Raw genomic sequence first — 116,132 nt, forward strand, 5'->3', positions numbered from 1 at the left:
GACGTTTAGACTTCATTCCGAGCTGGGATGCTGCTGCTGCAAACGTTGAGCAGAGGATTCTTTAAGACTTTTTGTTGGCAAAAAGATCACTGTGGTTGTGTATTGAGAGACAAAAGAAGGAAATGGCAAATCATTAGTCAGGAGACAATCATAATAGTCTCTAAAGCATGAGCAAAACTTAGGCACTAAGTAGTATAGCTGGAAGAGCTGGCCAAAGATAGGACACAAACAGCAGAAGGAGAATGCCCTGGAAGTTAACCACGGTGACAGGAGACTTCTGAACAGCCCTCCTTCTACAGGCACAGCGAATGTACAGCAACTCACGGGGCAAGTACCTCTATAGGAATCTAGATACAGCTGAGCAACCCTCGTGTGCTGAGTCGTGTCTGACTCTGCAATCCCATGGACTATAGCCCACCAGGCTCCTCTGTCCATGGAATTTTCTAAGCAAGAATACTAGAGTGGGTTACCATTTCCTCCTTCAGGGGATCTCCCTGACCCAGGGGTCGAACCTACATCTCCTGCGTCCCCTGCATTAGCAGGCGGACTCTTTACCACTGAGATACCATAGAAGCCCTCTGACCAACTTTAGACATCAGGTAAGTGAGGAAATGCCCACATCAAAACAGAGAGGTGAGGCTGAGACACAGTTTCGCCAGCTTCACCCTGGCCAGCACAGTACCATACAGTCGAAATTTTCTCTGAGGAGCGAAGGGTTTGCATCCCACATTTAGCACCTCAACTTCTAAGATTGCTGTGCAAGAGATGGCTTCACTGGTGAATTCTACCAAACATTTAAAGAATGAATACCAACACTTCTCAAACTTCCAAAAAATAAAAGAGTAGAAAATACTTCCAAACTCATTTTCTTTGAGGCTATCATTATCCTGACACTAAAACTAGATAATGGTTAATATCCAAAATATATAAAGCATCCATGCAATGAACATCAAAAAAAAAAAAAAAAAAAAAGAGGCAATTTAAAAATGGGCAGAAGACCTGAATAGTTGTTTTTTCAAAGAAGAAATATGGCTGACAGGTACATGAAAATGTGCTCAGCATCACTAATCATCAGGGAAACAAAACTCACGCGACTGAACTGAACTGATGGGACCAGATGCCATGATCTTAGTTTTCTGAATGTTTCTGAGGCAGCTTCAGCAATACTTTAGTTCGGGGTGGCAACACTGTTTTGAAAACCCCAAGCCCCACAAATCTAAGTTTACTTAGATGCCCTCAGATAAAGCAGAATACTTTCTGCAGTAATTTGTGTGCATGTGTGTTCAGTTGCTTCAGTCATGTCTGACTCTTTGTGATCCCGTGGACTGTGGCCTGCCAGTCTCCTCTGTCCTTGGGATTCCCCAGGCGAGAACACGAGTGGGTTGCCATGCCAGGATTCTTCCTGATCTGTCTCCTCCTGACTTCCAGGGAATCTTCCTAACCCAGAGATCAAGCCTGCGTCTCCTGTACTGGCAGGTGGATTTTTCTACTACTGAGTCACCAGGGAAGCCTTAAAGTAGTTTGAGCCCTTTTTAAAATTTGTGACATTTATACTATTTATAACAATAAATTTATAAAATTTATAAGAAAAGATAACTTGAAGCCTTATTTAGTGTCCTGGAGACTACACTTTACTTTTGAAAACATTGACCTCAGTGAGGTGGATATTCATGTCAGTCTGTTTTTGGATTAGGTTTGGCTGTATGTAATAAAAAGTTCACACTGACAGTGATTCAAATAGGACTTTAATTGGAGTGACCATATTCTCAAACAGCTAAATGTATTATTATAGAAGCATGGGGATAATAGATTTGAAGGAAAACCAGCAGCAGCTATCATAGTCACACATTAGCTATTAAAAGAACTCCCAATTTCTTGAACCTTTTCTGCTCAATGACTATAAAACCCTGCCATGTCACGTGTTGTAACTTGAGATCTGAGATATCTTCAAGAGAATTTAGCTTCTAGCTTTAGAATTTAAATATTTCAAAGGAGTTAAATGCAAAAAAAAAAAAAAAAGTTAAAAGCTTATAAAAGGAAAAATAAGCAAATCCAAACTGCTTGTGCTCAGCCAGTGTTACAAGGCATGTTGAAATGTGTACCTTCTCACCAGATTTTAGGCCCAGCTCTATCCCACGTTGACATTGTTATATAAATAGCACAAAAGCCACAGAGGACACTTTTTAAGTGGCTAGGAGAAAATGACCCATGCAAAATGACATGGAACAGTCAAAGAATATCAGAGATCTGAAGTTAATTGCACACTTGAAACCAGAAGCTCAAGTGAGGCCAGGGCCCGCCATGCCTCTGATTTGGTATCTGAGGGCTTGAAGGTAAAAGTGCCTTGCTGGCCTCTTAGTCATGCCGAGGGGAATCCAACAGAGTTCATTTCCATTCCTCTTAGGAAGGGAATGTTGCAAGGCCCAGCATATTTTTATAGCTGAGACTATACAAAAATATGGCCCTAACCCAAGAAGGCAAGAGGTCAGTGAGCTGAGTACAGGATTTGAGGAAGGAAATGCTGACAAAAGCTTTTACTAAGAATCTTTGAGGATATCTGAATCTGCAGTCCTTTGAAACTCATTTGCTGGCTGGAAATCTGAGAACATTTCCATATGAAGAATTTTTGAAGAGTATCTTGACAGGTTTTCACCCTTACGCAGCTTTTAAGGACAGGATGAACTAAAACGTAATCAACCTAAAGAGTCACGGTCCAAAAAGCAGCTTTTCTGGGAATTTGAGCCTCACAAAGTCACAGGAGTAGGAAATGGAAATACTTAATTGAGTTAAAGTCACTAATGTTTAGAAAGCCTCCACTGCTCGAGGGCACAGTTCCTTGCGTCTAGTGCAAAAGCCAGTTTTATTCCAAGAAAAATACAGAGAGCTGTTGTTGTTGAGATCTGGTAAAGCAAGCATGGATCAAGCAGGCCTTTAACAAACAGCCCTTTATTGCCACAAATATCCCCTGATCTCCCTGACCCTGAATTGCTCCAGTGTCCAACTCTCGGACTCAGAAACCAAAATGTTACCACTGACCCACAATGTGGAATGCCCTCCCTCCCCCGTACTCAGAAGAATTTTGGAACTGGGTTTACTATTTGTCCCTACAAGCCTGATTAAATCAGCAGATCCAGGGTATGACTTCTTGGAAACCTCATATCAGGGAGTCTCTAAGTCCCTCTCTCCAGACACTCTGAAACCAGTTCCCTGCTAAAACTGAGTTCCTCTGCTGAATTTCTAGTTACCAGCTCTGTCCAAAACTATTGTGTATTCCCTTTCTCATTCTGTACTTGTTCTCCCTCAAGACAGAGGAGTTTCAAAGAAAAGGGGAGACTGTAATTGAGCAGGATCCTATGAGGCCTTCCCATGACAGATCCTTCCTATGTCTTCCACCTACATCTTGTTTGTAGAAAAACTAGCCTCCTAGGCCCTTCCAGAGTCCCAAAGAGCACGGGGAAGTGAGAAAGCGCAAAGGGAAACAGTCAAGCAAGACAAAATAATAACTGGTCAGGTGTTAAACAAAGTCAAGGAACTATAGATAATATTCTGAGCCACATTTTTGAGCTGTTTGGCAGGTACTGACAGTCCTCCCAGATGGAAGAAGTTAACTGCATGTTGACCATAAGCATGTAGAACCCAGACAGGCTGGAACCAGAAGGTTGATAATGTTGATTCCCAATCACCATCCCAACAACCCATCAGAAGAATGTCCACAAGCTGGTCACAAACCCTGCAACCCTGTCCATCACCCTCTTTCAAAACCGTTCCTGAAATCTATCAGGGAATTTGAGTCTCTTGAGCATTAGCTGCCCATCTTCCTTGTTTGGCCCTGCAACTAACACTGTATTTTACTTCATCACAGCCCAGTGTTAGCAGATTGGCTTTACTGCACCCAGGTGAGCGGACCCAAATTTGGTTTAGTAACAAAACGCTTAAGCGTTCAGGGCCCAGCTGTCATCAGAGCTTTGTCGGTGCATTACAGCATGTGACGGATCAGGCACAGGCACTCTCTATGCGCCTTGGGTGGATATACTGCAACTGGCAGGCATCTTGAGCCTTCCTCCCAGAGACTGCTATTAAATGTCAGTTATCATTTCAACTGCCATGCATTGCATTTTTACTGTGTGCAGGTTACAGACACTCTCCATAATCCTTGAATCAATCCTGCAATACAGGAATTAGGTTCCATGTAATACGATGAGGAAACCAGGCTTGAAAGAAGTGAAGGTGACTACCCAAGGTTCAAGGCAGCCAGCCTGGTTCCAGAGTGTTTCCCCATACTCCATTGTCTCTTCACACCTTCTTAATTTCTTCAAACTTATCTCATTCCTGGGCCACAAGAAGTAGCTTCTCAGCCTGTTGCTAAACCTGCCACCACCCAGTCCCTACTTCCCCAATCTTGAAAGGCAACTTAGAAAACTCACATGCTTGTTTACTCTGAAACCTACAAAAAATTCTCCAAAACTCATCTTGTTTCTTTTCCAAACCTACTGCTGTAGGTGTTAAAAATTGAATATTTTGAGTTAAGCACCCAACCACCTACAATATCCTGTTCTGCCATCTTCCACTTTCCTTTCTTCATTCTCTGCGGTTAGAGTTTAAGAGTGAGAGCAGGTTGTACCAACCCAGAGAGGCTCCTTTGCCTGTCAAGACACTTTTACTGGATGATGAATAACTTGAGGAAAGGGACAATTTTATTTTGCCTCCCTAATGTCCTATGCAGAAATTTCCTTGGTGGCTCAGTGGTAAAGTATCTGCCTGCAATGAGGGAGACACGGGTGTGATCCCTGAGTTGGGAAGATCCCTTGGCGAAGGGAATGGCAACCCACTCCAGTATTCCTGCCTGGAGAATTCCAAGGACAGAGGAGCCTGGCGGGCTACAGTCCATGGGGTCTCAAAGATCAGACATGACTGAGCAACTAACATTTCACTTTCTTTCACTAATGTCCTATACACACAGTGCCTGGATGCAGGGCTCATTTGATAAATGTCTTGTTGAATAGTTAAGAGTGATAGGAATTCACAACTTTATTGAGATTTGCTTTGTAATGTAGTCATCTAAGAAAGCTACCACGCTAAGCTGTTAAGAATCTGGGTTGTTAGGAAGATCCAGATGTGTTTTAGAGATACCACTATCTGCAAAGTCTAAACAGATACACAAAAATGATATTAACAATAAAAGAACATTCTTCCCTTTCTTTTTCCAAAGAATGTCTTTTCCACTCTGGCATCTTGGCAGCAAACAGGCGTTTTAGTCATTTGATATTTTCTTCTGATCCAAATTCACATTGTGAAGGAGAAGCTGCCACAACTAAGAAATTAATGCTGGAATCCTACCATGTTATGCCTGGCTTGTTTTAATAATCTCATGGTCTGAACTTTCCAAGTGTGAGAGAAAAACAATGTCAGTTTCTGCTGACCTACTGAAACCAGTGAGCTGTCACACAGGCTATATTTGTTAGTTACTGGAAGCTCTTTGGTTTGTCCCAGGGGAAAGTCAGTCAGTTCTTTTTTCCTCCTCGAGAAATGTAAAGATAAATCTTATCTATAAAAAGTTTACCTTTTTTTCGCAAAAAGAAAATTGGCAAGTTCACTCCATATTGTTATTAACTTTTTCAAGGACATTTCTGTTTCTCTTGACCTTTGAAAGATTGTCCTAACAAAGAATTCTGTCTTCCTGTCAGGAAACTCTTGCTGCCCTTCACTCTGTCAGTTCATGAAATAGATTGGAATATGGTTATTTAGGGGGATCTCTCTCTTTTTTTTTAATCTTTTTGAATTATACAACATATCAGTGTAGCACACAAATCTTAAGTGTCTTGCATGATGAATGTTTGCAAAGTGAACACATCCATGTTAACTGCCGTTCATTAAAATGAGCAGAAAACTCCTTTATCTACCTTTTCATCATTCTTCACCACAGAAGTAACCTCTCTTCTGTCATCAAAGTTAGCATGCTTGTCCTGTTTTTGAACGTTGTGTAAATAAAATCATACTGGATATGCTCTTTGCTATCTGCCTTCTTTCACTTCGATGTTATGTCTATAAGATTGGTCTCTATATTAATAGCTACATATGGAAGTTTATTCTTTCACTGCTATTTACTCAACTGAGTGAATATAGCACAATTTACTTACATCTCCTACTGCTGATAGTCATTTGAGTTGTTTCAAGTTTTTGGCAATTATCAGTAAAGCTGTTAGGAACGTTCTTATTCATGTCTCCTGGTAAGCATAAGCACTTGTTCCTGTTCCATGTTACGGTAAGAGTGAAATTGCTGGATTGTAATGTGTATGTATGTTTGGATGTGTGTGTATATATACACACACATGTGTGTTCTTCCAAGGTGTTTGTGCCAGCTTATGCTCCTATCACAAACTGGGCGGTTGCAGTGCTCAGTCGTGTCTGACTCTCCGCCACCCTGTGGGCTGTGGCCCGCCAGGCTCCTCTGTCCGTGGGATTCTCCGGGCAACAATACTGGAGTGGGCCGCCATGCGCTCCTCCAGGGGTCTTCCCAACCCCGGGACCAAACCACGCCTTGTGCCTCTGCTGCACTGGCAGGTGGATTCTTTACCACTGAGCCACCTGGGAAGCATCGATAACTATGAGGAGTTCAAATCTGTGCCCTTCTCAATATTTACTCATTTCAACTTTAGTAAAATTTAGTAAAATTTTAGCCATTCCAGTGGGTGTGTAATATTGTGGTTTTAATTTGCTTTTCCCTCATGACTAATAGTGTTAATCTCCTTTTGGTTTTAATTTGCTTTTCCCTCATTACTAATTGTGTGAATCTCCTTTTTAGTTATTTAGATATACTCTTCTGTGAAGTGTCTGTTCAAGTCTTTTTTTCTATTGATTTGTACAAGTTCTTTATATATTTTGGATATGATTTTTTTGTTAGATATGTGTATAGGAAATATATTCTCCCAGTATGTGGCTTGCCATTTGACTCTTAACAGTGCCATTTAATGAAAAAGATATTTTGTAATATTTATTTTTAATTGAAATATAATTGCTTTACAGAATTTTGTTGTTTCCTGTCAAACATCAACATGAATCGGCCATAGGTAAAAATTGTATAATAAAATGCAATTTATCAATCTTTTTATGATGAGTTATTTCCTATTATGACTTCTATTTTTCCCAGGAAGGTGGTTGATTTAGGGAGCAGTAGGCTTGGTGGGACCCTGTGGAACATTGCTAAATCCACACTATACCCGTGTACCAATGTCATTTAAAATTTCAAGTATAGGTTTTGTGGATCCATTGGATGTGCTCAGGGGGACATGAAGATATTCTTTTATTTTCTACTAAAAGCTTTATTGTTTTACCTTCCATATTTAGGTCTCTGGTCCACTTTGAGCTGATTTTTACTTATGGCAGGAGGTAAGAGTTAAGGTTTATTTTTTGCCATACAGTTGCCTCAGCATCATTTATTATTAATATTAAAAAGACCACACCCTCTAACTGAATTATAGTGGTATCTTTGCAGAAATCAAGTGACTGTAAATGTGTGGACTTGTTTCTAGTTCCACTGGACTTATTCTTCATCCTTGGACCCCTGGGGTGCTTTCTTAACTAATGAAATGTTATATGAGGTCTTGCAATTTGGTACTGATAAGTGCTGCAGTTTGTTGCTTTTCTTCAAGATCATCTTGGCTAATGTAGGTCTTTTGCCATGTTATAAATTTCCATAATAATGTCAGAAACAACTTGTTAACTTCTATAAAAAATGCTTTAATTTTGATCTGGATTCACTGAATCTACAGATCAAGTTGGAAAGAACAGGCTTCTTAACTATTTTGAATCTTCCACTTCATGATAATCACATATATATTTATTCCATTTAAGTCTTTTATCTCAACAACATTTGTCTTCAGTATAGAAATTTGGCTTACATTTCATTACAAGAATTCCTTGATATTTGATGTTTTGATGCTATTGTATTTTACTGTTGCCAATTGTTTGTTGCTAGTATAAAGAAATACATTAGATCTCTACTGACCTTGTACTCTGTGACCTTGCTAAACTCACTTGTAAATTCTAATAGTTTGTAAAATACTTTGCATTATCTACATATAAAACTTGATATCTATAAGTAAGATAATTTGCTTCTTTATTTCTAATCTCTATGTTTTTAATTTCTTTTTCTTGCCTTTTATTGGATGGGTTAGAACACTTCAGTGTTCTAGTCAACACTGTTGAATACAAGCATGATGATGGATATATATGTCTTATTCCTGACCTCAGTAGGAAAATGTTTAATATTTCACTATTAAGTACAATATTAGCTATAGGTGTTTATTTAAAAAGATACTCCTTGTTTGCTAAGAGCTTTATCATATTGCTATAAATTTTTATCACAGTATTGAATTTTAGCAAATGCTGTACCTACTAAGATGATCATATGAGCTGCCACCTATGTTCTGTTCATTATAACCTTAATTTTTTTGTTTTGAGACAACTGTAGATTCACATGCAATTGTAGAAAATAATACAAACAGATCACACAGGCTTTTTCTCCATTTTCCCTCAAAATAAGCATTTTTTTTTTCAAAATTTAGTACAATGTCACAACCAAGGGACTGACATTGATCTTGTTCATGTTTCCACTCTGATTTTTGAATATTAAGTCAACCTTGCTTTCTTTATTCATGAAATATTATTTATTGTTATATATTGCTAGATTCAATAAGCTAATATTTTGTGAATGATTTTGCATCTATATTCATGAGAGATATTGGCCTTTAATTTTCTTTTCCTGAAGTGATATCGCCAGCTTTTGATATTAGGATTATAGTGACCCCATAGAGTACTTTGGAACTGTTTCTTTTTTCTCTGTTCTCTGAAAGATTTTATGTATGTTTGATATTATGTCTTTCTGAAATGTTTGGGAAAATTCACCAGTAAAGCAAGCCAGCTGGCTTTGAAAAAATTTAAAATATAGATTTGATTTGTTAAAACAGATCAAGGCCTACTCAGAATTTTTATTTCATCCTGTTTTTCAAGAAATGTTTCCATTTAATGTAAATTGTCAAATTTATTGGGAAAGTTTTTTTTTCCCCTTAATTTCTTCTTGACTTTTTAATAATGTCTATAATCCTGTAGTGATGTCTCTTTTTTTTTCATTTATTTTCTCTCTTTTTTGGCTAGTCTTACTGGTGGTTATCACTTTTAATTAACCCTTTTGGCTTTATTGACTTTCTCTTTTATACATCTACTTTTATATAATTAATTTCTGCCCTTTATTTCCTTTCTTCTACTTTCTTTAGGCTTATTTTTGCTGCTTTCTTTTTTAAGATTTTTGAAAAGGAACAGATGATTGAACTTTCAACCTTTCTTATTTTTAATATATAAACTTAAGCTCCAGGAGTTGGTGATAGATAGGGAAGCCTGGCGAGCTGGAGTCCATGGGGTCACAAAGAGTCAGACATGACCGAGCGACTGAACTGAACTGAAGTTATAAATTTCCCTTTAAACAACATTTACCTGGAGTTGCAAGTTTTGATGTCATATTTTTCATTATAATGAAAAGTATTTTTCCTTGTGATTTCTTCTTTCACCCATAGCTTTTTCAGAAGTATCTTGCTTACTTGAAAATTATAGTTTTTTGTTATTGTTGTTGTGTTAGTTATTTTCTGCTGTGGTCAGAGAACTGTTCTTGCATTTCAGCTTTTTGAATATCTGTTGCCACTTTTTATGGCCCAGGATACAGTCTATTTTTGTAAATATTTTGTGTACATTTGAAAAATATGTGTATTCTACAGTTGTTCACCTTTTTAAATCCTTCATGATTTGGGTGTTTTTTTATTTTGTTTTGTTTTTGTCTATTAGTTACTGAGAGAGGTGTGGTAAGATCTTCAAGCTTGACTTGGAATTTGTTTCTGCCTTTTTTGGTTTTTTATTTTGGTAAAATATACATAGCATAAGGTTTACCATATTGCTTTTTAGTTTGGTAAATTTGGCTTTATATATTTTGAGATTATTATTTGGAATTGTTATGTCATCCTGATGAATTAATCTGCTTATTATCATGACATATTTTGCTTCATTTTCTCTTTCTTAACACTTCTTACCTTAAAGTCTACTTTAATAGTTTGGTCATACCACCTTCCTTTTGGTTAATGTTTGGTCAATCTATCTGTGGCCTTATAGTTAAAATGTGTTTCTTGTAAAAAGCTTTACAAGCAGAAGTAGCTTTAAAATGAAATGCCAGTGTCAAATTCAGGTACAGTCAGAGCGTCCTTGCCTTGTGGTACCAATAACAGGGAAGTAACGATGGCCTTGGAAGGAGCCTCGGAAGTCTAGATCTGATACCGCTGACGGGAGATGGACCTCCGTATTTTTCAGTCCTTTTTCCCTTTATGTTTATTTTTGGCTGCATTGGTCTTGGTTTCTGGCTTTTCTTGGCTGGGGGCTGCTCTCTCGTTGCGGTGTGCTGGGCTTCTCGCTGCAGTGTCTTCTCGTTGCCACGCACTGGCTCAGGCACACGGGCTTCAGTAGTTCGGGTCCAGGGCTCGAGAGCGCAGGCTCAGTAGTTGTGGCACACAGGCCCAGTAGCTCCGCAGCCCATGGGATCCTCCCCGCCAAGCACTGAACTTGTGTCCCCTGCATTGCGAGGCGGATTCTTAACCACTGGACTACCAGGGAAGCCCTGGACCTCCCTACTGATCCACTATTTCTACAAAACAAACTACCACCCTCAAATGGGTTTATAAAATGTGTCATGTTAATTATAAATCGTGTCAGGGTAAAGAAGAGTGGACTTGAATTGTGGACTGGCTATCATCCAGCACCCTCTGGGTGGGAAAGATGTATAGTCAGTGCTATGTAAACCTCTGAATTTTCCTCAGAAAATTTCTAAATGAACTATTTCACATGGGTATCCTAGATCAATTGGTAAATGTCTAAGTGGTAAGCACCCTAGGGGACTATCTTGGTCCACTGTTATGCTCCGGAACACTTGAAATATGAAGTGTACTTTCATTTTTGTCTCTCAGGCCATGCAAGTAAATGAATAGCTGAATACTCAGAATTTTGATTTTAATTGTAATTATGACCTTTAGAAATATTCACTGCTTTAAAAATGGACCAAAGTGTAAATAAAATGGGCAACTGATACACCTCAGTTCCCAAAAGAAAAGTACAGGAAGTTGTTTTCACTTTTCAGTTTTAGAGAAAAGACTTCATCATTTTATACGTGATGTGGCTTTCTGGGCTCCTGACATCTTCATAGAATTTGACTGGAGTTTCCTTCTCTTGGAAGTGGATGGGCATTTTCTTGCTCTCCACAGTCATGAGCTTCACTTCCAGGGGGCCCAGGTTTACATAATCCTGTGGTGAACAGACAGAGACAGGAGAGGTTATTTAGCAAGTTACCAGCCTTTGGAGGTCAGGTTTTATCTATTATAGTTGGCCTTTATCTGGCAGATTACATTGTGTCCTAATTGTCTGAATGCTGTATAACATGTGAAAAATAAGAGCTACTGTAAAAAAAAAAAAAACCTCAGTAAACGTATACACTACACCCACTGGATCATGGTAGGCAAGATCCCCCAAAGAGCAGGCAGCAAGGCTAGAAGGCTTGTGTCTTGGGGACTTGGGCAGTGGGTTGGGGTGACGGGGGGGGGGGGGGTTGGGAGGCATCAATAGAGTAGGGAGATATATCCTCTGCAAGCTCTTTAATCGGTAAAATAAAGTATTTGCTGCATTTAAATAGCCCTGTGCTGGCCAGGATGTAACCACAGCAGAGTTTTCTGTATTAGTCACGATCAAAGGGAAAGATCTGTTAACAGCTTTGACAATGAATATCTTAATACTGAGCAAATCCACACGAGTTCTACACATTTCACAGGATCTACTGTAGGTATAAAGCTTACCACATTCTGCCAAACTAAATATAGTTTAACATATCAACAAACAGAATGGGAAGTCTAATTGATATGAAATCCCACAGCTAACCCCAAACTGGGTTGAAACAGCTCCAGCCCTGTTCAATGTGTGCCTTCCTTTTGAAAGCTTCTCCAAGTCATACCTCCTCCTTTTGAACTCCTTCAACACTTCAGCAAACCTTTCCCGAGTGCCCACTATGTGCCAGGATGTGTACCCAGTGTTGGGGCACAAGACTGATCACAGAGACAAACAGAGGAATACATTCCTCCTGAGCAGCAGTCGGCGATTGTCTGACCTGCTTCCTACTAGCAACGTGTGGTTTAGAGTAGGGCCTGCCACACCGGCATCTTGAGACTATACTTCTTCCTGTTCTCCCCTTTAAATTCTCAACCATCTATCAAGTACCTGGCATGTCGTGAGGTTATTAACAGGCATTTATAAGAATTTAGGAGAATCAAAGAATGGAACAGGAAAGCAATGTTTTATTTCTCAAAAATGCATATAACTGTATTTAACTTTTAAAATACACAATTCTAGAGCTGCAATAAATGCATGAGAGAAGTAAAGCAAATTAGTGGAAATGTACCATATATTTCAGAACCGTCTAGAGCAGGATTCTGAAGTGAAACCCTGTATTAGTCTGCTTGAGCTGCCACAGCAAAATACCATAGGCTGACCGACTGAAACAGCAGGACTTTATTTCTCATAGTCCTGGAGGCTGGTCCAAGGTCAGTGGGGCAGCATGATTGGGTTCCGGTGAGAGCCCCTTTGCAGACGGCTGCCTTCGCAGTGTCTCACAAAGCAAAACCTCTTCTTATAAGGTCACAGTCTTATCAAATTAGGACCTTTATGACCTCATATAACCTTAATTACCTCCTAAAGCCCCCATCTCCAGATACAGTCACAATAGGAGTTAGGGCTTTCAACATATGAATTGGAGTGGGGGGCAGGAACACAGGTAAATCCATAGCAATACAATACCATTTCCACCACATCAAGAACTTCCATGGAAAGTAAGAAGGTCTTAGAAGAGAACATAAGCAAAACATTCCCTGACATAAACTGTACCAGTGTTTTCTTAGGTCAGTCTCCCAAGGCCATAGAAATAAAGATGAAAATAAACAAACGGGACTTCAACTTACAAGCTTCTGCACAGCAAAGGAAGCTGTAAACAAAACAAAGAGCCTGCAGAATGGGAGAAAATATTTGCAAATGATGTGACTGACAGGGGCTTAACTTCCAAAATATACAAACAGCTCATACAACACGACAACAAAAAAACAAAACAACCCAATCGAAAAGTAGGCAGAAGACCGAAAGAGACATTTCTCCAAAGAAGAAATACAGATGGTTGATAGACACACGAAAAGATACTCAACAATGCGAATTATTAGAGAAATGCAAGTCAAAACTATAACAAGGTACCACCTCATACCAGTCAGAATGGCCATCGTTAAAAAGTCTACAGATAGCAAATGCTGGAGAAGGTGTGGAGAAAAGGGAACCCTCCTACACTGTTGGTAGGAATGCAAGTTGGTACAGCCAATGTGGAATACAGTAGGGAGGTTCCCCAGAAAACTAAAAATAGAATTATCATGTGATTCAGCAAATCCCACTCCTGGGCATATATCCAGACAAAGCTATAATTCAGAAAGATACATGCACCCCTATGTTCATAGCAGCAATATTCACAATAGTGGAAGACATGGAATCAGCCTAAATGTCCATCAACAGAGAAATAGATGTAGGAGATATGGTACATGTATACAATGGAATACTACTCAGCCATGAAAAAGAACAAAATAATACCATTTGCAGCAACATGGATGCAACTAGAGATTATCATATTAACACTAAGTGAAGTCAGAAAGAGAAAGACCAGTACCATATGATGTCACTTATACATGGAATCTAAAATATGACCCAAATGAACCTACCTATGAAACAGAAACAAAACAAAATCAGGGACGAAGAGAATAAACCAGTGGCTGCCACGGGGGTGAGGGGTGGCAGAGAGGGTAGGAAGGGGAGTTTGGGGTTGGCACATGCAAACTGGTATGTATATATAGAATGAATAAAGAACAAGGTCCTACTGTATAGCAAAGGGAACTATATTAATATCCTGTGATAAGCCATAATGGAAAAGAATATGGAAAAGAACATATCTATATCAGTCACATTATTGTACAGCAGCAGTGAACGCAATGTTGTAATTCAACTTTGCTTAAGTAAAACATGAATTTAGAAAAATAAATAAATTCAATGGATAAAGGCAAAAATAAAAGTAAAAAGGTCTTTCACTCAACCAAATGGTGTGGAATTTTGGAATTTTGTAGGCAGTTGTTCCCTAGAGTGAGGTCACTGTAACATGCTATGTGTCCTGATACCAAGATACCCATGTGGGTGTTTGAGTGCTATAAAGTCTGGAACCTTAGTCTTTAAATTGTCATTTGATGGTAGCAGGACTGAGTTGTACTTAGTTAAAATGGTTTTTATTGACTTATTCAGTTTCTGCTGCTTTCTTAATCACTCTTTCTCCTATCAGACTTTGTTTTAGGAGAACTTTTAAGGTTATTGGTAGTACCAAGAAGGAAAACAGCAAGAGGTGGATATGAAAGTGACTGGAAGGCACCAAGAAGGTTTTAAAATTAAAAGGCTTGATAATCCAGGTTTTGCCTAATGGTGTTATGTGGCCATTTGTACTTTCCAAAGATGGTCACACTGATACACACGTCCTATCCCATGCTTTTCTTAAAATATGATGCTGACCTTCTTCTTTCAAGATGCAGGAGCTCTGTTATTTCCCTTTGGGTGGAAATTTGTAGCTACACCAACAGATAGAAAATGATGGACTTGCTGGAGTATGATTTCCATGTCATAGGAAACATTTGGTCTCTGGGACTGATGACTTGGGGGAAACCAGATACTGGAAGAAAGGGACGATAAAGGAGACACGCGTCTGTGAGGAGACCCATGTGGAGAGGAACTGAGGCCCAAGCTCTGCCAGCGTCACCTGGCCAGCCAGGTTGGTGAGCCTCCTCAGAAGTGGATCTCCCTGCCCAAACCCAGCCTTCAGCCAGCATGCGGGTGCGCCTGCTATGGAACTCAAGTGAAGACGGTCCACGGAAGACCTGGCCAAATTCCTAACCAACAGAAGCCTTGAAAAAGAATAAATGGTTATTGTTGTAAGCCACTAAGTCTTGAGGTAATTTATCACGTAGCCCTAGATGTACTGCCTTATACCATATACTAGTAATGGAGTTCTATCAATACATAGATGTAGCGAGCTGGGCAAAGGTAAGAGTGAAAATAGTATCTAGCAACAGGCGTGAATGGCAGGCTGCTTTTACTAATAACTTGCAAATAGAACTTTTCAGTATCCGTATTTTTGGTTAATTTTCTCCACTAATTAATAAAACAACATTTTCTCTAGCAGTGAAGATGTCTTCTCATGAATCTTACCTTGAAATCTTGCTCATCCTCATACAGTAAGTATTTCACATCAGAGGCCCCAAACTCTATGCTTGAACTCTCCTCTTCATCTATCTTCAGAAGCTGGCCGAGTCTGCTGTCCTTGTGACTAAGACGAAAACCACTGCTCCCAAATGAGATGCTTGACACGTCTCTGCTTTTTATGTCTATAGGTTGCGAGTCTGACTTTTCTGGGATGACTGTGAAGAAATTAATTATGTACAGCTTTTGGACAGATAAAAATATAGCACATATTCTTTGTGACATTTTGAATTTGAAAGTCCTTTGAGAATCTCCAGGAGGAGATGAATTTGAGAATTAGAAATGTAGAATCGAGGTATCAGAGTGAGAGGGAGTCCCATTGTTAGCAACCATGTCTAAGGTGCGTGTCCCTGCATCAGCTAATAAGTTAGCATAATCGTACGGAGGTCTGTGAGTATGCTGGCCTTTTGGTTGGTTGGCTGAACTGAAGTGCAAACCACACTGGTACAGACATCATCCTATCCCTCTTCACCAGCTTCTAGTTCATTCACTGTGACACATGGTGACTTTGATTTGAAAACAGGGCTAGGGAAAGGAGATGGATTGGGTCATCTCTGCAAGGACAAGAGGAAGGTGGAGGAGCTGGCAGGTATCTACCCCCTGAATCACTCTCGGCTATGAGGTGCCTGTCCATAATAAGAAGCTCAATAAGTGTTGGCCAAATTTTTAAAAAAATTTCCATTACAATAAAATAATACCTTTATGTGTTTCTGACAACTCCAAAGGCACTTCAGGTGGTACTTCCTGCCCAACAGCCTGGGTAAGATACAGTCGCCTACAAACAAATAAGAAAAGTAGTCTGTCAGCCAACAAATGCTGTAGCCCCTGCTCAGGAGTGTCTGTCTCTCTGCTGGGAGCTGGAGATGCACAGATGAAAAAGGGGCGTCGGGCCCAGTGGGGTGGCAGACGATGGCAGCGTTTCGTGATGGTGGTTTGTGCCAGGATGGGTGATTAGCACAGTGTAAGGAGTGCTGTGGTCTTCCCACGTGGTACAGAAGTGAAGACTCTGCCTCCCGATGCAGGGGATGCCAGAGATGTGGGCTCGATCCCTGGGTCAGGAAGATCCCTGGAGGAAGAAGTGGCTGCTGACTCCAGTGCTCTTGCCTGGGAATTCCCATGGACAGAGGAACCCGGTGGGCTACAGTCCATGGGGTCGAAAAGACAAGACTGAGTGACTGAGCACCCGGGCGTGTGCGTACGCTTGTGCACACACACACACACACACACGAAGTGAGAGAAGAAGCACCAGATTTAGTCTTAGGAGGTAAGGAAAGGTTTCCAGGAGGAGATGACACCTGGGTCGAGTCCTGAAACACCAAGAGATATTTGTCAAGGAAGAGCTTGGGGTAGGGGGTGTGTCCCATGATAAGGGAATAACAGACACAGTCCGAGAAATGAGAATGGTCACAGCACCAGTTACATCACTGGTGCAGGAATCCAGATGAGGAATGATGGTGGCCAGCATGGGATGGATTTGAAAAAGAAAAAGAGAGAGAAAAAGACAAGACAACGAGCAGTAGGAAACCAAGATGACGTCACGGTTCTGGCTTTCACTGAGTGGCGTGTTCCAGCTACAAGTCCGGTGAGCTGTGTGTGTGCAGTTGCAGCTCTCTGTGCTGCAGAGGCCCATGGAGTTTTCCATCAGAAGACACGATACCTTGAAAGCTGTGTGTGGCATTTCCATGAAGTTTACAAGTGACCCTTGCAGATATGCTAACAACCCTTCCTGCTCAGCCAGCCAGAATCCAGAGTGAATCCCCTGGATTACAGGCTGTTAGTTTCTTAAAGCACACGAACAAATTATCATCCGAGATACTTACAGCTCCAAGAAATGATGTCACTGCATACGATAGTTATCTCTTAAAACCTTGTTAAGACTTGGTGAAGGTGTGTCTCAGTGAAGCTCTGGTCTGCGGGTGGTCAAGTCTGAGGCCACAGAGTTCTCTGCCTCTTGAATGACTAAGATCTTACTAAACACTGTGACTTTCACGAGTCTGGCTTCTCTCTTAACCATGGGTTTCTTGTCACTTTTGGACCACCACAGGGCAACAGCGCTTGGTGTTTGATGGTGCAGAAAACATTTCAAAGAACTCCATCATATGAAACTAGTGTTAGATAGATTTGAGGTACTGGTTCCCCTAGACTCAGCTCTGTGGCACTGAAGTCCCTGGGCAGTAACCTCTAGCTTACTCATCTCATCTAATGATTTCAAACAAATCCTGCAATGCCTTATTGGAGTCATGAAGGAAAGCGTTGAGGGAGGTCTGATGGGAAATAGAGGATTAATAACTCTATTAGCTAGAATACTCAATTCTTCATCCAAATAGGAAAGAAGAGAACTTTTTACACGTTCACTGGGTACAGTTCACCTCTATTTCTCAACTAGAATAGACAGGACTAAATTCTCAACAAAGAGGTGGAATGGACAGTTGTCATAAATTACATACTATTTATTATTTTGACTTGAAAACGGGTACAGTAAAAGTTCCTAAGGACCCTTGACATTTTCCTCGTGGATCAGCAGCGTAACAGATAACTAAGGGTTTGCACATATCTCTGTTTCTTTATGTGGTCTTTCTAAAATGTCCTAAACACTTGTCTTGAAGGAATTTACAGTCTAGGAGGGAAGCAGGTGTTAAGTAAGTAATCGCTAGTGTGATAAATGCTAGTTACAAAGGAAAAGTTCAGGGTGTCCTGGAGGCATACACCAGGCACCTTCTAGAAACACAGTCTGTGTTGTTTCTGTCCCCTCAGATGGATTTTGATTTTATCTCTCTCAACTCTGAAGCAAGACTAAGTATTCATGTCTCCCACTAAAGAAAGCCAGGCCACAAAGCGCAGACGAACAATGTGGGTTTTACCAAGGATTTCCGTGAGGGAAGCTAGAGGACAGGGCGAAATGACATCACAACAAATCACACAACTTCATGAAAGCCCTCTTTAAAACGTGCTCATCTCCCTTCCTGTCCTTGCCAAACTCTCTGTATCCTGGGAAGGAAGTCCGCTTTATTATAATGAGCATTTCACCTGCACATCAGCACTGAATCCGGAACAACAGACCGAGCTGACCAAAGCAGGAAGTGAGGTCGGCAGTTTACAGGGTATCCCTTTCTGGAGGTTTGGGTGGTTTGGAAGAGAGAAAAAGAGCACAGCAGGCAACAGGTGGAGCAGTGGTTAGAAGGCCTGGCTGGCAGAGATGCGTGATTACAAAGAGATGTGGGCAGCAGGTGCTACACAGCAGAGGCTGTCTGGGTGTGGAGCTGGAGAGGTGTCATAGGGAAGGAGGCTGGCAAAAGACAGCATTGCCCCTGGGGGGACAGTGAGGCCCCTGCCCCCTAGGGACCCTTAAGGGCATCAGCTCAAGAGATGGAAGCGCAGGAATCCTGTAGGAAGCCGATTCATCCAGCCCGGTCGCCCACTTCGCCTCCTGGTACCTGCCGCCCCGGGGCAGTGCAGAGATTGTGGAAGGGAGCAGGTGACCCTTCCTCTGTCCTGCCCACCCAGTGTTCAGACTATAAAGTCATCCTGCGGTCTCCCAACTTCTCCAGTCTTGTATCTTGACAGCCATCATTTAGCTCAGCAAAAAACAAAACAAAAACAAAAACAACCCGCAACTTACCCATATCCACCCTTCCTGGAACACATTAGGAAGTCTGCCATCAATAAATACTTTACTGGGTCTCAAACAGTACTTCTTCCATGCCACACAAACATCAGAACTACTTGGGTATAAATGTTTTCCTGGGCCTTCCATCATGTTGAACTTCTCTGCCCAGACGCAGATATTCTTCTCCCATCTTGCACATGTACACCCTACATTTGAGTGGTTTGAGTCCTCTATCTTTCTAAGCATGTTTTTGTTCAAATTATGAATGCCACTTTGTTTTAATTCCACATTGTATGTGCTCAGTCACTCAGTTGTGTCTGACTCCTGGTGGCCCCATGGGCTGTAGACTGCCAGGGTCCTCTGCCCATGGAATTTTTCAGGCAAGAATACTGGAGTGCGTTGCCATTTCCTCCTCCAGGGGATCTTCCCAATTCAGGGACTGAACCCACATCTCTTGCGTCTCCTGCATTGGCAGGTGTAGTCTTGACCACAAACGCCACCTGGGAAGCCCAATGCCATATTCCAGGGCACTGATTTTCCATCAAGATTGGTATATTAAGACTTATTTTGTCAGATAAGAAAAAGCGGTAATCTAAAATGCAAAGCCATATACACCTTTGATTTCACTTATGCAGAAATAAATGTGACTTGGAATGCCAGGCTATTTTCTATGCCTAGAAAGTAGTTTGGCTCTTTCATTAACTGTCAGAGGAAACCGTTCTATAGTCTACAAGGTAACCAGGAGTCCCAAACACCTCCGGAAAGCACCCACAAGGTTGATCACTCCCTCCTCCTGTGCTCTGGCTTTGCACCCATACTTCTGCTGTATTATTATGCATTTATTTTTATGCCCAATTCCCCTGCTGGCCCAGAGGTTTCTGAAGGACAGCAGTTGTGATATTCATAGTAAATGTTTGCTATTATGAACACAGTGCAATGTTAGAAAAAGCAAGTCAAAGTTTGCCTTGTAGCAACGGTCAATGGGGATAAACTTACAGTTTCCCCATGGCCATTTTGTGAGTGTCTTTCTTTTCGACTATTAAAGAATTGTCATCTTAAAAAAAATAACTTTCTACAGATCCAGATGTTTAAAAAAATATTCCTAACTATGTAATGACTCTCACCTGGGTATCTTGAGATCCACAAGTCTGCAGTTGAAAAGCTGATCAATAAGCACCAAATTTTCTTCTTCCAGCTCATGAATAGCATTTTCCAGTTCTTCCACTTCCTTCCTGTGATTTGCAATCTATTCTCAGGAAAAGGAGAATAGGTGTTAGTTTTCCACAAGAAATTTAACTTTAAAAAATGCATTTGATGGAGAGGGAGATCTATCCTGTATTGTTATTACTGTGTTTGCTCTAAGAAAGAAGGGATGGGACGGACTTCATTCCAAGTCATTTTAGGCAGAACTTGGTTTCCTGATTAGGCAGTTATTACTGAATGGCAAGAATTTCCTTTCCTACTCTGCAGGAACATCACTGGATTTATGTGCCCTGGAGGCAGAGATAAATAAAAAAATAAGACTATTTATCAGTCTAGTATTAATACTTAAATGAGGATCTATCAAAGGTTAATGATAAACAACACAATGAAAATTAATAGCACTGGAAAAAAATCTGTACTATGGCATTTAGAAAAGAGAAGTACAAGCCTAGGAGTCCTTTCTATCAATTTCTGTATGACAACTATATTCTGAGTGTGCTGGAGTCATTCTGAGAAATATCAGATAGCTGAGATGTTATTCATTCATTCATGAAATTGTACTGTATACCTACAATGCACCAAAAACTATAGTGCACTTTGGGAATAAAGGACCAACAAGACACAATAACCTTCAGGGGTCTCTTAGCTTAATGGGAAGGAGAGTGATGGCAACAGAAGACAGTATGATGAAATATAATGATGGAAGCCATCCAGGTGCGGTGGAAGGAGGGCAAGTTTCACTGCACGTCTGCCAGGTGTGGGCGGGGGAAGGAGAATTAATGGAAGAGATGGCCGCCATTCTGGATCTTGAAGGCAAAGAAGGGATTCTCTAGCCAGACGAGAGAGGATATATTCTAGGCAGAAGGAACCACACGTATTGGGCATCACTATTTTGCTGTAGAGAAACAAAATGGGCGTGGGGACAAGTAGGAGAAGAACTGGACAAATGCGGGAGCCAAATAATGCAAAGTAGCCTGATTTTTATCTTGCAGGTTAGACAGTAGGTCCATTCATAGACATAGCAGGGTTAATTAACTCTAACTGCAGAAACGTGGCCAACTCAAACATGAACACAACTTGCAGGTTCTGTTGATAGAGTTCCCATCAATCTTTAAGAAATGTATTTTGATAATTTTTGGTCTAAAGAAGGCTTGATCATGGGGAGACTGTATAGAAGAATGTTACTAGATAGAACCCCTAACTTACCTCTCTGCCCCCCAAAACAGCATGAGCTATGCAGGTGCTGGATTGAGTGGTGCTAATGGGTAGAAGTCAGGGTAATAGCAGAATTAAGAGTGTAAAATAGAAAGTGATCAGCTGGTGAGAATGATAGAAAGATAGCTGGGAAAGGTACTGTCTCTCTTGAGGGAACATGATGAAAGAAGAAAGGCACAGGGGAGGGGTATGCATTATCTCTTATGAGGAGTTGCCAAGAGTGTAACGGAGATGAATACTTGGAAAGAGATGACTAACACAGTTTTGATTTGCAGTTGAAGTTACTGTATTTTGGAAGCATTCAGTATATTACCACATGCATGTCTCTTTCACATAAGTCATTTATTAAATGCCTGAATTCTGACTAAGGGTAAATTCTTGCTTGAGGTAGATGGATACAAAATTCAACAAAGCATGGTTCCTTCCCTCAAGCTAGGAAAGAAATCTACAAGTCCAGTGAACAAATACATAAACAATTATAAAACAATACCAGTGTCATAGAAAAGGCTTAAAGATGAAAAGAACAGCATCCTAACCAATTTCGTGAGACAATTTAAGTCCATAACTCTACATTACCAAGTTAACGGTTGGTGTTTTAGGATCTCATATTTTACGAGATTATCAGCTTGATTACAAGCCTGAATGCCTTAAGGAGAAATTTATAATTTTCAAATGTCAAAGGATGAGAAAGAAATTATAGTTAGAAGTTATAAAAGAAGGAATGAATAGAATGTTTGGAAAAGTTTGACCTCAGGGCTTGGCATAACTGGGAGCCAGCAGGCACAGTTTTTGGTCTTCTGGCAAGCAGGGAATGAGGGCCCTTTGGGGGAGTTTAGTCCCATCTTTCAAGCTACAGATAGCCTGTGACATCCCTTATGTCTTTAGAGTACTAAGTAAGGTTCTCAATTGTTGTCTCCCTCTCAATCTTCTGAAATGTTAGGGAAATGAAAACAAATTCCCTTTTTACAGCCATATCAATAACTTTAGATTCTGCAGGAAGGGTCTTAGCTGGTGGCTCAGATGGTAAAGAATCCACCTGCAAAGCAGGAGACCCAGGTTTCATCCCCGGGTTGGAAAGATTCTCTGGAGAAGGCAATGGCACCCCACTCCAGTACTCTTGCCTGGAGAATCCCACGGATGGAGGAGCCTGGTGGGCTACAGTCCATGGGGTGGCAAAGAGTAGGACATGACTGAATGACTAACACCATCACACTTTTTCTAGGGTAAGAAAGTATAAAGAAGGAAGTGGAAGACCTCTTTTCCCTCCCAGCCCCTGCTTCTCCCCAGATACCCAAGAAATGTACTTAAGAAATTGGAAAGGAATAATTCAGGCACCTAGGATCCTGATTAAAATGTATGCTCTTAAAATTTTCCCCTGCAAGAACCAAGTTAGCTTTATGCCTCCTCATATTTGAAACTTCGATTGCTAACCTCTTTGAATCTCTGTCTAGTTTTTCCAGCTTTCCATTTGTTAATTCAAGTTATTTGGAAATTTGAATTTTCTTTATTTTTCTAATAAGCATGCTAAATAAACTCAGATAAAGTCATTTAATGAGACCTAATATTCCTCCCAGAGATCTAAGCTTTTTGGTTATTATTGAAGAATAGTTAAATGGAGAAATATTTGGGGGAGTTCCAATGTTAAATATCCCTTTTTATTCATTCTTAACCTTCTTCAAAGAAATTAATTAGCATACATTGTTCTATTTCCAGGCAATTTTCAATTCCTGTGATAGTACTTATAACCAGAAATGGTTTTAATTAATTTTGTGAGTAAATTTAATAACAGTATAATGAATATTTATTGAAATAAAGAGAAATTAAATATATTGAATTTCTTTAAGATGATTTTGTTCTTTATTAATGAGCTCTTTTTGCTCATGATTAAATTAAACTTGACATCTTTTTGTCTTTTATTTCCACTGAATTATGAAAATTAAAAAATAAAACAAAACCAAATGTAATTTGTGGCTTTAGTAGGAAGGACCAAGGCACCAAACAGTCTTTCTTATCAGTCAGATATAAGTTTTTGTAGTCATTTTCTCTGAACCTAATGTCTATGATATCTTAACAGAATTTAAGATCTGAATTGTTAAATTATTACTGGGATCATACTGTTAGATTTAATAAAGGTATAAGGACTAAGTTCCTCTATAATATTTTTTAACTGTTGAGCTCACCTTGGGTTTGTTTAAATTAATATTTATTTTTTAAAATTGAGGATTCATCTTGATTAGTTTTGGAAATAGTATGAATTCCTACTCACCATGACTTTATAAAGGCAACTTTAAGATAATTGTCAATATCACAGAAAGCATATTTATTTAAACATTTTTTGTTTGTTAGACTCACCAACTCTATTCAGTCAAATGAGAGCAAGGAAAATAGAAATGAAGCTGATGGTGACAATTTTACCTTGGGTGTCTGAGCAGATGGTGAAAAAGGAAATTCAGGAAAAGACGATCTAAGAAGAAATGTAATAAATTTCAGGTATGTTGAGTTTGAAGTACCTATGTGACATCCATGTGGAAATATTCAGTTATTGAATTGTATGAACTATTTGTATATTTTGGAAATTAAGTCCTTGTTGTTTGTATCCTTTGCAAATATTTTTCTCCCAGTCCATAGGTTGTTCTTTCATTTTGTTTGTGGTTTTCTTTACTGTGTGAAAGCTTTTAGGTTTGATTAGATTTCATTTGTTCAGTTTAGCTTTAATTTTTATTGTCTTGGGAGACTGACCTAAGAAAATATTGCTATGATTTATGTCAGAGAATGTTTCACCTGTATTCTCTCCTAGGAGTTTTAGGGCATCATATTTAGTCTTATATTTAGCTATTTTGAGTTTAATTTTGTGTATGGTGTGAGGGAGTGTTCTAACTTCATTGATTCACATGCAGCTGTCCAGCTTTTACAACACCGCTTGAAGAGACTATCTTTTCCCCAATGTTTATCTTGCTTTGTTGAAGGTTAATTGATCATAGGTATGCAGGTTTATTTCTGGGCTCTCTACTCTGTTGCATCAATTCATATGTCTGATTTTGCCCTAGCCATGCTGTTTGGATTACTGTGGCTTTGTAGAACTCTCTGAAGTCTGGGAGGGTTATGCCTCCTGCTTTGCTCTTTTTCCTCAGGATTGCTTTGGCAAGTCTGGGTCTTTTCTATAAATTTTAGGATTATTTGTTCCAGTTTTGTGAAAAATGTCATGGGTAAGTTGATAGGGATGGCGTTAAGTTTGTAGATTGCTTTGGGTACTATGGCCATTTTAACAATATTAATTTTTCTAATCCAAGAGCATATAGGACATCTTTCCATTTCTTTGAATCATCTTCAGTTTCCTTTATCAATGCTTTGTAGTTCTCAGCATATCTTTCGCCTCCTTCGTGAAGTTTATTCCTATGTGCTGTTTTTAAAGTGTGATTCTAAAAGAGATTGACTGTTTGCATTCCCTTTCTGAAATTTCACTGTTAGTGTAAAGAAATACAACTAATTTCTGAATGCTAATTCTTGTATCCTGCTACCTTGCTGAACTAGTTTATCAGTTCTAGTAGTTTCTGTGTGTAGTCTTTAGGGTTTTCTATATACAGTGTCATGTCATCTGCATATAATGACAGTTTTAGCTCTTCCATACCAATTTGAATACCTGAAGAGACAATTTAAAACCGGAGAGAATGAGGTTAGAATGGTCCTTCAGCCTTGCTTCCATCAGTCAGGAGCAAATAGGGTTCAGAGGAAGGCCAGGTCAGTTTTAGAACATCAAGAAGTTTTAGACACTTGAATGTACCGTATGAAAATTGTGACACCAAAAATGACTTCTGGTTATTATTGAAATAATTTATGGTGTTCATTGAGTAACAGCTTGTAATAAGATTAGGACTCCACTTGAATTTCATTTTACCTAGGTCAGTCACATATCCATGCTTCCCCCATGACTTCAGCTCATAAATAAAAGTCATTTCTGGTTCAGAAAAATGAGAAAGAAGAAATTGTTTTCATTTTTTTAAATTCCACTTACCTCTTTTTTGAGCCAGTCATTCTCCCAGATCTCTCGATAGTTGCCCTTGTCAATGAACCTTAGAGCATTCTGGAAAAAAAAAAAAAACATTTCTTTTTTTCTGTATTAAAGAAGTGCTGCCACAAAGCATTTCACATTTTTTTTTTTTTAGCAATGATGATATGCAATCAACTTATCTGAACATTTTAAATTATGGTTTCCAGTAACTTTGGAAATACGCCTAAAAACATTGTGTCCCGTTGTTCTTTCTTTATTATCCTATTGTGCTATTTTTCCTGATTTAGATTGCCTAACGTAGATGGTTGAAAGAACTGGACAGTGGTTGTCCAATCAATTTGGCCGCTGGTGTGACTGAATCTGACTGCCGTGGTGAAATCAGTCATGAAGGCACCTGCGTCGCTACACTGTCTGAATTACTTTTATGCACTCATTTTGGCTGTGCTGGGTCTCCGGCGCTGCTGGGGCTCTCCTCTGGTCGCGGCGTGCAGGCTTCTTTCTCACTGTGGCGGCTTCTCGGGTAGTGGAGACGGGCTCCAGAACGTGGCGACTTCAGTAGCAGCAGCCCCGGGCTGTTGAGCCCAGGCTCAGCAGCTGCGGCACCCGGGCATAGTTGCCCCACCGCACGTGGGATCTTCTCAGATCAGGGATCGAACCCACGTCTCCTGCATTGGCGGGTGGACTCTTCACCAACAGGGAAGCCCTGTTCCACCACTAAGATGGCTAAACTGCAGTGATCAAACTTTCTTCAAGTTTATGGTTACAGGCATAGTTCAACACGTAGCAAGAGCAAAGACAGACGATATAACTACCTTTTAAATCTGAAACATTTCTGCATGTCAGTAACAACAATGTACCTATTTATAAACCTAATAGCAAATAGTTGCAGGTGAGCAGGCTATAGCTATGTCCTCTCCTGGAGAAAAGCATTTTAAATGAAGCAAACAGGGAAAGCCTTACTTTATCAGTATGATCATAAAACGTAATTTCATCCTCAGTTACTAGAATATTTACAGTTTCACCCAAAGGAATTTTATAGTGGACAACAGGTCACGTTTATATGTGAGGTACTTTTTTATGGATGAAAGTGAAAGTTTTAGTTGCTCAGTCATGTCCAACTCTTTGCGACTCTGTGGACTGTAGCCCGCCAGGCTCCTCTGTCCATGGGATTCTCCAGGCAAGAATACTGGAGTGGGTTGCCATGCCCTTCTCCAGGGGATCTTCCTGACCCAGGGATCGAACCCCAGTCTCTCCCACACTGCGTGCAGCTTCTTGACTGACTGAGCCACCACGACACCACACAACAAAGTAACTGAAGGACACAAGCAAAAGAAGAGATATTGAGAAAAATATTCTGGCTCATAAACATGGATTGAAAGAATTTAAAACTATGTTAAAGGTAAATTTTAGTAAGTGTTTTGAGTAGGAAGATTTGCAATAAATTCTTTTTTTTAATCACGTTAATTAAACAAGAGTGAATCTCCATTTCCCAAGAACCGTATAAAAGTTCAGCTCCAAATGGTAAGACTAAAGTTTATGTAGACATAGAATTTTCTTTGAACAAAAGTAGGAAGTAGCTCATAAATGAATTTAGTTAGCTAATGACTTATTTCACTAACAATGGAGTAGTGTTTCCAGCTTTGACTACATATTAGAATCTCCTGGATATTTTGAAAAATTCAAAAGCCCAGGCAAAATCTCAGGCCAATTACAAGAGCATCTTTGCGGGTGGGACCCAGGACCCACATGGGTTAAACAAATTTTCCAGGTGAGTCTAATAAGCAACTGTGTGTTAGTTGCTCAGTCGTGTCCGACTCTTTGTGACTGTAGCTTGCCAGGATTCCCTATCCATGGAATTCTCCAGGCAAGAGCAATGGAGTGGGTTGCCATTTCCTTCTCCAAATAAGCAGCTAAGGTTGCACAAAAGTAGATTTTAGAAGTTAACTACATGAGGAAATATGGGCTTCCTTGGTGGCTCAATGGTAAAGAATCCACCCACAATGCAGGAGATGGAGGTTCAATCCCTGAGTTTGGGCGGTGCCCTGGAGAAGGAAATGGCAATCCACTCTGGTATTCTTGCCGGTGAAATCCCCATGGACAGGGGGCCCTGGTGGGCTATAGTCCTTGGGGATGGATGCAAAGAGCTGGACACGACTTAGTGACTACACCACCACCACCGTCCACATGATAAGATGGCCAGAAAAAAATGAGAAAAATTCATTCACTTATGCGGGTGTTTGGCATTATGTGGAGAAAAGGAAACGTACAGTGTAATGATTAAGAGTAATGATCTGAAAAAGACTTCTTAAAGGTCAATCCCGCCACATGCTCTGGGAAAGTCACAAAGTTTCTCTGGTCTCTGTCTTCTTACTAGCAAGTCTTTCCCTTACAGGATTGTTGAGAGATTTTAATGTAAAATACTAGGAGCAGTATTGGGGGCAATCTTCATTATATACGGAATGTACCTACTGAAAGGGTATTTGATTGACATATGCATTTTTAACCCTCTTAACTATGATCAGATCACTTATTGATTTCATCATTTAATCATATTCAGTCACAAAGGGGCTGGATTGCATGGGCAAGCAAAACCATTGATCAGTTCCCCTCCACATCCTGTTTTTGTATAATTCAGTAAAAATTGTGCAATGGCATAGGAATACTGAAAGAACAATTGAACCAAAAGGGAAGCAAGAAACAATAGCAACTGAAATTCAGTGAAGAGCTCTAGAAAAGGCCAGATGCTTATCAGTCTGAAGAAAGGATGTTCCAGATAGAGAGACAATCCCAGCTGGCATCTCACAGATTTAAGGCACAGTCTGGACCAAGATGATAATGAAAGTGAAAGGCACTCAGTCGTGTCCGACTCTTTGTAACCCCATGCACTATATAGTCCATGGAATTCTCCAGGCCAGAATACTGGAGTGGGTAGCCTTTCCCTTCTCCAGGGGATCTTCCCAATCCAGGGATTGAACCCAGGTCTCCTGCATTGCAGGCAGATTCTTTATCAGCTGAGCCACAAGGGAAGCCCAAGAGCAAGATGAGGGACAGTGGAAAGGAAAAAAGAAGCAGATATTTTGGACAAAACAAAGATCAGAAAAGATGAATTAGAAATTATATCTCAAACATTTTTTTATATCCTCAATTTTTAAAGCTCCACCAACCTCAGAGAGCTCCAGGAGCTCTCTTAGAGCTCCAGCTCCTAAGAGAGTAAAGTGTACTCTCTTAGGTTTGCATATGTAAGAAAGTACTTTTTAGACAAATTATGTTTCACCCTATAGATCATCCAAAATTTCACAATTTGTATAGTCATTATTATTATACTGAAAAATAACTGAATATTAATTTCCAGAGCTCTTGCTCTTATGAGGCACCATGCTACTTAAATCATCTCAGTCCTCATACTATTCATTAAAGGTAAATATTAGTATTATTATTGTCCCCTTTTTATAGACTGGGAAACCAAAGCCCAGAAAAGTCAAGTATAAATTCAATTTATACACTGGGCTTCCCTGATAGTTCAATTGGTAAAGAATCCACCTGCAATGTGGGAGACCTAGGTTTGATCCCCTGGAGAAGGGAAAGGCTATCCACTCCAGTATTCTGGCCTGGAGAATTCCATGGACTGTGTAGTCCATGGGGTCGCAGAGAGTCAGATGAGACTTTCACTTTCTCTTTCAAACTTTCAAGTGTTGCAACTGTGATTTAAACTAAACTAACTTCAGAGTCTTCCCAGGTGGCCCTAGCAGTAAAGAACCCAGCTGTCAATGCAGAAGACTGAGGCCTGGGTTTGATCCCTGGGTTGAAAAGATCCTCTGGAGAAGGGCATCACAGCCCACTCCAGTATTCTTGCCTGGAGAATCCCATGGACAGAGGAGTCTGGAGGGCTACAGACCGTAGGGTCGCAAAGAGTCGGACACGACTGAAGAGACTTAGCATGCACGCCTAACTTCAAAACCCACGCTCTTGATCATTATAATACACCACAAAGAAAGAAATGGGTATGAATGAGGAGGGGGAGAGTTTTGTTTTTTAAGGAAATTGAAATACAGAGAGAATGGGTCTTGGAGTGGGTGAAATAAGTAAAGTGAAGTTGCTCAGTTGTGTCCAACTCTTTGCGACCCCACGAACTGTAGCCTACCAGGCTTCTCTGTCCATGGGATTTTCCAGGCAAGAGTACTGGAGTGGGTTGCCATTTCCTTCTCCAGGGGATCTTCCCAACCCAGGGATCAAACCCAGGTCTCCTGCATTGCAAGCAGACACTTTACCCTCTGAGCCACCAGGGTGAAATAAGTGAAGGGTATTAAGATGTCCAAGCCTCCAATTATAAGATAAGCCATAAGAATTTAATGTACAGCATAAGGAATGTGATCAATAATAACTTTGTATGGGGATAGATGGTTACTAGATATGTCATGGTGATCATTTCAGAATTTATGCAGATGTCAAGTCTCTATGTAGTACACCTGAAACTAACACAATTCAGTTCAGTCAGTTCAGTTGCTTAGTTGTGTCTGACTCTGCAACCCCACAGACTGTAGTATGCCAGGCTTCCCTGTCCATCACCAATTCCCAGAGCTTACTCAAACTCCTGTCCATTTAGTCAGTGATATCATCCAACCATCTCATCTTCTGTCATCCCCTTCTTCTCCTGCCCTCAATATTTCCCAGGATCAGGGTCTTTTCCAATGAGTCAGTTCTTCACATCAGGTGGCTGGCATATTGGAGTTTCAGCTTCAGCATCAGTCCTTCCAGTGAATATTCAGGACCGATTTCCTTTAGGATGGACTCGTTGGATCTCCTTGCAGTCCAAGGGACTCTCAAGAGTCTTCTCCAACACCACAGTTCAAAAGCATCAATTCTTCAGCACTCAGCTTTCTCTATAGTTCAATTCTCACATCCATACATGACTACTGGAAAAACCATAGCTTTGACTAGACGGATCTTTGTTGGCAAAGTAATGTCTCTGCTTTTTAATATGCTGTCTGGGTTGGTCATAACTTTTCTTCCAAGGAGCAAGCGTCTTTTAATATAATTTAAATCAATAACATAATAGTATACATCAACTATATTTCACTTAAAATTTTGAAGTTCTGTGTGAGAAGTATAAAAATCTACTATAAAAAAGAAAAGAAAAGAAAATTGACATATACCTCTGTGGCCCATTCCTTCTTTTGGTCCAGTTGCAACAAAGTTTCTCTGATTATTCTCTTTCTAGCATCTTCCAGGGTGATTTTATACTGTTCTTTAAACAGAAAATTAGAAAGCTTGAGATCCAAGGTACAACTATCAATTTGTAAACTTTATCTTCCATGATCCCCACCTCTCCTTTCTTCATGTTTTTTTCCCCTGAATTTTCAAAGTACCATCTTACTGAAAACTCTAATACTTCTAATTAGCCAAAATGCTCCAATAATTTACTAATGCCTTAATGGGAATTTGTTGGAGATGGTATCTCTCATGAATGTCTGTATTTTTAAAGGATTTCCAATGCTTTAGTACCTCTGAAGCCGTCTACCCTTCATATCAGACAACTTCTGATTCCACAACATAAATATGAAGAGATTTGTATACACTGAAGTAGCATCCTGTACATCTAACGCCATCTAACTAAATTTCCAATATTCTTGGCATACGTTTCCTGGGACAGGAAAGACAGAATGAGGAGAGGAGAGGGAGGCGGAGAGGGGCTGGGAAAGTCAGCAGACTGGGTCTGAGTTGGGCTCAGAGCAAGAGGGGAGAAGAGAGATGCAAAGGGCAGGATGCGCTGTCCTCTGCAGATTTTCTTACTTTATAAATGCCGGAACTGAGAGAGCAAGTTCAGTTCAGTTCAGTGAGGATCACAAAATTTTGGGCCTTGAATGATGCTGAGAGATCATATAATCAACACTTCTGTTTAAGGAAAGCAAGATAAAGTGGCATGAGGGCTGCTTTAGGGAGTGGAAAGAAATGAATCTGGATAAATGAGTCCCATTTGTTCATTCTTTCTTTTATTCAAGAAATCATCATCGAGTTCTTTTGCTGTGCATGACACTATTTAAGGCACTGGGAATATTACCAAATGAGAAACAAAACTCCTGCCCTTATGACACATACATCCTGGTGGGGAAGCCAGTGAATAATATTTTAGGTGGTGAGGCATGTGATGAAGAAAAACAAAATTTCTCAGGCTGCCCCGGTGATGCAATAGGTAAGAATCTGCCTGCCACTGCAGGGGACACAGGTTTGATCCCTGGTCCAGGAAGATTCCACATGCCATGGAGCAGCTAAGCGTGTGTGCCACAACCACTGAGCCTGTGCTCTAGACTATGGGGACCACAGGTACCAAGCCCACATGCTGCAACTACCGACGCCCAAGTGCCTGGAGTGTGTGCTCCACAACGAGAGCAGCCGCCGCAATGAGAAGCCTGACTGCTGCGACAAGAGCAGCCCCCGCTTGCTCCAACGAGAGAATGCCATGCAAAGCAATGCAATGAGAGAATGCCACGCAAAGCAATGCAACGAGAGAATGCCACGCAAAGCAATGCAATGAGAGAATGCCACGCAAAGCGACGAAGACCCAGCACAGCCAAAGTGAAAAGGGGAAAACAATCGAAAAACTGAAAATTTATATTTTAGATAGAATGAGCAGAGAAAGCTTTTTTGAGGAGGTAATATCTGAGTGAAGACTGAATACAGTGATGTAGTTAGCCGTGTGCAACAGGAGGGCAGTGTATCCTCCAAATCAGATTCGTCAGAGCTGTGCTCTATGATGACATCAGTGTTATATGTCCCCATTAGATGTGTTTTATTTATAACAGTTGGAAGATAATTATTTGGAAGTCAGAGAGTATTGTCTCCTACAAATGATGTTGACAGTTATGGCTGTAGCCTTTCCCTCCTCCAGGGGATCTTCCCAACCCAGGGATCAAAGCCAGGTCTCCTGAATTGCAGGCGGATTCTTTACCAGCTGAGCCACAAGGAAAGCCCTAGATTTCTAGACTGGTCCACAGCAATTCATTTAACTTATTCTGTAATGAAACAATACTATTGTATTGAGACTATTGTGGGACGTAACAGCCATTTAGGACATTATTTCAAAGGGAGAAATTTCCCCACAGACCAAGTCAGCCAAAGCTAACTCTAAGATCTCTTGGGGGTCTTAGGCTACAGGGAAGATGTGCAGGTCTGGTCTTTCAATAGTTTGGAGGCAACCTAGGCTCCGGAAATGGGCACAGGGAGCTAGGCTAGAGCCATTCAGCCCTCATTGTGTTTCATACTGGCATAACTGCTTCCCCTATTCAAGGAAAACTCTGAGAGCAGAGTAAAGATTTCTTTTCCATATCCTTCTATTATTGCAATCCCGGGAGACTGTTGCCATGAAATTAAAAGACGCTTGCTCCTTGGAAGAAAAGTTATGACCAACCTAGACAGCATATCAAAAAGCAGAGACATTACTTTGCTGACAAAGGCCCATATAGTCAAAGCTATGGTTTTTCCAGTAGTCATGTATGGATATGAGAGTTGGACCATAAAGAAAGCTAAATGCCGAAGAATTGATGCTTTTGAACTATGGTGTTAGAGAAGACTCTTGAGAATTCCTTGGACTGCAAGGAGATCCAACCAGTCCATTCTAAAGGAAATCAGTCCTGAATATTCATTGGAAGGACTGATGCTGAAGCTGAAACTCCAAAACTTTGGCCACATGATCTGAAGAGCTGACTCATTGGAAAAAGATCCCGAAGCTGGGAAAGATTGAAGGCAGGAGGAGAAAGAGACAACAGAGGATGAGATGTTTAGATGGCATCACTGACTCAAAGGACATGAGTTTGAGCAAGCTCAGGGAGTTGGTGATGGACAGGGAAGCCTGGCGTGCTGCAGTCCATGGGGTTGCGAAGTGTCGAACACGACTGAGCTACTGAACTGATTAACCCTACAACTGTGAATACTCCCAGAGAAACTGGGAGTATGTAAAAGTCTCCTCCCCAGAAAAGTCTGCTGCTAAGTCGCTTCAGTTGTGTCTGACTCTGTGCGACCCCATGGACTGCAGCCTACCAGGCTCCTCCGTCCATGGAATTTTCCAGGCAAGAGTACTGGAGTGGGTTGCCATTGCCTTCTCCTCTGGGACCCTGCAAATGGGAGATTACAACTTTGTGCTTTTAGACTCCTGGCTGCTCAGATGCCTGGTCCAATGTGGTCGCTTCTCAGAAGCTGAAGTTTGCCTTCCATTGCTCGCCTTTCCTTGTGTCTGGCTCTGCTTCGGCTCCACCCCACAAGCTCTGGGGAGTCGGTTGTTTGCTCTTGACCGACTTCTGGTGTCACGCTCTTCACTGGGCTCATCCTCTTCCATGCCGCTGGCTTCCTGTGACCCCTCTCTGGACAGGACTGAGTAGGGGCAGATGGTAACACTGGCCACACAGCAGTTCCTTCAGGCAGAGTGGGTGTTAGGTGAGTCACGGAGTGGGGAGGACTACTGGAAGCTTATAGGCTTGGGTCTGACACGCCTGGGTTCACCTCCCATTTCCACTACTTCATAAGTCTGAGAGTCTAAAGCTGTGAACTCTTCCGGGCCTCTGTTCCCTCATCTTTAAACTGGGCACAGTGGTGTCTAACTCAAAGGGACTGGTGAGATGAGACAAGGTATAGGAAAGCAGGTCCTGGAGCCGTGAGTTCTCGTGGAGGTCCCTGAGGTGATCAGATGAAGAAACTGGCATTCAAAGAGGTGGGCTTGAACTCACACCTTTTAACTCACTTGTGCCCAGAGAGACTTTTAAGGATCCCTGTCCCACACACCCAGTCAAGGATGAAAGGAAAAACTCTGTGATTCTAATATCTGCTGTTTTGTAATAACTCCATACTTTCTCTATTCCTGGGACTCATCTAAGGGTTTAATAAAACCCCACAATTTTTAAAATAAAACATTAAAAAAATTTTTTTTTTAAATTTAAAATTTTAAATTAAAACAATTTAAAAAGAAGTTTAAAAAAAATCTACAATTTCCTTTTACTGAGAGCAAAAGCCCTGTCCTGGATATGTCAGTGAGTGTATGCTCTGCACCCAGTGTCCTGACATCTCCTTCAATCTGAAGTCCGGGGAGGCCGGCCCAGGTGCCCCCTCCCCAGGCCCCCAGCGCTCAGGGCAGCCACTGAGTCAGGGAGGCTGGACAGCCGACCGGAGCATAGCTGGGGCCAGCTGACGGCCCGCGAGGAGTACCGGGCAGAGGTGTTTGGTCGTCCTTGACTAGGTAGGTGATCACAATGACACTCTTCAGAATTGGAGCAAGGACAGAGTGGGGACAGGCACAGAGAGCAGAGCAGAGGTGCTCTGAGGGGACAGGCACAGACAGCGGGCAACAAGCACAGGGAGGAAGCCCGTCCCTGGAGCCAGCACCGATCTGACGGCCGTCTGTCTCCATCTCCCATCCTCCTGTCCTTCACAGCAAGTCCTGTGTCCAGCCAACGTGACTACGGGGCACCGACAGACCTTGTTTTTCTCCTCCCCCTCATGTTTCTGTGCGTTTGTTTCTGCTTTGGCCGTACTGGGTCTTCGTTGCAGCGTGCGGGCTTTCTGTAGGTGTGGCGCATGGTACAGCCTGTGGGATCTTGGTTCCCCGACTAGGGACCGAACCCGTGTCCTCCACACTGGAAGGCGGATCCTTAACTGTGGGACCACCCAGGGACGTCCCTTCTCTCTTCCCTTTAAAATTCATACGGCGGGGCTATTAGCCCTCTCTCAACAACATGCATGGCAATCCTATGATTTTTTCTGGTTCCTTTGTGATAACTGAAGACCCTCCAATCTGAAATTAAGATATCTAGTCTTTGTAATAATCAAAATTTTAAGCTTCATTCAAAGTTATGGCTGTTCCCTTCCTAGCTTGAACCTACTACTGTTTCCTCTGGCTTGAGCTGGCATGCCTCCTTCCCCCTCAGGGCTGAAGGGGAGCCTGGGAAGGACAAAAAAGCACTCACCTGACTGACCTCAAGCTATGGCCTTGACTATCTCACTTGACTATCTCACTTGACTATCTCAAGCTAAGGCCTCACTTTCTGGGTCCAGCTGGCATTCAAGATTGAGGCTCCTCTCTCGGGGGTGTTTTTGTAGGTTCTCTGGAGGACCACCTTCCGCATCGCTAGTTACATTTCACCAGCACGCCCTTGATGCAGGGGATGTGCCATCATTGGAGGTTGGCTGATGACTGTCCCTTTGGCCTCTGGTTCTGTCTCCTCCTCCCTCCCACATGTACAGGCGCCCATTTCTCTTTGGAGTGGGTTGACCCCTCTCATCAACCCACAGGTAAAATTTAACAGGACTGTGTACCAGCACTCTCAGACAACAGGTCCACAGGAAACACTCCACTCTTTGCCACAACCTACTCCAGGAGTGCACGCTGCTACAGACTGAATGTCTGTGACCCCACCCCCTTGCCCAAATTGCTAGGTTGCAGCCTGAACCCCAACGTGCTGGTATTTGGCAGGTCATTAGGTCAGGAGGCTAGAGCCCTCGTAGTGGGATTAGACCCCTTATAACAGAGATCTCTCTTGCCATTTTCACTCTGTCAGTTTACAGCAAAGAGACAGTGTCTCTGAACCAAGAAGCAAGCTCTCCCTAGGCACCCGATCTGTCAGTCCCTTGACCTTGAACTTTGCAGCCTCCAGAGCTGTGAAAAACCAATTTGTGGTATTTCGCTATAGGGGCCCAAATAGACTGAGACACAGGCCCAGCCCAGGGCGGCAGCTACATGCCTCTTACACGCTCTGCTGTTAGGACAGTTACCTAGTCAGTCACTTATCCTATAGATTTTACAGGGTGAGTCATAAACTAGATCCCAATGTCCCCCAAACTGGGGGGGATACATGTTGAACAGTCTGAAGAATTTCCTTAAAGACCTTCCATCTAGATTTGAGATGAAGGAAGAATTACACTTTACCTGGCCTTTGGGGGATAGTGTACAACTTGCTGCACCCACAAGCTCTTTCCAAAAAATGTCCCCTAATTTTTAACAGTTTTTTCATGGTCTCTTCAATGTCTTTTATAAACTGGAATTCAGTGCTTGAAGGTATGAAACCTGTTTTCTGCCTCATCATACTGGCAGTCTGTATAGCAGATTCTCATTTTATTTTGGAATGAGGTATCCATTATATGGGGGGCTTCCCAGCTGGCTCAGGGATTAAAAAAATCCACCTGCCAAGCAGGAGACATGGGTTCGATTCCTGGGTCAGGAAGATCCCTTGGAGAAGGAAATGGCAACTCACTCCAGTATTCTTGCCTAGAGAATTCCACGGACAGAGGAGCCTGGCAAGAGTCCATTGGGTCACAAAAGAACTGGACACTACTTAGTGACTAAACAACCACCACCACCCATTGTACAGACACTCAGATTTAAACAGATTTTAAAAGTTTCATCTTAATATCCCATTTCACTTACAATAAAAACTCTTTCTTCTAAAGTACGTATTCCTTGCAATTAAAGCTGTCTAGCTAACACAAACTCCATGGTCATGGGTGTGGGAGGAGAATTTCAGAGAAGTCATGGAAGAAGGGGGAAGGTGGGGAAAAAGGGGGATGGTAGGAGTAAGACTTCAGACAAATTGATCTAGGCGTTCTGTTCATATTCATTGTGTCCAACAAGTGGCCCCTAAAGTGGTTTAATTGTCCCCAGGCAGAATTGCTTGCTGCATGCTTGAAAGTGAAAGTGAAGTTGCTCAGTCATGCCTGACTCTTTGTGACCCCATGGACTGTAGCCTACCACGCTCCTCCGTCCATGGGATTTTCCAGGCAAGAGTACTGGAGAAGTGCCCAAAACTAATGGCAAATAAGATAAGCCTATAACAGCCATTTTCTTGTGTTACCTAAAGTTGGCCATACACCAGGGTTCAACCAGCAGCATAAAAATTTTATTACCACCACTCCCAAGTTAGCTACAACAGCATGAAAACTTTCAGCTCAAAGAAATCATCCAAATTGCTAATCAGGATAATGGATTAAGTTAATATGAGGAATGCTAGAAAATTATTAAATGAATGCTGGAAAACTATTAAAATTTTTTAAAATACACTTGAACAGTAACATTTTGTTTTGGCCTTGCTGCATGCCTTATGGAATCTTAGTTCCCCAACTGGGGATTGAACCTGGGCCCACAGCAGTGAAAGCACCAAGTCTTAACCACTGGACTGGCAGGGACTTCCCTCTATGGCATTGTTGCACAAATACATAGATCCATGAAACAGAACAGAAAATATAGGAAGAGAGTCAAACACATATGGGAAATGAAAGTGTGATAAAGTCATCATTGTGAATCATAGGGTAAAAATGGCTCGTTGAATAGATGATGTTGAGACAACTGGAAAGCCATCTGGCAAAAAAGAAAGTTGGTTTCCTACTTCACACAAAAAAATCAGAGATTTAAATATAAAGATGAAGATATAATAAATTCTAGAAGAAAATATTAGAGAATATATTTGTAATTTCAATAAAATCAAAGACTGATAAATTGGGCACTATAAAACTATAAATTGTCCTCATACAAACACCACACAAACAGAAGACTAATAATGAAAGGGGAAATATTTGTACCTTAAATCACATTTAAAGAGCTAATTTCCTTGGAAAGTAAAGAGTTCACAACACAGTAGAAAAATGAACAAAGGATGAGAACAGAAAGGAAATCCATATGGTTCTTGAGTTTATGGAAAGATATTCACTGTTGCTTATAGGAAGAGAAATGGAAATTAAAGCTACAGAGTTACCATTTTCTACCTATAAGACTGTCAAACAACAGAAAGGTAGATCACATCCTTTGTTGTTGAAGCGGGAAAACAGACATCCTCACCACACCAGCAGGAGTATGCTTGGTACAGCATCTACAGAGGGCTGTGCCTATCAAAATGAAAATGAATGGGCTGTTTGGGCCAGCCGTTTCCCTTTAGAGATACACATAAATGAAATTACATATATACAAGGATATTGTCGCAGTAAAATGAGATTGTGTAAGGATAGGCATTGCAGAATTCTTTGTAATAGTAAGACAGGAAATAACCTAAATGCTTATGAGTAGGGGAGTAGTTAAAAAAATTATAGTACAACAAAACAAAGGAGACATTGGGAGGATGAGGCAGTCCTAACATGTACCGATCTGTAAGGATGTCCATGTTGTTACTTGAATGAATAAGTGAAAAATTGCATCTGCACAGCATGCTGGTTTGTAACATACATGTATATTCTGAGACATGAACAGGATCTTTCTGAAAGGTTACATAAGGAACTAGCAATGGTGTTTCTATCTAGAAAGGGGATCTCAGTGGCTGGGGGAACAGACAAGGGTAGGAGGGTGTCACTCTTACTCTCTTCTCTTGGGAGAGAAGAACATTTTAAAATATTTTAACTCCAGTTGCAGACTGATTTAGGGCCAAATTTATACCACCGATGTGGTGCAGAGGCCCTGAATCGAGAGACACACATGAAAATTGGTCCAGAAGCGGGGTGACTGGGCAGAGCCTCAGAGGGCATACTGGGATACCCACATAAACCCTCCTCCCACAGAACAAGCCTCCAGGACCAGCTGGGCTCAGAACTGCCATCCACCCACGCAGCTCTTTGAGGCCAGATTTCTCCCATTTGTCCTAACCTATGACTTCTGTGCCTCTGGGTCTCTGGTGTTCTTTGAAGGCACTCTGCTTGGCCTCAGGGACAGACAGGTGCCCTCGGTAAGATCTGTCACCCCCGATGCCTTCCTGTCCCACCTTTGTTCTCCGGTTTTCTTCCGACTACAACTTAGCATTTACTTGGCCATTTTTCTATAACGATTCTGATCGTCCAGCCTAGGTAGGTTGCCCTAGCTGGGCCTCAGGTGAATTTCTCTTCTAATACGACCCCTTTCCAGGACCCTCCTTCCGCAGTGGAACTGACCCAGAGCCAGGCATGAGAGCATGCAGACCCCACCCACTGGATGCAGCTTCTTCCTCAAAGTCAGTGGCAGGTTTCTGCTCACACTCCTATGCCTTCACCCCCGCTCCACAGGTTCCCAGGTAGTCCTGGGATGGTTTCTTTCCGGATCCTTACTCGCAGTGCTCACGCTGATGGCAGAGCGTGATGGTTGATTCCAGAGCACCTCTTTCTTCCTTTCACCAAATGTCTGCCCCCTAAAGATTCTTTTTTTAATTGAATCCGAACCAGTTTTCTTGCAACTGACCTGACATTTTTTCAGCATTCTCCGTAACTCTGTTGATATCGTTCTGTAAGGAGCTAATGAGTTTAGCATGTTGTTCACTCCCTACATTCTTGTATTCCTCCCAATATTCTTTCTCACTGAGTTTCTCAAGAAATAGCTTTTCAGCATTACTTATTTGGATGCGCATATCTGTTGAAAGAACATCAAGATTTTGGGTCATTTCTAGTGTCCTTGCAACCATCATTATGTGGTACTCTGATTTTGTGAAGTTAAAGTCTGATATGAAAATATAAACTCATAAATACAATTTTATATCTACAATTTAGAGAAATCGAAACTATTCAAACTATTGTTTATCCCTCATGATTCAAAATCTCAGTAAAAATAAACTTCCAGTTTTAAAGTAGATGGTGTGGTTTGGGGCTGTGACCGAGAATGACAGCGTGCAATCAACCTATACGCCTAGGGAGCCACAAGTTTAAATTATGCCTGTGATCGCTTGAGAAGCATCCTGTTTTGTACAATGTATTATTTCACAGATACTTTTTATTGTAAATTGTCATTTTTCTGGTCATGATGTCTCTGGGCAAAGTAATTTCAACTTACATCCTTCCGCTGTCCTTGGTGACCTTTTTTTGTTAAGTATGTTGTTTGACTCCATCATTTACAGATCAACTCTTTGAGCTTTCCTTGTGTGAAATGACAGCATATGATAGCCATAATCACCTCGCTTCCCAGTTCCTCAGTTAAATGTGTACACATTTGGAGCTGTCTCATCATATAAACCTTCAGTTTACCCTGGTGTACTTACTATACACCACATTCTACTCAGTCTTTAGGCTGAGTATCAGGCTGCTGAATATTCTGGAAAAGGAAGCATCACCAAAACCAGGTAAGATGAACTTAATGGCTATTTGGCTCACTGTCCTGCCCCATCTTGAGAGCTCCTGAGGGCAAGACCACATTTTATTCATCTCTGTCAACCCAGCACTTGGCAGAGAATCTGGCCATTAGTTGAGGCTCAATAAATATTTACAAAATGAGTGAAGCATTCTTTCAGGCCAGAGAGATGCTCCTCAGCCCAAACATCCAGGACTCCAAACATGTCTTTGTTGAAGACGTGATAATAATACATTTTTAATACATACTTAACATATTAATATTCAAAATATAAGACTATACATTTTTAAATTCCCTTAACAAGTGATTCTTGTTATTAAACAATTAAGAACACTACACCCCAGTGATCAGCTGTCCTCTGTGAGCAGACTGCCCCGGATTCAGCCTTCCACCACATTCAGTCTTTGCAGGGAGGGTTGGTTGATGTCACTGAAGCTTTTGAAAGACAGGTTGGGGTAGCAGCTGCTGTTCTGCTTTCTTAGCACCCCCTCTCCCTTCTCGTCTAGTAACACACGGCTCCTATCCCTCGTCGTGTAAATACACTGACTACAGACAGACGCCCCTTTTCCTGGCCGGAGGGATTGGTTTAGGGCTGAGCGTGCACCCCAAGCTAGGCCTTGGTTCTGAGTCCTTCCCTAGAAAGGCTCTCACTGAAGCTGGTAGGAAACATATCTCTTTTTGTCTCCACTCCACTTTGAGGTTATAAGGATGTACATTCAGAGGTGTCTGTGGTCAGAGTTCTAGACTCACAGGGAGAATGTTCTCAGCAAAAGGAGCCAGCTTTCCAGGGGAAGACAGAGAGAGAAGAGGGATGAGAGGCGGTGCGGAGGGAGAGGGTGGGCTAGAAAGAGGGGGTGATGGTGAGGGGAGGAGCAAGAGAAGGAGACGAATAAAAGGAAGTTGAGCTCTGACAGCATGTGAGGCTCTGGGTTCAGCTCAGCAGCACCCTCCCTGCCTTTTCTGTCTGGTTACTTGAAGAGATTAACATCTTCTTTATGCCTGGACTAGTCTGGGTTGGATTTTTATCCTTCCAACTGAGAGCATCCCAGGTAAACGTTGGAAGAGGGGAGTTTCGTCAGCACTTCTCAAACTTGACTGTGCACAGAAACCCCCTGTGACCTTGTCCAAATGCAGACTGTTTGACTCAGCAGGTCCAGACGGCTCAGAGGCTCTGCTCCATCCCAGGCTGCTGGTGGAGCTGCGGCCGCTGCTCCATGAACTGAACTGAGTTGCAGGTAACTGCCTGGTGCCGACCGTGACAGCCTCAGAGACCCCTTGTAAACACGTCTGTTCCCTCCCTCTCCCTCTCTTCATCAGCATCCGTGGGCTTCTTTCTCCCTTGGACCACCACACACGCCCAGCCCTCCCGTTCTTAGTCACCCAGCACGTCCCCGGTCTTGGGTGACACACATCCCAGCCCCAGCCCAGACCTCAGACAGGCACACCTCCACTAACCAGACAAGTCCCTGCAAAGGCAGCTTAGTGAGCACGTCTGAGCATCAGCTGAGGTCTCACATCCGTCTCAAGAGAGTTCGTAAAGCATCCCTTGCACACAGAAGCAGGATTCTCCCGGAGACGGCCCAGCCAGGAAACGGATCCCCCACCTCGTGCCCTCACGTCACTGCCGTCGCTGCAGGGGCTCAGCCAGAGCAGGCTTATGGAACGGTGGTGGAGAGCTGCTAGAAATGAAGCTTGCTGACTGAACTGTGGCCTTGGTAACTATTTCACCCAAAACGACAACTATCTACGAATGGAGTGCCTGCTCCGGGCCAAGTGCTTGAGTAAGTAGGCTCTCTAGAGTGCTTGGGGAAATCCAAGAAAATCTAGCCCCTCGCTTTTGCCTCTCAGGTTCTCGTAGTGCTTTCTGGTAGCACTCCAGTCTCTCCCCTGTTTTCCAGATTCCTGGCAGGGACGGTACTTATAGAGGTTCTGGAAAAAAAAAAAATCTAGAAATCTGAGCAGCAGCAAGCTCAAGATGAAGGAACAGGATTGTTTTTTCAATGCGTGTGTCAACCCTGAGGGTCTAGCTGTCAGGACCCTGGTACTTCCTGAGCCCGGGGCAAGACCATGTCCTGCGTCTTTCACCTTCTGTACCAGCATCTTTTCTATCCACGTCCTGTAAACAGCCCCTTTTCCAAATCTGATCCCTCTTTTCCCATCTAAATAGGGGGCTTAGCTTCCTTAGAGATACTGGGTCTGGGGAGGAAGCGTTATACTCTCCTTACCATTCCCAAGTCTGAACTGAGGCTGAAGCCATGGAAGACACCAAACGAGACAATTTCCCCGCAAAAGAGCAGATCACCACTGCCTGGGGTTCGGGGTGGCAGCTCACAGGATGCGGGCTGGTGTTAAAGGCCAGAGGGCTCTGGTCTGTGTTTCTGACCACTGCTCTCCTCCTCCTCACTGGGCTTCATTATCTCCACCCACTTTGCTATTTCCTCCTGTTGCCCACTTACCTACATGGGTTTGTGGTTGTGGTAGTAATAATGTCCTTCGAAGTATGTCCATGGCATTTTGAACATATTAGGAGACAAAAGCATTGATACATTCAAGAAATAACTTGATATGGCTTTATGATAATTTTCTAAGTTCCTAAATCACCTTTCAAGTTTTGTTCCTGGTCTCTTTCAAACTTCCATTTTTCCTTCATTGCGTTTTCAACCTCCTCTCTTGTTACAACTACGGATCCCTCTGACTTCTCTTCACTGAGTTCCTTTAGTAGGTTCCGTATGTGCCAGATTTGTTCATCCTTTAAGCGTTTATTCTGTCGTGAATATCAGAGAGTTGTTAATTACCTTTGCTGAAGTATCTCCATTGTTTTCCCTCAAAACAGAATCACATGCTGAGGCTTGCAAAATAAGAAATAGTCAATGAAATAATTTATTCAATAGTATCTCCAAAGAGCATGTGGAAGATGGAAGACTCAAAATTAAATTCATCAAATCAGTAATCACTGAAGAGACAGTTTCATTTTAAAACCTGTGTTAATAATCTGCCAGTCTATCACCCTATCATAGGATCAATGAACATTAAAATTAGACTTCAGAGGTCAATTTCTTCAACTACCACAAATTATCTTTCTTTTCTAGGAAACGTCACTCATTTATTCAATATTTATGGAATTGTCTACCATATGCCAGGAGTCATCTAGACACTAGGCATATATTCATGAGCAAAATAGACAAAAGTACTGCTCTTGTGGGATTTACATTATTTTTTGCTTTTCTCACAAGTGACCCTAATTCTCTTCTTCTGGGGTGATGATCACTCACCATTCTAACAGTCCACACTTGAAACATGAACTGTGTTCTTCTTGTGAAGATCCCACCCATGTTTCCATGTTTCTTATCTAATCAACTTAGAGTTTATTTTTGCCCTTGCTAGTTATTATGTATATGTAGAGATATTTTATTGTGTGTGAACTTAATACATATTTCTGGTACTTTTCTTAGCCTTCCTTTTTTTTTTTTCTCCCTTTAAGTTTTAATACTCACTTCCCTGGGGTCTTTCCTTCAATTTCTTAAACCTAAGAAAATGTATATACTTAAAATATTCTAATACTTCTTTTAAAAATTACTTATTTTCCTATAATTTAACATTCTCTTTACTATAGTTTTTCAACATTATTTTATTTCTGATATTCATGTTTTTATTCTCTTAACCTTCACAGGCAATGGCACCCCACTCCAGTACTCTTGCCTGGAAAATCCCATGGATAGAGGAGCCTGGTGGGCTGCAGTCCATGGGGTCGCTAAGAGTCGGACACGACTGAGCGACTTTGCTTTCACTTTTCACTTTCATGCATTGGAGAAGGAAATGGCAACCCACTCCAGTGTTCTTGCCTGGAGAATCCCAGGGACGGGGGAGCCTGGTGGGCTGCTGTCTATGGGGTCGCACAGAGTCAGACACAACTGAAGTGACTTAGCATCAGTAGCAGCAACCTTAATAGATACTCTACTGTAAGAATATTTTCTTTCTCAAAATTGATTCTCTAAGCCAGTACTTCTGAAACTTCAACATGTATACCCAGCACTTGGGGACCTTGTTAAAAATGCAGATTCTGATTAAGTTTGGTACGATGCCTGTAATTCTGCATTTCTCACACGTTCCAGGTAATGCCAAACCTGCTGGCCCACAACCCACGCTTTGGGTAGCCAAATTCTTTCTGATAATCTAAACATCTGTGATTTATTGATAGTGCTGCAGCCTACTAAAACTCAGGTCTTTAATATTGAATCCAACAAACTTTAAAGTTGATGGCTGAAAAATTTGATTTCTTAAAATTGTTTAGCAAAATAGACACTAGTTTAATAAACTCCTCAGAGAGGATTTTAATGTAACCTTAATGCTCTTTAAGTCATTCCACAGGCTGTATGACATGATTGTCATATCAGTGCTTTAGAATTTTAATGTATAACTTTGATAAACTGAACAAAAGCAGCAAACAATTAACTTTATGATGCTCGGTACTAATACAGCCAAAAAACCAAAAAGACAGACTGGACAAGCTTTGAGTGACTTAAAAAAATAGAAATAAAGATGAAAAAGATATGATATTCAAAATCCTGCAGTTTAACTTCTCTGATCTTTTGTTTGCAATATTCTAAAGTATCTGAATTCTGTCTCTGAAGAGTTTTTAGTACCAAGAATTCATGATATGATATATATCTGAAAACTGAATTTCTTTGCTTCTAATTTCGTAAAATCTTGTAGAGAGTGACATAAACAGAAGTGGTGGAGTAAGACTTCTGAAAATCCGCTTCTTCATAAAGGCAATGAGAAAAAATTGGCAAAAATTGGCAAAATCAACTTTTCAGAACTCTGGAAATTAAAGGCTTTGCAGTAACTTCTAGGGAGTGTTTATTCAAGAAAAATGGTTAAATCTTAGTAAGAACAGTGAGTTTCGTGGCATTTCAAACTTACCCTAAAAACCAATAGCCCCACAATTATGGCAAAACCCAGCAATCTAGCAGCCTGTGGCTGAGGGTTGGGGAGAGAAGAGAGGCAGAACTCTTGCAAAGCCCAGTTCCTAAATAAGGGCCATTATTTGACTTATCTGGTAATTCCCTGGAAAATCCCACTGGCAAGCCTTGTCTTTATTTGACCTGACTCAGAGCCTACCCAGTGTCTTAACAGCCTTTTCCTAGATTGGTTTGTCAAAAACAGTCAACAGTTGTTGAACATTACAGCTCCGTGTGTGTGTGTGTGTGTGTGTGTGCACGCACTCGGTTGTGTCCGGCTCTTTGAAGCCCTATGGACTGTAGCCTGCCAGGCTCCTCTGTCCATGTACTTTTCTAGACACAAATACTGGAGAAGCTTGCCATTTTCTCATGCAGAGGATCTTCCTGACCCAGGGATTGAACCCACATCTCTTGCGTCTCCTGCATTGGCAGGCGGCTTCTTTCCCACGCTGCCACCTGGGAAGCCCACAGCTCCCTGAGGTGTTAATAAAAGTTGAGGTAAACAACAAGCTGACCCCCCCCACACAAAATCTTCAGAAGAAAACTGGAGATGAGTTGTCCATTGGGAGTTTTGACAGCTCTTAGGTATTCCTAAGAATCTAAAAGGCCACATGCATTTAATAACATCTATATTAAACTTCCCAAATCCTGTATGAATTTCAAATAGAAAAGAAGTGTGTCTGACAGTGTTACAGAATTCACTATATCTGAAAAATTATCTTGAGTGATATACTGAAATAAAATTTAAATATATCTACCAATATGCTTTAAAAAAGACATTTATCTTATGAAGTAAATTTATTATTTGAGGTAAGGCTAATTATCATATTATAAATAGAAGAAAGGAGATTTAGTATCTAAGCTACAAAGGAAGGATTATTTTTGTTTTGTTATTAGGCCATCTCATGGCCTTTTAAAAACTTTTTTAGACTCACAAGAACAAGAATAGAAGTTGCCAAAATAAAACACACAATTCCCATCTACTGTCCACCCAGCTTTCCCAAATGATAACATCTTATCTAATGATAGCACAGCATCAAAACGAGGAAATTGACATTGGTACAAGGTTATTAATTGAACTAGAGATTTTATTTCTATTTCACCAGTTTTTACATTTTTTTCTTTTTAGTGTATGGTTGTGATACTGTCTTTTATAAGAAATGTATGTATGCATATCTTTGGCCACTCAGGTGACTGAAATGTATTTCTTTGTTGTTCAGTCACTAAGTTGTGTCCAACTCTTTGAGACTCCAAGGACTGCAGCGCGCCAGGCTCCTCTGTCTTTCACTATCTCCTGATAGTGAAGCTCGTGTCCATTGAGTCGGTGATGCCATCCGACCATCTCATCCTCTGTTGTCCACTTTCTCCTCCTGCCCTCAATCTTTCCCAGCATCAGTGTCTTTCCCAGTGAGTCAGCTCTTCGCATCAGGTGGTCAAAGTATTGGAGCTTCAGCATCAGTCTTTCCAGTGAACATTTGGGGTTGATTTCCTTTATGATTGACTGGTTTTATCTCCTTGCAGTCCAAGGGACTCCCAAGAGTCTTCTCCAGCACCACAATTTGAAAGCATCAATTTCTTGGCACTCAGCCAGCTCTTTATGGTCCAGCTCTCACATCCGTACACGACTACTGGAAAAACCATAGCTTTGACTAGATGGATCTTTGTTGCAAAATGATCTCTGCTTTTTAATGCACTGTCTAGGTTTGTCATAGCTTCCCTTCCAAAGAGCATAAATAGATATGATAAATTCATGAATAAATATATACAGATAGATATATAAATATATATCTGTATTTCTTAGATATATTCTTATAGGTTTTTTTTTTTTTTAATGATTTTCAACAATAGTTCCTGGCCCACAGTGCCCCAAACCCATGCAATTTTCTGCCACCACAATTGGGTTTATGTTAATGAAATTGACTTTTGGATCTGGGAGAGAGAAAGGGAGGGGGCCTGATTGCCAGGAGAACTGATCAAGTTATTAGAGGATTATAGTCCCTCACATTGATTTCCAGGGACAGGAGAGGGACTTGAGGTGGAACCAACTGCCACTAGCCAAGGATTTAGTCAATCACGATTATGTAATGAAGCCTCCATTAAAACCTGGAAAAGGAGCTTCTTTTGGTCCTTTCCCAGAGAGCTTCCAAGTGCTGCTGTGCCAGGCCCCAAGCTCCACACAGGCAGAAGATCCTTTGTTTGGTACTTTGCTCTCTAGGGCCTTCCCTCCTGGCTCAGCCAGTAAAGAATCTGCCTGCAATGTTGGAGACCTGGGTTTGATCCTTGGGTTGGGAAGATCCCCTGGAGAAAGGAATAGCTACCCACTACAGTATTCTGGCCTGGAGAACTCCTTGGAGTTGCAAAGAGTCGGACACGACTGGGCAACTTTCACTTTCACTCTGCTCTCTGTATCTCTTCATCTGACTGTTGATTCATAGCCTTTAATACCTTTTTAATGATCTAGTGAGTAAATGGGTTTTCCTGGTTCTGTGAGCCATTCTAGCAAGCTAATTGAACTTGAGGAGGATGGGGTTGTGCAAGGCTCTGATTTATAGCCAGTCACCCAGATGTACAAGTAACACCCTGGACTGGTAACTGGCCTCTGAAGTGCAGGGTGGTCTTGTGGGACTGAGCCTTTTACCTGTGGAATCTGACTCTATCTCCAGGTAGGTAAGTGTCAGAACTGAGGTGAACTCTCAGACACCCGGCTACAGTCTGAGAATCGCTTGCTGGTTAGGGGAAGCCTCCACACACACAAATTAGAATTGGGTCAGGAACCCTTTCAGTAAGATTACAAATTCTGTCACATATGCATATGAGACATATCACCACAAAGATGGCATCTGAAGCCGTGATGTTAAATAAGATGATCCAGAGAGAGTTTAGAGTGAAAGAATATGTTTAAGATCAGAACGCTCATAAATACTCTAATTAAAGGGTGGGAATAAATACTCTAATTTAAGGGTAGTTTCTTTTCCTATTCAAGGGGAAAAAAAAGAAAAATAAGAAATGATCAGAGAAGTAGAAGGAAATTCAAGAAAGAGTGATGTCCTGGAGCCCAAAGGAAAAAGAGTTTCAGGACACCAGGAGTGACTGCCAGAGGAGTGAGGTGTCAGTTTAGGCCTCAAAGAGTACCTTGATGTAATGTTAGTCACTTCAGTCATGTCCAGCTCTGCGATCCCACAGACTGTAGCCTGCCAGGCTCCTCTGTCTATGGGATTCTCCAGGCAAGAATACTGGAGTCAGTTGCCAGGCCCATCTCCAAAAGAGTACATTGGGCCTGGCTAATTGGTCAGCACAGCTTTCGCTGGAGCGGTTGTAGGTGAACAGTAGGAGGGGAAGTATGTACTGGGAAGTAAGGACGTGGGCACAGAGGGCTGTCAGATGTCTAGTGCTGTAGAGGAGCAATGAACGCAGGCAGAGAAGGGAAGAAAGAAAGAGGTGATCATCTAAACAAAGCTAAACGCATAGGAAGAAAAGACGAAAGAAGAGGGCATAACTTTTTATGATTTGGACATTTCCGATTTGGACGTAACTGGAGAGAAAAATGTATCTTGCTAATGAGTCATGTTAAACTTAGCTATTTAAATATCTGTGACCTCAAAATTATTTCCTCCCACTGGTATTTGTGGATCAACCCAACAAATATTTACCAAACACCTACTCATGCTGGGCCCTTTGGAGAAACAAAGATAAGATTTGATTGCTGCTACCTAAGGCGCTTTCAATTAAATAACGGAGAAATATTTTTATGCAACATCCCAGTTAAGATGGGGGGAAATGAAGAGGAGCTATACAAGAGAAGAGCAATCTGGGAAGAGGAAACAGCCTCTTTGTTGTAAAGGTACCATAGTGAGAAAAAGATTGGGCTTCACAATATTTAAAAGAAGCTGCTGCTGCTAAGTTGCTTCAGTCGTGTCCGACTCTGTGCAACCCCATAGACGGCAGCCCACCAGGCTCCCCCATCCCTGGGATTCTCCAGGCAAGAACACAGGAGTGGGTTGCCATTTCGTTCTCCAATGCATGAAAGTGAAAAGTGAAGTGAAGTCGCTCAGTCATGTCCAGCTCTCAGCGACCCCATGGACTGCAGCCTTCCAGGCTCCTCCATCCGTGGGATTTTCCAGGCAAGAGTACTGGAGTGGGGTGCCATTGCCTTCTCCTTAAAAGAAGCAGGGGTAAGCAAAGGATGGGATAGCTGCAGATGAGTTGGAGAGGTGAGTAGAGGTCAAATTTTGAAGGACCTTGAAGACTTCAGGAAGATCTATGGATTTTATTTTCTGTGCAGCAGGAAGCCACTGTGGGATTTTAAGCACTGAAAGGTTTGCCATATTCCAAGGGTCATTCTGGTTGCCTCGTGGAAAATGTACTGGTTAGAGGAAAGATGGGTAAGAGATGACGCTGGCTTAAACTGTGGCAACAGTGCACATGGAAAGAAATAGATAAATACAGTTGAGCTAGTCTGTCTTCCTATGCTCCTCACTGCTGGGTCCACTAGTGACTCCAAGAGTCAACTTAGACCTACCACGGTCTTGAGCTAATCCTCCTGGAAACAAGAACGTTGTCTCTGGCTCCAGTTGATGGGTTATGGGAAAATGGTTCCTCAGTCCTGATCCATTGTCCTTTCCACAACCGAACAGAAGTCCCAAAGCTAGCTGGGGGTTCCAGTGCTGACCACTCCAGGATATGCATTGGCCTCCTGGTGGCAGCTCACTCTCCTGTGCCCTGGTACCTCTCTAAGTGGGACCTGCCTCCAGGTGCCGCAGCCAGACTTCCCCTTCTACTCTCACTCATCGACCTCAGTTTCTTAGTTTCTGCTGCAAGTGCCTGGTCCTTCAGAATCATGACAACATCAGGGTTGTCTTGCCCAGCACGTATTTGATGAACAAACGGACAAATTTGCCCCATGATGAAGACAGGAATCCTCGTTTCCCAAGGGGGAAACTGAGGCTTACACCAGTTTTGGCCAAAATGATACTAGCAGTGGGTTGTACGGCCAGGATGCAAAAATTCATGTCTCCGACTCAAATTCAATTAAAATTTGTAGACGCAGTCTTCTGTAGACAAAAGTCAGATAAAATAGGTGTGGAAGTTTCAGGATCCATATAAAGTAAATGTTTTAATAGGGGACACTCTCAGTATTTCCTCATTCTTGAGCCCCTTAAGGGCTAAGTTGGATGCACTATCATTTCCTGCTTCCCACCTTTATTTCTGTTGGTCCTGATAGTCACACACAGCACCCCTTTGACCTTCATTTTATTCTGATTTTATAAAGACAGACATCATCTTAAACACTAAGTTAGTCATTTTAACAACTGAAATTGTACTTTTCCAATAATATTTACATATGCTCACACTGAAAATCTAAAAGAAAACAGATAAATTTAAAATACAGAGCCCATTTTTTATCAGTTCAGTTCAGTTCAGTTCACTCTTTGCATGAGGTGGCCAAAGTACTAGAGTTTCAGCTTCAGCCTCATTCCTTCCAAAGAACACCCAGGACTGATCTCCTTTAGAATGGACTGGTTGGATCTCCTTGCAGTCCAAGGGACTCTCAAGAGTCTTCTCCAACACCACAGTTCAAAAGCATCAGTTCTTCGGTGCTCATCTTTCTTCGTAGTCCATCTCTCACATCCATACATGACCACTGGAAAAAACATAGCCTTGACTAGACAGACCTTTGTTGGCAAAGTAATGTCTTTGCTGGTTGGTCATAACTTTCCTTCCAAAGAGCAAGCATCTTTTAATTTCATGACTGCAGTCACCATCTGCAGTGATTTTGGAGCCCCCAAAAATAAAGTCTGACCCTGTTTCCACTGTTTCCCCACCTATTTCCCATGAAGTGATGGGACCAGATGCCATGATCTTCGTTTTCTGAATGTTGAGCTTTAAGCCAACTTTTTCACTCTCCCCTTTCACTTTCTTCAAGAGGCTTTTTAGTTCCTCTTCACTTTCTGCCATAAGGGTGGTGTCATCTGCATATCTGAGGTTATTGATATTTCTCCTGGCAATCTTGATTCCAGCTTGTGCTTCTTCCAGTCCAGCGTTTCTCATGATGTACTCTGCATATATGTTAAATAAGCAGGGTGACAATATACAGGCTTAACGTACTCCTTTTCCTATTTGGAACCAGTCTGTTGTTCCATGTCCAGTTCTAACTGTTGCTTCCTGACCTGCATACAGGTTTCTCAAGAGGCAGGTCAGGTGGTCTGATATTCCCATCTCTTTCAGAATTTTCCACAGTTTATTGTGATCCACACAGTCAAAGGCTTTGGCATAGTCAATAAAGCAGAAGTAGATGTTTTTTAGGAACTCTCTTCCTTTTTCCATGATCCAGCGGATGTTGGCAATTTGATCTCTGGTTCCTCTGCCTTTCCTAAAACCAGCTTGAACATCTGAAAGTTCACGTATTGCTGAAGCCTGGCTTGGAGAATTTTGAGCATTACTTTACTAGTGTGTGAGATGAGTGCAATTGTGCAGTAGTTTGAGCATTCTTTGGCATTGCCTTTCTTTGGGATTGGAATGAAAACTGACCTTTTCTAGTCCTGTGGCCACTGCTGAGTCTTCCAAATTTGCTGGCATATTGAGTGCAGCACTTTCACAGCATCATCTTTCAGGATTATAGTTTGGTTAAATAAGAAAGTAAAAGATAAATGGGGTTGGAGAGCTTTACATTCTTAAACATAAGATTCAGTGTCCTCATGATCTAAATAATACAATTCAAGGTGACTTCCTTTGACATTATAAATAATAAATAGAAACAGCAGTACCCTCTTGCCTCCCATGTACAAAAATACATTTAAATATATTATAAATTAATCAGCTCTAAGCACTAAAGAAGATAATTTCCTAGAGTTCATTTCATTATAACTCAAAAAATTTTAAGCATTTGCATAAATGTTTAATGATTAGATATCAGCTTTATATTTTATACTCACTCTTTCATGATACTTTTGATTCTTTTCTCTAAGTTTCTTTATTTGAGCCATAAATCGTTCTAGTGAGTTTTCCTTTATTTGACAGCTAATAACAGAAATAATGTGTTACAATTATTTCCTTTAGGAAAAACTAATGAAAGAAAAATTTAAAATTATACTATTTGAATATTAAATATACTATAATACCTTGTTTAGGGATAAGAATCTTTACTGATGTTGTATTTCTGAGTATATTTTACTGACTAAAATATGTATTAGATAACTTCAAGTTTTAAAAAATATCAATCCCCATTTTTATTTCATAGTCATAACTTTTATACTTTCTCATTATCTATAAATAATTCAGCATAAAAAGAACCGAGGAAAGGGCATTCAGAAAACATGCTTCCTGGAAATCCAAAAACATTCAGACAAAAATGACAAGACAAAGAATTTACAAGGGCAAGCACAGCTTCTTGAAACAGTAGGATAAACCAGGCTGACCTATTGGTCAAGTTCATTAGTATACCATCTCGTCTATAAACTGTAAAAGGTTCTTTCTTGACACAAGTACATTTTTAAAATACCAAACAAATATTTGTTGAATGTCTGTTAGGTATAAAATATAGGAAGCATGGAAAGACTCTGATATAGGCAATTTGATATCTATTTGAAGAGTTAAGGGCATCTCTATTACCTCATAAATCTTACCACTTTAAATCTGAGACCAAAATAAAGGAACAGAACTAGCTCCATGTAAATCCTTTGCCTCTATTAAATATATATATATATATATATATATATATATATATATATAGCTCCTCTGTGGTGTAGTGAACAGAGGAGTATTTACAGAATGAGAAACTCTGCTTTTCAATCTTGTCTCTTCCACTTCTTACCTACATGACCTCAACAAGTCAATTCTCTGAACTTCAGTTTCCAAGCTGTCAAGAGAGAGATAACAACACCCACCCAGCTCTATGTATTTTATAAACATGAAAATAAGAAATCATATGTGCATGTTTCTAGCATAAAGTAAGTGCTCAGTAAATTTCAGGTGAATTTTAATCTTACGTCCTCAGTCCTTCTCCTGGAATATCATTTATATCTGTGATATTGTAAACTTAGTAGAGAGAAAAACAAAGCTCTTTCTTTCCAAATGAAGAGAAAAACAAAACATTTAAAAAATGAGCAAATCCTTTAGGCTTTGCCTTGAGTTGCTTCTGCAGGGGGCAGTTTGGAGAGGTCTGAGTGGCATCAGCAAGCCTGCGGGTGGGGTGGATCCTAAGATGCCCTAAAGGTTTGGCTGCTTCGCCGGCCCCCTTGTGGAGCGTTCACCTAGCCTCTCCTGGGAATTCACTGCAGCCTCCTCAGGCCTCAGATGATGAATTTATCAGGAAGCAAGGCTTCCCTGGTGGCTCAGATGGTAAAGAATCCGCCTGCAATGCAGGAGACCTGGGTTTGATCCCTGGGTCGGGAAGATCCCCTGGAAAAGGGAAAGGCTACCCGCTCCAATATTCTGGCCTGGAGAATTCCACGGACAGAGGAGCCTGGTGTGGGCTACCGTCCATGGGGTCACAGAGTAGGACATGACTGAATGACTAACACTTTCACTTTCAGAGGAAGCTAAGCCTCAGGGCTCCCCACCATTAGCCACTGTGGGAATTCAAGCCTCCCTGGTCTCTGAACACTTCTTCCTTTTCACATCTCCCTTATCTACTCAGTGCCCTAGTAACCCGCATGTCACACTTAATGCTGAAGCGAGTGGGAAAATAAACCAATGAGGTTTATACTGAGCACTTAGTATACACTGAAGTGCTTTGAAAAGGGTATTGCTCTGTTTTGAAGCACAGTGATATGGAGTTAACACTAACGCAATGCGTCTATCACCGTGTCCCTTCCTTCCTTATCAAAATGTTAGCTGATGGAGGGAATTTTCACGTATTGAGGCACGGGGAAGTCATCCTGGCTTACTCCTGATTTGGCTTGGACTTTATGCTGACTAGAACGACCTGTGGCCTGTCAAGCATCTGTTGCTCATCTGCTTTAACCGTGACAGGAAAGAATGCATTTGAACATGAAAACGGAGTGCCTGTGGTTCAGGCATTCAAAATGGAGCTGGGCGGCCACACTGGACGCGGTTTCAGACACATTTCCGTATCACTGAGACCTCTGTTTCGAACTGTATCAAACTCAAAGATGCCACCAGCCATTTTCATAATATTTTTGCCAGGGGCTGCCAGCTGCAATTTTATGGCCTTAAAGTCTCCCTGGCAACTGTGTGACCAGTTTGGATCCCAACCGATCCTTGCTTAACATGCACCCTTACTTCTCACCAATTCCAACCCTAATTCTTGACAAATATGTAACTGTGGTTTGGGCCTGTATGTTGCTGTTGTTGTTAAGTCACTAATTTGTGTCCAACTCTTGGGCCCATGGACTGTAGCTCACCAGTGTCCTCTGTTCCTGGGATTTTCCAGGCAAGAATCCTGGACTGGGTTGCCATTTCCTTCTCCAGAGGGTCTTCCCAACCCAGGGATCGAATCTGCATCTCCTGCATTGGAAGGTGGATTCTTCACCACTGAGGCACCAAGGAAGCCCTTTTGCCTACATAAGCCTCCCCATTTTGCAGTCAGTGGAACACAATTCAACTGCTTCTTACATCTGTGTCTCCTGGGCTACAGTCCTCAGTTTCGCTTGAATAAAACTCTTCCCTATTTTTATTATAGGTTGTTTATTGAGTATTAATGTAGTAATGTGAAAACTTCCTTCCTCCATGCAATTTTGTTAAAAATTCTGAGAAGGAACACAAATTTGGGTTCCAAAAAAGAATCTATACTCTTACTTATTATACTTTTAAAACCCATAATTATATCTGTACCTATTGCTATACCTACGTCCATACTCATTGTTGAAAACTGGGTTGGGGGCGATAAATATAAAGGAAAAAATAGAAACCACCATCCCCTAGAGATTTAGCATTATGCAGTAAGATATTTTGCTAAAGGGAAAGGAGAGGAAGACCACATTCACATAACTTTAATATAGTATATTGTTAGAACTGTTCTATTTTATTATTATTTATTGTTAATCCAGTACTGTGCCTAATTTAGAAATTAAACTCTATCATAGGTATATACATGAAGAAAATACATAGTATATAAAGGGTTCGTACTATCCATGATTTCAGGCATCCCTTAGGAGGCTTGGAACAAATTCCCTGAGGAAAAAGGGTGACTAAGACACGATCACTCTGCAGGTTCAACACTGGCAGTCTCGGTTCTTTGCCAACAACCACAGAGGTCTACGGCCTTATTTTCTTGAGAGAGATTAAGAAAAGTTCAGTTGTTCAGAAGTCATGGACCACCTGCTCTGGGCCCTTGAGCTCTTTGTTAGGGGCTGAGGTTGTATAAGAGAAATATAAGATGCTGCCGGGGACCCTTGGATGATTCTTCCTCAGGTGGCGAGAAGGGCGTCTTGACTGTTCATCGTGTGGCAAAAGTCCCGTCACCTGGGACCTCAGGGAACAGCTGAAGTGTCGCCAGAAGGGCGCAGGAAGGCCCAGGCTGTTCCAGTCCACGAGGCTGTTTATTTAGTTTCAACAAAGGAAGAGGATGGAAAGCACGGGAACGCTCAACTTACTCTTGTGCTAGATCATGAGAACGTTTAAATGTGCGCCTCTTTGGAAACCTCTGTTGAAGAGGAGAAAGACTGGCATCTGGCTGACCCAGAGGAGCAAGAAGGAGCCGTAGTTGGATGCCATCCCTGTGGGCCGTGGGGAAAAGGTGAGAGACCAGACTGCAGTCACGGAGCTGGACTCTCTGCCCACCTCTCAGAAGCCACTGCGCGCCACCTCTTCAGTGACGCTGCGAAGCGAGCTCAGGGAGAATCTGGCCGTCGCTTAACGTTACCTCCAGTGTTAAATAAAAGGGCGCTTGGTGAAAAGTCCCTTCCCGTGGGTGCTGTCAGTGTTCTGAGCCTCTCACTCACCGTCTCCTACTAAGAACATACAGACTCGGAGTCTCACAAGAAGGACATTGGATTTTCCCTGAATGTCGTTGAGAACGATTCTCTTGAACAGAGACCTGGTCTCCAGCATTGCTCCCCAGTTTCAACCTTGTCCCCCGCCAGTAGACGGCCGCCTATTCCCAAGACCCACGTGTCCACCGGGGTCTGCTAATCTGACCCTGCCCTTGCCCTCTCTCGCTCCCTCTGCCTTCTGTCCGTTCCTGGACTGCGACACACGCTTCCTCACCCGCCCTCTCTATCACTCTGGCTCTGTAACACCTGTTCCTCCTCTTTCCGAGGTCAGCTTCCACATCGCCCCCTCAAGACGAGCTCTTCCTGATCCCTGCGACTGAAATGACCGAGCCACGCAGGCACCGAGTCTGTCCAGTCCTTCAGTTATGCGGTCGCGGAGCCCCCTACACTGTTCTTCCGCAGCATCTTCTTTAAGGTATGCAACTTTTCAGGAAAGACCGGACTGTGTGTTTAACGTCCATCTCCCGTGCTTCCTTAGGAATGGACCGTGTGGGCCAGTTCACTCTTGCCCTCCAGTGATCAGCACTTGCCTGTTATGTATTTGGTTAACATTCAAATACTTGCTCAATAGGCATGAAGTGCCTTCTTATTTGAAAAAAAAACAACAAAAAACTGACATGTATTCATTCACTTCCTAAGTGTTACACATTAAAACACCAACCCGGGACCCAAAGTTGAAGTTCAAAAGCTATCAAAGGGCTTACTCTCCATCAGTTGGATAAAACAGCAACATATGACAAGTATCACCTCTAGTCTCGTCTCCAGCTCCTGGGATGGAAATATTGAGATATTCTTATTAAAGTGAAAGTGAAAGTCGCTCAGTTGTGTCCGACTCTTTGAGACCCCATGGACCGTCCAGTCCATGGAATTCTCCAGGCAAGGACACTGGAGTGGGTAGCCTTTCTGTTCTCCAGGGGATCTTCCCAACCCAGGAATCGAACCCAGGTCTCCCATATTGCAGGCAAATTCTTTACCAGCTGAGCCACCAGGGAAGCCCATTCTTATTGAAAATAACTATAAATCATTTGGGTTTGATTTGTAGGCATTTGAGGACAATGCAAATTGGAATGTCTAGAAATAAAAAGTTAAATGAAGAAGAGAAGTGTGCGTACATTTGCTCTTTTGTAAATGGACACTAACTGAGGTGTGCTCTATTTGAAGAGGTAAGCCAGCAAGTTGCTGTGCATTTGAGGGAGAGTGACCAGTAATTCAATGGAGGGGGCGAGGGAGCCAAAACCCATTCACAAATGCTGTTTCATAGCTTGGCTTGTGTTACTGCTAACGTGCCAAAACCTTAAAAAAAATATGCATGTAGCACGAGAGTGAAATTACGCCTCTAATCCAGCTTCCTTGACAGCTTTGGAACACTTCATTTTCCGCTGGAGTTATGTGAGTGTTAGCAATGCTTGCCTTTTATGCACGAGAACTTTAGGATTTCATAATCTAAGCTTACTGATAGTCCAGAAGTGCTTCACTGATAGGCAGCTTGACTTCTTTTGGTGGCCCATCTTGAATACCCCTTTTATTTGTTTTCGCCGTGGTTTCCATTGTGTTGCTTAGCTAGTAAGAAGAATACCTGTTTGAAAAAAGAGACACAGGAAAAATAAATAAATCCTTTGTTCCTTTACTTGTATTTATTAGATAAAGCACTACTGGGACTTAACTTAAAACTGGCTCTTCCATCCAGACTGCTCCCGTGTCCCCAGAGCTGACATCATCCATAATGCTGGGTCATCAGGAATCAACTGGATTCTTGAGTCTGAGTTCCATGCTTAGAGCAGGTCCAGACCAGGACCCCAGACTTTCTGAGACTCACCCTCTTACACTATCCATCAACAACCTTTGCCCCCATCGAGCTTCTCTGAGAGCAAGTACTTAACTTTTTCAATCATTTCATGTCTCCACAGTGTTTGGTAGAGTGCCCTGCCTGTAACAGCAGCTCAATAAATGTCTTTTAGTTATTAAAAATTAAGATGAAACGAAAGCACAACCTTCTATGAGGACCAGGAAACTTGGCTCCAAAAGAGTCAGAACAGGGATCCAAAGAAACTAGGTTTGGCCAGGGTTGCTATAAAGAGCAAATATAAGGACTTTAATAAAAATGTTTTTTAAATGGTTAAGAAGTTTCATAATAAGGATGATAAAAATAATGTATTGTCATTACCGGTGACTGTTTATCAGCTATTAATTGCTTTTGTATCTTATAATAAGAAACATCAAAAATATTGTTTTTTAAAAGGGAAAATCAGACCCACTGTTTTTAGTTTTTATGGTAAGGAGGAACACTGAGAATTTGGTATGAGTACTAATGCACATCTTTTAAGATCATAGTTTTTCTTGACAGATTTTTATCTTTGGATTTTTATTAATGTATATTGTCACTCTGCTTATTAACTTATATGCGGAGTATATCATGTGAAATATTGGGCTGGATGACTCACAAGCTGGAATCAAAATTCTGGGAGAAATAACAGCAACCTCAGATATGAAAATGATACCCTTTAATGGCAGGAAGTGAAGAGGAACTCAAGAGCCTCTTGATGAAGGTGAAAGAGGAGAGTGAAAAAGCTGGCTTAAAACTCAACATTGAAAAAACTAAGATCAAGGCATCTGGTCGCAGCACTTCATGGCAAATAGATGGGGAAGCTATTGAAACAGTGACAGACTTTATTTTCTTGGGCTCCAAAATCACTGCAGATGGGGACTGCAGCCATGAAATTAAAAGACGCTTGCTCCTTGGAAGAAAAGCTATGACAGACCTAGACAGTGTATTAAAAAACAGAGACATCACTTTACCGACAAAGGTCCATCTAGTCAAAGCTCTGGTTTTTCCAGTAGTCATGTATGGATGTGAGAGTTGGACTATAAAGAAGGCTGAGTGAAGAATTGATGCTTTTGAACTGTGGTGCTGAACTCTTGAGAGTCCCTTGGACTGCAAGGAGATCAAACCAGTCCATCCTAAAGGAGATCAGTCCTGGGTGTTCATTGGAAGGACTGATGCTGAAGCTGAAACTCCAATACTTTGGCCACCTGATGTGAAGTTCTGACTCATTGAAAAAGACCCTGATGCTGGGCAAGATTGAGGGCAAGAGGAGAAGGGGATGACAGAGGATGAGATGGCTGGATGGCATCACCGACTCAGTGGACATGAATTTAAGCAAATGTAAGGAGATGATGAAGGACAGGGAAGCCTGGCGTGCTGCAATTCATGGGGTTGCAGAGTCGGACATGACTTGGCAGCTGAACAACAACAACAGACCTCAAGAAGGTAAGTACCTAACCTGTATTCAATGTATTACTAGGTGGGTGTGGTAGGAAAAACATAACCTTTGTAGTTATTTGTTAAAATGGCTGGAAACTCCATGAGAGTGGGGATGATGTAATTCTTGTACATTACTGTATTTCCCCTCCTAGCACAGTAGATGCGGTCCTTGTCAAATGAACAATTAGATGGATGAGTCAGGTAGACATATTTTAATCCTACATCTACCACCTACTATCTAGGTGACCTTGAGCAGGCTACTTAATCTTTTTGAGCTTCAGTTCCATCATCTGTAAAGTGAGAACAAAATTCTTATTTTAAACACTAGTAAGGATGAAATGGTGCTTCCCTGGTGGCTCAGAGGGTAAAGCATCTGCCTGCAATGCAGGAGAAGGATGAAATGGGTTAATATTTAAAGCATCTGGCATAGTGTCGGCCATATAGAAAGAACTTAGTAAGTATTTTTGCCCCTTTAGTTATGGCTCCAGAAGCATGATCTGGTAAATTTTAGGTAGCTAAAGCAGACAAATGCTGCCTGCTGCCAAGTAAGAGGTGAGGTGTAAAAACAAATCCATGTGGTTTTCGACCATCAGCCTTCATCACTGATTTGGATCACCGAATAGGCAATCTACACAAATCATTCAGATCCACAATGGAAACACTCTCTGAAACAAAAACACACTTTTCCCCTGCAGACTTGCTGTTTGCATAACCAGACCTCTAGCGAGGTTCAGTCTTGGTACCTAAGACTTTTCTAGCCAAGTGTGTTCATCTCTGTATCCTAATAGATTCTAGGATTTGTGAATGCAAATATACTACAATATATTTGCTGAACCCACAAAGGTGACATATCAAAAAGATTCAATTCATTAAGACAGGTTAATATATTGTGTTATCGTCTCAGATGTGGAAGTATTGAGAATGATTCCATAGGCCGCATACTGGCACAGTTCACAGAAACTTATCACTAGGAAAACAAAATTGCTATCTTTTGTTTCAGGAAAATGGAATTTTTATAGTACTTTCTATTTTAAAATTAGCATTTTTAACTTAACAGCTACACAAAACCATAGCATGCTGTCAAGGGTTTCATTTTACAAGAACTTAGTGTTTAACAAAAACTTTTACTATAAAACATTCTATTTAAAAGCGGAAACAAATAACATTAACCTCTAATTTTCTTTCTGAGTCATATGGAAGAGATCAAGTGTTATGGTTCCCACCTGTGGTACCCATCTGGTGCTGCAGGAAAAATGACCTCATTTTGCTCAATTACTTCAGTTACCTGGTTCTTACATTTCTGACTCTGATCAACATACAGTTAGCTACCTAACTGCAGCTCAAGGCAAAAGATTTTAATAAAATATGAGTGAAAATGTGGATCCATTAAGCATAAGTGGTTTGTGCATAAACTATATTAAGATTCACTGTTTCACACACTTTATAGAAAATTAGTAAGCCATTTGGGTCACCTGCTTAACAGTTGCCTTTTGCAGTGAGCTAATGACATTCTGTCAAAATGTACTTTTGCATTAGATAATGTCCTACAAACAGCGGGGATTTTAATAAACATTGACAAGGATTTACAGTTCCTGACCACCTAGAGGATTCCTATCTCAGGGAAAGGTGAGAATTCTAGAAAAAACAGCTACAAAATAACTATCCTCCGAGAAGATTTCCCTTAAAATAATTCCTGACAAACAAAAACTTGCCCGGATTTGTCAGTAACTTCAAACATCTATTAAGTGCCTGTTCGTCTGTGGCAATTTTTCTGGCCTGTAGTTATAAAATATAAAAAAGGTGAGACCTCTACTTAGACTTATAGGAAGAAAGAAGCATACTCCAATAGCACTTAAAAAAAAAGAGAGAGCAACTCTAAAAGGCTTTAGAAAACCATACAAGTCATAAATGCTAGATATTCCCCAGGGCATGATCTTTTGTGCTTGTTTGTCCTCCCCCAACTCTGTTGGGGCATCAGTAACATACATTATGGGTGGTACTAGTGGAAAGAATGCACCTGCCAGTTCAGGAGATGTAAGAGACACCAGTTCGATCAGTGGATCAGGAGGAGGAAATGGGAACCCATTGCAGTATTCTTGCCTGGAAATTCCCTTGGAAACAGGAGCCGTGTGGGCTATAGTCTATGGGGTCACAAAGAGTTGGACACTACGGAGTGCATGCCCACACACACATACACACACGCAGTGAGCGCAGGTGAGGAGGCTGGGTTTGAAGGCCTTGGGTATCCAGCATTTTCAGAGACTATTCCATAGTCATTTTCTATCATGAAATATTTCAAAAATATTCCCCAAGTGCTTCTCAGTGAAAAGTAAGAAGTCTATTTAGTAAAAAGCAATATATAATAAGCCATCTTCTTCAAATATCCTCTCATCCCATAATGCTTTGACTCTGTAAAGTGTGTTAGTCCCTCAGTTGTGTCTGACTCTTTGTGACCCCATGGACTGTAGCCCACCAAGCTCCTCTGTCCATGGGATTTCCCAGGCAGGAATACTGGAGTTGGCAGCCATTCTCTTCTCCAGGGGATCTTCCTGACCCAGGGATCAAACCCAGGTCTCCTGCACTGCAGGTGGATTCTTTACCTTCTGCATTATCCCCCAAACAAGGAGTCTGTCCTTTCCTGCACCATCTCAGGGTCCTGGCTCAATACCTAGAAAGTTCCTCATGACTTTGTGGAGTCATGAATATCCAGAAGCTTCCTAATGACTCCTTTCACAGTTCTATGGAGGCTGGGAGCGGCAGTTCTGCCCTAATGCCTTTCTAGACATTTGAAGTGGACCCTGATGTTTGCTAGCTAATGTTTCATATATAGATTGAAATGGTGGATATTTACTTAATAGCGTTAGTCATGATAAAAGTTCTGAATAAGATTCCATCAGGGGTTGAGAGCATGATTTAGTTAAAAAAAGATCTCTCTATGAGTATTGGAAGTCTTGAAGTCTAGACATGGCTTTGCCATTAACAAGATATAAAATTATGTCAGTCTAACAACAGCTGTAATAATGCAGTGCTTCCAAAAGCCTTTGTTAACGAACAATCTGACATCTAACCATTAAGGCACTCATCTTCAACAAAGTATAACTCATTAAGCACTGAATGGTAACTATTTAGCAACTCATTTTGGGAATTCAAAAACAGACATTAGCATATAGGTCACCATCTCCCGTGGGCACAAACTGGGTGTTCAGATCTGATTCAAATGCTTGGCAAATAATGCACAGTCACTTTCTTTCCTGATGGTCCTATTTATTTGCTCATAATATTGTATATATCCTGAATTTGGAAAGTAAAATGACTTTTAAATTCAAATTCTCAGGCTAGGATACATTTTTAATACAATCTAAAATGTTGTAGAAATGCTCTCCAGCATATATATATATAAAAAGAAAACCTGAATTCATTTAAAGGCTCTTAGTAGTGATAATATCACCTAAATTTAGTCTCACAAAATCTCAGACCCACCTCTTTTGTATAGATTATGTACATATAGCCCCAAACAACTTTAAAATGTAAGAGACAGCCAATTTGGAAAAGAAACATAACCTTGAAGAGAATATTGTGAGAATAATGGACATATATACATGCAGGACTTTCCACACTCTGATGGCAAAGGAGAATGAAAAGACCTCTCTCCTTCAACAGTGAATAAAGTGTACCAACTGGGGGTGTCTTGGGGGTGGTGGAAAGAAAACAATGGGCAATTATGACACATGTTGATAAATACCTAGTCTTATTCCTTTCCTTCTCTGCCTTCACAGGAAGCTTTCTCTTTCTCTCTTTTTTTCATCGGATGTGACATGTTCTCTCACCTCCCAACTGCTTTCTCAACTCTCTCCACCCAGCAGAGAATTATGGGGTAAGAAGGGGAATGAGGAGACAAACAAGCTGCTATACAAATCTAACAGATTAATGAAAGAAGCCAAACGTCCTATTTAGAAGGATGCTGCCAGCAGCCAGGGCAAGAAGCTGAGGGTCAAGGGCCATCAACGCCACACCCAGAGCTTATAAAGCTCCTGCAGCGGGAGGGCTCCATGCTGGTACTAAGGACGCAAGGATTTGCGGGGTCTGTCATCTAAAGCCTTTTACCAGACTGCGGATTCAGCGAGAAGAGCACTCAGGAGATTGGAGTCTAGACCTAGCTCCTCCATGAAGGAGTTTTATAACCTCGGACAGGTCGCTAGACCTCTCTGGCCCTCGCTTTCTCTTCCATCTTTCCTACTTGTCAGGATTATTAATGAGGCTCAAATGCTTTGGGAAAACTGCCAAGCGATAAAGCCCCATACGAACAGAAGGCATGATTAGTCTACTGAGCATCCGTTGTCTGCTAGAGGCTGAGGGCATCATGAAGGTTACAAACCTGAGTGAAAGTCAGATCCTGCTCTCCGGAGGAAAGCTGAGATCTCAGAAAGGCAAATGAGCAACGTATCCAGGGGTTCTACTGAGAGGCGGAAAGAGAGATGCGTTAGTATTCTGATCGGATCCAAAAAGTTCTTCCTCCCTCTGTGTCTCCTGGGTGAAAAGGTTAGGAGGTTAGCGGCTCCTAACCGCCAAGCACTTCACCCAATGTTGGACCCCCAGAAAGTCAGAACCCCAGGCCCGTTTTGTGGCGGAGCCGGCCGCAGAGCCAATGACCGGGCGGAGATGCTCATAAAAAGTCTTAAGAGTCAGACTAGAAGGAGCCGGGGCAGAGCAAGGAGGCTAGGTAGTGTCCTGACCTCCCCTGGACGGCTTCCGGGTGTGGATACACAGCAGTGGACCCGAAGGCAGCGCGCACGGCGGGCTGGCGGACTCGGCCCCTTCACTCCAGGGCAGCCGCCGAGCCCTCCGTTTCCAAGGCGACCGGCGCGCGTGGGCCTCCCCCTTCCACCACCACCAGCCTCAAGCGGCGGGCCGGGCGCGCCCCCTGGTGGCCGCAGCGGGGAACATCAGGTCGAGAGTCCGCGCTCCCACTGTCTCCCCACCCGGTTCTCACCATCTCAACTCGCGCAGCTGCACCGAGACTCCCTCAGTTCAGTTCAGTTCAATTCAGTCGCTCACTTGGGTCCGACTCTTTGCAACCCCATGGGCTGCAGCACGCCAGGCCTCCCTATCCATCACCAACTCCTGGAGTTTACTCAAACCCATGTCCATTGAGTCGGTGATGCCATCCAACCATCTCATCCTCTGTCATCCCCTTCTCCTCCCGCCTTCAATCTTTCCCAGCACCAGAGTCTTTTCCAATGAGTCAGCTCTTCGCATCAAGTGGCCAAAGTATTGGAGTTTCAGCTTCAGCATCAGTCCTTCCAATGAACACCCAGGACTGATCTGTCCTTTAGGATAGACTGGTTGGATCTCCTTGCAGTTCAGGGGACTCTCCACAGTCTTCTCCCAAGACCATAATTCAAAAGCATCAATTCTTTGGCGCTCGTCCAACTCTTATATCCATACATGACTACTGGAAAAACCATAGCTTTGACTAGACAGACCTTTGTTGGCAAAGTAATGTCTCTGCTTTTTAATATGCTGTCTAGCATATTAGGTTGATCATAACTAACCTAGGCTGGTCTAGGTCTAGGTCGGTCATAACTTTTCTTCCAAGACTCACTCACCCACTTTTAACTCCCTCCCGCGGCGAACTAGGAAGCCTCGAGTGGTATAGGGGCTTGAGATCTAGGCTCTGTGTGTGACTGTAAGCTACTCACTGTTTCTTCCATTGTAAAGTTAGACATCAGGAGTGGACAGTGGTTTTCCGACAGCTTGTAGGATGGGAAAGGGATGTGAGTTCTGCCCACCTCTCCGCCCCCACCCCGCCCCTTCCACCACTGAGGCCTCTCTCCTGCCTGCTTTCATTTTGTGTAAGCGTTCTCTCGGGTTTAACTCCAAGGAGAACTGCAGACCCCTGGACTAAATGCTTTTAAGGTAACTTGCAGCTCTAAAAGCCCTTGATCCTGCTAATGTTCCTTCTCGTTTTACCTTTTTTTTTTTTTTTCGCTCCAAAAGCTCAAGAAAACCCGTATAGATTTCGTCTTTCCCTCTCTTTCCACTTTTGGCAGCTCTGGTTTTGGAGAAGACTCTTGAGAGTCCCTTGGACAGCAAGGAGAACCAACCAGTCCATCCTAAAGGAGATCAGTCCTGAATATTCATTGGAAGGACTATGCTGAAGCTGAAACTCCAATACTTTGGCCACCTGATGTGAAGAACTGACTCATTGGAAAAGAACCTGATGCTGATGACTGAGTGACTGAACTGAACTCCTAATTTCGAGGGGGAAAATATACACCTACAACCTCTGAATTTCCCCTTTTCCTCACCTGGGTTCATTCTCATTTCCTGCCTCAAGACAATTTCTTATATTCTGAGAGCACTTAGTTACATTCGAGTCAATTAGGCATCCTTTTTGTCTTGTAAGTCTGACATTTGGCATCCTTGAATTTGATTTTTTAAAAAGACATTTTCATATATTTCATGATTAATGCTGTTACATGAATACATATTAAGAGTTTATGGATGAGAACTGCAGCAGTGAATAAAAATATTAATTACCTTTGGTTAAGGTAATTTTTCTAAGTAAAAAGTCACCTGAAACCTAGCTAGTTTGAGGTCATTTATGTCTTCTATCTTGTTCAAACTGCCCTTTGTTCTATCAGTGTTTTATATTTGTTCAGTGTCAATTATTTGCTGTGTTCTACACATCTGATAAAGTGTTTTTAGTTCCTTGGTCTTCTCTAGAAGAGCAGCAACAGGTTGGGGAGTAAACTAATTGAATAGAGTACAGATGTAAGAGGAAAAAAGCTACCACCATCCCAGTTTTTCAAGCATGGGGATTTTTTGTTGTTGTTAAACGGAAAAACAATTTTCTGATTCTTCAGGACTTTGAATTCATTCCCAAATCACATTCTATAAATCCTAGGCCAGCTTCTTTTGCTAGAGTCTGGGCCCATGGTCAAAAATGTACTTTTACCCTATCATTTATCTCCTGTGCAGTTTTTCTTATGGTGTTTGCCAGTTGGTGGTCAAACAGTGAAGCCAGATAAAAACCATTTGCTGAGTTTCTTCATTTGGCCTTGATTTTCTGTTAGCCTTTCCGTGTTGAATGATGCAGAAATAGAGGTAGGAGAGTGTCTGTGGTAGAAAAAGCCAACTGTGTTATCTGATTTTGACAGAAACACAAAGAATTTGTTTGGTATTTCTGTGGCTAAACATTTTATACTTTTAAACTTATTTTCATTACCTCTGCAAATAAACCATAAGGCAGTCAACCAAATGTATTAAGTTTCACAATAATTTTTAGAAATATGAGCTAGTGATTAACCCACTGATTTTGTAAAACAGTTCAGACTTCTGGTAAATCAGAGCTTTAACTGACAACAAAGTTACTTTTAAGCACTGGAAAAGCCCTGCTGTAACTTCTTATCCAAAAACTTGGTTCCTGAATAATTGGAAGCAGTTAAATTGGTGTTTTGCGAAAAAGTCATCAAGTAAAATGCTCTCTTGAGAGGGAAAGTTTACATCACATTTAAGCAGGCATGGTGACAAACTCATTGAAGGAAAAATGTTTTGACCTGTCATCCACTGGTATGATTATAAAACGGGGTTGTTTCCACTTTACTTATGCGTGCTTAGTCGCTCAGTCATGTCTGATTCTTTGCTACCCTTTGGACTGTAGTCCGCCAGGCACCTCTGTCCATGGGATTTTTCAGACACGAATACTGGCGGGGGTTGCCCTTTCCTCCTCCAAGGGATAAAGGTTGCATTTCTTTTTTTCCCCTTCAGCCTGGATGTATGGCTCTTCAGCCTACATCTCGTCATCTCTTCAAACCAAGTTTAAGTTGAATGAAGAGTACTCTGGCAAAAAAGACATCGCTTCTCTTCTCTCCCACTGATCTCCTCTGAGTAAGTTTGGAAATTAATTGTGTGATCTCTGTTCTCTTGGGGGAAGAGGAGCCCAGGATGCTAAGTCGGAGACAGAGGGTCATGTCCCAGGAGCTTGAGTCAGACGCTGTGCATGGTGCCTGGAGGCTTCAGTGTGTGGTGTCACAAGAGCAGTTCAGCTTTCAGGCCATTTTCAAACATGACCACATAGGATAAACATTCAAGTAAATGTGTTTGTGCGTGCTAAGTCACTTCAGTCATGTCTGACTCTTTGCAACCCTGTAAACCATAGCTGGTCAGGCTCTTTTGTCCATGGGATATTCTCCAGGCAAGAATACTGGAGTGGGTTGCCATGCCTTCCTCCAGGGGATCTTCCCCACCCAGGGATCAAACCCTCATTTCTTGTGTCTCCTGCATTAGCAAGTGGGTTCTTTAACATTAGTGCTACCTGGGAAACCCCATTCAAGTAAATAGAACATGAGCAAAAAATCTGGAAATATGTATAGCCAGTTGCTTCAGACAAAAATGCCAAGGTAATTAACAAAAGGATACTATTTTCAACAAATGCTACTGTAGCAATTGCATATCTGGGGAGAAAAAAATGAGACTTACTTTGACCATACACAAGGAAATTAAAATGAATCATAGATCTGAACATAAAAGCTGAAGCTATAGAACTTTTAGAGTAAAACAGAAGAAAATCTTTGGGACCTTAGGTAGGCAAAGAGCTTGAATCTAAAGAGAGAGAGAGAGAGAATAATAATTTGGACTTAGTCAAAATTAAGTATTTCTGCTCTTTAGTTAGTTTCCTTAAAAAGAAAATGGAATTTTAATCACTCACTTGGTATGTTTTTAAGGTCAACAGGCAGGAATTCTTAAGAAACAGTTACATGGGTTTCAAAACAAAGAGTCATCATTCACAGTATTTTGTCTTCTGGTTCCTTGAAGTCAAGTCAAATTCAAGAATGTTCTAGGCAATCGTGGAACATTTCATTGGAACTGTAAGAAAATCCCCTGTACTGTGTCCACAAGTTATCTTGGGGCCCCCATGCACTGAAAAGGAATAAATTTTATGGCAGAAGAGGAATATAAATTTGAGAGAAGGGGACTAGAGAAGAAAAGAACTTTGAGCGCAGTCCTCAGGGATGAAGGGGAAGTGAGAGCGGAGGGGTTTTCAGTGCTCAGTGCATTATCCTGGAAAGTCTCTCAAAGGTTCAGATGAGCTTCCTCTTTCACCCAGGTTGCTGCAGCCCAGTGTCAATCACACAAGCTCAGTTTTGGGTATCAGGCTCCTTCCTGTTCGAGGTTTCATTTGGAGGTGGATCTGTATGCCTGAAGACGGCCCAGACTGAGAAAGACTTTAGGAACCTTAGTTTAGGGACCACACACTTAACTTATTTACTCGATTTTGCAAAATTGTTCTGTTTCCAAATATGAGCAACTTTATGTTTAGCAGTAAAATTCCCAGGTGTTTAGTCTTTAATTAGTTTTAAGAAGATGAAAAGGCAAACCACAATCTGGAAAAATATTTTCAAATTATATACTTGACTAAAGGCTGGTATCCATAATTTATAAATAATTTCTAAAGCTTAGTAATGAGAAAATAGAATAGTCGGATATAAATGCCAAACGGTTTGAACAGACACTCTGCAAAAGAAAATATATCATTGGCCAACTGGTGTATGAAAACATGCTCAACATCATTAGTCATAAGGGAAATACAAAATAAACCCCAATGAGATATCACTATTTACCCACTAGAATGGCTAAACTTAAAAAGACTGATAATACTATGTGCTGACAAGGGTGTGGAAGAGCTAGAACTTTCCTGTATTACTGGTGGAAGAGGAAGATGACACAACCATTTTGGAAAACAAGTTGGTAATCTCTTATAAAGTTAAACATATCTACTATATGACCCAGCTACCACACCCTTATTTTCCCTTGTAGCGCAGTCAGTAAAGAATCCACCTGCAGTGCAGGAATGTGGCTGCAATGCAGGAAACCCAGGCTTGATTTCTGGGTCCAGAAGATCTGCTGGAGAAGGAAATGGCAACCCACTACAGTACTGCATGGAAAATCCCATGGACAGAGGAGCCTGGTGGGCTATAGTCCATGAAGTCGCAAGAGCTGGACACAACTTAGCAACTAAACCACCACCATACCCTTAGATATTTATCCCCCCCCCCAAAAAAAAAGAAAATGAATGTCCGAGCAGCTTTATTATGATAATCTAAATCTGGAAACAACTCAGATGTCCATCAGCAAGTAATTGCATAAGCAAAAACTTTACATTCATACAATAGAAGCTACTTATTAATAAAAAAGAAATTAATCATCAATACATCCAACAGCATGATGGTCACAAAAGCATTTAGCTAAGTGAAAAAGTCAGGCGTGAAAAGTTATATGCCATATCACAGAAATTCTGAAAGCAGATCACTAATTACCGTATGCTGATGGGGGTGGGGGTGGGGGGAAGAAGGGATTGACTATAACAGGACAGGAGGGAACTTTTCAGGAGGAAGGAAATGTTCTAGAGCTCGACTGTGGTGGTGGTTACAAGGGTGTATGTATTTGTTAAAACTCATCAAATTATCTTTAAATGGGTGCATTCTATCATATATACGTGTTTAAAGTTAATTTAAAAATGGCTACACGTCATTTGACAACTCCTGTCATCAAGAAATGGGATCTGTTTCCTCTCCTTGAATCTGGGTGGTCTTATGCCTGCTTCAACCAACAGAATATGGCAGAAACGACTCTATGTTGCTTCCAAAGCTGGATCATAAACACGCAGGCAGCGTCTTCCAGGTTCTTTTGGGATACTTGCTGTGGGGGAGGTCAGCTGCCTGTAGAAAGTCCACTCTGAGATGACCATACTAGATAGACCAAGTGTATGCTCCGTGGTCAACCAGCTGAGTTCTGCCTTCCAGCCCCAAAAGTGCCAGGTTTGTGAGTGAAACCAACTTGGCTCTTCCCAACCAGCCCATCCATCAGCTAAGTATTGCTGAGTTGATTTCAGTTGAAGCCACAAGGGGATCATCAGATACTAACCCGTGGAGTCTGGGATATGGTTGTTTAAAACCATCGAGTTTTGATAGTGCATTAATGGTCCATTACTACATAACAGATTACCCCACATTTAATGATTCAGACAATAATCACTTACTATCTCACAGTTTTTTATGGCTCAGGAATTTAGGAGCAAGTTGACTGGGCAGTTTTAACATGAGGTCAGATGTTGGACAGATTCTGACTCTTGCCTGGAGGAGGTTTCAGTCTAGGGGGAGGAAGGGGCAATAGAAGGAGAGTTGGGTAACCCCTGGAACAGGGGTGAAAGCAGAGTGTTACAGGAAAACCCAGCCCAGTCTTGAGACTCAGGGAAAAAATTCCCAGAGGAAGTGAGGTCTAAACCCAGCTTGACAGTGAGCAGGAATGAGTCGTTTTGGAGGCTGGGGCTTGAGAGGGGCTGGGACAGAGACAAGGGCGTGTCCCAGGGCCTAGAGGTGGAAATGAGCATGATGAGTCAGCTCCTTATGGAGCTGGGAGAAATGGTTAGGGTCTCAGAGAGAGAAATGGAGCGAGAGGGGAGGCTGGGTGAGCCAGCAGGGACATACCTGTACGATCAGAAGCGTTCCCGCTGGCTCCAGTGTGGAGGAGGATGGGGGAAGTCAGATGTAGACAGTTTCCAGGATGAATTCCACTGACCATGTCTTTTTCTGCCTCAGCGCCTCTCACCTAAGGTCTAGTTTCTCAGGCTCTGCCTTTTGCCAGAGGGCAGTGACTGGCAGAAAGAATGAGCTCATCTCCTGGGCTTAAGTTATCAGCTTGCCCAATCTCTGGAGCCTTCTCTGAGCCTCAGGTGGGATGCCCACCCCCGCACCAGAAAGTCGTCTATGAAACTCTGCCTCTAACAAACATATTAAAGGAATCAGAACATGTGGAGCGACCCTGCCTCCATATGGAGAATGGGGCCATATGGATGATAGCTTCCATCTTTTAGAAGCTGTATTTGTATAATTGTTTTTCACTTGGTTTTCTTATTATTGTGATAAGAACACATGCGATATGCCCTCTTAAAGTCTCAGTATATAATAACAATATTGTTAACTATAGGCACTCTGTTTAACAGCAGATCTCTAATATTTATGCAGCTGCATAACCGAAACTTCATTTCTGTTGAACAGCAGCTCCCTATTTCCCCTTCCTATGAGTCTGAGTATTTTAGGTATTTCCAATAAGTGGAATCATAGAGTATTTGTCCTTCTGTGACTGGCTTATTTCACTTAGCATAATGTCCTCCTGGTTCATTCATGTTGTTGCAAGCGGTAGTATTTCCTCCTTCTATTAAAGCTACATAATAGTCCATTGAATGAATATACCATGTTTTGTTTATCCATTCATCTATCAATGGACATTGACATTGTTTCCATATTTTGGTTATTGTGAGTAATACTCCAGTGAACTTACGAGTGCGGATGTCTCTTTGAGATCCTAATTTCAGTTCTTTTGGATAAATAGTAAGAAATGGGATTGCTGCATCATATGGTAGTTCTACTCTGAATTTTCTGAAGAACCTCTGTACTGTTTTCCACAATTTTAATTCACAATTCCATAGCTTTCCTATCAGAAACAATGATTTAGAACAGACTATGGGAAAATATGCCATATAAAAATATCACAAAAAGAACAGAGTTTATAATTGATAATATATATTCAAAACCTAAATATATGTATATTTTAAAGCTCTTAAAACTTTTGAATTAGCATATTTCATCGGAAAGGAAATACTATGTACCTAAAGAGAAAATATATAACATTGAAGAATATCAGTGTCAGTCCTTTCCAAGTAAATGTTTAATGCAGATTTACAAAGAAGTAGTTATTTGCAGAAGAGAAAACAGTTGGGACATTTTTAGGACTATATATTAATATTAGCAAATCCAAGGCAGTGTGTTCTATTTTTAAATAGAAAGAAACAATGAGACTCTGGATTATTCCCTCCATTTCATAGGGTGTTGAAGGAATACTAAATATTTTACCTTTTATACAGCACACTAAGAAAACCTTGCAAAAAACCACATGATGTGATTTCTTTTAGATGCTATGTCCAGAAAAAGCAAATCTACAGACAGAAATTGAGACCTCCGTTTGAATTGTACACAACAGGGTCACCAGCAGGGGGACCACTTGGAGAGAGGACTGTCCCGATGACTGCTGAGTCGCTCAACAGGGCACTGCAGAGAGTCTTTGGGCCCTGAAATGGAAAGATCCTTCTCGTGAATGCACCTGACTTTGGAAATTGCTCATTGTGGGGTGCAGTGAGGCTGAGAGGCGTAGGATACAGAACCACTCTTTGCTGATGCTTATTTTCTTTAAGGCCATGAAATCTGAAGTAAGATAGTCCAGAATTTTTCCAAAGCTGCTTACCAGCTGTGTGAACTTGAGTAAGTTACTTCACTTTTCTGCACCTCAATCCGTCATCTATAAGTGGAGATCATGTTTCATACTGTTCTGATGATTAAATAGACACCTGGTACAATTCCTGGCACATAGTGGCTTCTCCATCATGCTGATGGTTTAGGCACTAAGTCGTGTCCGACTCATTGAGACCCTGTAGACTGTAGCCCGCCAGGCTCCTCTGTCCATGGGATTTCCCAGGCAAGAATACTGGAGTGGGTTGCCATTTCCTTCTCCAGAGGATCTTCCCAACCCAGGAATACTCCTTCACACTCCATCATAGTCCTTCTAAAATATTACTTTAGAGAGAACTCCAGAAAGTAGGGGAAGTGGAGATCTTCTGGGTCATATTTCCTACGTGGCTGATCTGGTGGGACCCAAATAGGCATCTCTGATGTTATCGCTGAGTCATGTCCAACTCTTTTCGACCCCCTGGTGTGCAGCATGCCAGGCTTCTCTGTCTTTCACTATCTCCTGGAGTTTGCTCAGATTCACATCCATTGAGTCCATGATGCCATCCAACCATCTCATCCTCTGCCACCTCCTTCTCATTTTGCCTTTAGTCTTTCCCAGCATCAGGGTCTTTTCCAATGAGTCATCTCCTTTCATTGGGTGGCATTAAGTATTGGAATGTCAGCTTCGGCAACAGTCCTTCAGTGAATATTCAGGTTGATTTCCTACCCAGCTCCAAACCTGTATAGTCAACTGCCTACTCAACATTAGTTAGATGTCTCACACATATATCATGCATCAAACTCATCTCCTACCCCCTGTATCCGCCTCTGCTCCTTGAGGCTATATCCATATTCAGCAAATAGAACCAGAATCCACTTAGCTGTTTAATTCTGCAGACGGGGAACATTTTCAATTCCTTCCTTTCCCCCCAGCCCCAGATCTAGTCAGTCTTTGAGTTCTGTCCGTCTACCCTGAGATTGGGTAGATTGAGCCCATTCATTAATTTTCATCCAAAAATATTTGTTGAGTGGCTCACTATGGACCAGGCACCAAGTCAGTCTCTGTCTTCAGTGCCTCCTTTCTAATATGGCTCACAATTTAGTCCTAATTTGACTGAAGAAATAGATTCCCAACTAGTTGCCTGAATCGACTTTTTACCTCCTCTAATCCTTTCTTTACATCCTTCCAGAGATTCAGTCCTTTGCTTAAGACCTTAGTGGCTTCCTACAGAGCCCTTAGGAAAGAATTCCTGACACCGTTGGTAAGGCTTTCTAAAATCCCATCAGGTCTATGGCAGGGCACCGTTATGCGCTCCGGTCATTGGTTAGGTTCCCCTAGAAGGATACCTTCGGAGAAGGCGATGGCACCCCACTCCAGTACTCTTGCCTGGAAAATCCCATAGACGGAGGAGACTGGTAGGCTGCAGGCCATGGGGTCTCGAAGAGTCGGACACGACTGAGCGACTTCACTTTCACTTTTCACTTTCCTGCATTGGAGAAGGAAATGGCAACCCACTCCAGTGTTCTTGCCTGGAGAATCGCAGGGACGGGGGAGCCTGGTGGGCTGCCGTCTATGGGGTCGCACATAGTCGGACACTACTGAAGCGACTTAGCAGCAGCAGCAGCAGCAGCAATACCTTGGGATTGAAATTTGAGTGCAAACTGTTCATTTGGGAGGTAGTCTCAGGACACTCTGGTGGGAAGACAGGAAACTGAAGAGGGAAGGAAAAAAGACAATTCAGCGTGCATTAGTGAGCAAGTTACTGGGAGATGGGTAAATGGGGCTCAGCCTCACTGGGGAACTCTGAAAGATGGTATATGCTGTGGGCTGAATTGTGTTCCCCCAGAACGTGTATATTGGAGCCCTAACCTCAGCTGTGACCGTGTCTGGAGATAGGGCGTGGTGGTGGTGGTGGTTTAGTCACTAAGCTGTGTCTGACTATTTCAACCCCATGGACTGTAGCCTGCCAGGCATCTCTGTCCCTGGGATTCTCCAGGCAAGAATACTGGAGTGGGTTGCTGTTTCCTTCTCCGAGATAGGGCATAGAAGGAGGTAATTAAAAGTCAAGAAGGTCCTACAGTGGGATCATAAAGGTGGGGCCTAGATATAGTAGGATTAGTGTCTTTATGAAAAGAAGCACCACATTTGCAGAGACATGGATGGACCTAGAGATGTCACTGAGAGTGAAGTAAGTCAGAGAAAACCAAATATCATCTATTAATGCATATGTGTGGAATTTATATAAATAGTATAGATGAATTTATTTGCAAAGCATAAATAGAGACAGACATAGAGAACAAACGTATGGCTAGTTACCAAGGCAGGAAGGGAGAGCTGGGTGAGCTCGGAGACTGAGATTGACCTTTACAAGCTGCTGCTGCTGCCGCTTAGTCGCTCAGTTGTGTCCGACTCTGTGCGACCCCATGGACTGCAGCGCCTTTGTCCATGGGATTCTCCAGGCAAGCATACTGGAGTGGGTTGCTGTGCCCTCCTCCAGGGCATCTTCTCGACCTAGGGATCGAACCCAGGTCTCCTTCTTTGCAGGCAGATTCCTTACCACTGAGCCACCAGGGAAGCCCCTGACATATACACACTGCTATGTATAAAATAGATAACTAATGAGAACCTAGCTCCACTCATTGGTCTGTGGTGACTAAGTGGGAAGGGAATTCCAAGGAAGAGGTGATATATGTATATAAATGTAAAAAATCAATATAATACCTATATTTTATATTTAAATAAATATTATATATATATATATGAGGTGAAAGTTGCTCAGTCATGTATGACTCTTTATGACCCCATGGACTGTACAGTCCATGAAATTCTCCAGGCCAGAATACAATACTGGAGTGGGTAGCCTTTCCCTTCTCCAGGGGATCTTCCCAACCCAGGGATCTAACCCAGGTCTCCCATATTGCAGGTGGATACCAGCTGAGCCACCAGGGAAGCCCATATATATATATATATATATACACACACGTGGCCAATTCCCTTTACAGAAGAAAGTAATAAAATATTGTAAAGCAACTATACTTAAAAAAAATAAGGAAAACACTGGAGACCTCTCTCTCTGTCTCCCTCTGGGGTCACACAAGAGGTCACGTGCACACACAGAGATCTGGTGGCTGCCCACAAGCCAGGAAGAGAGGCTTCACTGGAAACCAGCTATGTTGGCAGCCTAATCTCAGCCACCCAGCCTCTCAGAACTGTGAGAAGAAATGCTGCTGGTTTTGGCATTTTGTTACTGGCAGCTACAGCTAAGGCGGCAGAGAAGAGCCTCAGAGCTGTCGGAGGGCGCCCCTGGGGGGAGCGGGGTGATTAGTTCTCAGTCCTCTTTTGCCCCTGGGGAAGCCCCCGGGGGCCCTGACTCCCCTGCAGTTGAGCCTGCGCCAGGAGAGGGCTGAGCTCCTGTTCACCGTGGTCAGAGGCGCTCCTGCGGGGAAGGAGCCTTCTATCTGCCTGGTGGGTGCTGAGCGGACTCGGGCGGGCCAGCCGTGTCCCCGTGGCTCCCGGAAGGCGTCTCATCTCTTCGTGGCTCTCCTTGCCCTGGCCTGAGTCATCGACTCATCTGCTAGCTCTGTAAGGGCGTAACACAGCACCTCTCTGCTTCCCCAGTGTACCACCAGGGCTTAGCACAGAGCCAGATATGTGGTAGGTGCTCAAGAGATATTTAGTGAATGTTTGGATAAGTGAAATATGATCCTTTCAGAAAGGAACCCAGTCACATCATGTTTTGTATTTGACAAAAAAAAAAAAAAAAATTAACACAGGCAGCAACAAAAGCTCTAACTCTTGTTAAGTCTGAATCCCCACACTCACATAAATCACTGACATTTCTTAATAATGCCAACAAAAGGCCTAATTAGACTTTCTAAGTAAAACTTCCCAGGTGGTAAGGAATCCACCTGCCAAGCAGGAGATGCAGGTTTGATCCCTGGGTCGGGAAGATCCCCTAGAGTAAAGAAACGGCAACCCACTCCAGTACTCTGGCCTGGAAAATTCCATGGACAGAAGAGCCTGGTGGGCTACAGTCCGTGGGTCTGCAAAAAGAGTCAAACACGACTGAGTGACTAAACAACAGCAACAGACAAAGCTTACGGTGTGCATTTTTATCCCTTTGCGACCAATATGCTCCCGATGTCTTTCGTCCAGTCCCCGGTCACTCCACACGCTGTGCCAGCGCCAGGGAGCTTGAAAGGCCCAGAGTCCACGCAGGCAGAGCTGGGCTCAGCCCTGGAAGCTGGCTCCCAGCTGCTCCTCAGCAGCAGGGTGAGCAGGTGGAACCTGCAAAGGGGGCCTCCCGGAGCGTGGACTTTCTCCTGCAGGCACTGTCGAGCCGTGAAGAGAGACTTCCCAGCAAGCTGAAAGCATGACTGCCGAGAGAGATGTGGAACGGTGATGTTTAGATGGGATGGCGTGGGGAGAGGCTGGAGGCTGGGGAACAGAGAGACAGGAAAGAGACTGAGATGGCGTGACTGACAGACGCTGGGGCCACGTGAAGCGCTCCACCGCGTGGCTGGGCTGGCTGGCGACTGAGAAATCGCTGTGGTGAATGAATCAAAGTCTGGCCCTTCCTGTTACCTTCTCTCTGAAGTTGTTTCCCAAAGCACCGAAGGGGTGTTTCAGAGAAGAGTAAGGTGTGTGCCTGTGTTCAGTCGCTCAGTCGTGTCCAAATCTTTGCGACCCCGTGGACTGTAGCCCACTGAGCTCCTCTGTCCACGGAATTTTCCAGGCAAGAATACTGGAGTGGGTTGCATTTCCTTCTCCAGGGGATCTTTCTGACCCAGGGACCGAACCCGCGCCTCGTGCATCCCTTGCATTGGCAGGTGGTTTCTTTACCACCGACACCACCAGGGAATAGCAGTCACAAAGGTTTCCCACAAACAATAAGAATGCAAGTTCCCGCAGCGGTGCAGGTTTAAAAAGGAGGCAAAGTGGCACTGGTTTTAGTGTGCTCCCAGGATAATGCATGAATGGCCCCTGTGTAGCACACTTGGCTTTTTCTGAAACTAATAAATTTTGTGCTTTTCTTGGCTTACACTTAAAATATCCCTCTTCACATGTTCTGTATCTTGATTTAGTGGTGATTACATTGATATTCTTGTATCAAAACTCCTCAAATTCTACACTTAAAATTGGTGAGTTTGTATGTTAGTTATGCTTCAGTAAAGCTGATTTTTAAAAAATTGAATAAAGGTCAAATATATCCAGAGGTGAATCAGGCAAATAATACGTATGTGTGATACCATCTGGGATTCGCAGGTGGCACAGTGATAAGGAATCCACCTGCCAATGCAGAAGATGCAAGAGACAAGGGTCAGGAAGATCTCCTGGAGGAGGAAATGGCAACACACTCCAGTGTTCTTGCCTGGAAAATCACATGGACAGAGGAGCCTAGCGGGCTACAGTCTATGGAGTCGCAGAGCATATGACTGACACACACACACACGTACACACACGATTCCATCTATATAAAACTCCAGAAAATGCAAACTGATCACAGCACAAGAAAGCATATCAGCGGTTGCTTTGTTATAGGTAGGGCAGTGAGTCTGAGCAAGCTCTGGGGGTTGGTGATAGACAAGGAAGCCTGATGGGCCGCAGTTCATGGGGTTGCAAGGAGTCGGACACGACTGAGTGACTGAACTGAACTGAGAGTTAGGAGACAGGAATTAGACAGGATCATGAGGAATCTTATAGCAGTGATAGATATGTTCATAATATTTATCATGGTATTGGTTTCAAAAGTGTATACATATGTTAAAATGTATTTCAGTGAAATGGCCAATCTGTACCCCTGATTATTAAGTTGATGATGCTGGAAACCATGACCTTCACTGCTATAATCTCCAACATCTAACCTAGAGCCTGGCATATATTTGTTGAATAAATTAACAATTTGGGAAATAGCATAGTGGGATAACTCTCACTCCCGGCTTGGTCATATTCTAGCTAGCTAAGTGTCTCTAATCTCACTCAATGTCACTCAATGTCTCTAATCTCAGTGTGCTCACTGGTGAGACAGAATTAGTAATATTGATCTCAAAGGATTGTTGTGAGGGTTACAAACGATGTATCTAAAAAGTTACAAAATAGACCTTGGCAACAATGATAGATGCTAAGTAAGTGATTCAGCTCAGATCAGTTCAGTCGCTCACTCATGTCCAGCTCTTTGCGACCGCATGAATCGCAGCATGCCAGGCCTCCCTGTCCATCACCAACTCCTGGAGTTCACCCAAACGCATGTCCATCGAGTCGGTGATGCCATCCAGCCATCTCATCCTCTGTTGTCCCCTTCTCCTCCTGCCCCCAATCCCTCCCAGCATCAGGGTCTTTTCCAATAAGTCAACACTTCGCGTGAGGTGGCCAAAGTATTGGAGTTTCAGCTTCAGTATCAGTCCTTCCAATGAACACCCAGGACTGATCTCCTTTAGGATGGACTGGTTGGATCTCCTTGCAGTCCAAGGGACTCTCAAGAGTCTTCTCCAACACCACAGTTCAAAAGCATCAATTCTTTGGCGCTCAGCTTGCTTCACAGTCCAAATTTCACATCCATACATGAGCACTGGAAAAACCATAGCCTTGACTAGACAGACCTTTGTTGGCAAAGTAATAGCTCTGCTTTTCAATATGCTTTCTAGGTTGGTCATAACTTTTCTTCCAAGGAGTAAGCATCTTTTAATTTCATGGTTGCAGTCACCATCTGCAGTGACTTTGGAGCCCCCCAAAATAAAGTCTGACACTGTTTCCACTGTTTCCCCATCTATTTCCCATGAAGTGATGGGACCAGATGCCATGATCTTCATTTCCTGAATGTTGAGCTTTAAGCCAACTTTTTCACTCTCCTCTTTCACTTTCATCAAGAGCCTTTTTAGTTCCTCTTCACTTTCTGCCATAAGGGTGGTGTCATCTGGATGTCTGAGGTTATGGATATTTCTCCTGGCAGTCTTGATTGCAGCTTGTGCTTCTTCCAGCCCAGCGTTTCTCATGATGTACTCTGTATAGAAGTTAAATAAGCAGGGTGACAATATACAGCCTTGACGTACTCCTTTTCCTATTTGGAACCAGTCTGTTGTTCCATGTCCAGTTCTAATTGTTGCTCCCTGACCTGCATACAGGTTTCTCAAGAGGCAGGTCAGGTGGTCTGGTATTCCCATCTCTTTCAGAATTTTCCATAGTTTATTGTGATCCACACAGTCAAAGGCTTTGGCATAGTCAATAAAGCAGAATTAGATATTTTTCTGGAACTCTCTTGCTTTTTCCATGATCCAGCGGATGTTGGGAATTTGATCTCTGGTTCCTCTGCCTTTTCTAAAACCAGCTTGAACATCTGGAAGTTCACCGTTCACATATTGCTGAACCCTGGCTTAGAGAATTTTGAGCATTACTTTACTAGCGTGTGAGATGAGTGCAATTGTGTGGTAGTTTGAGCAGTCTTTGGCATTGCCTTTGGGATTGGAATGAAAACTGACCTTTTCCAGTCCTGTGGCCACTGCTGAGTTTTCCAAATTTGCTGGCATATTGAGTACAGCATGTTCACAGCATCATCTTTTAGGATTTGGAATAGTTCAACTGGAATTCCATCACCACCACTAGCTTTGTTCGTAGTGATCCTTTCTAAGGCCCACTTGACTTCACATTCCAGGATGTCTGGCTCTATGTGAGTGACCACACCATCGTGATTATCTTGGTCATGAAGATCTTTTTTGTACAGTTCTTCTGTGTATTCTTGCCACCTCTTCTTAATATCTTCTGCTTCTGTTAGGTCCATAACACTTCTGTCCTTTATCAAGCCCATCTTTGCATGAAATGTTCCCTTGGTATCTCTAATTTTCTTGAAGAGATCTCGAGTCTTTCCCATTCTGTTGTTTTCCTCTATTTCTTTGCATTGATCGCTGAGGAAGGCTTTCTTATCTCTCCTTGCTATTCTTTGGAACTCTGCATTCAGATGCTTATATCTTTCCTTTTCTCCTTTGCTTTTCACTTCTCTTCTTTTCACAGCTATTTGTATGGCCTCCCCAGACAGCCATTTTGCTTTTTTGCATTTCTTTTCCATGAGGATGGTCTTGAACCCTGTCTCCTGTACAATGTCACGAACCTCCATCCATAGTTCATCAGGCACTCTGTCTATCAGATCTAGTCCCTTAAATCTATTTCTCACTTCCATTGTATAATCTTAAGGCATTTGATTTAGGTCATACCTGAATGGTCTAGTGGTTTTCCTTACTTTCTTCAATTTAAGTCTGAATTTGGCAATAAGGAGTTCATGATCTGAGCCACAGTCAGCTCCTGGTCTTGTTTTTGCTGACTGTATAGACCTTCTCCATCTTTGGCTGGAAAGAATATAATTAATTGGATTTCGGTGTTGACCATCTGATGATGTCCATGTGTAGAGTCTTCTCTTGTGTTGTTGGAAGAGGGTGTTTACTATGACCAGTTCATTTTCTTGGCAAAACTCTATTAGCCTTTGCCCTGCTTCATTCTGTATTCCAAGGCCAAATTTGCCTGTTACTCCAGGTGTTTCTTGACTTCCTACTTTTGCATTCCAGTCCCCTATAATGCAGAGGACATCTTTTTTAGGTGTTCGTTCTAAAAGGTCTTGTAGGTCTTCATAGAACCATTCAACTTCAGCTTCTTCAGCATTACTAGTTGGGGCATAGGCTTGGACTACCATGATATTGAATGGTTTGCCTTGGAAACGAATGGAGATCATTCTGTCATTTTTGAGATTGCATCCAAGTACTGCATTTCAGGCTCTTTTGTTGACCATGATGGCTACCCCATTTCTTCTAAGTGATTCCTGCCCACAGTAACAGATATAATGGTCATTTGAGTTCAATTCACCCATTCCAGTCCATTTTAGTTCGCTGATTCCTAGGATGCGATGTTCACCCTTGTCATCTCTTGTTTGACCACTTCCAATTTGCCTTGATTCATGGACCTGACATTCCAGGTTCCTATGCAATATTGCTCTTTACAGCATCGGACCGTTCTTCTATCACCAGTCACATCCACAACTGGGTATTGTTTTTGCTTTGGCTCCATCCCTTCATTCTTTCTGGAGTTATTTCTCCACTGATCTCCAGTAGCATATTGGGCACCTACCGACCTGGGGAGTTCCTCTTTCAATATCCTATCATTTTGCCTTTTCATACTGTTCATGGGGTTCTCAAGGCAAGAATATTGAAGTGGTTTGCCATTCCCTTCTCCAGTGGACCACATTCTGTCAGACCTGTCCACCATGACCTGCCTGTTTTGGGTTGCCTCACACGGCATGGCTTAGTTTCATTGAGTTAGACAAGGCTGTGGTCCGTGTGATCAGATTGGCTAGTTTTCCAAAGTGCAGTGGCTACGACGGACCACGCAGAAGCACGGCAGAGAGGAGCTACCCCATGTCCAAGGTCACAGGCAGTGACCAAGAGTGCCAGGCTGTGATGCTGCAGGAGCGGTGGAGAGGAGCTATCCCACGTCTGAGGACGGGCGGTGGCCGAGAGGAGCTACCCCACTCTGAGGTCAAGAGCGGCAGCCTAGAGGAGCAACCCCACGTCCAAGAAGCGGCAGCTGCGCCGGCGCAGGAGGGCCGAGAGGAGCTACTCCACGTTCGTCAGGGCTGACCTTGTCCAAGGTAAGGAGCAGTGGCTGTGCTTTGCTGGAGCAGCTGTGAAGAGATACCCCACGTCCAAGGTAAGAGACACCCAAGTAAGACAGTAGGTGTTGCGAGAGGGCATCAGAGGGCAGACACACTGAAACCATAATCACAGAAAACTATTCAATCTGATCACATGGACCACAGCCTTGTCTAACTCAAGTAAGTGGTAGCTCTTATTGTTAATACTATTTGCGAGATACACCTCTAAATTCTAGGGATTGGAATTTACTTATTGTTTTGCACCTATATACTTTGGAGCATACTCACATAGCCATTTAAAATAGGGAGTAATGTAAAGAGCTTTAGCTCATAGTAGTCACTATATAAGTGTAATTAATAGATTATTCCAGAAATTGGATTTAAAAATGATATGCACTTAAAATTAGGTAGACTTGCTTTCAAAACCAAGCCAGCACAGTGGTTTCTTGGGTGCATGCTTATGTCAAAATTTGTACTGCTATTATATATCAGTTATTCCACAATGAGGCTGTTTTCTTTAAAAATTAAGCCAACAATAAATGGAATTAAATACATGAAATAGCTCTATATTTAGGATACAATTTGATTAATTTAATTATGTTTTAAACCAAAGGGATCTGTCTCCACTATTTGGCTCCAATTTGAGGACAATTTAATTGTTTTTGCGATAGTTCTTTTTTTAAATTGAGATTCAAACTGCAGTTTGACAAATGTTGATGTCATCACTGCTGAAACTCCACTCCTTAAATGTAAATATTTGCTGAAGGTTAATCTTGCTTTAACAGCACAAAAGGAAACTTATCTCCATTTCAGAATTGATGGTTGCTTTTTATAGTCATGCCTGAAAAATATTCATAATGCCAGGTTTTTTCAGCTGTCACCCTTCACAGATCTGGTACTACATGAACTTGGGCCTCTTTCTAAAGAGTGACTATTTAGGTGTACAGTTAATGAGTCATGAGTATCTGCATGTGATTCAGCAGTCTGCATTTTTGCTACTGTTAGGGCAGCAACAATCGTTGTATCATTTAACACCCATTGAGTGCACTGAACTTGGCTTTGTTGTTGTTGTTGTTGTACTTCAGTCGCCCAGTCATGTCTGACTCTTTGCGACCCCGTGGACTGCAGCTCGCCAGGCCTCCCTGTCCCTCCATCACCCAGAGTTCATGTTCCTTGCATCGGTGATGCCATCAATCTCATCCTCTGATGCCCTCTTCTCCTTCTGTCCTCAGTCTTTCCCAGCATCAGGGACTTTTCCAATGAGTTGTCTGTCTGCATCAGATGACCAAAATACTGGAGCTTCAGCACCGGCATCAGTCCTTCCAATGAATATTCAGGGTTGATCTTCCTTAAGATTGACTGGTTTGATCTCCTTACTGTCCGAGGGACTTTTAGGAGTCTTCTCCAGCACCATAGTTCTAAGGCATCAATTCTTTGGCCTTCTGCTTCTTTACAGTCCAGCTGTCACAACCATACATGACTACTGGAAAGACCATAGCATTGACTATATGAACCTTTGTAGGCAGAGTAATGTTTCTGCTTCGCAACACACTGTTGAACTTGGGTTCGGTTCAGTCAGTTCAGTCGCTCAGTTGTGTCCGACTCTTTGTGAACTTGGGTTCAGTTCAGTTCAGTCGCTCAGTCACGTCCGACTCTTTGTGACCCCATGAATCGCAGCACGCCAGGCCTCCCTGTCCATTACCATCTCCCAGAGTTCACTCAGACTCACATCCATAGAGTCCAGCCCCAAAACATTTAAATAAAGCCCTCGGGCATAGAATGGAGAGGTGAAAAAAAAACCAGATATGGGTCTGACAGCAGGTGATGCTTCCATGAATTTCATGAAGAACTTAGAGTGTCTTCATTTGTATTTTCCCAAAAGCAGATTCTGAGATAAGAGCTTGCAATCCAGATAGTTTAAGTAGGAAGTGATCCCTGGAAGCGCAAGTAAGGAAGGGGGAGGAGTGGATGGAAAGGGAGAAATGCCAAGAAAGGGTGCATTAATGAGCAAGTTGATGCTGTGGGAGACTGGGGCTCAGTCTCACTAGGGGCCCTCTGAGGAGTCATTTGAACAAGCTTCACAGTTGTCCACCAGAGGAATGGTGACTCTGGAGTATTTTTCTGCAGCATCATGGCCTCGTTGTTTGAAGGTCACCCTGGAAAGTGGGGATATTAATTACACACACACACACACACACAGTGCTTGTGGACTGAGCACGCTCTTGTTGACTAAAGAAAGTCCCCAGACAGAGACACAAAGAAATGTTAGCTGTTGAGGTGGGAGGCTGGCAGTGAGCATGCAAACCACCCAGTGCAATTGCAGATGAACTCAGAAGCTGGTAAGGGGCTGTGGGCTGGAACACCAATGCCATCTGCTACGTGGATCATTTAGGATCTTTGATGTGATAGAATATCAATGCTAGCTGTTGAGGAATGTGTAGTAATATGGTGAAAGCAATGGGTTTATAAATTCTGAAGGAGGAACTTCTTTTTTACCATTTTCTCAGATTGAAATAAAATGGATGAAATTAGGTGGCCAATGCAGTTGACTTTTCTGTTGTTTTATATCCTGTAGACAAGTGGTTCTCAAAATGTATTCTCTGGTTTAGCAGCATCAGTATCAACTGGAATGCAAGTTCTCAGACCCGACCCCAGCCCTATTGAATAGAACCTCTGTCAGTGGAGGAAGGCGGGGGAGAGGACTCAGAACTCTGCGACCAGCCCCACAAGTGTTCCTGATTACACACTAAAGTCAGAAAACTTCAGAGGCAGACAAAGCACCATACTGAGAGGATTAACTTTTATCCCAATCAAAAAGACTGGATTCTAGCCTTAGTTGAGTGTGAACAAGGATAAATTATGTGATGTTTATGGGTCTTTTCCAATCTATAAAATGAGTAGTTTAGGTTAGTATTCTGGAGTTTCAAACATCTTTTGAAGGCAGTGGAATATTTCCTTCCAATATTTCCTTCCTTCTCCTATACTGAGACCAGTATAGGATACATAAGCACAGAGCTCGTTTGGAATAGTAGCCCAGGACCCAGACTTCTCACTTTCCTTGAGTGGCTTCCCAAGTATTCCAAGTATCACTGTGGACCTTTAAGTTTCTAAGAAATAAAGTTTGAGAATCACTGCTCTAGAAGACTCTCAAGGTCCCTCTGCAGTGTGACATAAATATCAGGTAGACTTAGCCATGGCTTACCTGATGTTAATAACACTGAGATAGACCTGGGGTCAGCAACTTGGGGTTCAAGATCTGGCTGGACCCCACTTGCAGGATGACCATGAGCAAGTCATGTAGCTTCCTCACATATAAAATGAAGTTAATGCTGATTCTTGTTATACCTGCCTTACAGGACTGTTGAGAGGATCAAATGAAATCATATGTGTGAACACTATAAACTGCTAAGTCCTGGAAGGGATTAATTAGGAGAAATTATCCTTTGCAGGTAGTTTTCCTTTGTAACTCGTGCCAAAGATAAGTAAAGATAGAAATTGTAGATAGTTAAATAGCCTGTAGTTTCTTATCTTTCAGGGACGCAAATATAATTTTCCTTTTTAATTAAAAACATGTTTACCAGGAAGTGTTACTTGAAATACAATGATACTTAAGCAGTGCCAAGTTAACCTGCTGAATCATTCTACAATGCTTGTAAAAGTAATTTGGGGGGTAATACTATCTCAAGACATAATGAGTTTTTCTTAGTAATTTACTGCCTACATACTAAGAAGGAGAGCCAGTTTTGGAATTTGTCTGCTTAAATTCTTGCATATTCAGAAAAATTTTAGCACAATGTTCAGTTCAGTTCAGTCGCTCAGTCGTGTCTGACTCTTTGCGACCCCATGAATCACAGCACGCCAGGCCTCCCTGTCCATCACCATCTCCCGGAGTTCACTCAGACTCACGTCCATCGAGTCAGTGATGCCATCCAGCCATCTCATCCTCTGTAGTCCCCTTCTCCTCCTGCCCCTAATCCCTCCCAGCATCAGAGTCTTTTCCAATGAGGCAACTCTTCGCATGAGGTGGCCAAAGTACTGGAGCTTCAGCTTTAGCATCATTCCTTCCAAAGAAATCCCAGGGCTGATCTCCTCCAGAATGGACTGGTTGGATCTCCTTGCAGTCCAAGGGACTCTCAACAGTCTTCTCCAACACCACAGTTCAAATGCATCAATTCTTTGGCGCTCAGCCTTCTTCACAGTCTAACTCTCACATCCATACATGACCGCAGGAAAAACTACAGCCTTGACTAGTCAGACCTTAGTCGGCAAAGTAATGTCTCTGCTTTTGAATATACTATCTAGGTTGGTCATAACTTTTCTTCCAAGGAGTAAGCGTCTTTTAATTTCCTGGCTGCAGTCACCATCTGCAGTGATTTTGGAGCCCAAAAAAATAAAGTCTGACACTGTTTCCACTGTTTCCCCATCTATTTCCCATGAAGTGATGGGCTTCATATTTATTTGGTGTTTTTTTTCTCCTGTTAGATGGGCCTTTTGGGAGAGATTTGTTCATCCACCACAGAGATGCCTTAGAATTACCAAACACTGTGTCTTATGGCTGTATTTTGTCATCAGGTAAGTTGTGAATAATTCCTTGTTAACTTGTCACAAGATTACCTAATGGTAATGTCAAATATGGTTACTGGGGTTAAGAGCACTTCCTTTTCTATTGGAGTACAGTAGCTTTACAGTGCTGTGTTGGTTTCTGCCTACATACTAAGAAGGAGAGCCAGTTTTGGAATTTGTCTGCTTAAATTCTTGCATATTCAGAAAAATTTTCTGAATTCAAAAAGCTTTACAGTTCTGTGTTGTACAGTGAAGCGAATCAGCTGTATCTGTATACAGTATATGTATACATATAGTCCCTCCTTCTTGGACCTTCCTCCCACCCTCCCCCACCCCACCCCTCTAGGTCATCACAGAGCACCACGCTGAGCTCCCAGTTTGATACAGCAGTTTCCCTCTAGCTATCTGTTTTACACATGGTAGTGAATGTATGTCAATCCCAATCTCCCAGTTCATCCCACCCCTCTTTTGTCCCCTACCCTGTGTCCATCTGTTTATTCTCTACCTCTGCGTCTCTATTCCTGCCTTGCAAATAGGTTCATCTGTACCATATTTCTAGATTTCACATGTATGCATTAATACATGACATTTGTTTTTCTGACTTACTTTACTCTGTATGAGACTCTATCTAGGTCCTTATCTCTACAAATGACCCAGTTTTGTTTCTTTTAATGGCTGGGTGACATTCCATTGTATATATGTACCACATCTTTATCCATTCATCTGTCTGTGAACATTAAATTACTTCTATTGTCCTGGGTAATGTTAATAGTGCTGCAATGAACACTGGGTACATGTGTCTTTTTGAGTTATGGCTTCCTCAGGGCATATGCCCAGTAGTGGGATTGCTGGGTCTTATGATAGTTCTGATGGTAACTAGAGATATTAGAGACTTCCCTGGTGGCTGAGATGGTAAAAGCATCTGCTTACAATGCGGGAGACCTGGGTTCAATCTCTGGGTTGGGAAGATCCACTGGAGAAGGAAATGGCAACCCACTCCAGTATGGACAGAGGAGCCTGGCAGGCTATAGTCCACGGGGTCGCAAAGAGTCGGACATGACTAAGCTTCACTTCAAGAGATACCAAAGGAATATTTCATGCAAAGATGGGCTCAATAAAGAACATAAATGGTATGGACTCAACAGAAGCAGAAGATATTAAAAAGAGGTAGCAAGAATACACAGAAGCACTATACAAAAAAGATCCTCATGACCCAGATAACCACGATGGTGTGATCACTCACTTAGAGCCAGACATCCCGGAATGCAAAGTCAAATGGGCTTTAAAACATTACTATGAACAAAGCTAGTGGAGGTGATGGAATTCCAGTTGAGCTATTTCAAATCCTAAAAGATGATGTTGTTAAAGTGCTACACTCAATATTCCAGCAAATTTGGAAAACTCATCAGTGGCCACAGGACTGGAAAAAGACAGTTTTCATTCCAATCCCAAAGAAGGGCAATGCCAAAGAATATTCAAACTACCACACAATTGCACTCATCTTACACACTAGAAAAGTAATTCTCAGAATTCTCCAAGTCAGGCTTCAATAGTACATGAACCATGAACTTCCAGATCTAAGTTCCTTTTCTAAGTTGGACTTAGAAAAGGCAGAGGAACCAGAGATCAAATTGCCAACATCTGTTGGATCATAGAAAAAGCAAGAGAGTTCCAGAAAAACATCTACTTCTGCTTTATTGACTACGCCAAAGCCTTTGACTGTGTCCATCACAACAAACTGGGGAAATTCTTCAAGAGATGGGAATACCAGACCACTTTACCTGCCTCCTGAGAAATCTGTATGCAGGTCAAGAAGCAACAGTTAGAACCGGACACGGAACAACAGACTGGTTCCAAATCGGGAAAGGAGTATGTCAAGCCTGTGTACTGTCACCCTGCTTATTTAACTTCTATGCAGTGTACATCATGTGAAATGCCAGGCTGGATGAAGCATAAGCTGGAATCAAGATTGCTGGGAGAAATATCAATAACCTCAGATATGTAGATGACACCACCCTTATGGCAGAAAGTGAAGAAGAACTAGAGCCTCTTGGTAAAAGTGAAAGAGGAGAGTGAAAAAGCTGGCTTAAAACTCAACATTCAAAAAACTAAGATCATGGTATCCAGTCCCATCACTTCATGGCAAATAGATGGGGAAACAATGAAAACAGTGACAGACTTACTTTTCTTGGGCTCCAAAATCACTGCAGATTTTGACTGCAGCCATGAAATTAAAAGACACTTGCTCCTTGGAAGAAAAGCTATGTCCAACCTAGACAGCATATTAAAAAACAGAGACGTTACTTTATCAACAAAGGTCCATCTAGTCAAAGCTATGGTTTTTCCAGGAGTCATGTATGGATGTGAGAGTTGGACTATAAAGAAAGTTGAACACTGAAGAATTGATGCTTTTGAACTGTGGTGTTGGAGAACTCTTGAGAGTCCCCTGGACTGCCAGCAGATCAAACCATTCAATCCTAAAGGAAATCAGTCCTGAATATTCATTGGAAGGACTGATGCTGAAGCTGAAGCTCCAATACTTTGGCTACCTGAGGTGAAGAACTGACTCATTGGAAAATACCCTGATGCTGGGAAAGATTGAAGGCGGGAGGAAAAGGGGACGACAGAGGATGAGATGGTTGGATGGCATCACCAACTCGGTGGACATGAGTTTGAGCAAGCCCCAGCAGTTGGTGATGCACAGGGAAGCCTGGCGCGCTGCAGCCCATGTAGTTACAAAGGGTCGAACATGATTGAGTGACTGAACTGAGCTGAACTGAACTGAATGGCAGTTCTCTTTTTAGCTTTTTAAGGATCTTCATATTGTTCTCCATAGTGGCCATATGTTTTCTAAACTCTTAGTGTGGCAGAAGGTCAGGGTGAGGTCTAAAAAAACTGTCATCATAAGAAACATCTGCCAGTCCCCATGACCCCTTCGTAGGCACCTATCCCATGGACCTGCCGACATTTTTTAAGTGTGTCTCATTTTGCATTTCCTAAACACGCTTCCGCCATTACCTGGATCTTTCACTTCCTCTGCCGTATACCAGTCAGTGTATCTGGGTGACTAGGCGGCATCCGATGCTGAAGATGCCTGAAGCATTATCTATCATCTCCTATTATCTCCTGAAGCGCAGCCCACTCCTGACGGAAAGCACACAGGGCCAGGGTGTGAGCAAAAGGCCCTGGGAATATCTACCCAGTTTTTCACAAAAATTTCAAAGCTAGTCTCTGAAATGTTCACTTTCCCACACTGTTGTCTCTCAATCAGCAGGACAGGAACCTACTAGCAAGTGTCACGCCTGCCCTTACTGTAATGTCGAGCCAAGTCACGTGGACTACAGAAACAGCTGCAAAGGCGCACCCACCTACACAGGGAAGGCGGGAGACCCAGAGCAAGGAGCAGGCTTTCCTGAAGGGAGAGCTCACTGTCTTACCCGCCAGCAGCTCAGTGAGTATTAGCGCGTGCCTGCCAAGTCACTTCAGTTGTGTCTGATTCTTTGAGACCCCTCTGTACCCCACCAGGCCCCTCTGTCCATGGGACTCTCCAGGCAAGAATACTGGAGTGGGTTGCCATTTTCTCCTCCAAGGGATCTTCCCGACCCAGGGATCGAACCCGTGTGTCTTAGTCTCCTGCATTGGCAGGCGGGTTTTTCACCACGAGCGCCACCTGGAAAGCCCTAAGTATTAGTAGAAGTGTCTGTTTCTGTTCTCTAGGCTCTGGCTCCATGCACCAGTATGACCGGTTTTAGGTTCTCTCACCTGAGGCCCCTGGACTTGACTTCTTACTTCCTTGACCTTGGACATTGCCTTCGAGCCCAGGCTGAGGCTCTCTAACGCCACCTCTGCCCATGGGCGCGCATGCTCAGTCACTCAGTCGAGTCCGACTCTTTGTGACCCTGTGGACTGTAACCCCCAGGCTCCTCTGTCCATGGAATTTTCCAAGCAAGAATATTGGAGTGGGTTGCCATTTTCTTCTCCAGGGGATCTTTCCGACCCAGGGATCAAACCCGCATCGCCTGTGTTCCCTTCGTGGGCAGGCAGGTTCTTTACCCACTAGCGCCACCTGGGAAGTACCCCCCACCTCTGCTCACACTTTCCTGCAGTCTGCAGGCAGCCAGCCCGAGGTCCTAGCTCCTCTGATGCAGAGCCGTCTGGCCATCAGCCCAGGCCCTGATGGACAGTGGTCACAATTTGGGAAATCAGTCTGGACACCACCTGACAGATTCTGTCTCCCCCTGTCCCTCCCGGCTGGAGCCACGGGTGCCCTCTTCCAGGAGGCTCAGGCCTGCTCATTCCTCCCATTCCTCCTGCCTAAGCGGTGCTTCTCAAAGTGTCACCTGTAAACGAATCTCCTGGGGACCAGGCCACAGTGGATCTTCTGATCCATTAGCCTCGACTGGGGTTAGATAACCTGTGTTGCTAAGAAGTTCCCAGGTGATGTCAAGGGTTCCTAACTTCACTTTGAGTGGTAAGAATGAGAATGGGTATAGACTAGCAACCTTAGCCTTACCTGGGGGTAGGGTCTTGGAATACATTGGTTTTGGTTTTTCTTCTTTCATTTATTAGTAAACATTTACTTAACACTCTTTTTATTCAGCCATTGCTGTGTTGCTAAGATTCATTCTTTGCTTTCAAGGAGCATATAATCTTTTAATTCCTTTTCTCTTCTTATGAAAGCAGTTAATTTACAATGTTTTGCTAGTTTCTGGTGTACAACAAAGTGATTCATATATATATGTGTGTGTGTATATGTGTAGATTCTTCCATTATAGTTTATCGCAAGATATTGAATGTGGTTCCCTTTGCTATACAGTAGGACCTTGCTGTTTATTTTATATATAGTAGTTTGTATCTGCTAATCTCAAAATTGTAATTTATCTCTCTCCCCACACCTTTTCCCTTTGGTAACCATAAATTTGTTTTCCATGTCTGTGAGTCTGTTTCTCTTTTGTAAATAAGTTCATTTGTATCATATTTTAGATTCCAAATATAAGTGATATCATATGATATTTGTCTTTCTCTGACTTATTTCACTTAGTATGATAATCTCTAGGCCCATTCATGTTGCTGCAAATGGCATTATTTCACTCTTTTTTTCCTTTATTTTTTTTTCAGTTCAGTTCAGTCGCTCAGTCATGTCCAACTCTTTGCAACCCCATGAACCGCAAGCATGCCAGGTCTCCTGACCATCACCAACTCCCGGAGTTTACCCAAACTCATGTCCATTGAGTCAGTGATACCATCCAACCATCTCATCCGCTGTCGTCCCCTTCTCCTCCTGCCCCCAATCTTTCCCAGCATCAGGGTCTTTTCAAATGAGTCAGCTCTTCACAGCAGGTGGCCAAAGCATTGGAGTTTCAGCTTCAACATCAGTCCTTCCAATCAACATTCAGGACTGATCTCCTTTAGGATGAACTGGTTGGCTCTCCTTGCAGTCCAAGGGACTCTCATTTTTTATAGCTGAGTAGTATTCCATTTTATATATGTACCACATCTTCTTTATCCATTCACCTGTTGATGGACATTTAGGTTGCTTCCACGTCTTGGCTACTGTAAATTGTCCTGCTATGAACATTGGGATGCATGTATCTTTTTAAATTAAGACTGTTCTCTGAATATATGTCCAGGAATGGGATTGCTGGATTATATAACTCTATTTTCGTTTTTTAAGGAACCTCTATACTGTTCTCCATAGAGAGAATTTACGCTCCCATCAGTAGTGCAAGGGTTCTCTTAGCTCCACGCTCTTTCCAGCATCTATTATTTGTAGACTATTTGAGGATGGCCATTCTGACTAATGTGGGATGATATCTCAATTGTTGTTTTGATTTGCATTTCTCTAATAATTAGTAATACTGAGCATCTTTCATGTACCTATTGGCCATCTGTATGACATTTCTTCTTTGGAGAAATGTCTGTTCTGCCCTCCTGCCCATCTTTTGATTGGGTGGTTTTTTTTTTAATTGTTATTGAGTTGTAAGAGCTGTTTATATATTTTGGAAGTTACGTCCTTGTTGGCTGGATAGTTTGCAAATATTTTCTCCTAGTCCATAGACTGCCTTTTCATTTTATTTATGGTTTCCCTTGCTGTGCAAAAGTTTGTAAGTTTGATTAGGTCCTGTTTGTTTATCTTGCTTTTATTCCTCTTGCCTTGAGAGACTGACCTAAGAAAACATTGGTGCAATTTATGTCAGAGAATGTTTTGCCTATGTTCTCTTCTAGGAGTTTTATGGTATCATGTCTTATACTTACACCTTTAAGCCATTTTGAGTTTATTTTTGTGTATTGTGCAAGGGATTGTTCTAACTTCATTAGTTTACATACAACTGTCCAGCTTTCTTAACACCACTTGCTGAAGAGACTGTTTTTTCTCCATTGTATATTCTTGCCTCCTTTGTCAAAGATTAATTGACCATAGGTGTGTGGACTTATTTTTGGGCTCTTTATTCCATTCATTGATCCATATGTCTGTTTTTGTGCCAATACCACACTGTTTAGATTACTGTAGCTTTGTAGTATTGTCTGAAGTCTGGGAGGCTGTGCCTCTAACTTTGTTCTTTTTCCTCAGGATTGCTTTTGTAATTCTGAGTCTTAAATGGGCTTCATATAAATTTTAGGATTATTCTAGCTCTGTGAAAAATGTCATGGATAATTTGATAGGGATATCATTAAATTTATAGATTGCTTTGGGCAGTATAGCCATCTTAACAATATTAACTCTTCCAATCTAAGAGCATGGGATATCTTTCCATTTCTTTGAATCACCTTCAGTTTCCTTTATCATGTTTTATAGTTCTCAGCTTATAAGTCTTTCACCTCCTTTGTCAGATTTATGGTGGCTCAGACAGTAAAGCGTCTGCCTACAATGTGGGAGACCCAGGTTCGATCCCTGGGTCAGGAAGATCCTCTGGAGAAGGAAATGGCAACCCACTCCAGTACTCTTGCCTGGAAAATCCCATGGATGGAGGAGCCTGGTAGGCGACAGTCTATGGGGTCGCAAAGAGCTGGACACAACTGAGCGACTTCACTTCACTTCATTTTATTTTTTGATGCAATTTTAAAAAGGATTGTTCTTTGACTTTCCCTTCTGATATTTCATTGTTAACGTAAAGAAATGGTGATCTTGTATACTGCTACCTTTCTGTGTTTGTTTATCAGTTCTTGTAGCTTTTGCATGGTGTCTTTAGGGTTTTCTATATATAGTATCATGTCATCTGCATATAATGACAGTTTTATCTATCCTTTCCAATTTGGACACTTTTTATTTCTGTTTCTTTTCTGATTGTTCTGGCTAGGACTTCCAAGGCTATGCTGAATAAAAGTGATGAGAGTGGGCATCCTTGTCTTGTTCCAGATTTTAATGAGAAGGCTTTCAGCTTTTCACCATTGAGTATTATGTTGGCTGTGGGTTTGTCATAAATAGCTTTTATTTATTATGTTGAGATATGTTCCTTCTATTTATTTAACTTATATGCAGAATACATCATGAAAAATGCTGCACTGGAAGAAACACAAGCTGGAATCAAGATTGCCGGGAGAAATATCAATCACCTCAGATATGCAGATGACACCACCCTTATGGCAGAAAGTGAAGAGGAACTAAAAAGCCTCTTGATGAAAGTGGAAGTGGAGAGTGAAAAAGTTGGCTTACAGCTCAACATTCAGAAAACGAAGATCATGGCATCTGGTCCCATCACTTCATGGGAAATAGATGGGGAAACAGTGAAAACAGTGTCAGACTTTCTTTTCTTGGCCTCCAAAATCACTGCAGATGGCGACTGCAGCCATGAAATTAAAAGACGCTTACTCCTTGGAAGAAAAGTTATGAACAACCTAGATAGCATATTCAAAAGCAGAGACATTACTTTGCTGACTAAGGTCCATCTAGTCAAGGCTATGGTTTTTCCTGTGGTCATGTATGGATGTGAGAGTTGGACTGTGAAGAAGGCTGAGCACAGAAGAATTGAGGCTTTTGAACTGTGGTGTTGGAGAAGACTCTTGAGAGTCCCTTGGACTGCAAGGAGATCCACCCAGTCCATTCTGAAGGAGATGAGCCCTGGGATTTCTTTGGAAGGAATGATGCTGAAGCTGAAACTCCAGTACTTTGGCCACCTCATGTGAAGAGTTGACTCACTGGAAAAGACTCTGATGCTCGGAGGGATTGGGGGCAGGAGGAGAAGGGGACGACGGAGGATGGGATGGCTGGATGGCATCACTGACTCGATGGACATGAATCTGGGTGAACTCCAGGTGTCGGTGATGGACAGGGAGGCCTGGCGTGCTGCCATTCATGGAGTTGCAAAGAGTTGGACACGACTGAGCGACTGAACTGAACTGAACTGAATAGCCACCATGGTAAGAGTTTTCTTCATGAATGGATGTTGCTGCTGCTGCTGCTAAGTCTCTTCAGTCGTGTCCGACTCTGTGTGACCCCATAGATGGCAGCCCACTAGGCTCCTCTGTCCCTGGGATTCTCCAGGCAAGAACACTGGAGTGGGTTGCCATTTCCTTCTCCAATGCATGAAAGTGAAAAGTGAAAGTGAAGTCACTCAGTCGTGCCCGACTCTTAGCGACCCCATGGACTACAGCCTACCAGGCTCCTCCATCCATGGGATTTTCCAGGCAAGAGTACTGGAGTGGGGTGCCATTGCCTTCTCTGGAATGGATGTTGAATTTTATCAAACACCTTTTCTGCATTTATTGAAATGATTGTGTGTTTTCTTTCTTTTGTTGATGTGGTGTATGTAGCACATGGATTGACTTGTATGTATTGAACCATCCTTATGACCCTGGGTCCAAGGGGTGAATGAATCCAACTTCATTGTGGTGTATGATCTTTCTCATGTGTTGTTAGATTCAGTTACTTTTTGAGAGGTTTTGCATCTATATTCATCAAAGAAACTGGCCTGTAATTTTCTTCTTTGGTAGTGTCTCTGTCAAGTTTTGGTATCGGGGTGATGGTGGCTTCATAGGATGACCCTGAGAGTGTTATCTCCACTTCAGTCTCTTGGAAGAGTTTGAGGAGGATCAGTATAAGTTCTTGTTTGTATGTTTGGTAGAATTCCCCAGTGAAGCCATCTGGTCCTAGACATTTTTCTGCAAGGAGATTTGTTTGTTTGTTTGTTTTTTGTTATCTTTCTTTCCTTTTTTTTTTTTTTAACAGATTTTATTTTACTTGTAGTAATTGGTCTGTTTAACTTATATGTTTCCTCTTGACTCAGTTTTGGTGGGCTGTTTCCAGAAACTTGTTCATTTTCTTCTAGGTTGTCCAATTCATTGGATAATTGTTCATAGTATTCTCGTGTTTATTTATTTTTTGTGTGTGGTTTTGGTTGTTATTTCCCCTCTTTCTCATTTTGTTTATTTGAATCCTCTTTCTTTTGTTCTTGGTGATCCTGATCAGAGGGTTGTCAATTTTGTTTACCCTTACAAAAAACCAACTCTTGGATTTATTGATTTTTTTCTATTTTAAAAATCTCTATTTCATTTATTTCCTCTGTGATCTTTATTATTTCCTTCCTTCTGTTGACTTTATGTTTGTCAGGGAGCTTATAAAAGGAAAGAAGTGTTTATTTTTAACCTATATACTTTATGGGCTTCCAGGTGTTTCAGTGGTAAAGAATCTGTGAACCAATAAAGGTGTTGTGGGTTTGATCCCTGAGTTGGGAAGATCCCCTGGAGAAGGAAATGGTAACCCACTCCAGTATTCTTGCCTGGAAAATCCCAGGGACAGAGGAGCCTGGCAGGCCACAGTGCATGGGGTTGCAAAAGAGTCAGAGGTGACTTATCAGCTAAATAACAACAATGTACTTTATATAGCTTAATTCTCACAATGTACCTATGAGATGATTATTGTACCCTTTTCACACATGAAGACACAGAGCCTTAGAGAAATGAAGGCACTTGTCAAGGGTTAAACTAATGGAAGTGACAGCCTGAGTTTCAATTCTCAGCTCTCTGGCTGTGAGCACTGTTTCCTTAATCTTCTCGTGTTGCCAAAATCCATACAGCTGGACTCCTGCCTCAGTTTTCTCGTCTAATATTTTAGCTCTGGCTTCGGGTGATCCTTGCTCCAAACCCCAGACTATTTGGCTAGAAATCGTGCACCCAGTTCTTTCCTCCCCACCCACCCATCCCCCAGTTTGGGTTCTACTGCAGACAGTCCCATTAACTGGAAACACAAAGTATTGCATCCTGTTGCAAAATAGCTTCTAAGAACTAGCCAGAAGAAAGTTACCTTTCCTGTATAACTCACGGTCATGATTCTTTCCAGTTTCATACCCAGCATCAGACACTTCAAAAAGTAATTAAACTATGCAATAGGCAAAGTGAACAAAGAAAGAAATGGCACTCATTATGAAAACTTTTTTCTTTGACCTCTTAACCCAGGGCAGTATACCTAATGGTCCCAGCATCCTTTCCCTATGAGTGGATGTAGCAGATGGTAGTGATTATGATGTGACTTGTCCTAGATCTCATCTCAGCTCTTCCAGTCTCTGTCAAGGCTCTGGGAAATGTAGAAAGAGTGGGATAAACTCCAGGGGAGTCATGTGCCCAGGATGAATGTCACATAAATCACCAGAGCCCTGGTCTGTGGTCATAGCTTTGAATTCTTATAGTATTCCTCACTCTCTCTTCCCCCTGCTCCTCTTAGCCTGCTTCCCAGGAAACAGGGAGCTTACTTCCTATTGGTTCATTTACTCCCATTGAATTACCCAGTCCTGGGGGAGAGGGGATATTTGCTTATCTCAACGCTCTATCTTACTTAGAATGGTAGAATTTAGCAAGCGTTAGGTATTGAAGTGTATCACTGCAAGTTCTCTCTGATGGTTATAACATTTTCTCTGATACTCAATGCAATCCATTCTACCCCAAGACACTCAGTGTGACATTTAGTGAGAAATCTTCAACAAAATTCTGTCATCCATTCCCCATATTTAGACACTTTTGATGATCATACACCAGACTTTTGGCAATCTTCTGTACACTGTATGTTGCTCTGAGTGAGACCTGTTACTGACTTAAGTGTCCCTTCCACTCACGTGCCCAACAGAGGGTAATACCTGCCCAACTCAAGTTCAAGTTCTCCTTGGACCGACTGAGCCTCTCACTGTGTGTAGCTGGATCCTTTCATTGCATTTCCCCAGTACGCCTCCCCTGGACACTGTTAGGCTGCTTTGACCACACCACAGGCAGCAGCTTTGAGAGTCACTCAAACTCTTTTGCATTCACCCCACCCCCCATCAGACAAAATGTAAACATGTTGATAGTCAGCAGTTTGGTGGGTTATGGTTGCCTTTAATTCAAAGTTAAAGCCCCTCTCAGGGTTTTCCATGGCTTCTCTGCAAGCCCCAGAATTGCTATTTGTTTACTCTGAACACGATGGTGGTTATCAGAGCTGTAACCTGACTAACCACAGCATCCTGCAGTCTGCATGTAGATGATTTGGGCTTACGTAGACTTTAGTGGGTCTTAAAAACTTTTGAGTCGTATTTGATCTAAATAATCCAAAGTAAAATTTCCAAGCTTCACATCAATCTTCTCCTTTTGGGACTCCACCCAATTCTAGAAAAACTTGTGGTCAAACCCCATCATTCTTTTGCCTACAATGTTAACTGTGTAATTTTTGCAAAATTCAGGCATGTGTTGTTGCAAATTCTTTTGAAACCAGTGACAAATGCTTAGACCATTCCTTCTTGAAGGGAGATTCTATGGCCTTCTGGGGGAGTCAGTCTCAGAGTTTTGATAGAAGTCCAAAAATACGTTTGGCTATTTAGGCTTGAGCAAGTATCTTAATCTTCTTATAACTCAGTTTCTCATCTGTTTTCACTTGGAGCTACTTAGATGATTACACAAAATAATAGGTAAAATCATTTAGTCAGTACCTGGCAGATAGGAAGCACTTGATTAGTAGTAGCTATAAAAATCCAGTAGGATCCACTACCATGTGTAAAATAGCTAGCTAGTGGGAAGCTGTATAGCACAAGGAGCTCAACTCAGTGCTCTGTGGGGACCTGGATTGGGTGGGATGGAGGCAGGAGGGAGGTCCAAGAGGGAGGGGATATGTGCATACATACAGCTGATTCACTTCATTGTACAGCAGAAACTAACAACATATTGTAAAGCAACTGTTAGTTCAGTTCAGTCGCTCAGTTGTGTCTGACTCTTTGTGACCCCATGGAGTGCAGCACACCAGACCTCCCTGTCCATCACCAACTCCCAGAGCTCACTCAAACTCATGTCCATTGAGTTGGTGATGCCATCCAATCATCTCATCCTCTGTTGTCCCTTTCTCCTCCTGCCCTCAGTCTTTCCCAGCATCAGGGTCTTTCAAATGAGTCAGCTCTTTGCATCAGGTGGCCAAAGTATTGGAGTTTCAGCTTCAACATCAGTCCTTCCAATGAATGCCCAGGACTGATCTCCTTTAGGATGGACTGGTTGGATCTCCTTGCAGTCCAAGGGACTCTCAAGAGTCTTCTCCAACACCACAGTTCAAAAGCATCAATTCTTTGGTGCTCAGCTTTCTTTTTAGTCCACCTCTCACATCCATACATGACCACTGGAAAATCTTTTGGCATTCAACTTTCTTTATAGTCCAACTCTCACATCCATACATGACTACTGGAAAAAACATAGCTTTGACTAGACGGACCTTTGTTGGCAAAGTAATGTCTCTGCTTTTTAATATGCTGTCTAGGTTGGTCATAGCTTTTCTTCCAAGGAACAAGTGTCTTTTAATTTCATGGGTGCAGTCACCATCTGCAGTGATTGTAGAGCCCAAGAAAAGAAAGTCTTTCACTGTTTCCATTGTTTCTCCATCTATTTGCCATGAAGTGATGGGACTGGATGCCAAGATCTTAGTTTTTTGAATGTTGAGTTTTAAGCCAGCTTTTTCACTTTCCTTTTTCACTTTCATCAAGAGGCTCTTTAGTTCTTCTTCACTTTCTGCCATAAGGGTGGTGTCATCTGCATATCTGAGGTTATTGATATTTCTCCTGGCAATCTTGAAGTTTGTGCTTCATGCAGCCTGGCATTTCACATGATGTACTCTGCATAGAAGTTAAATAAGCAGGGTGACAATATATAGGCTTGACATACTCCTTTCCCGATTTGGAACCAGTCTGTTGTTCCATGTCTGGTTCTAACTGTTGCTTCTTGACCTGCATGCAGTTTCTCAGGAGGCAGTTAATGTGGTTTGGTATTCCCATCTTTAAGAATTTTCCACAGTTTGTTGTGATCCACACAGACAAAGGCTATGGCGTAGTCAATAAAGCAGAATCAATGCAGAGAAATAGAGGAAAACAACAGAATGGGAAAGACTAGAGAGCTCTTCAAGAAAGTTGGAGCTACCAAGGGAACATTTCATGCGAAGGTGGACACAATAAGGGACAGAATAGTATGGACCTAACAGAAGCTGAAGATATTAAGAAGAGGTGGCAAGAATACACAGAAGAACATAAAAGATCTTCATGACCCAGATAACCACAATGCTATGATCACTCACCTAGAGCCAGACATCCTGGAATGTGAAGTCAAGTAGGCCTTAGGCAGCATCACTATGAACAAAGCTAGTGGAGATGATGGAATTCCAGTTGAGCTATTTCAAATCCTAAAAGATGATGCTGTGAAAGTGCTGCATTCAATATGCCAGAAAATTTGGAAAACTCAGCAGCGGCCACAGGACTGGAAAAGGTCAGTTTTCATTCCAATCCCAAAGAAAGGCAATGCCATAGAATGCTCAAAGCAACTGTACCCCAGTAAAAAAATCTACTAGGGTCCCAGCTCTTCATGAAAACCTCAGACTCATCTTAGAGTTTATAAAAAGCTTAGTAAGAATGCTAGAGTGGGTAGCCATTCCCTTCTCCAGGGGATCTTCCTGACCCAGGGATCAAAGCTGGGGCTCCCACATTGCAGGCAGATTCTTTACCAGCTGAGCCACCCGGGAAGCCCAGGGCTCCCTACAGATTATTATCTTCTCATCCGTATCAAGTGTAAAGGGCTTTTAGGCAAGGTGAATTTTTAAAAAAGTAAACAAAGAAGATTAGGAGTTACGTTATCATTACAATTCTTCTATTAGAGGAGATCATATTAATAAAGTGAGGTGGTTTTCTACTTTTAAAAAATTGTGGTAGAATATACATAACAAAAAACTCTGTAACTGAGAAGGACCCTATGGGCTTTCCCAGGACAGCCCTCCACCCCACTCCCCGTCCTCTGCTGTAGCTCCTCTCTGTAGTGCCCGGTTAATAGTATCTCATGCGTATTTCCTGGGCTTTTCATTTGCTGAAAACCACCACCAAATGGAAGAAATTAACTACCTGATGCTCATCAGCACCTAGCCCCCAGGCCTGCTGGTGACTCAGGATTGTTCACCGTCAACCAATCAGAGAATTGCACACAGCTGACGACATACCCTCCAGGATGCCCATGTCTCACCCGGCCTTTGAAAACGCTTTGCTGACGCCCTTCAGGGAGTTTGGACGTGTTTTGGGCGTGAGCCCTGCAGTGACCCTTTCTCTGCTGCACGCTCATTTGGTTCGTTTGACCCCTCTGTGTTTTGGGCACACAAGCTTGTGTTAGGTAACGGATTTACCACTTTAACTATTTTTCACTGTGCAGTTCTGTGGCACTGAGTGCATTCATACTGTCCTGCAAGTGTCCTCATCATCCATCTCCAGAACTTTTTCAACATCCCACAATTAAACTCTGTGTCTGGTAACTTCCCATTCCGCCCCCTCCGCCCCCGTTCCCTAGTCCCTGGGAACACTCTTCTTCTACTTTCTGCCTTTTTGTGTTTGACTATTCTAGGTATTTCATATAAATGGAGGTCTTTATTTTTGAAGTAATGTTATTTCTTTGAATATTAAGGTTGAGAAAATTTGTTCTGAAACACTGATAGAGTAAACCTAGAAATGTTTTTAAAGAATAATTAATGTTAGAATGCATGTTGCTACCCACAGATGACAGGCACTGACGTAACAAGTTATGATTATTACACATCAGAGAGAGATGAGCACCATGGAGGTTTTTCTTTACTTTTTTTTTTCTATTTTTTTGTGTAGCATGTGGTATCTTAGTTCCCTGACCAGAGATCAAACCCATGCCCCCTGAAGTGAAAGTGCAGCTTCTTAACCACTGGACCACCAGGGAAGTCCCTTTCTTTATTTTCTAAAAGGAACTCTGTGTGAAAAAGTGTACACATGAGTGTAAATTAAGACATGTCTGCCTAAGACTGTTGCTCATAAAGCTTATAACTAAGCTTATAACTTTATGATGCCAAAATGTTCATGAAAATCAGAAATCTCTGGTTTACAGATCACTGGCTGTGTCACTAGTGTGCCATTTGGCCTAAGCCTAGGGCCTGATTCTTTCAAATCCCTCCTAACTTCATCCGTAAAATGCAGATACTAATAGCAGCCCTTCGTACATCATGGCGTTGATGTGAAGATCAAACGAGATAATCAAAGTGAAAGAGCTTTGAAAAATACAAAGCCTTGTTAGAAATGCAAGGCATTATTAAAGACTGTGGAGAGACTGCTACCACAATTTAAGGCCAGAGTTTGTACTTCCAAAAGTTAAAATGATAGTCAGTATTTGCAAATTGCTTAGGAAACCAAATTCCAAAACCCAGTACTATGACTGAATTATATTCTAAATGTTGTACATTTGATCCCTACTGCTTGCTATGTCACCTAACCACATCACCATACTAGATGTGATTGTACAGCATTTTGCAACATCTTCCGTTTTTTGTGGGTAAGAAGTTATAAATCCGCATAGCTTAAAGATAAACGCATGTCTTCCCTGGAAGATTTTGTTGTTCTGTTTTGTTTCACTTTTCCACGGTGGCAACAGTGCTCTTCTCTGTAACGTGCTTACTATGAGATGCAGTTTAACAAGCATTGAGTTCCTATGGTGTACAGTCATCTGGGGTCGAGGTGGGGGTGGAGGACGGGTGGAGGTCGTGAGAAGAAGCACAAAGAGAACAAAGGGGTCCCTGAATTGGAAAAGTGACATCGCTCCGCCGTGTCCCACTCTTTGCGACCCCATGGACTGTACAGTCCATGGACTTCTCCAGGCCAGAATACTGGAGTGGGGAGCCTATCCCTTCTCAAGGGATCTTCCAGACTCAGAACTTGAACTGGTGTCTCCTGCATTGCAGGTGGATTCTTTACCAATTGAGCTATCAGAGAAGCCCCTAAATTGGAGAAGCTTTAAAACTGGTGAGGACAGCAGCTATTCTGACTGGCGTGAAATGGTACCTCATTGCGGTTTTGATTTGCATTTCTCTGATAATGAGTGATGTTGAGCATCTTTTCATGTGTTTGTTAGCCATCTGTATGTCTTCTTTGGAGAAATGTCTGTTTAGTTCTTTGGCCCATTTTTTGATTGGGTCATATATTTTTCTGGAATTGAGCTGTAGGAGTTGCTTGTATATTTTTGAGATTAATTCTTTGTCATATGTGAAACGAATTGCCGGTCCAGGTTCGATGCATGATACAGGATGCTCGGGGCTGGTGCACTGGGATGACCCAGAGGGAATGGTATGGGGAGGGAGATGGGAGGGGGGTTCAGGATGGGAACATGTGTACACCTGTGGCGGATTCATGTTGATATATGGCAAAACCAATACAATATTGTAAAGTAATTAGCCTCCAATTAAAATAAATAAATTTATATTTAAAAAAAACCTGGTGAGGAGTGGCATATCCTGTGACACCTAACTATAAAGACACAATGAAATCAATACCAAGAAAAGGTTTAAGTAATACATCATGGGGGTTAGAGAGATTCAAAGGGTTGATTCATTCAACCTAGGAGGGTAGATTCTTGTGACATTTGTCACTGGTCCTTATGGCTGAAAAGGATTCCTTGGAACAGAAATAGAGGTGAGGATGTTCCAAGCCTGCAGGAACCACACCTAACCTATCCCACAAATATTTACCTAACTGGCTGATAAAACTAAACTTGGCAAAGAGCCTGTGACTCTACAAAGTCACAGCTGGGTGGTATGAGGGGTTCAATCCCAGATTCCCATTTGAAAACAAGATCTTTGGCTTTCTACCATCCCAAGAGGTCAGCTCAGAGGGCAGTCATACACAACTCTGCAAACAACACTTCATTCTATTTTAGTTTGTAGAGTTGCAAGAATTTTATCTTTGTTCAAACGGAAGCCCCAAATTTAAATAACCCACGCCCAGCTGGGAAACTCCCCAGGCTTGAGCTCCACCTTTGGGTTTCTCAGCTAACTTCTGCCCCGTCCCAATCAGTTTTTTTTTTCACAGATCTAGCTCCATCCTTTATGATTAAGTTTAGTTTGGGAAGGGATTGCATTTCCCTTTCCAATGCATTACTGTCAGATTACTTTTCCCTTTTTCCAAAGTATAAGACCTCTCTTCTAACCGTTATCATTATCGTGTGTGTGCGCTAAGCCGCTTCAGTTATATTTGTGACCCTATGGACTGTAGCTCTTTAAGGCTCCTCTGTCCATGGGATTCTCCAGGCAAGAATACTGGAGTGAGTTGCCATTTCCTCCTCCAGGGGATCTTCCCAACCCAGGGATTGAACTCACGTCTCTTATGCCTCCTGCATTAGCAGGCAGGTTCTTATCACAAGTGCCACCTGGGAAGCCCTGTCTTACTATTAGCTATTGAGATCTTAACGCACTCCAGTGTTCTTGCCTGGAGAATCCCAGGGACAGCAGAGCCTGGTGGCTGCCATCTATGGGGTTGCACAGAGTCCGACACGACTGAAGTGATTTAGCAGCAGCATTGAGATCTTAACTGGGCCAGGCAGTGTGCTATGTGTATTACAGCATCTTCCTTACATGAGATAGGTAATCTTACTATTTCCATTTCACAGAAGATGAACTGAGGCTTAAAGAGGTTATGTGATTTGTCCAGAGTCACCTGGGTAGTTCAGTGGTGGAGTCCAGCGGAGTCAGGACACGGCACTTGTCACCACTGCATTGCATTATCCCTACCCTCCTTCTCTTTCTCTTCGATATCAGCAGAGAATTCTGTGAAATCTCTGTCACTTATAAGCAAACCATTTTGAAGAGTGGCAATCCATAGGTTAAGAGGAACAACCCACCCCGGACTTGCTAGGATCATGTTAACTAAGATTTATTCAACACACTTTGTGTGCAAGGCACCCTGCTAAACACATGCACTTTCTCATTTTAATTTTCACAGGAACCTTAGAGAGGAGCAAGATTATCATCTTCTCAACCGGTGAACAAATGGAGGCACAGAGAGGTTAAATAACTGAACTCAGGTCCTCTTAGAAAATGGTGGGTTCAGTGTTTGAACTTTGGTCGTTTGAGGTCAGAGCTCTAGCTTTTTAAAAAAAACTTACTGGCCTTGAGGCATGTGGGGTCTTAGTTCCCCAATCAGGGATGGAACCCATGGCCCCTGCTCGGGAAGCACACAGTCTTAACCACTGGACCACTAAAGGAGTCTCAGAGCTCTAGCTTTCAACTTCTGAGCCATATAGCTCTGGATGAGTTCAGAGTCCCTAAAGAGACCCTACCTCAAAATTTCTCCCCCACCTGCCTGCCCCAGAACCTTAAGTGAGAAGCCTTAGACCTTCCCTTGCCATTGGGAGTTGCTGTCTGTTTGCTGGGGAGGAGTGACACAGAATAGCGAGCATTGGGTTCTCACTAAGCCTTGTAACAGGTGATGCAGGGTGGGGAAGGGGGAGGGTGGGAAGGGTGAGGAGGGCCCAAGACCCAGTGCCTGCCCTCCAGGCTGGAGAGAAGCAGGGAGATAAACTCTTCTCCTTCCTGTGCAACTATTATACCAGTTATTGACAGCAGGAGGAGAAGAGGGTGACAGAGGATGATATGGTTGGATGGCATCATGGACTCAATGGACATGAGTTTGAGCAAACTCAGGGAGACAGTGAAGGACAGGAAAGCCTGGTGTGCTGCATGCGGTCCATGGGGTAGCAAAGAGCTGGACACGACTGAGCAACAACTCTACACTCAACAACAACAACTCTACACTTAAATTGTTCACAAATTTGTCTTTTCAAAGGCTTAATCCTCTTTTGCATCTGGAGTGCTCACACAGCATGGGGACACATTTAGGCTCTTAAAGCTTGGATAAAAGCCCAAATACCCACATTAACCCAAGGCAAGAATTCCTAGGACAGATGGGCAGTGCTGCACCCAGCCTGAACCAGTCCTTTGGGGATCAGCATTTGCAAGATTGGGAGAAGGAAGGTCTCTGGAAGGACCCAAGGCAGACATGGGTTACCTTCAAATGGATGTTCAACAGTGACTAGGGAGATGACCAGGAAGCAAAAAGCCTTAAAGTTCACCAATTTCCCAAGTTTGCCTGAGCTGGCTTTATCATCAGTAACTTTTTTTTTTTTAACTGGCCAAGATACAATATTGTGTTTATAGGCGTACCTGCCTCTGCAGCAACCAGCACCTTCCAGCAGTGTGCCGGTCCTTACTGCGCCCCCACTGGGTAGCGAACAAACCGCCCTCACCATTTATCCAGGTATTACTGTATATACATATAAAATACATAGACTACCGCTCCCCGCCCCCCTCCATTTTTTGGCCAAGCCTCCCCCACTAACGATGGAACCTGTACCCCCTGCAGTGGAAGCACGGTGTCTTAACCACTGGACTGCCAGGGAAGACCCTGTATAAGGTATTTTTAAATCATCAGCTCATTTAATCCCTCCTACAACCTGTGATGGACTTCCCTCATAGCTCAGTCGGTAAAGAATCTGCCTGCAATGCAGGAGACCTGGGTTCGATTCCTGGGTTGGGAAGATCCCCTGGAGAAGAAAACGACAATCCACTCCAGTATTCTTGCCTGGAAAATCCCATGGACAGAGGAGCCTGGTGGGCTACAGTTCATGGGGTCGCAAGAGTAGGACACGACTGAGCGACTAAACCACCACCGCCACCACCACCACCTGTGAAGTACTTCTCTGTATTTCCCTGGTGAGGAAACTGACATCCGGGGTGAAAGCATCTTGTCGGGTATCACTTTGCTCCCCTTTCTCCCGCGCAGGGGCGGGTGGGGAGCTGACCCCCGATCTTAGAGGGGCTTCTGGCGCTCCACGCTCTCGGACTCCAAGGACCACTAAAGCACAGGAATCGAAAAATAACCGTGTTGCGGTCTTGATCTGCAGAGTGAAAAAGTTGTTTCGGAGTAAGTTACGCCTGAGATGGAGGCCAAGAAGTGGAGCCCGGGGGAGAGAATTAAACAGGAGAGGGGCGGAGTGGGGTGGAGAGAAGGGCGGGAGAGAAGGCCGGAGCCCACGCCCGCGGGGGCCGGGCCGGGGCGGGGCGCGGGGCGGGCGGGGAGGTATTGGCCGGTGCGTCCGGGAGTGGCCCCCGCGCCCGCCCGCCGCCCGCCCCGGGAGCCAGCACGCGCCGCCCCGCGCGGACAGCTGCCGGGCGGTACCTGGATCCCCGGGCGAGCGCGCGGGGCAGAGCCGCCTGCACCCCGCCGCAGGAGAGGAGGCGCGTAGCGTCCAGTTCCGAGGAAGGTAACGCAGCGCGCCGCTCCGGGGTTAGGGGGGCCCGGGGTGGGGTTCGGGGTTTGTACCAGCCGCCCGGGGTCTGCAGCCGAGATGACACGGGGAGCAGCGAGATGCTCTCTTCGCCCGCCTGCCTGCGCCTCCCCGCAGCCGGTCCAGCCCGCTTGCTGTGTTACCTCGAGGAGTTGTCTTTCCCTCCCTGGTACTGGTTCCTCCTCTTTTAAATGTGGGAGTTGCTGTGGTGTGACGCTTTTTGGTTCTGAGTTCTGAAACGTGCTGCACTTCGTTGCGGCGTCCGGCAAGCGCCCTTGCTTAGTCTCCCACACGCTGAAGAGCCAACTCTAGTGCCCAGGGGGCGAGTCTCCAGGAGGCCGAGTGCTCGGGTGGGCGGCGGTTCCCTGGGCTTTCGAGGACTGAGCTTGGCTTGGGGCCGGCTGCTGGGTGGACCTGTCTGCAGCCTGCCCCTCGGTTGCTCAGGTGGGGTACTGTGGGGCGTGAGGACCTACCTACAGGTGGGGGCTGGGGAGGGCGAGTTGGGAACCGACGGTTTCTGCTTGGAAAACAAGCAGGTTTGTTTTGGAGTTCTCTGCCTGCACCCAGCCCTTGTCCCGCGGTTGAGTCGTGTATTACAGGAATGGGCTTTATCATCTTTTCAAAGTGGAGAAACCAACTGCTTCAGCAGCTAAGACAGCGGGCTCCACCAGCGTGTAGGAAGTGGGCCCCTGTCTCTGCCCCACCCCGCCTCCTCCCGCTTCCCTTTCCTCTCGCCTCCCTTTGTAAAGCCCCTTTGACTTCGAGGGGGCTCCCTTCCTGTCTGCATGACAAGTCCTCGTTTTCACTTATTGCTGGTCTGTGACCAGCAGGCTCCAGGGCTTGGGTTCTGGGTTGAGATGCAAGCAGAGATAAGAAGAGACTATGAATCATGCTGCCAGCCTCCACCACGCCGGGGTGTGCAGAGGAAGCCCCAGACAGACACACACACATTCTGGAAGGCGGGATGGATTCCAACTGCTGTTCAGCTTCCTGTCCCCTTGGCAGGCATTCCCAGCGAGGCAGGCAGGTGTCTGCAGGATGGAGCTGCCACCCATGGAAGGAGAGCTGAGCGGAGCAGAGGGCCCTGGTGGGTTTCTGTAGAAGGTCCCCTGTGGGTCTCTCCCATCTCTTTCCCTCTGCCCTGTAGCCCATTCTGCCCTCAGTGTGGTATCCAGGTGAAATTAGATTCCAGGGCCCATCAGAGGCAGCGGAAGGGGCCATGGAGGTGGCAGTATTGACTTTATGGGGGCCCTTATGGGCCAGATACTCTTTGTTGTGTAAGACAACATATCCTTAATTCTCACTGAGCTATGTGAGGGCTAGGATACTGGTATTTACTCCATTTTACAGATAAGAAACTGAGGCTCAGAAAACTTGTTTCCCTTAGTCACATAGCTAGTAAATGGCCGAGCTGGGATTCAAATCCAATCTTTCTGATTTGAAAACCTGTGTTCTCCACCCCTCCCCCCCTTTTTTGGTGCTCTGTGAATAAGGGCAAGTTGACATAGTAACAGCAGAAATGACTGTTTCTGGGCTTACACGAGGTGCCGAGAGCCATTCAAAGCACTTTGGAAGTGTTATGTCCCTTAAGGTGCGAGGGATCCAGTCATTCTGGTGGGAATCAGGATGCATTAGGCTCTCTCCAGCGGCAGCCCTCTTCCAGAATGCCCCTGCCTGATCCCGCCCAGCTGCTGGTGCCTGGGTGGGATGGGGGCCCTGTTTGCTCTATCCTAGAGGTGGTTTGAGGTCTAATGAAAGATTGATTGTCCACAGCTGATCCGTTAGACCTGACCGTTGGGTTGTGAATGATCCCACTGTCCCCTGAAAGGCCTTTCTCAGGCTTCGCTCAATAAACATTTGTGGAATGAATGAATTAGCACGTTGTACAGAGTGGTCTGCCGTCCTGCAGAAGTGGGCAGCGGCAGCCCGGGGCCCCCACCATCCTCAGAACCCCAGGATGCCAGGCCAGATTGTTTTCCTCCTCAGGTGAGGAAGGTAGGGTGAACTGTGCCCCTGTGGGCTTACAGATTACCCTGGTAATATGTTGACTGGCACCTGTTTTGTAAAGGAGTTTTAAGGATAGTAGATAAAGACGAATTTGACTTTTTAAAAAAGTGAACTGGAAAAATAACTTAGTTTTAATCGGGTTTCTGCTCCTTCAAGAAGAGGGGAAAATAGGACGGTACTATTCGTGTTCCATCTTCCCAGACTTCTCCATAAAAAGTCTCCGATAGCAAACAAGCCTGGCAAGTGCTCCTGAGCATTGGGGTATGTAGTTCAGATGGGCCCCAGGCAGCTTGAAAATGGTTTTAAGGTTTTATGCAGTTTTTATGTGATTCCATATGCTTGTTAGGTTTGTTTTTTTATATACAAATATTTGTATATAGTTTTCTTCTGCAAAATATTTGTGTAAAATTGGTGCCCTGGCATATTGCTTTATATTCTTGGGGGCTGAGGGAACCCAAATGGAGAAGCAGGGCAAAGGTTCTGGTCTCGGGGCTTTAAGTATTTGCATTTTCTGTTCACTTGGTTCACAGTAATAGAGCTTCCCAACCTTCTATGATGATTACCTCTTTTCCCATTTTTTGGAGTGAAGAACATATTTAAAAAATAAAAACAATCATTGTTTTCCCTCCCCCTAGTCTTATTAAGATACGAGTGATACACAACACTGCATAGTCTAAGGTGTGCACATGATGATGTCATATGTGTATATGTTGCTTCTATGTTTCTTATAGTGAGGACGTTTGCAATTTACTCTTAGCCACTTTCAAGTATGTAATACATACTGTAGTCACCATACTGTATGTTAGATCCTCAGACCTTACTCATCTTATAACTGGAAATCTGTATTCTTTGACCAGTATCTCCTCATTTTCCCCCACTCCCCAGCATCTGGCAACCATCATTTTACTCTGTTTCTAGGAGTTTAGCTTTTTTAAGACTCTCCATAAAAGTGAGATCATTACTGTTTGTTTTCTTATTATCCAAACTGTACCTGTTCATTGTAGAAAAAGATACAGTACAGATTAATAACAGTAATACATCTGTACTCAGACAACTAATGCAAAACAATGTAGCCTTTCATATCTTTCTCTGCATCTATACATTAAAAAAAAATGAACAAATGAATATAACCCTTACTTTTGACTCTATTATTGTCAGAGCTAAGAGCCATTTCAGGTCGTTTTGAATAATTAAAGCCGTCAATAATTAAAGGTTACTCTTGTTTGTGAACCCCAAAGTTCACCCCCTGGAGTTCCCCTGTGTCGTTTAGTTTCCAGTACAAGTGCCCGTGAGCCGGGGCTGCTGCTGAGGTTATGGGGTCAGGCTGTGCTCCTTATGTGGCTCAAGAATCTTGAATGTCTCAGGTGTAACCGAAAAGGTAGGTCTTCACTGTTGTTGACATGGAACATGTGAGCAGAAAATTCTAAAGCTAAATTGCCCAGTGGGGAGGAGGGAGCTGTAGATAAGGTCATTGCTCCAACACTGCATTTTAGTACCTGTGTGGCTTTGGGTAGTTTTTGTGAACCAGCTTTTCCTTTCATAAATCGGGACACCTGCTTGATTTTTCTCCACCAAAGTCATTAGGAGGACCGAGAGTCAAATGTTGTTTGTTATCTGAATTGCCTGTCATTGTGTATGCAATTGAAGCTAACTTGATGGTTGGCCAAAAGCATTGTTGGCCTTTATAAAATGCTGGGCTCCAACTCTTGGGGTTCACACCAGTAGGACTTAATTGTGATGCAGACTCTCTACTGGATCCCTACTGTCTTCCGCAGAGAAGATAGGATTCCTGGATGGCTGGCATCTCGCTAGTCTTCATCACAATCCTGAAGAGAAGATAACAGAACACAGCCCTTCTCACAGAGTGAAAACAGGCTTGCCATTCTAGAAAACTGTTCCTCTGCACAGGGAGTGCGGAGCTCGCGAGGGCTGGTTCTCACTGCCTAAGGCAAGGTCCAGGCACGCTGAGGGAAGGCCGTGAGAGCCGCTGGAGAGGTGAGGTGTACCCGAGGACAGCAGCAACTCCTGCAGTCAGGGCTACTCACGGGCAGGCACCAGCTCCCGGCAGCGGAACGGGCCCTGCCTTGGGAAGCGGACGGCTCAGCTTCTGCCTGGCGTGCTGGGAGATCCGGGGTTACTCTCGTCCTCTCCCTGATTCTTGCCTTTTTTTTTTTTTAAGGAAAGATTGTTTATTTGGCAGTGCAGAATCTTAGTTGCGGCCTGTGGGTTCTGGTTCCCTGACCAGGGATCGAACCCCGGGCCCCCTGCATTGGGACCATGGAGTCTAAGCCACTGGACCATCAAGAAAGTCTCAGTTTTTTTTAACCTATAAAGTGAAGGAGTTGGACCAGTTGAAGTTCTTTCCAGTCTTAAATATCTGTACTGCTGCTCGCTGCTTAGTTGCTTAGTTTGTCTGACTCTCTGCGGCCCCATGGACTGTAGCCTGCTGGGCTCCTTGGTGCATAGAATTTTCCAGGCAAGAATGCTGGAGTGGGTTGCCATTTCCTCCTCCAGGGGATCTTCCTGACCCAGGGATTAAACTTGCATCTCATGGGTCTCCTGCATTGGCAGAGAGATTCTTTACCACTAGTGCTGCCTGGGAAGCCCACCCATAAATGTCTATGATTCTGGGTTATTTTCCATTCACATTTGCCCAGATAGAAGCTTGGTAGAGAATGACTGCATCCGGATGAATCAGATAGGAGCTCCACTGGTACTATCAGTTAGCGTGCGTTACTTACACAGATAAATCAGGGGTCAGAAAGTGCTCCCGCTTCCGGTTGCTTTCAGGGCCCTCTCATGATTCTCCGAGGGTCTCCCCAGCTGACTGCCCTCATGGAGAACACATGGTCCGCAGATCATCGAGGGGAGAGTTGTTTCTGCTCATCTATCTGTTAAACTCTTAATCTAGAACTTCCTCAGAATATAGAAGGGAGAACTGCTTTGGGACCACTTAAGTACTATGGAAACAGGTTATTTATGTTAATAAGGCCATACGTGTCACTCCCACTCACTTCTGAAATCACTTAATACAGTACTTTTATCTGGTAACCCCTGGGTACTGGGCTTCCCTCATAGCTCAGTTGGTAAAGAATCTGCCTGCAATGTAGGAGACCTGGGTTTGATCCCTGGGTTGGGAAGATCCCCTGGAGAAGGAAATGACAACCCACTCCAGTATTCTTGCCTGGAGAATCCCATGGACAGAGGAGCCTGATAGGCTACTGTCGATGGGGTTGCAAGAGTCGGACACAACTTAGCGACTAAACCACCAGCACCACCCTGGGTACTTGGTCCTGGCTGAGGACTTCTGCAGAAAGTGGGAGCAGCACGCAGAACTGTAGGAATGGTTGAGGCAGAGAGGAAGAGAGGAGAGGAGCGCATGCCAGCTGTGGCTGGAATACCGTGGAGATGAAAAGACCAATTTGGGGAAAAACTGACCCTCTAAGGGCTTGGAGTCTCTGATTTAATTCTGCATCCAGTTGCCCGGCACTCAGTGGGAATTTAGCACAGTGTTTTTAATGAATTAATAACATGAACGAAGGGAAGGATGAATGAGTCACTCTTCTGAAATAAAGTCTTGACATTCAGTATAAGAAGCTCTTACCACTTACAAAACCACCTACATACGCATTATCCCTCACAACGGTGTGAGAGATTAAAGGCCAGAATGAAAACATTTCCTGATGTCATGACTTTGTAGACATTTTGCAGCAACTAGTGGAAACAGATTTGTTTTATTATTCCTAGATAAGTCGTCTTTCTATAAATGCATCAAGGCATATTCGAGAAAGGGGTATAAGATCTAGTAAATGGTACCACAAGTTCGCATTGTGAATTGGAGAAAGAAGGGCATTGCTTAGCTCCGGGGCGAATAGGCGTTCTTGTTTCCCTCGTAGAGCATTGTTTTACTGTAACCCCTGGTGTAACTGACACCATCAGCTTCTGATCAGACAGATGTGTTTTGTGTCGCCATTACTCACAGCCACAGGCGCCTGGGGTCTGCTGCCGCTGGCTGAGTCAGATGATTAAAACCCAGGGCTCTGAGGCTGAGGGCAGGGGCTGGACCCCTGGCCAAGCCAAGGCGCTCCGCCAGATCCGTGCCTCAACCGCTCCGCCAGCCATCTGCCCTGGGAGGAAGACTGAACTGAGGGCAGAATCTTCACCCCTGCTGGTTTTAGGCTAATCATTTGTTGTTTTAGTAATAAAAAGCCTGGCTCACAGACTTGGAGAATGACTTTATGGTTACCGGGGGTGGGGTGGCGGGCGGGAAAGGGTAGTGGGACTGATGGACCGGGCGCTTGGGATTGACATGTACGCATTTTTATTGGTTCGTTTCTGTTTGGCTGTGCCGGGTCTTGGTTGCTGCGTGGGGGCTACACTTGGGCTTTCTCTAGTTGTGGCGCGTGGGGGCTTCTCTTCCTTGCATTGGGGGGCTTCTCATTGCGGTGGCTTCTCTTCTTGCGGAGCGGGGCCTCAGTGGTCGCGTGGCACAGTGTAGCTTGCCCCGCGGCGTGTGAGCTCTTCCTGCATCAGGGATCGAATCCATGTCCCCTGTGTTGGCAGGCAGACTCTTAACCACTGCACCAGGGAAGTCCCTCACGCTGTTATGTTTAAAATAACCAACAAGGACCTACTATATAGCTTATACCTACTATCTATACCTTCTATATAACATAGGGAACTCTGCTTGATATTCTGTAATAACCTAAATGGGAAAAGAAGAAAAGAGAAAAAGAGACAAAGGATCTTGGTTTTCAGTTTAATTTTTTGATTCTTGATAGAATGGATTCTAGGGTGGTTTAAGGTCTACCGTCTTGGGACATGTTGAGGGGTGCATCCTGAGACCTTATCACCATTTCCTTAATGTGTCTGTAAAATGTCACTGATGAGACCTGCCTCACAAGGTTGTTCAGAGGATTAAATGAGATCATATATTTAATGTGGGGGGCTGATGCCCAACAGTGAATTGGTCTAAAAACTTTGTCCTTATCTTGGAGGCAGCAAGGGGCTAATAAAAGTATCTCAATATTGTGTGTGAAATAACTAGATTTTAGAATAGCAACACTGTTCAAAGTTTGAAAGGTGGATTTGAGGTTGCTAGAAGGCACACTTGTTTGGACTTGTGGGTACAGATAAGATATTTTAAAGCTTTTGGTGAAAGGTACTTGGTAGAGAATGGTACTGCTATTTAATTCAGGACTTCTATAGGAAGGTATAGGGCCTCCTTGCTGACTCAGATGGTAAAGAATCTGCCTGCAATGCAGGAGACGGTGGTTCAATCCCTGAGTCAGGAAGATACCCTGGAGAAGGAAATGGTAACTCACTCCAGTATTCTTGCCTGGGAAGAGGAGCCTGGTGGGCTACAGTTCATGGGGTCGCAAGAGCTAGACACTTAGCAACTAAACCGCTGCCATAGGAAGGCATATATGTGTTGAAAAATGGTAATGCCGTATACTAACCTATGGACTGGACCACACTGGAGATCAGTAATTCCATAAATGATAAATATGTCATTCCTTGTGAAGTGAAAGTCTCTTAGTCATGTCCGACTTTTTGCAGCCCCATGGATTATACAGTCCATGGAGTTCTCCAGGCCAGAATACTGGAGTGGGTAGCCTTTCCCTTCTCCAGGGGATCTTCCCAACCCAGGGATTGAACCCAGGTCTCCTGCATTGCAGGCGGATTCTGTACCAGCTGAGCCACGAGGGAAGCCCATGTCCTGCGTTGGAATAAGCATTTACCACTTTTAAAATAAGAACCTGGGTTTGCTTTTGACAAAATGATTGAGGCTTGGCCCCAGAAAGAACGTTTACGCCCCTTTTCCATATTTCCAGAATTGAAGTTCTGCGAATTGTTGACAGCCAGTACATGCTGAATTTGGTTAGTGCTTTGCAGAATTTCTTGTGCTCAGCAGGCACCGCTGTGGTTAGCAGTCTCTGAGTTTCCTGGCGGGGGAGGAGCAGGGAGGCATGGGCCACAAAACCCTTCAGTTCAGTCTCTCAGTCGTGTCCGACTCTTTGCGACCCCATGAATTGCAGCACCCCAGGCCTCCCTGTCCATCACCAACTCCTGGAGTTCACTCAGACTCACGTCCATCGAGTTAGTGACGCCATCCAGCCATCTCATCCTCGGTCGTTCCCTTCTCCTCCTGCCCCCAATCCCTCCCAGCATCAGAGTCTTTTCCAATGAGGCAACTCTTTGCATGAGGTGGCCACAGTACTGGAGTTTCAGCTTTAGCATCAGTCCTTCCAAAGAACACCCAGGGCTGCTCTCCTTTAGAATGGACTGGTTGGATCTCCTTGCAGTCCAGCAAAACCCTTATCTGTGGGCAAATGGCAAGAAACGGAGTGGCCCTTTTCCCCGAGCCATCAGCGTCAGACAGCAGCACGCACGCCTGTGTGTTTGTGTTTCTAGGTTCCTGTGTGTTTGTGTTTCTAGGT

The 116,132-nt window shown here is 42.9% G+C and overlaps 2 protein-coding genes across 4 annotated transcripts in view; one reads left to right on the plus strand and one right to left on the minus strand.

The window, feature by feature from the left end:
• Positions 1-10,936: 10,936 nt before the first annotated feature.
• Positions 10,937-64,118, minus strand: CCDC83 (coiled-coil domain containing 83). Its single transcript, XM_040255540.1, is given in 11 exon segments — positions 10,937-11,334; positions 15,355-15,563; positions 16,104-16,244; positions 20,120-20,258; positions 25,443-25,511; positions 30,593-30,684; positions 39,610-39,777; positions 43,090-43,252; positions 52,382-52,466; positions 57,855-57,977; positions 64,039-64,118. Coding segments are annotated over 10 exon segments (1,323 nt in total). The 5' UTR covers positions 57,950-57,977; positions 64,039-64,118; the 3' UTR covers positions 10,937-11,172.
• Positions 64,119-107,533: 43,415 nt separating this feature from the next.
• Positions 107,534-116,132, plus strand: part of SYTL2 (synaptotagmin like 2) — a 120,999-nt gene continuing 112,400 nt past the window's right edge. For all 3 annotated transcript variants that reach the window (XM_040255544.1, XM_040255548.1, XM_040255547.1), the window contains exon 1: positions 107,534-107,661. The gene's annotated coding sequence lies outside the window, so the exon portion shown is untranslated. The remainder of the gene's footprint in view (positions 107,662-116,132) is intronic.

The sequence above is a fragment of the Oryx dammah genome, unplaced genomic scaffold (genome assembly GCF_014754425.2).
Source record: "Oryx dammah isolate SB20612 unplaced genomic scaffold, SCBI_Odam_1.1 HiC_scaffold_15, whole genome shotgun sequence".
In the NCBI taxonomy this organism is placed as follows: Eukaryota; Metazoa; Chordata; class Mammalia; order Artiodactyla; family Bovidae; genus Oryx; species Oryx dammah.